The 127,733-nt window shown below is 33.0% G+C and overlaps 9 protein-coding genes and 2 long non-coding RNA genes across 17 annotated transcripts; 4 read left to right on the top strand and 7 right to left on the bottom strand.

The window, feature by feature from the left end:
- Positions 1-3,243: 3,243 nt before the first annotated feature.
- LOC135136661 (juvenile hormone esterase-like) lies at positions 3,244-5,679 on the bottom strand. Its single transcript, XM_064066056.1, has 7 exons — positions 5,518-5,679; positions 5,321-5,458; positions 4,567-4,921; positions 4,331-4,515; positions 3,925-4,272; positions 3,725-3,872; positions 3,244-3,676 (listed from the first exon to the last, which is right to left on the bottom strand). Exons 1-7 carry the CDS (start codon positions 5,644-5,646, stop codon positions 3,366-3,368), a joined length of 1,614 nt encoding a protein of 537 aa, XP_063922126.1. The 5' UTR covers positions 5,647-5,679; the 3' UTR covers positions 3,244-3,365.
- An 8,566-nt stretch (positions 5,680-14,245) lies between these two features.
- Positions 14,246-25,521, bottom strand: LOC135136660 (esterase B1-like). 3 transcript variants are annotated; one of them, XM_064066054.1, is made up of 9 exons: positions 25,354-25,520; positions 18,323-18,536; positions 18,131-18,268; positions 17,175-17,337; positions 16,400-16,785; positions 16,006-16,341; positions 15,809-15,956; positions 15,448-15,738; positions 14,246-14,742 (listed from the first exon to the last, which is right to left on the bottom strand). In XM_064066054.1, coding segments are annotated over exons 1-9 (1,740 nt in total). In that variant the 5' UTR covers positions 25,416-25,520; the 3' UTR covers positions 14,246-14,740. The 3 variants fall into 3 exon arrangements, with proteins under 3 accessions (XP_063922124.1, XP_063922125.1, XP_063922123.1); XM_064066055.1 differs by lacking the exon at positions 14,246-14,742 and having other exon boundaries at positions 15,418-15,738; positions 16,409-16,785; positions 25,354-25,521; XM_064066053.1 differs by lacking the exon at positions 14,246-14,742 and having other exon boundaries at positions 15,418-15,738.
- Positions 25,522-29,863: 4,342 nt separating this feature from the next.
- On the bottom strand, positions 29,864-33,894 carry LOC135135994 (juvenile hormone esterase-like). 2 transcript variants are annotated; one of them, XM_064065097.1, is made up of 8 exons: positions 33,692-33,894; positions 31,679-31,814; positions 31,494-31,631; positions 31,280-31,442; positions 30,847-31,223; positions 30,463-30,798; positions 30,261-30,408; positions 29,864-30,180 (listed from the first exon to the last, which is right to left on the bottom strand). In XM_064065097.1, exons 2-8 carry the CDS (start codon positions 31,811-31,813, stop codon positions 29,873-29,875), a joined length of 1,605 nt encoding a protein of 534 aa, XP_063921167.1. In that variant the 5' UTR covers position 31,814; positions 33,692-33,894; the 3' UTR covers positions 29,864-29,872. The 2 variants fall into 2 exon arrangements, with proteins under 2 accessions (XP_063921167.1, XP_063921166.1); XM_064065096.1 differs by lacking the exon at positions 33,692-33,894 and adding an exon at positions 31,903-32,548.
- Positions 33,895-34,612: 718 nt separating this feature from the next.
- LOC135136328 (uncharacterized) lies at positions 34,613-35,580 on the bottom strand. 3 transcript variants are annotated; one of them, XR_010281691.1, is made up of 5 exons: positions 35,521-35,580; positions 35,397-35,468; positions 35,122-35,342; positions 34,900-35,059; positions 34,613-34,858 (listed from the first exon to the last, which is right to left on the bottom strand). It is a non-coding gene; the product is annotated as an uncharacterized LOC135136328 (long non-coding RNA). The 3 variants fall into 3 exon arrangements; XR_010281689.1 differs by having other exon boundaries at positions 34,614-34,848; XR_010281690.1 differs by having other exon boundaries at positions 34,614-34,842.
- Positions 35,581-40,943: 5,363 nt separating this feature from the next.
- Positions 40,944-42,219, bottom strand: LOC135136447 (uncharacterized). Its single transcript, XR_010281710.1, has 2 exons — positions 41,141-42,219; positions 40,944-41,003 (listed from the first exon to the last, which is right to left on the bottom strand). It is a non-coding gene; the product is annotated as an uncharacterized LOC135136447 (long non-coding RNA).
- A 13,289-nt stretch (positions 42,220-55,508) lies between these two features.
- LOC135135992 (juvenile hormone esterase-like) lies at positions 55,509-57,597 on the bottom strand. Its single transcript, XM_064065095.1, has 6 exons — positions 57,402-57,597; positions 56,853-57,342; positions 56,603-56,790; positions 56,197-56,541; positions 55,999-56,146; positions 55,509-55,951 (listed from the first exon to the last, which is right to left on the bottom strand). Exons 1-6 carry the CDS (start codon positions 57,534-57,536, stop codon positions 55,653-55,655), a joined length of 1,605 nt encoding a protein of 534 aa, XP_063921165.1. The 5' UTR covers positions 57,537-57,597; the 3' UTR covers positions 55,509-55,652.
- A 6,246-nt stretch (positions 57,598-63,843) lies between these two features.
- Positions 63,844-69,207, top strand: LOC135136697 (cholinesterase 1-like). Its single transcript, XM_064066103.1, has 7 exons — positions 63,844-64,573; positions 64,808-64,948; positions 64,996-65,152; positions 65,198-65,574; positions 65,828-66,172; positions 66,224-67,697; positions 67,764-69,207. The coding sequence occupies exons 1-6, from the start codon at positions 64,439-64,441 to the stop codon at positions 66,761-66,763; spliced, it is 1,695 nt and encodes a 564-aa protein (XP_063922173.1). The 5' UTR covers positions 63,844-64,438; the 3' UTR covers positions 66,764-67,697; positions 67,764-69,207.
- Positions 69,208-78,487: 9,280 nt separating this feature from the next.
- On the top strand, positions 78,488-81,801 carry LOC135136695 (esterase B1-like). 2 transcript variants are annotated; one of them, XM_064066102.1, is made up of 6 exons: positions 78,489-78,946; positions 79,342-79,482; positions 79,534-79,690; positions 79,745-80,121; positions 80,175-80,513; positions 80,569-81,801. In XM_064066102.1, the coding sequence occupies exons 1-6, from the start codon at positions 78,812-78,814 to the stop codon at positions 81,109-81,111; spliced, it is 1,692 nt and encodes a 563-aa protein (XP_063922172.1). In that variant the 5' UTR covers positions 78,489-78,811; the 3' UTR covers positions 81,112-81,801. The 2 variants fall into 2 exon arrangements, with proteins under 2 accessions (XP_063922171.1, XP_063922172.1); XM_064066101.1 differs by having other exon boundaries at positions 78,488-78,946; positions 79,534-80,121.
- Positions 81,802-81,902: 101 nt separating this feature from the next.
- On the top strand, positions 81,903-92,587 carry LOC135136698 (esterase B1-like). The gene is made up of 6 exons (XM_064066104.1): positions 81,903-82,192; positions 90,726-90,866; positions 90,914-91,070; positions 91,122-91,498; positions 91,593-91,928; positions 91,976-92,587. Exons 1-6 carry the CDS (start codon positions 82,058-82,060, stop codon positions 92,516-92,518), a joined length of 1,689 nt encoding a protein of 562 aa, XP_063922174.1. The 5' UTR covers positions 81,903-82,057; the 3' UTR covers positions 92,519-92,587.
- A 4,078-nt stretch (positions 92,588-96,665) lies between these two features.
- On the top strand, positions 96,666-98,802 carry LOC135136350 (facilitated trehalose transporter Tret1-like). Its single transcript, XM_064065587.1, has 2 exons — positions 96,666-96,779; positions 96,838-98,802. The coding sequence occupies exons 1-2, from the start codon at positions 96,734-96,736 to the stop codon at positions 98,142-98,144; spliced, it is 1,353 nt and encodes a 450-aa protein (XP_063921657.1). The 5' UTR covers positions 96,666-96,733; the 3' UTR covers positions 98,145-98,802.
- An 8,501-nt stretch (positions 98,803-107,303) lies between these two features.
- Positions 107,304-116,814, bottom strand: LOC135136221 (esterase B1-like). The gene is made up of 6 exons (XM_064065411.1): positions 116,617-116,814; positions 109,195-109,335; positions 108,983-109,142; positions 108,351-108,727; positions 107,959-108,297; positions 107,304-107,909 (listed from the first exon to the last, which is right to left on the bottom strand). Exons 1-6 carry the CDS (start codon positions 116,749-116,751, stop codon positions 107,373-107,375), a joined length of 1,689 nt encoding a protein of 562 aa, XP_063921481.1. The 5' UTR covers positions 116,752-116,814; the 3' UTR covers positions 107,304-107,372.
- Between the last annotated feature and the right edge of the window lie 10,919 nt (positions 116,815-127,733).

Below are 127,733 nucleotides of genomic sequence, written 5' to 3'. Positions count from 1 at the left end.
ATGTCATCTGCGAAAATGAGAACTTTTGAGTAGCGAACACAATCTAGCACATCGTTAATAAATAATGTGAATAGCAGAGGAGCAAGAATGGAGCCCTGCGACACTCCAGCAGCTGAGATGTAACTGTTGGACTTAAATCCATTTACTACCACAAAATTGTTGTGTTCGTCCTGTCGTCCTTTTTCGTCCTCTTTCGTCTTTTTACGTCCTTTTCGTCCATTTTCGTCCTCTTCGTTTTTTTCTTCCTTTGTTGTCCTTTTCGTCCTCTTCGTTTTTTTTTCGTCCTTTTCCGTCCTTTTCGTCCTTTTTCTACCTCTTCGTCCTTTTCGTCCTGTTTCATTCTTCTCGTCCCTCTTTGTACCTTTCGTTTTTTTCGTCCTTTCTCATCCTTTTTCGTCCTTTGCGTCCTTTTTTGTCTTTTTCATCCTTCTTCGTCCTTTTTCGTCCTTTTCGTCCATTTTCGTTCTTTTCGTCCTCTTCGTTTTTTTTTTCGTCCTTTTTCGTCCTCTTTCGTCTTTTTACGTCCTTTTCGTCCTTTTTCGTCTTTTTCGTCCTTGTTCGTCCTTTTTCGTCCGTTTTCATACTTTTCGTTCTTTTGCGTCCGTTTCGTCCTTTTCTTCCTTTTCGTCCTGTTCGACCTTTTCGTCTTTTTCGTCCTTTTTGGTCCTTTTCGTTCTTTTTTGTTCTTTTTGTCCCTCTCATTCTTTCCGTCCTTTTCGACTTTTTCGTCCTTGTTCGTCATTTTCGTCGTTTTTTGTTCTTTCTCGTCCTTTTCGTCGTTTTCGTACTTCTTCGTCCTTTTCGTTCGTTTTCGTCCTTTTCGACCTTTTGGTCCTTTTTCGGCCTTTTCGTTCTTGTTCGCCCTTTTCGTCCTTTTTCGACCTATTCGTCCTTTTCGTCCTGTGTCGTCCTTCTTGTCCCTTTTTGTACCTTTCGTCCTTTGCGTCGTTTTTTGTCTTTTTCTTCCTTCTTCGTCCTTTTTCGTCCTTTTCGTCCTTTTCCGACCTTTTCGTCCTTTTTCGACCTCTTCGTCCTTTTCGTCCTGTTTCGTCTTTCTCGTCCCTTTTTGTACCTTTCGTCCTTTTTCGTCCTTTTTCATCCTTCTTCGTCCTTTTTCGTCCTTTTTCATCATTCTTCGTCCTTTTTCGTCCTTTTCGTCCATTTTTGTACTTTTCGTCCTCTTCGTTTTTTTCTTCCTTTGTTGTCCTTTTCGTCCTCTTCGTTTTTTTTTCGTCCTCTTTCGTTCTTGTCGTCCTTTTTCGTCCTCTTTCGTCTTTTTACGTCCTTTTCGTCCATTTTCGTCCTTTTCGTCCTTTTTGTCTTTGTTCGTCCTTCCTCGTCCTCTTTCATTCTTTTTCGTCTTTTTTCGCCCATTTCGTCCTTTTCATCCTTTTTGACCTTTTCGTTCTTTTTCGTCCTTGTGCTAATTTTTCGTCCTTTTCGTCCTTTTTCGTCCATTTCGTCCTCTTCGTTTTTTTTCATCCTTTGTCGTCCTTTTCGTTCTCTTCGTTTTTTTTCGTCCTTTTTCGTGTTTTTTCATCATTTTCGTCCTTCTCCTCATTTTTCGTCCTTCTTGATCCTTCTCGTCCTTTTCGTCATTTTCCGTCCTTTTCCTAATTTTTCGTCCTTTTCTTCCTTTGTCGTCCTTTTCGTCCTTCTCGACCTGTTCGTCCTTTTTCGACGTTTTCGTTCTTTTTCGTCTTTTCCCTCCTTTTTCGTCCTCTTTCTTATTTTTGGTCGTTTTTGTCCTTTTTCGTCCTTTCCGTTCTTTTCGTCCTTTTCGTCCTTTTCGACCAATAGGTGGGTAAAACCATTTTCTCGATAAAACAAATTGAACGAACCTACGTATGACACGTTCCAGATGGATTAAATGAATGTTATGGTGAGGACACCAAATTATGCAAGCATAGTAAAGTTTGCTGCCTAGTAATGTATAAAAAGGTCGAATGATAATGTCACAGTATTGAAAATCTCTAGAGTTTCTTATGATGAAACCCAAAGTTTTTATGCAGTCTGCCACAACTTTGTTAATATGATAAGCATATGAGAGCTTGCTATCAAAAACAACTCCAAGATTTACAACGGTCTGAGGCCTAGCTAAGATTACCCCATTAAGGACGTATTCGATGTGAATACTATATCGCTTTAAAGAAAATGACATTCCATAACATTTATTTTGATTTAACAAAAGCCTGTTCAAATTGCACCATACCAAAATCCTATTTAAATTATGTTGTAACTTACGGCAGTCATCAGTTGAACTTATTCTATTGGATATCTTGGTGTCATCTGCATATAAAGAAATTTCAACATCTAAATCGTTCGAGATATCATTGATGAACAATAAAAAAAGCTGCGGATCGAGTACAGAACCCAATATAACAGTAATGACATCAGAATCATATCCATAGCAATGGACAGACCCAAAAAAGCGAATTAATTACATATTCATGCCCAAAGCATAGGGTTTATCAATTAATATACCATGATCTAGTTTGTCAAAAGCCTTTGAAATATCAAGATATATTACATCGCTCTGTAGTCCACAATCGACAGAGTCCGCGATAAACTATGTCGCACAAAGAACTGTAGCCACTCATAAGAAGCGCGAAAAATTGATACGTAAATCTAGGAAATGCTGTCAAGTCATGTGTCATTTATCCTCTACCCGAGTGTGTTCAAGATAGTCAATGAAACTATCCACGCTCTGTATATTCGGTTGCCTACTGAGTCTCTCAAAATAATTGCCCTGTTGCAAATAAACGGCAAATAATAATTCGAAGGCCTGCCACAAATATATTTTTTATGTACATCTTCTGTTCTATTAACTCATTTTACAACATTTTAGTGGTCAGTCCTGAGTGATTTTAAAGTCTGTCTGCATGCTTCAAATTAATTAAAAAAAAAAAAAAGTAGTTAATTTTCAAACACATTCAAATATTTACGTGACTGTTTACAAACAAGACAGTTATATTAGTAAATACTAAATACCATTGTGTTCCTATGCAGCTGTGGTTGTACCTATTTTTTCAGTTTTTCTATAAAATTTTGGTGATGTTAAGAATATTCCCCGGTTATAAATAAACCATTGAATGTAAGTCGGGAATTACGGAGAAAACAAGAAGTGAATTAACTTGTTCTCGCGGGAATTATTTTCCTCTTGATTCCCTTAATATATTAAATACTATTAACGCACAAGTATGGGATTATTTCACTAAGTATGGGTTGTCCAAATGAAATTGCTTCAAACTATAATAATTTATTCAAATAAATTAAATTAGGAACATTCAAATACTAATTATGAAACCCGCACTATTCTCAAAATATACAATCAATAACTAAACCCATTGACAAATTAATACAAATTACAATTTCGAAACTAGTGGGTTGATTTCAAATATCTTCTCCCAAAATGCCATTCTTTCAGGTTCTGGATTACTTTTCATTGATAATGGATTTCCGATTTCGAGGTAATTTACATTGTGAGTGTCAACAGGTTTCCATTTCACACCCAAAATATAATCAGTTGAGTCTGGCGTAGGATTACCACAAGCAGCAAAATTTGTCCATAATTTGATTACTTTTTTCTGGGCTAGATCCTCTGGACTTTCTGGAGTAATATCAGGTGTGAACATTGTTTTAAAAATATAACCTAATTCGTCTCCGTGGTATACACCTAAAATTGGTTTTAGAGTATTAATCCCAGAAATTGAAAATAACTCACCGGCTATATTTTTATTTTGAAGTTTTTTAAAAATATTTAATTCTGTTTCTAAGGTAAATTTATAAAAATAAATGGGTTTAGTAAATGTTTTTATGTGGTGTTTAACAGAAAAATAAATATCTCTTAAAAAGCAAGTGTCTGTGGATAACTGGAAATATTCGGGATTAGTATTTTTATCAATGTACATAAAAATATCGTACGTCAAAATACTGTGTTTGATGCTCCTCTCTGGTCTGTTTCACATCTCCAAAATAAAAAAGTCGTATTTCATTCGCAATTTGTTTGGAAAGAGTGCTACCTCTTTGAACTTTCAAAGCCAGAGGTACAGAGAATTCCATATTTTCAAAAAATGGTGCTCTCGCTCTTGAAGGAACGATTTGATCAATAGCCATGCCTTCTCTATCATTATAACCTATCATCATTGGTAAGTGATTGTAATCTCCTGACGATATTATGTCGATGGGTCGTCTGTCCAAGAACGGCTCCTCACTGGACGGCTTTTCTACGACAGCTCCAAAAAACCGAAAGTCTGTTTCTATGAAATCCGCCTGTTTAAACCAAACAGTGTTAAAAGCGAAATACACTATGTCGTACTTTCTCGATTACAGTGTCTATTTTGATCTGAGCCTTTAAAATGTCAACCGCTGACACCCCTTGTAAGAAGGAAATAAGTTTTCTTTCATCTGAATTCGAAAATCCTAATTGTTCTGCAACGATTTTTGCCGATCTTCGTCCCCCGACCCAGGTATTTAAAGCGCATGCGCTTTGAGCTATGATTTTATGCAGTAAACCTGAAACACACTTATTTGTTAAAATTTAAGAGATTATCACACAAGGAAAACCTTTTGTCATAGGAGATAATATCAAGAGATGTGCAGCAACTGCTCCGGCACTCTCTCCAAATACGGTGACATTATTTGGGTCGCCACCAAATTTGGTGATGTTTTTTTGGACCCATTTCAACGCCATAACCATATCTTTAAAACCTGCATTCCCTGGAACACCAAGCGACGTATCTTCGAGACTTAGAAACCCTAAAATCCCCAAACGATAATTTATAGTGACAAGAACCACGTCTTCAGCCATTAGAAATTCTGGCCCAAAAAGGTCTGTTTTGTTTGACCCCGTCATGAAAATGCCTCCATGTATCCAGAACATTACAGGTTTCAAGGGCTTGGGTCTGTTTTTTTGGGGTAACTGAAATTAAAAAAAATTCATGAAAAATAAGTTGTTTGTACAAAAGAGAAGTAACATAATATAGGTAAAATTGAAAAATTTTATATATTTTTGTTATCTGTAATGTCATAATCTAGAACTAATTCAATTGCCATTTAAGTGGTTAGCTTGTGTTTATGATAAAAAAAGTATGTTACTTTTTCGATTCTAAAAATAATTCGTAAATATAGCGTACGTAATAAACATTAAATATGAGATTACTATCTCGTCAGAGTTTGTCAAATAGTTTCGTAATCATAACCCAACAGATTTTAGGATAAGTTAATCCAATCAAGTATCGAAAATCACTGACTATTTATGTGTATCTGTTTTTAAATTAAATACATATCTGTCCTTGCTGTGTCATCAGTCGTCACTCACCTCTGGCGTATAAACATTCAAATTTAGACAATCTTCCGATCCAACAATTTTTCGAGTAATTAAGTGGCGAGAAACACACTCAGATCCTTCTCTGGTAGCATCCTTGATCCCTTTCCATGGTTGCACCGGTCGTGGTGCCTTAAATGTGTTATCATTAGATAATAAAATTAATCGTATTTAAAACATATTTTGTTTACTTTAAAACGTAGTGATCCCACAGGCGGTTGGGCGTAGGGTACATTATGGAAAATGTAGAAATTATTATTTAACTTATCGAGGCCTAGTTTTCCTCTTAATTTGCCACTTTCGATTTCTATCACAACCATCGTAATTAAGTTCAAACTTCATACTAAGTTATTACTCAGTGTTGTCCGTAGGTTATCATTATTTTTTTTTTGATAAGAATAATACTTGAACGTTCCACTGGTTAACTACTTACAGGTCGTAAATATAATCGTAATTATTTTCTATCACCATTAGCGAGTACTATTTTCTGTTAAGGTAGGCTTTTTAATAATAAATGATTGCTATCATAAATTGTGGTAATATCAGTATGTACGTAAGTAGTTAAGGCCACTGAGTGTTAATTGCACACTGAGTAATTGCCATTTAATTCTGAATTTTAAAAATGTAAAGTCAAGAATATGCATGATTTCAGTCTCAAGTTTAGTACAAATGGACAACTTTTTTTAACTTTTTAACGAAACACCGTACGAAAATGTACGAAATGTCAGTGATTTTTAAATGAATAATAAAAAGCGTGTAGATACCAGTTAAGCAAATAGTAATAATAATAATGTCTGTGCAGTTCTTCCACTACCTGGTATGCTCGAAAAAAAAAACCCAAAAAAAGTGGTGAAAATACTATTTTTATCCATCGAATTACCCGAGGGGTAAACCGCCGACCATCAAGTGTACAATTGATTTCCTTTTGACAATGATTTCCTGTTGATTTCCCCCGATTTCTTTTGATTTCCTCTGATTTCCTTTGATTTCCTGTGATTTCCTTTGATTTCATTTGATTTCCTGTGATTTCCTTTGATTTCCTCAAAATTTGTTTACATAATGTACTACAGGGCGATTGTTAACTTTTTTTTAACTTGACTTTTTTGTTTTGCCGATAATGATGTTGAATTTAAACCTTTTTTTACCAAGTGTTTACTAACGTACGGTGACTAGGTAAGTGCTTTCCCTTTAGACGAAAAAAATAAATAAATAAAATGTATTGTTCTGCTAAGCAACAAACTGAAATGTTTAAGGAAAAAAATCTGATGTTACTTACAAAAAGAACGCTACTCTGAAATCGAGGTTTTAGATGTCTAAATCAATAGAGTGAGTATACGTTCGAATTTTACACTTTCTTGGGTCAAATGTTTGTTCTAAAAGTGGACATATGCAATATTCTAGATTTTTTGCACATTCAGTCAGAAAACCTTATGGTCTATTTTAATTTTGAAATTAAAAATGTCTGGTGTGTACAAATTAGTTCGTTTAAATCACTCAAAGATTTAATAAATTATATGATATATTATTATTAATTTTTTAATAAATTATATTATGAAATTTTGCTTTTGACTTTACGAAATTAAAAGTACATAAGGCCAAGGATATTTTTAGTTACGTCAGCAGTTTTTACTTATCAGTGACTCATAAGGCAACAATTTAACACGTAAGTATTTTTTTTGCACAACAGAGGAGTGGATAACCCCACTTGATAAATTTTCAGAGGTAATTTTCCCCTTTAAAAGTGTTCATGGGCACCTAGAATTTTGCACAGTTTCTTCATTTAGTATTCTCTACGATATATACTTGTACAAATCTCGACCCAGGTTGAGGTTACATTATCACAAATTTTAATCACATCACTTAAAAAAAAACTAGAATTAAATCAAATATTTTTTCAATAATTTTTTTTCAAAAACTAAACTGCCTCTTCTGAGTACCTGAGGTGGAGGTAGTTTCATTATATATTCATTTTCTTGGATCTCCCCCTGAACTTTAATGTCCGGAAACATAAAAGCATCCGGAATTTTTGGATTCCTTTTCAAAAAATCACAAAAAATAGGGTTAAGTGATAACACTTTACCAATGTAACATTTTTTGTTTTGTTTTTGAGTTGTTAATTGTACTATCATATAATCGTCTATATTTAAGTCTGGTTTAGAACGATCAGTCTTATTATTTTCAGCCTTGAGATTCAAACGAGGATTCAAATCATCAGAATAATTGGAAAAATTCAAACTTTCGGTGTCCGTGCTGTCATCATATTCGATACTACTTGGGTTGTCTAAATCAGATGAGTCACTTGATATATTATAGCGTCTTTTTTGTTTTCCAATTTGGACTGGTTTTTGAATTTGAGATGCATCTTTATGTTGAAGGCAGGTATCTGTTTCTGAGTTAACTCTACTACTATTACATTTCTTATTTTGAATAAATCTTTTGAGACGATCCACATTGACGCGATCCTTTTCATTGTCCAACAGCCAGCAAAGTGAAGACTTTTTTATAACTTTTGTTGTACTATCTAAGCGTATTCTGACTAGATCACTTTTCTCAACAAAATTATCGTCACTATCAAAACTTCTAAGGTGTACGTCTCTGTCAAATTTCTTAGATTCGTACGAAATTGTGCAAAGATCATTCAGTAAATCTTCATCTTGGTCAACTGGATCGTTTTCCAAACTTTGAAAACAGTTACGTTTCATGGCTATTTGAGAATTGTTGTAATTTTCAGTGTAATCGCTGTTCTTCACTAAACATTTCATCTTCAACTTCGTCATTGCATTCATTGTCTTTACACGGAGGCAAAAATACATAGTTGAAATCTATCACTTTCATTCCTAAGTCTTCAGTGTCACGCAGACAATCCCGTAAAGCTGATTCTACGGTGCTTTGTATATCTTTATCTGAAATGTTTCCTAAGTCATCATTTTTCACAAAATCTCTCTTCATGATTGAGCTTTTTTTCCTGATTTCTCTAGGAAAAACGAATTTTTATTCAAATCGTTTTTAATGTTGTTTATAGTTTGCAGTCTGTCACTTCGATGCAACATATGTATCTCTTATTAAAATTAACAATTGTGCTAAAAGTTGAGGTCATTGATCTAAGGCTTCTAAACATACTCTCACAAGTTTGAGAGCTAAACTTCCAAGGTAAGAACATATCATCAGTAAGATTTTTGTACGACCTGAACTTAATGAATTTGGTACCTCATATCACAAACTCAATTTTTAAAAACTAATTTGGGGTGAAATTATAAATTTGGTTTGTAGGTATAAGCAATATAATGTATCATTTCTCATCGGAATTGCACTTCATTAACTACAACTTTAATATTTGTCAAGCTGAAATATCATGCTGTCAGTTAATGATATTACACTGGAATTTTCTATCATTATGCCCTTAAAAAGTTGATTGATATTTTCTTTCTAATGATGAATGCTATGACTTATGTCGTACATGTTACGTTTATTAGTTCTAGAAAATAGTTTAACTGCATCACTTCCTGCAAAATTAAATGACATCTTTCTTTTCGTGCAAACCTCTAAACCCTCCATTTTTTGTATAACAGAAACCTGGTTACATAACGCGATTCCCAACTCAATGATTTGTCCGCCCGACTATAACATACACCGTAACGATATAGTCCACAAACGAGGAGGAGGTGTCACAATTTTCCTCAATAAAAACTGTTTTTCGCATTTCCAAATTAAAACTATTGACATTGAAATTAATTCAGTGGAAACCCTTGCTCTTCACATCTGTTTACAATCCTTCAGTCTCTTATTATTATGTATCTACAGGCCACCAGACACCCCCGCAACCACAGACAATAATATCATTACAGTCTTGACTGAGCTAATTACCCAATACTCTCAAGTAATCGTCACTGGCGATTTCAATCTGCCAGACTTCAAACATATTGTATCCCTCGATCATCCTAACAGTACAGAAGCTCTTTATCACAATTTCTTAATAGACCTTGGCCTCACACAGCTTGTCAATGAACCAACTCGCTTCAGAGAAAACACAAACCCCTCACTCCTAGACTGGATTATTGTAAACGATCGTCAGCTCTTGTCAAATATTCAACATGAACCACCAATCGGCATATCTGACCACGCAGTGTTAAGCAGCCAAATTCAATTTTTTGTTTCGACTCACCCCAATCGCGTTGACTCAACGGTGGTTAAGCGTATTAACTACAATTTAGTTAACAGCAATATTAATCAAATTGATTGGCACTCCTGTCTCCGTAACTTAGATCCAAATGAGCAATGGAATTACCTGACAGCGATCATTACATCACTCAAAGCAAAATACACTAAGACGATGGTTATCAAACGAGCGAAAAATAAACCTTGGATAAATCGTAACCTTATAAAAGAATTATCAAAAAAGAAAGCCCTTTGGAAAAAATTTCGGAGAATAAAATGCAATAATGACTACGTAGCTCACAGGCTTTTCTCAAACGAACTATCTATCAAATTACAGAAAGCTAAGAAGGCATATGAACAGTCAGTAATTTTCAGCAACAACCAAAAGAAGTTCCACCAATACATTCGGAATGCCCTGTGCTCAAAGGTCAGCGTACCTCTGATCCAACACCCCAACGGAACTCTGTGCAACAATAACCTGGAAGTCGCCGAGTTATTAGCTGAGAGTTTTTGCAAGTCTTTCACACCAGAGCCAAACGATCCACTGACAGCAGTACTCTCTACTCCCAGTTGTGAGAACTTTCTAAGTAACATCAATTTCACTCCATCGATAATAAGACAAGAAATAAAAAATCTTAAGTCCAACTCTGCCCCTGGACCTGACAGCATTGATGTGCACCTACTGAAACACTGTATCAGCTCCCTAAACTCACCCCTGGCCATAATAATGACAAACTCTTTCAAAACTTCCATCGTGCCAGACGTCTGGCGTTGTGCTTACGTCACACCTATTTTTAAAAAAGGCAACAAGCTCTCTCCAGACAACTACAGGCCGATTAGCTTAGTGTCAGTGGTGTCCAAAATTATGGAATCTATCATAGTCTATTCATTATCCCAATTTCTTGTTGAAAATGAAATAATTCCTAACGTTCAGCATGGCTTCCTTAAAGGCCGCTCAATCGTCACCAACTTATTATCATGCTTAAACGAGTGGTCTGACTCACTTGACAAACATAAGCCTACAGACGTCATTTACTTAGACTTTTCCCGAGCGTTTGACTGTGTTCCTCATCAGCGATTGATGCACAAACTCCATCACCAAGGCGTCCGTGGAGACCTCTTAACGTGGATTTCATCGTTTCTTAATAACCGTTCGTTCAAAGTCCGGGTGGACAAGGAGTATTCCAATCCCAGAAGTGTTTTAAGTGGTATACCACAAGGATGCGTCCTGGTGCCACTACTCTTCTTGGCTTACACATCCGATCTCGTCGCTGGCATCAGTTCAAAATGCGCCCTTTATGCTGACGACGCAAAAATTTTTGCTGACCCCACATCTAACTGGGACACTCTCCAAAGTGATCTGTACAAAATCGCCATTTGGTCTTCAGCTTGGTTTCTACCACTAAACGAAGACAAATGCGTCGTTCTTCACATCGGGCCAAACAACCCTCTTAACACTTACTCCATCAATGGAAAACTCTTGCGCTCTGTAAAATCTGTTAACGATTTGGGTGTCATCATTAATGACCGTTTGACTTGGACACAACACATTGATAAAATATGCAAGAAAGCTAACTCAACGATATAAATCTGTAACAAAATTTTCTCAAAGCCGTCGTATGAAACAACTCGGAAACTTTACATCATGTATATCAGACCCCACCTGGAATATGCCAGCGCTATATGGTACCCAATACTTTGTCGAGACAGAAATCTATTAGAACAAACACAACGAAGAGCCACCCGCCTTGGTCTTGGAATTCGAAGACCATCATATGCCGAATGCCTCTCACAAATGCGTCTTGAACCAATTACAACGAGATTTCCTGTGATTTGCTTTGATTTCCTCTGATTCCCTTTTTGATTTCCTGTGATTTCCTTTGATTTCCTCTAGCTAGCGTGTACAATTGATTTGCTCTGCGGTTTACCCCTCGGAATTATCTGTCATATGGCGTAAGTTCAAGCATGTTATTCGGCATTACATTGACGGACGAATGAATTCTCCCCCAATTTGAATTACGTACTACTCTGGGCATAAATTAACTTGAAATATTTATAGAAGCCATCAACGATTTGTTGTCGTCTTCTATTTTCGAAATACATTGTATGAAGCAACCCAGATTTTTCTTTATCTCTGCTGACAGGAGACCAAAAACCTTGAGGTACTTTTTAAATTCACTTCACTCTGCCTAAGAAAGTTTTCATATGGTTGATTTATACAGGATGATTTCGAAATATATGTAATAATTTTAACCACGGTATCACGTACCCTCGATCGAAGCGAGTGATCCATCTTTTAAACAGTAGCTAGAAAAACGTTCGAACAAAAACTTTCAGTTTCAATTAAAAGTAAAACCAACTTTTTGCTGATTATCATTTGTTCATTCATGCATTCATTCATCGTTAAAGGTCAGTGCGAAAAATTGTTCGTTGTAGAAACAAATGGTCGTCCTGAGAAGGACCGATTTTTGGTAATGCTTCATGCTGATCGACTTTTGATTGTGACGGATGTTTGGTCCTTGTAGTTGTATTTCTTGACGAGCGTGTAGACTTTCATCGGACCAAATGTGAGTGTTGTGACTGTTGAAAACAGCATTGCGACAGAATTTTGCTTCATCCGTAAACAGAATGCACTTTAAATAGTTAGGGCGTTGACGAAACTGCTGTTAACAACCATTCGCAGTAAATTCCACAACGTGGACAATCAGCGACCTCCAATGCTTACACTTTTTATGCATGTTTCTTTGTTATTTTAATGTACGATGCACTACAAACTGTGACAATAAGTCGGCGAATATTGATGTCGGGCTCTTCTTCGACGCGTTCCAAAATTTGTTCTTCAGCTTGCAGTAATCCTTCGGTCCTACTATGACCACTGTCGTGAGGGTGAGGCTTGAAGGTACTATGATCTCGGAGATGCTATACCACTGACGTAAATGTTCTTGCACATGGAAACGCGCGATTTGAAAAACGTTGGATTGACAATCCGCTGGCCAAGCTGGCGTTTACATCAGCCACACCATAAGGCATTACCTTGTCAACACGCTCTGAATTGGTAAAATTCACCATTATCAAACACAATCGAATAAGCTACAGCAATCAACTGATATATGACTGCCTTATCGTCTCTTTGCAAGTTCGCTATCAGTGCTCTATTATTTTTTTTGGGTCTTAAGCATAGTCGATCTGTGCAATTCATTGTAGTAATTATGTAAGTCAAAAAAACTACCAGTATACCAATTTATATATAATTTCAGATATTTTTTCCAGACGTTGCTACCATTTACGAACGTGAAATTTACACATTTTGTTCACCCTTCATATAACCCTGATCCTTTAAAGGTTTTTAAAACTCTGTCACTTTTCCATCGTCAGCTTCACCGACAACATCAAAAATAAATTTTCCACAAATGCAAGTGCTGTTTTACTCACCTGATCACCCACAGTTGGTGACACCGACGTGAGCTTCTTTTAGCATGGTATGTGACCAGTATATATACTAAATTCGTTCACGAGAAAATGGTAACAAAAAGACTAATAACAAATCCCCAGAACATAACAACAAAATTCGAAAATTTGAAAATCTTAATTACTTATCACTCATGTCCTAATCTGCACATAGTACCATTCAAACAGATAATAAAACTAGACCACCAATCCCCGAACGTAAGAACAAAATTCGCATATTCGCAAATTGCAAATATCATTGCGCTTGTCAGACATTGCGAACAACATGCGCAGAACCTTACACCCATAAAAATCGCTAATCGCAATTATTTTCATGCAAATTCGTACCCAAACTAAAATAGCAGCAGGAGAAACGCCAGTAGTAGCATAAAAACGTCAGAATCGAAACCATATTCAAACGAAATTAAACCCTATAAAACTAAAAAAAGAAGAGCTAAAGTCGCGTTCCGTGCAACACATAAATTAAAAAGAAATATGACTCACTAACGTCGCGGGAGACAAGATAAATGGGTAAAAATCCCAATAAAAGCAGTAGTGCAGGAAGTGATATTAATTCAAGTTCTGAGTTGTAGTCGGACACTATGTCCATTTTCGCACCGAGTTTTTCTTACTGTTTTTGTATGAATTTTGAAGAAATCCGCACTTAGTAAAATTTGCTGAGACCGAGAAGAAGATGCAGAAAATACCATGTTGCATTTGTGTAAATCTGGCTTCAGTGATACTTAACTTATCTCGCTCTCTCTCTGCCACAATGTGTTCTTGTACGGCCGAAACCTATTTGTTTAATTTATGCGATTTTTGAGGTTTTCGATGCGTTTGGTGCGAATGTTTAATTTCACAAATTAGCGTAGATTTAAGAGCATGTTTTAGTTCGTTAATTTTATTTGTTTACTTTATTCTCAGTACAAGATTTATTAGTTTAATTGTTTTTAGCTGTTTTAATAGTACTTAGTTAGCTGGTAACTGCCCAGTTGCAGTTTATTAAATACTTAAGTGCGTTACTCAAATTCGTATCTAGCAGTTTTGAAGTTTAATTATCACGCACGTATTATTATTATGGTTTAGAAGGTATCGCACATAATTAGGCATTTTAAGGTTAATTTTAAGTTTTTAATTGCAGATGATATAGAGGATTTTTAGGATTAATTTTAATTAGTTTCGTGGGTTATGTTCGTAGATTTTAAGGTTTTAATAATGGCACATGCAGTTTAGCTCTTCCATTTTCAAGGAAATAGGTCTGTACATAAATAAATAAATGTAATGCTACGTTGGACGGGTAATTGAAATCGGCGTGGGTAAAACTTAACAATTTATTTCTTAATAACCCGAATTATACGACTAACAACTATTATAAAATAATTCCGACGCAACGTCTCTTGACTCTACTAGCTGAATAATAATCGTTCCCGAAGGTGGCCTCTATTTAAACCCATACTTGTGCGATCGCGACTTTGGGACTTCCTGACAGATGATTCACCCATCAACGCCGTGCGTATTAGAAAGCTCGAGAATCCATAGGCGTCGTATCGGGGCGGCGTATGGGTTTATTTCGAAACAATTGTATCAAATGAATTTTGTATAGGTGAAACTTTTCCTTTTTCATTCTTGTTTGAATTGATATTTTCTATCTACTAACATTGCGTTTCAGCGCTAATTGTTGCACTGACGTTTTGAGATATTCTGTTGCGTCTATGAGGACATTAAGGGCATTTTCATCATCCGTAACAGTTTTTTGCCTGCTAGGTTTGGATGTTCTTTAACACTTCCAGCTTCATTAAATCTTTCTAGGGTTTCTGAAACAGTTGACTTGATAAGTGTTACTACTTGAACAAAACTTCATCTTTTGCCACCGTAACCGATAATCATTAATAATTCTATACGCTCAGTTTCACTTAAATGTACCATTTTTGTAAGAAACACTTTATATGTCAAATTAAAATTATTTTCAAAAGTAACTATGTCATCTTTCTTTTTTATTTATTCTTATTTAAAATAATTTATTTTGGCATTTCAATGAGAAAGAAAGTATGATTGTGCTAAGTACATCAATAAATTAAAAAAAATCTATATTCAAAAATGCGTTAATTATGTATATGGTAATGCCATCTCGAAAACAAATGTCTAATCCGCTTGCTTTCAATTTAAGATGTTAGCACAGTTAACATTAAACAGAACAGTTGCAATTTTTATTTAGTTATTTTTTCCCTTAATATATTTAATTTTATCTGTGTCTATATTTTTCAAATTGTTTTTCTATCGTTAGTAAGATGCATGTGTCTGCTAATCTCGATGGAATATGCTGTACTGATGAGATCCAACGAGATCGAAACTGCAGTCTACAGCTTTCCAACAGGTTGTCTAGCCTTCAGTGTGATAAACACTGTGTAATGCGTGAGTGTGCATTATTTGGCAACAGAAACTATATTTAATACTTCTGTAAGTACAGAGACAGATCAAATGATAGACACTTTTAAGAAAACAAATCGTCATTTATTTACAATAAATGTCGAAAAGGTTGCTCCAAAATTCCATTCTTTCTGGTTCTGGATTCAGCTCCATGGTTAGCTCTTTTCCTATATCCAAGAAATGTAGTTCGCTTTGTGTAACAGGTTTCCATTTAACATCAACAGTTGAAGTGTTGTCATCTTGCACCGGGTTACCATATTTGGCAAAGTTTGTCCACATATGTACAAATCTTCTCATGCCAATATCTTCATCGCTTCCAGGCTCTATGTTCGGAGTTAGTAAATTTTTAAATAAATATCCAATATCATCACCATGACAAACACCTAAAACCATAGTTTACTAAATATAAATATGTCCAGAACGAGAAAACTAAATCGAAATAAAATATTTTACCTGGTTCAGTCATATTATAAATTTTTTTTAACATGTTCAGGGAGGTTTCACTCGACATTCTGTACAAATAAACAGAATCTGATGAATTTTGTTCGTGATATTTCACCGTAGTTAATATTTCTCGCAGGAAAAAGTTATCCGTTTCTAACTACAAAAGGAACTCATTTTTTTAATTGAGACACATTACACATACTTACTATGTAATATTTGTCCTTATTTTCCGTTGTCGGTTCTTCGTCACCATAGTAGAACAATTTGATTTTTTCAGCTAGTTGTTTCGAAAGCTCAGAACCACGAGCAATTTTTAGAAAATGTGGAACACTGAGTTCAAAATTGGTTATCGGTCTAAAGGGGTACGGCTTCTGTACAATTTCGCCTAATATTCCTTCTCTTGTTGTAAACCCGATTATAATCGGAACATGATTGTACCTTCCAGACTTCATTATATCCAGAGGATTTTCCCAAAGGAAAGCGTCTTTTGACTTTCTTTCCACTACCGGACCGTGGGGTCTAACTTTGCAAGCAATAAATGGCTGGAACAACACAGACGATTTATTAATAATTAGAAAAGAAAAACAACGACGTCCATACTTCACTTACATCACACATCTTTTCAGCGGCTTTGTATAACTGATCTGGTGGTAAATCTTGAATTGCTTTGAAAACACTTTGGTCATCTCTAGTTTCCAGTCCTAGCACTTCAGATAATTCTTCGGTGTACGATCGTCCTTTAGCCCAAACATTTATAGCGCAACCACTTTGGAGGATAGCTTTATGGAAAAGACCCTTGGCCTTTGGAGATAAAATTAAATAATGGCATGCAGCTGCACCTGCACTTTCTCCAAATATTGTTACATTATTTGGATTTCCACCAAAGTGGATTATATTGTCATGGACCCACTGCAGTGCCATTAACATATCCTTCATTCCTGCATTTCCTGGAATGTCTAGATCCGGATCTTCGAAACACAGAAAACCTGTGAAATAATTAATTTGATTAAGTAATTAGGTTTTGCTAGCGTTATAATATCAGATACACATCATCATTGGCTGTTGGTAAATCATTGATGTATAGTATAAATAGTAGGGGTCCCATAATGGGCCCTTGTGGAACGCCAAATGTTATTTGAAACTGAGACAACTGAGAGTAGTATGATGTGATTTAGCAGATGAATTCACGATACATATATTTCTTAGTTTGGAATTGAGTAGACTATGATTGACACAATGGAAAGCCTTTAAGAGGTCACAGAAAGTGGTGCCAAATTTAAGTGGTAGTCTACTAGTGCAAGTTAAAAATATTTAAAATACTCGAACTGATTTGATTGTCATTGAGTAATCTTCGAATATTTCAAATTAATGTTACCTAAAATTCCAGTACGATAATTAATTGTGACCAGCACAACATCTTCCATCAATATAAATTCAGGACCATAGGCTTCCGTGCTTCCTGAGCCAGAAGTAAAGCCACCACCATGAATCCAAAACATCACAGGTTTTAAATCATCATTTCTTTGGTTTGTTGGTAGCTAAAAAAGAAAACACTTATATTATTTTCAAGGACATACTTAATTTATTCACGAATTTTTATAGGGGAATTACGAAAAGTAAGATTCATTTTTAGTCCGTCTAACACGTACCGTATTACAATTTATATTTAAATCAAGACCGAAGTCCAAGTCCAAGGAAGTACTAATGACGTCAGTATATTTCAGACGAACGTTCAACCTCTATTCAACAAACTTGACGCTTTTTTTTAGAAAAACATTAATTTAAGGTAATAGGTGTGGCAAACTGTTGATTAATTTGTGTCACGTAACTTAATTAATTACAGTGTAATGTCACATTATTATAGGGAGACTCGCAAACACTGGAATTTGAACATAATCATAATTCTAAAACAATAACCACAAGATAATACCGTACGGTACTATACAGAAAATAAAATAAACTAAAATAACTTTGTAAGTACTAATTTTGAACCTAATTATTTTAGCTGATTCTAATAATATTAATCAATCTTGAATATAATTTTTTTACCTGTGTTTAATTGCAAATGCAATTGCTGTGTACGTATAGCAAGCGAACACTGCTAAAAAGAAACTTACAGCTGATTGTTTTCCACGTGCTCATTTAAACAGTCATTAAATACTTTTATAAACTTATAAACGAAAAATGTTTAAGTGAATAAACGATTTCCTTTAGTCTTTTGAGTAAATTAGAAATACTCTATAACAACAATGTATACAGAGATATTACAAGTGGTTCATTTACAAAAAAAAGAAACTAATTAAATAAAGAATTCTTCAATTCGTAGTTTACCTCAGGTGTGTAGACATTCAGTGTCAAACAATCTTCGCTACCAATTAATGTTCTTAAAACTGTATGTCGAGACACACAATCATTTCCTTCGTGAGTAGCGTCTTTGATACCTGTCCATGGCTCCGGAGGTTGTGGTGCCTAAAACAGTTATGTGTGGGTATTTTTTGCTTTTTTTAGTTGCAGCTTAGTCACTTTGAATCTGAGGGCACCTAAAGGAGGCTTAGCATAAGGTATTCCTTGAAAGCTGTAGAATAACCGGTCGTTAAAGGCTGTTCCTACTTTTCCCCGAAGTTTACCATTGGTTGTAGATACAACTGGCCCTTCTACGTTTTTTAATCTTTTGTATATATTTATTACTTTTCTGTGGCCGGGTAAATAGTGACGTATCACAGTCAATAGAAGTATTCTGAAAAGGAAATGAAATTAGTTCAACACTACTATCTCTTTAAAAGTATGATATTATATTCTAATTATAAAAGAAGAAGGAGTTTCTGTCGGAGCAGAAAAATTTCATATATTTTTCGAATATTAAATTCGATTCAACAAAATATATTTTAAAGCAAATAACCAATGGGAAAAATCGCTCCCTCACCATTAATAAGAAGCTTAAGTTCAAGTGTTTATATGTTTTTACTATTTTTCTCTACATCTACACTCAGCGCACGGAGAGTACGGGGTTGTACTTTTCTACTCTGGCAAGAGGTGAAAGCCGATCTTTAGTTATAATCATGACAAGTACGAAAGTTGAAACCTCAGTAGGTTAGGACACTTATGAAAACCATTACTCATCCGACTAACTTAAAGTTCTTTGACCATGAAAATACATTTTACATAATTTTAAATGCATTATTCTAGAAATAGAAATTAAAACATAATCACAAACCCGTATAAACAAATTAAATGTGCTTAACAATTCTTACTCCAATAATCAAGTTATAAGCGAGTTAATTATGTGGACTGGATAAAACTAGTTTAAATAATTAATTTATATATGAAGATGAGGATTTAATAGTTACATCAAATTTCAATAAGACATTTTTATCAGCAATGACAATTTGACAATAAGTTTAAACTAATTGTGTTCAGGATGTAACAGATCGGCTTCATTTCTTTTTAACAGAGATTCGCATAACAGAGGGGATATTTTATATTTTCGAAAAGCAACAAAATTTCCATAGCTCGTTATCACGCAGTTATTATTTCTTAAATAAATGATAATAATTCATAATAAGATACATTTTAAGTTTTTCCTTTAAATTCTACGGATAGTAATGTACATAATTTTCAAAATCCGTATACTATACTTATTGTTAAAAACTAGTCATAACATAACATTAGACTACGCCAAATTACAAAAAAGTGAACTTTTGATACAGCACGAATTGCAGATTATTAAATAGTGGAGTCGTATCTCATTATTTTTATATTCATCGTGCATGAGTTATCTCAAAATTTGTATATTATTTAGTAGAAGCATGTACAAACATTTATGTAATATCAGTTTATACAAAAACCTGTGTTTTATTGAATGTATATTACGTAAATCATTTAGTTTCTCAGTTGCAGTAGTAAAATAGACGACTCGTACGACATTGAAAATTTAGCAAATTTTGTACAAATAACAACAATCAGAAATAGCACGCAACGCCTTGAACGTGCTGTGTTTTAATCAAGAATTTTTGTTTTAAACGAAATAAACGATGTTTTTTTGTGAACGCACTTTGAACTGTTCTTTAATGAAATAATAACAGAGTCAACAATGAATCTAAAATATTTCACTTTAATTTTACCACACAAGGTTACATTTCCTCTGCTTTTCGTCTGCTGTAAAGTAAACATGACGAAATACGAATATATGTATTATTATAATTTTATATCCATATTTTTCCATTGTATCCTACGTTTTTAATGTTCCTTGAGACTAAATCATTCGATCTAATGTCCCATTGTTAGATTTTGTTTAGGTCATGGTTTAGTTTTTAGTACGAAGGCGTATGGGCAAGCTGCGGTTTTACAGTATATTCAATGTCAGGGGCTATTTGAAGAATCGCGTTTATAGACTTGCAGGAACGCATACCTAACGAAATTGCTAGCATTCGTCCAGAAATTCTCATTAACTCACTACAAAATTTTATTCAGCGTGTTTTTTACTGACAGGAAGCAAATAGGGAGCATTTTGAGCATCTTTTGTACAAAACAGAAGTTTAATTTTGGTTTCTCTTTCACTTAGATACTTATAATAATTAAACTAATTCAATTTTCTTTAAGTTGAGACACAACACAAAATTCATCAAGGTTAAAGAATGCTTTTCTCACCAGAAATAATTTAATTCTTTTTTTGAAAACCTCTTTCCTCAAGCTTTTTATAACAGGAGGAAGAGCGTTATAAAATTTACCAGCAAAGTAGTCTGAATCTCTTGACTTATTAATACGTGTAAAGTTAGGGCGAAAGAGATCACAAGATGTTGCCATATACATATGATTGGCAGTGTTAAATTCTGAAATACGAGAATGAATATAAGTTAAACAATGAAGTATATAATCGGAAGGAACGGTAAGGATCCTTAAATTTTTTAATACATGTCGACATTCCTGTCTATATTTCAGACTAGCTATGACACGTATATATTTCCTTTGAAATGAAAAGCCAACACAAGAATGATACACAGTCAACAATCTTTCAAGTGCAACAACACCATGCATTTGTCTGAAAACAAAGAGATTTTTGGCAATTCTGTCTGGAATATAGTCCACATGAAAATTCCATCTCAAAGTTGTGTCTAACATAATACCTAGCAACTTAATACTCTTTTTTTTGCAAATTATTGCCTAAGAGAGCAAATCAAATTTTGGCTTTTATCTTTATTGATCACTAATTTGTTACTTAAGGACCATTTAGCAAAATATTCATTAGAAATATTAAGGTTATTAATTAGCTTTGCAATATCATCACTGGTATTAGTAATTGTGGTATCACGTGCAAAGAGAGTTATTTTGCCAGTTGGTGCAGCTTGTGGCATGTCATTAATATATATAAGGAAAAGTATGGGACCCAGTACTGATCCTTGTGGGACATCTTTCTTAATATACGTTATCTCTGATTTGTCACCATTAACATAGACAAACTGACATCTAGAACTGAGGTAGGATTCAATGCAAGTTACGGAATTTTGGTCAATAGAAAGCCATTTTAACTTACATAAAATGTCGTGATCGACACGATCAAAAGCTTTAGAAAGGTCGAAACAAGTAACAGAAGCATATTCTTTGGATTCAAATGTCGCTAATATAATGTCATAGATTGTGTCAGCAGCAAGAGTTGTTGAAACATTAGTAACAAGTGAAATAAAGTGCTCACAAGTGATGTAATGTAATGCAATACATGTAATGACAATACGATTTTTTAAGTTAAATGGGCTCTCAGTTTGGATTTATTTTATTCTTAATTTTATGTTAAAGCTGCTTAACTGTAAGATAAAACGTCGTATATCATACGTGAGTACACGATGGTGAAGAAAACCACACTCAAATAAGCTTGAACACTCTAAAAATAGTAAGGTATCATGTAAGTTTCATTTAAAGATTAGATCACCAGATATTTCAAGATCACGCGCATTTTAACAGTAAAGAATTTTGAATAATTTATTTATCATGTAAATTTGTCCTATATTTTTCCAATTATCACATTTCGAGAGAATTAAAATTATCAAACATAAACTTGGTGTAAAGAACACCTTAAAAGGTGAATGTTTGAAAAGGTTTATTCAGAACGTTCTCTTGTAATTTAGAGGACATTTTGGGAATAGTAACATTTTGTTAGTGTTACATTGAACGTATCAAAATTAATATAATTTCCTCACCTTAAAATGAGGAAGTCATCTCAAACAATTATTAAACAGATCTTTACTGAAAGGTATGAGCTGAAATGCTTGCAGTATTGAGATAATCTTTACTGGCGTTTTCAATAATAATCAGACCAAAAATAAATTTCGGTATTTAATTTAAAGTCACACCACGTGACAACTATAAAATGATGCATTATGTACTTAGTTCTAATATTAATTTGAAAAAAAAAAAAAACCTAAAAATAAGGGTTAGAGAGCTATAATTCAAGGATGTTGGTCACTGATAAATAAACAAGAGCTTTTAAAAAAGCAGTAACAATATGTGCCAAAAAGTGTTCGTGATGCATACACTATTTTGTGTACGACCAACGAAACTCTGGTGAATTTTATCCGTTTGTGATGCTGAAAGAAATTCATCACCTATGAACGAAGCCTGTTTTTAATTTTCAAAATATGTTACTGGCATAGATATTATAATTTTGCATACATTATCATTACTTACCATTCTGGTCGTAGCAACCAGTGAATAACATTTACAACCATGAAAACATATTCGGTCGCAGACAAAATAACAAAAAACATCATGAAACAAATTTATAACTAAATATGGACAAAAAAATTTTTTTCATAAACTTAAGTAATACTTGAGAAATTAAGTACCTCACTCTAGAAGCAATTATGCTATATTTTATCTACTGTTATTATCGACAAGTGCGAAGTTCATTATTTCTGCAATATCAGTGTTTAGTCTATCGTGGTATTACTATTTAAAAAATAACGTGCAGAATATATCCGGTTATACATAAAAAATTAAGTAAATCACTGAAATCCTAATCGAAATCATTATTTGCAGTTTCAAAATCGTCTCCAAAAATATCGCTAGTCTCATCATTGACATTAATAACAAATCCTTGAAACATAAGAAAATTCAACTGTAATACAGTCTTGGATACAGTTCTTCCATAAGTCATTACTAGTTTTGAGCACGTCTTCCCTGATCACATTAATGACTTTATCGGTCAGTCTTGGTTTTTTTTTTATTTTTTATTTTTTTATTAAGCGACAGTCTGTTTACCTTTTTGGTAAAAGCACTATCCAAAGTAAATGGGGAACAGTTTGAATAATTTCTATACTAGAAATTTTTATTCCAACGTATTGTTCTGTTTATTTAATATTTATCATTAAAATCAAGTTTATTTTATTTGTTACTAATTTTCTCAATATGTTTGTTATGCAACCCCTACAACAACTACATTTTCATATGCAGAAAACTAAGCTTTATCAAATAATTCAATCAAAATTATGCCTTCCTATTAAAAAAAAATATTGATGACGGAATTTTTTGCTGCACTTTTTATGAATTTTGTGCATTACCCTGTTTAATATCTACGATAGATATTAATATTATTTTAACATAGAAAAAAGGAAAAAATTGTTATACCTCCTCTAGCGGTCCGCTCAATGCTTATAGCTGTCTTCTGTGTGATAAATTAAAAAAAAAAGATCATGATGAAGTTTTATGACCTCGGCACATAAGATCATAAAATAAAGTATACCTAGACTTTTACATCAATCATGTAAAGTGCACGAAGTATGAATACTATATTTGCATATTAAAAATATATTTTACATGAAGTGTACAGGATGTTCATTTTAACACCTGAATATTTCATGTTAGTTTTTTCAATTTTGTCATTATTTGGCATTGACATCTTTGTCTTTTTTTTTGTGATTGCTATGAATGCTTAATAAAAAAAAATACATTGGACGAAGTCGTCTCTGGGGTGTATAATATGTTGCCTATGCAAAAATTGTCAGATAAAATGAACACTCTGTATTAAAATTTGCTACAATACGAGTGTGTAAACTGTTGCTCATATTCTCCCAGAAATCGCTCTGGATTGCGGTTAAAATGTTTTATCACTGGCAGTTGTAAACAATTTCCTATACAAAGACCTCACTCTGTATGGATATTTGTATCTAATAGAAGGGAGTGTGTTTATTTATTTATTATAATGACGGCCATGTGAGTAAAACGTGATTTGGTTATTTATCTTAGGGCTGTTTTAGCAAAATCTATCATTTGACCTTTGAGTCGAGTCACACCAGTAGGACATTGTACTCCTGATTTGAGTTATCTTAATCTGGTTTTTGTCACGAATTAGATGAGGTCTGTTGAGATCATCGATCAAATGAGTCATTTCACACATTAATTACATAATCAATAAATAAAATTTCCGGAATCGAGCCGCCTCTTACTGATAAATTAATTTTTCTTTTGTGTCATAATATATTCACAAACATACCACCAGACAATGTAATAGATCTCTTTTTTCGAAAAATATTTACAACATTAGAAACTGCAATAACATCGTGAAAATAATTTATAATTATTATGAAAGCTCAGTAAATTATTATTATGTACCAAAACAATATAGCTAATTCACTACCACACACCATCTCGAGTAGTTATCAACAGATGATCATAAAAATTGTGTGTGATGACGATGCAGTGTGCTAAATTCTACACAAATTTAATTGTAATAGGTGTTTCTGATTACTTCTCTGTTATCACCTTTGTTAAAATCGTTGTAATTTTTAAGGGTGAAATATTGTGATTATGACTGAGAATTAGTTAACAATATATATGTAGAATACTAGACACAGTTGATAAAATAATCTGATTGGCTGCCTCTGCTTGAAATTATCAGCATTAAAGTTCCATAGAGATCAATATTTTTAAAACTTATGTAATACCACTAGTACCTACAGTTGCACACTTGAAACAACAACGTCACTGTGTGAAATCTTTTTAACTTTTTTGGACAAAATCAGAACATGTAAACCGCGAATTGCGTTTAAAACGAGCACTTGACATAATTATTTCGCTCTTGAAATAATGAAAGTATATAATCAAAATCTACAACACCGTAAAGAGGATGTAATTATTCTCAGCGGCAATACATGTGTGTAAAATTGCCTCACTTAACGATTCAGATTGTAAATTTTATTAAACCATTACACCATTTACAGTTATTCATTCCGTACCTAAACGAAACTTTTGTGTGCTTATTGACGTGCCTAAATTATCTTATTTGCGATTTGTTTCCTGAAAACACATATTTAATCAAGTTATACGTAAGAGTGAAAGTAAAAATCATCATTATTTGATTTGAAAATGTTTAGTTGAAATTGTGTTATCAGTTTTAAGAAACCTAATTGTTCAATCAAACATTACAAAGAAGAGTTTGTGCGGTCATGGTTTGGCAATGAAAATACCGGGTTTCATTAAAATGTTGATTTCCTGTTGCAGCACATTAATTAGAAACCGCCGAATTCATTCATAATTGAGTATATTTATTTTAAAATAATACTAACTTTATTATGTAAATGTTTTTAGCAAGAGCCTTCCACATGACATTAATTTTTGCCAAAACCATCTTGTGTCACTTTTTATCACAGCATTACTCTCACATAACATTCACTCTATATCACACATAACACTGGAACATGTGCGGATATTACATAGGTGTGATCAATGTACAAATGTCTGCATCACGATTCGAGGACCGACGCAGGAGGTATCCAATAAAATAAAAGCTGAATTTATATAGTAATCATAGGCAACCAGAAATACACTAGCGTGTTTAAATCGCGCTCTTGTAATACAGTGAGACTTAATAAATCGAACTGCGATAGCTCAAAATCCGTTTTATTATTTGAATATTCAAAAATGGGGTTCCAATTTAGAATGAAAATGATGGTGAATTCAAATTTGTCAATGTTTGTTTTAAAAGTTTAGATAATCATCCACCTGTGATATTATGTATTTAATAAATATAGGCTAAACGGCCAAAATCAATAAAGTTTCCAAAACTTCGAAAATAGAAAAAAATGGGGAAGACACATTTCATGTATAAAATTAACGTCACAACACACTGAAAAAAATGTCTAGGATTTAAGATTCAATGTTACTTATTACTACCAAAGACTGGACTCTAGGGCAAATGCCTTTTCATTTTGGTTGTAGGTAAATTCATGAAAGTTGTATATAAATTTTGTGTAGCTGTGCCTTTTTCGACCCTATTTTACTTTTTTCTGCTTATTTCAATTTCCAATGTGAAGAAAGTATTTCTTAAAGCTCATTTGAGGATCCAAGCCATCCCGGAAGCCTTACCAGATTGTGCATTGCCTCCAGAACCTGTTCTGTCAGAATGGGGTTCATGGATTGAAGCGACAATCTATTATTGCAATCATTTTGGCGATATAAAAAAGGTTAATTTTTTTATTATTGGAATTCATAATTTTGTTGTTATAATTTTAAATTAAATTAAACATTTTGGGTTATTATGGAATATGATTCCACAGTGTCTAAATGTATCGTCCACGCTTAATACTATTTCTAACATAATTTGGCTTATATAAAAACCCATTTTATCATCTTAAAAAAAAGTGTAATTAGATTGCAGACCACTGAGCTGACTTTAAGTCAGTCTGTGGATATATTGTAGAACAATTGTATAAACGAGTGGAAGATACCCCGGGGAAAGGGGGTGAAATGGCATTTAAAAGGCTGCAAGATACTTTAGAAAAAAAATACCGGGACTCAAGAGCTTAAACTTGTCAACAAAGTATTACAAGGCGTCAATGTAGACAAAGATTTTTATATTGTATTCTATTTATTCTACCTATGTACATACATTTAGTTGACTCAGTACAGAGGAAGTATCTTAAATTACTTTCATTCCTAATCGACGGTGTTTATCGTCCTCAGGGATATGATCACACGGCTCTGCTGGCCAGGTTTAGTTGTAGCCTTTTTCACACTAGCTGTTTCATTTTTAGTATTAAACTCCTACATAGCCTTCTCACCTACAAAACCGATTGTATTCATTTGTTGAGTAAAATTGTAATTCGGATTCCTAGATTTTAATAGTAGAATAGTAGTGGGTTTCGACTATTGGGCCAAGTCGACAGCGTTACGTCATCTCGACCGCCCCTGAATTCTATTCTAACCTGCATCTTTCGTGCAGATATCGCGATAATTCCCGGCAACTCGACTAGGAACCGCGCACTCCGCTTCCGCCAAGTGTTTCTGTATTATTTAACCTCAATTCCATTCAAACGTTTAATTCTTATAACTCTGATATTAACGACAACTGAACAAGTGTTAAAGTTTCAAAAAGAGCAATAAACAACATTTAAATTCACAATACAATCTTGTGAAATTTTAAACAACAAATAATTCTGATTTGAGATTAAGATTGGACAGATTTATAAAAACAAAAGATCTGGTGTGAAATAAACTTGTGCAAATAAAAATATTGCGTGAGGTTAAAACTGCAGAGCATGAAAGTTTACATTCAATTTAAATTATACAACAAAGAAAATTACTGAGGTTAAAATTGTGAGGTAGAGAAATATTGTATGAGGTGAATTGCAAAGCTAACAAAATTACATGAAATTTATATTTGCCACACTTTATCAACTATTCAAACATAGAATTTACATTACGTTATATGTCTTGACCCAAGTGATTGGTTACTTAAAACAATTAGCTTTGAGAGTTTATAATATCGTGAACTGCTTATCCCAAACAAAACACATAATAAATAAACACAAAAATATCCATTCATCGTTGCGAGAAAAAACGTCAAACTGACGTAATTTTTAACGTTGCGAGGAAATGCCTGGGTGATGTAATCTTTAACGTTGCGAGGAAATGCCTCGGTGATGTAATGATGATAATAACGATGATAACTGTCTAAGGAGAGAAATCTTTAATACTCCCCGTCAGTTCACGATATTATGAACTGTTAATTTAGCTGCCGTTAATGAACTATTAGCGATCTTGTGTGAGAAATTAACAAGTTTTATAATGTAACACTTAAGTATTAGCATCCGGAAACCTTATTCATAATTAGACAAACAAAATCCTGACTCAGTGAATTTCATGAAATCTCCTAGCAGTGATTTATTTAAGCAGTTTCCTGATTGTTAAATTGTGTTAGAACAAGTTAACGATTAAACTCCTAACATGAACTGTGAATTTACAAACAATTACGATTAATTTTCGTTAAACAAAGGCTTCCTCCCTTTTATTAACTACCAAACCACCTAAACCTAATCTAGCTTCCTTACCGCACACACAACAACCAAAAACACACTGACGCTTTTACCTCCCTCCACCAAGCGGCCATCTTTTCTACCAACCAACCCTCTAACTACCAAGCAGAAGTACCAACTACCAGAAAAAGAACTAATGTGCACAAGGCCTATGTTCAAGGATATTTTTTATTGATTTTTTTTTCAAATTCAAATTATTCATATGTGATTTCGCGCCGCTGTTAATTAATTTCAGCGCGAAAATTTGATTCAAATTTGGTCACCACAAGATCTACATTTATTTTATTATTTTACATAATCAGCGATCCTAAAGGTCGTTAAAATTTGCTTAACAAATTAGATATTTTTCTAAATCTTCGTCAGAAAAATGTTTCCTTTTGTCTGTTAGGACATTTTTATAGAGAAGAATCCCTTAACATCACACGATGTTAAAGGAGAATATTTAAAATTATAAATTTCATGGGTTTCATTTTAATATAACAATAGCAGTAGTAAAATCGGAACAGTTCCTGTAAATGAAACCAAACATTTTGTGGGCTTTGCTGACAGGATCAAGGATATGATTTCTAAAAGGGGAATTTATAGTTAAATGTAACACCTAAAACTTTTGAATAAGTCCAGTCTGCTTAAGACCACCGAATCAATCGAATATTCGTAGATGGTAGTTTATTCTTTCCTGGAGTAGCTGACAACAACACGTTTGATGATATTTAAGAATAAACGATTTTTGTTCGCTCCATATAAATAATAAGTGTAAATTGTCTTGTAAAAGCCTTGTATCGTATTAAGTGTCAAAAATAGTTTAAGATCATCATCGAAAAGCAGTTTTTGGCAGGTCAGCAGATCCACAATATCGTTCGCGTATAGTAAAAAGAGTAATGGCCCTAGGTTGGACTCTTGCGGCACACCAAAGGTGGAACAAAAGCCGTCAGAAACAAAACTCTGATATTTAACAAAAAGTTTACTCTCTAGGAGGCAAGATTTAAACAATTGAAGCAATGAGTTAGAAAGACCAAATGAGAGCGCTAAGTTTCGCAAGGAGTGCATAGTGATCAATCTGATCAAAAGCTTTGTTAAAAGTCGGTGCAAATGACATCCACTTGACTATTATCATCAATAGCTCCTTTTTACGAATCCATGTTGAAACGGAGATAAAGCATGATAAATTTTTAATCAAAATATAATTGCCGATCCTCTCCAAAAAATTCATGATGTCAGCCCAAAATTTTGCCGAATAAATCCTATCTAAAATGTGCAACAAAAGATCAGTTTATACTTGTAATTTATCACTGCATTCATATTTTTTAGATTTGTTTATACAGGGTGACGCAAAACAGTTAATGAATCGGTCAGTCAATTTTCGGAATACCAAACTGTTATTTTAGTATTATACAGCACCAATCCAACTTGATATACGTGTCCTTGCAAAGATGTTGAGTCCGTCATCACAAAATTGTGTTAAGAAAAAACTCGACTCGAAAATGCTGGATATGTTGGTATTATAAACATTTCAATTACATTTCATACAGCAGTAAAATACAAGAATAATGAAATAAAAAAACTGGTAAATAAATAAAACTTATAGGGCCGGTTTATAGAAAGCGAATTAAAAATTTAATCCCCGATTAATTTAACAGAGGATTAAAATGTAGAATATGAGCCTGTGATTGGTTAAAACATGCACGTTGCCTAGCAACGGACCTCAACTAAAAGTTAATCGCGAATTAACTTTAATTTGCTTTCTATAAACCGGGTCACAGTCTTTAAACAATCACAATTTATGGACTAAATTTACATTTAAAACGTTTTTCCAAAATACCATTCTGTTAGCTTCCGGGTTACTCCCAACAGTTAACTTTTTTCCAATATCCAGAAAATTAACGTCACTTTTGGTAACCGGATTCCAATTTACGTCGATAACAGAATTGTTTTCATAAGAATTTGGGTCATTAAACTTTGCAAAGTTTGTCCATAGCGCAACAAATCTTTTGATGGCCAGTTCTTCGTCGCTTCCTGGTTTTATGTTTGGAGTCACCATGTTTTTGAACAGATAACCTAAATCATCTGCGTGACAAACACCTGAAAATATCTACATTTTAAAAATCGTCATACCTATAATTATCATAAATAATTTAACAAAACCTTCAGAAGTTACATACCTGGTTCATTGATCATAGCAATAGTTTTCATCATATTTAATCTTGTGTCTATAGACATTCTGTACAAAAACACGGGAGACGTAGATGTTTCTACATGAAGTTTAGCAGCCAATAACAATTCTCTGACGAAAAAGTTGTCACTATGCAGCTAAAATAATTTCATTCTTATTTTATAACTCACGTATAAAAATATGTGTATTACCAAATAAAATTTATCCTTATTTTTTGACGTCGGTTTTTCATTTCCATAGTAAAATTCTTTAATTTGTTGAGCAACTAATTTTGACCTGTCTGACCCTAGTTGAAGACCAAGAAAATAAGGAACGGCCTTTTCGAAATCAGTGATGGGTTTAAAAGGTTTAGGTTTTTGAAAAACTTCACCAAGCATTCCTTCTCTGTTAGTGTAACCCATAATAATAGGCACATGATTATACCTGCCAGATTTGAGAATTTCCAGTGGATCTTCAGTCAAAAAAGCTCCGTCAGCTTTTTTTTCGATAACTGGGCCGTATGGTCTAACTACGCAAGCAATAAAAGGCTACAACAGACACAATTTACTGAAGGCCTTGTTAATATATTAACTTACGTCAGGAATCTTCTCCGCTGCTTTGTATAGATCTTTCACCGGTAGAGTTTCCAATATATTTAAAATTTCCTTTTCGTTTGTAGTCTGTAAGTCTAAAATATCAGCAATCTGTCTGGTCACGTTTCTGCCTTTAGCCCAGATGTTTAAAGCACAACCACTCTGAAGAATAGCTTTATGGAAAAGCCCTTTGGCCATAGGAGAAAGAATAAGGTAATGTGATGCAGCTGCTCCTGCACTTTCTCCAAAAATGGTCACGTTGTTTGGGTTTCCAGAAAAGTAGGAAATATTTTCTTTTACCCATTTAAGCGCCATCACAATATCTTTGAGACCAGCGTTGCCTGGTACATCCAAGTCAGGATCTTCCAAGCTAAGAAACCCTTGATGAATATATTAAGGTAATTAGAATTAAACCACAACGTGTATATTGTGTTACCGAATATTCCAAGTCTGTAATTAATTGTAACCAAAACTATGTCTTCGGTCATCAAAAATTCGGGTCCATAGACTTCTGTACCTCCTGAACCAGAGACAAAACCTCCGCCGTGTATCCACACCATTACCGGCTTGTCCCTTTTTTCATTTTTTTCCTCAGGTAGCTAAATTACATTTATAAAACGATTTGAGAATAACTAATGAAGAATAATTACTTGTGGAGTATAGACATTAAGAGTCAAACAGTCTTCGCCACCTTGAAGCATTTTAATAATGGGAATTCTTTGAATTGAACTGCTGCCCTCACGAGTAGCATCTCGGATACCAGTCCAGGGTTCTGCTGGTAATGGTGCCTGTACAACCGTACTGTTTATATTGTTTTCCAGTTAACATAATTTACCTTAAATCTGAGACGACCAAGTGGCGGTTTGGCATATGGAATTCCTTGGAAACTGAGAAACTGACTGTTGTTAATGCTGGTACATGTTTTGCCGCGAAGTTTACCACTTGAAATTGTTACAACTGGTCCCTTCATTCTGAATATGTTTTTTAGAAATTTAAACATTATAATAACTTGTATAAATTATGGATTTATCATTAACTGCCGAAAATTGTATAACTTACGTGTTATAGATATTCCGATAATTTTTAACGAGTAATAATTGTAAAGCAAATGTGTTTTAACTGCGTTGTGTTGTAGGTTTATGACAACTGCGTTTACGATTTAATCAGAGGGGTCAAAGATTAAGGTACAATCGGATAGTCAGAGATATCACATAGTTTAAACGTTACAAGACAATTTTTACTACACATACTAATATTATATAATTATGTAGAAGTAGTGAATCAGCATAAAACGTTGTTGCCATCGGGCAACTGGTTATTTCGTGACTCCTAAAGTACGAAGAAAGGGTTTCCCGCTTCCGCCTGTCTGTCATCTGTGTCGATTTTTATTAGACGGATAATCTCCAAAGCTACCGAACCGATTTGAGAAGAAAACCAAACTACATCATGGAGTCCATGGTTACCTTATTGGTCGTCAATACTCAAATGAATTCAAACTTATGTGATTTAATTTTAGTGCGAAATGAAACACTAAATAAATTAAATACCGTGTACAACGAACGGATAAAAACAGAACTATGTCATACGGATGGCTAATAAATAACACTGTGTGTGACTCAAGGTGCACCTAGTACACTTTGTGTTGTAGTCATCTAAAAATTATCGCAGTAGTACCTAATAGTTGGGATAGGTCATAGTAACATGACTATATTTAGACTGTAGTGCGAACACATCAGTTTCAGAAAGAATGAATGCGCGAATATTTAGTTTTAGATTAAAAAATTACACTATTAACATTTCATACATGTTTTTAATTTCCGAGCGTAAGCTAAGGAAGTATTGTCCGTCGGGTGACTGGATACTTGCATGTTTTTTCGAAGTGTCATGACCTCCTGAATACGAACAAATAGTTTCCCGTTTCCGTCTGTCTGTGTACCCGCCGTCTTTGTCGATTTTTGTTAGTCAGATAATCTACGAAACTACCCGACTATGTTGTCAAATTTTATATATGTATTTGTCTTTGTCTAATGAGTTTTAAATTTTACAAAATAACATACTTCTACATCAAATACAAATATATCGTTTATTCGACCCAAAAATTTAATAACGTCATCTCAGAAGTTTGCTGAATAAATAGTACCACAAATATGCAAAATATGATGAGTCTGTATCTACTTGTGTTTTATCATTGCCTTCATATTTTTTGAAATTGTTTACACAGGGTGTCTAGAAAATTAATTAATGAATCAATTTATTTAATTGAGTAAATCAGGAACGGCTCATTCTATTTTCCCAAAAATTTGGGATTACAATATTGATATTATGAGTCGTATTACATTGCACCTGTCCCAACTGAGGTATTTGTCCTTGACATAAGGTAATCATAAAATTTTGTAATCTAAAACTCGCTTGAAACATACACATTGCATGCTTCTTCATCTTCACGTTAACATTACCTGCATTACTTTATTTAATCTTATCATTAAAAAATAAAATTAGCACAATTAAATATTATAATTTTTCGAAAAAGCTGGATTTATTGTATTGTAAAATGTAATTTTGAGTAATTTATTTTGTCTTTATCGGAACTGAAAAATTATTATGGATCATTTTCCTACTAAGACATTTGCAGACATTAAGGCAGAAAGCAAGAAACACTGTTTAGATTCATTGGGAACAGTTACCGTCGCACTATTTTATTATGATTATAAATATCATGTACTTAGTACGATATTATGGTTTTGGAAGTGTCGTTTAATTTTGCATATCTCTTTATTTTGATATACCTAGTTATTGTCGAGTTTATTGTTTTTACAGTCGTATTATTTATCAGTTAAAAAATGCTTACCTTCTTCACTAGTAAAAACACGAATATCTGTTTTATTTAAACTCTATTTATTTTTAATTTAAACCATAATTATGTATTACATGTCAAAACACTTCAGTCAACAGTTTATTAAAGTTGTTATGAAGTCGAGGTAGATAACAATATCACTCGTCGAAAAAACACATAATTAACATTGTATCAGCTGCTTTATTGTTAGTTTTTAATTTTGATGTAACCTTGAACGAAGTAACACGATTACAGAGGTATGTTGTGAGGTGGGTAACACAATTCAAGGTCTGAAACAAAATTATTTGTGGTTGCCTACATAATGGATACGTGACAATAGTAAATAGTAAAATAAAGATCCCTAGGGATAGTGAGGTATAAGAAGTCGGCTAGGCTCAGTGATAGTACCCAGTAAACCTTTTTATGTGTCTGAAATGTGTCAAAAACAATCATTCAGAAACATGAAACGTTTCTCACAGAGCCTGGACACATTTCTGGAACATCCCGGCAACCAAAAATGTCCCACCCTTATTATGTTTCATTTCAAACGTTTCATGTGAAACCTCTTTGAAACATTTCATGTGAAACGTTTTTAAAACAGCTTTGAAACATCTTGTATAAAACATCTTTTTAGGTATCAAGAATGTTTCATCAAGAAATTAATACCTGTATATTTTTAATAGCTATGCTATAATTTAATACTAGACATATATACATATGTGTATGTGGATTATATTATCATATATACTTACCTACTGAAATTTGGTTTGGGGTTCGAAATACGGGCTTCTTTTATCACGACCTCAACAAAATATTATTTTTTAATATCTTTTAGTAGAATTCATTAAATCCACAAACATACATAAATAACTAAATAAAAAATTCTTTTAATAAATAAAATAAACACTGAATAATACTACTCAATTTTTTGGAATATGTATTTATTACATATATGATATGGTAATTTTAAACAAAAGTAACTTACAAAGTGCACAGTTAAAATAAAACAAAATACAAAAAATATAAAAAAATACTGACAGGAAGTTAAAGTTATACATACAACTATTTCTCAAGTTTTCTCGTGAAGCGAAGATTTGCTTGTCTCAGCCATGTAGAAACAGTTAATTCAAATATTTTGTCGGTTAATAACGGAAAATTTTTTCGAACTGCATCTAAAATGTACTTTAAATCAATAAAAATAATAAACACATACATATTATTACTTTTTAGTACATCCATAATGATCAAGTTAGACACTTGAAAATTATTTTTTCTACCCAGCCAAGAGCATTTACGAGCCAATTTATCATCAAATATGCGGCGCAAACCCCTTTTTATATTTTCTTTAGTGGAGTTGCCTCCACATAAGCGGAAAATGTTGTCCTAATTATTTGATTTAAATTTTAAATATATACGTATGAACACATTAGATATTGCATATTTACCAGTTCTTTTCTGGCGTCCTCGCCAGATTTTAATCTTTCTTCGTATTCACATAACAGCCGGTACTTTGTAAAAGGTTGTATACATGTATTACTAATACTGTCAGTATTATGTAATGGGGTATGTGTAGGATCATTACTAATTTTTTGTAATAATCTTTTCACCATAATTTCTACCCGAGTGGTTTTTCTTATAATTTCATTTAGTTTGTCTACAATTTGATCTACAAATATAATAGCTATGTGTAATTTTCAGTTTCAATTTTATTTAAACTTACCATCAACATTACATGGTTCAGTAATGATTAAGGAGTCTTGTGGAGAAGTATTAACTTCTGAACCTAACGATACTACAAAATTAAAAACTTAAAGTACGACGTTTTGATATTGTAATCTACGTACAGGTCGCAGGTGAATCATTATTATTACGTTCCAAGCTTCTTACTGATACTAAAACAGAACTACAAATATAAGTATAAATGAACGATTTCTGATGAAACACCAATTGCTGTACGAATGATGTTTAAATATTATTAGTTGTAAGTAAATATCCCACAATCGTAGTTTTACTTCTGGGCTGATCTAAGTAGCAAATCAAATAAAAAGAAACGAAGACTAAAACGATAATTATAATGATAAGACTACTGTAAGTAGGAATTGTTAGCGTAAAAACTATTTCTTTCATCAGCATTATGAAATTTTAGCTGGTATTAAAAATGTAATTAATTTTATTTATGCCTTAAATAAACTTCGGCCAATATACTTTTTACAAATACTTAATAAATAACAGCAAAAGCATATATGGTTAACCGTAAAATCACAAAGACTTTACAACCTTAGTGATGCTGCCTAAAATTTTCTAAAATATTACAACAGTATGTTATAAATAGCTGCCCTAGTTTTTCGTGACACCAGTACAAATTTTAGTTCATAATTTTTTACTGCATACACACCAGTTTCGTCTTATACAAAATAAATTTATAATTAAAAGATAATTAGATTAACAAGTACGAACCTGATGAACGTGATTTATTGTTTCTCGTTATGCAATAGTGGTATAAAAACCAACGTTTCTTCATTGATGATATACTTCAGGCATTTTTGTTTAATATCGTCACACTGTATCTTACACAAATCTTGAGATAAATGGTTTTGTGTTGTTACTATATTAAAAAATTCTTGAGAATTGCAAGGTTCAGTGTACAATGATGATAGCGGATATAATTTTTTGCCATAAAGAAAAATGTTATTGTTGTAGGAGATGAAAAGTTTTAAACTAAAAGAACACATTTTTTTTTTTCGATGTATTGTGTTTGTGAGGGCGTTACATTATTTCTTTACCAGTTATCCACATTATCAAACGTCAGATTTTAATATAACATAAATTATAAACTCACTTTTAAGTCGTCAGTGTTGATAGCTGATTAATTACATTTACAGCCTGGTCAGGAGGGCTGGTGTCGAGGTGAATCGGTCATTACAACAATTATGCACCCTGTAAAATGCAATTGGGGATGTGAGCCATCGATTCCTAAAGTCGATGTGGCGAATTTGCTAATTGGGTGATACTCTTTAATAGCGAGTCCGTGTCATTTTGACTTATCAACAATCAACAAGTTTGGTACTACTTTATCATGAATATGACTGCTTTAATTAACAATTATTTCATCAATGAGCTCTGTCCAAGAGGTTGGAGTCACAACGGTCGAAATTGTCCGGTACGGAGTGTGCAATGAGTACTAAGGGAAAAACTGAAGACGCACGAAGTACTCGCTCTCGCTACCGACAACAGGGTACAGTACTGAGTCGTGCAATGGGCGAAGGGAAATGAAGGCGCACGACGCCCCGCTCCAGTTACTGTCCCAGGACTAGTACCAAAGAGTGCAAGGACACCAAGGGAAAAACTGAAGACGCGCGAGGTGCCCACTTCGATAACTAGTCCTTTGACCACAAGGCATCAGGATTGATGCCCGCACCGTATCTGCCTACAACAGACACATCCGCCACAACGGATTTTATTCTGGCGCCTGCGACAACAGGCGCGTCCCGCACCAACGGGCATCCGCAACAACGGATAACAGGTCCCGCTACAACGGGCGTCCGCGACAACGGACAAAGGTATCACAGGAGGGCGGACAGTCTAATTAAATTAGCTCGACATGTCAAGGCTCATTTCATCACTTTTACTATTGCAATATCTCTCAGAATTATGTTAACATTATTTGACAACTGACTCGGTACCACTTATCAATAATCATGTCAAATGCAACAACAACAAGGAACGGACTCACCAAATCACAGTAGATAATCCAATTAGCTTTTACAACAATTAACAATGCAGATTACACCTTAGTGCAATCTCACTCACATCACCCCTAAGACCGATAACTCAGTGATACACTCACCTCAACACTTTTTGATCAACCGCAACACGTAATATTAAAATCGTCTTAACCGGTACGCGTCCGTTTTAAAACTGAAATCTTTATCCAGGCCTTTTTAGTTACACCCTCTCGAAAGAAACACAGTCAACCAATCAACCCCAATCAGGTCTATTTTTTTGGGTCACACATGTGGTTTCTGTTTTCGCCTGTGACTGCGATAATCTCAGATTTGTCTCGCTCAAGTGTTAAGTCGCCGGACCACCTGCACCCCTGCATCGCAGGCCATTAGTAGGCGTGTGAAAGGGCATAGGCCATTCCCCAGTTTCTGGGAAATATATATTTTTACGAGCCCCAAATTAGCATGAAACTCTTAACTGCATGCTTTTACACCCCAAATATAAAAAAATATGAAGAGAAACACATGTTAAGTACAAACCTATCTTACATTGTTGAAATTTTTAGCAATATACTTGACACAAAATATACTGTTATCACTTAAAAGGACAAAGTTATCTTTGTCATTTATTATAATTTGAAAATTTTTCAATTTTAATTTCTTAAAGCATGTAATACAGGGCTTTCATAAATGATTCTAAGGGCGTAGTTGGCCATGGATTTCAAAAATGCCGCTTTGCTGAAATTGTCTCATTTGACAGTTCTCACTTGTCATTGTGCTTGTCATTTGTAACCTGTCACTTAAAATCATCGCTTTTATTGTTCTACCACTTTCCAAGTGTGATTTACAGTAATTCTCGTTGATCCAAGTTTAAAACAACAAAATAGCCTTTTTTCAAGGCTCTTGGTGCTTGCGTGCGAAAACTTTGTGCTCGAAGCGAAGACCGTGAAAATGGTTTATTCGGTTGAGCAAAACACTTTCATCGTTATGTCTTATTATCGCAATGGGACATTCGTAGACGAAGCGTGGCTGTATTCTGTAGCCGCTTGTAAGCAAGAATATCTGGCCAATTACCCTGATTTGGAAATTCAAGAAACATCATTAGAGGCTCACATTAGAGATGTCATCAACAGATTTGTTCGCACTGGCAATGTCAACAAAGGGAAATCTTCTGGGAGACCTGCAGTATCTGAGGAAGTTGTTGATGATTTGAGAGAAAGACTCGAGCAGAATCCCCAAACATCTTTGACAAGATTATCTCAACAGTCAGGAGTTCCCGTAACCACATGTCACAAAGTAGTGAAAAAACGATTGCATATGCATCCTTACAAAATAACTACTGTGCAACAACTTTTACCAATAGATCCTCCACGCCGCGTAGAATATTGCAATTGGTTTCAGAATACTTTTCATGATGACGGGTTACTGGACCTTACATTTTTTAGTGATGAAGCATGGTTTCATTTATCTGGCTATGTCAATTCACAAAATTTTAGAATTTGGTCCGCGGAAAATCCACATGTTTTTGTAGAGACGCCTCTATTCGACCTATTTTCTTTCATGATACTATGACTGGAGAGAGGTATAGGCAACAGATTTTGGAACCATTTATTCAACAACTTGATGACGAAGAGCTGCAGTAAGGGTACTTTCAACAGGACGGCGCGACTGCACACACTGCACGTGCTACATTGGAATATTTACAACAACATTATGACGATCGTGTAATAAGTTTAGGAGTGCAGCATGCATTTCCACCACGTTCCCCAGATCTTACGCCATTGGACTTTTCAATATTTGGATATTTGAAAGACAAAGTGTTTCAACGGCAAATGAATAACTTGGCAGAGTTGCAACATGAAATTGAACGATGGGTTCAAAGCATTGATGGAAGGATGTTACAGAACATTTTTGAAAGTAAGAAAAAGAGAGTGAATATGTGCCTTGAACTAAATGGTGAACATTTTCAACATTTACTGTGATGTTTAACCACAATAAATTTGTTTGTTTATTCCATTATGAATTATTTTTATTTTTAACAACAAATTGACTATCAAGAATGTTGGAGTTCCGCGCATGAGGGTAACAAATTACGCCCGCGTAATTTCAAATGTTCAAATTCTATGTGGGTGACCTAATTTTGCATTGAAACGAATCTGTACACAAAAAAAACAACAAAAATCAAAAACTAGTCTTTAAAATTAGCAACGAAAGTATATTTTGAAGCTTGATACTTAAAATTAAATCACACTACGTTCTAAATACCTATTATAACCGTAAAAACTCTGATTATCCGTGTTCGTTCACCCATCTGGTGGTCCTTGATTTTATATGACTCTACGATGAGGGTTTAGAAGCTACCCAGCAGTCAAAGTTATATTTGGATTTTTATCTTTTACGTTTATACATTTTCGTTGAATATGTACTTTTGTGGCGGGAAGTGAAATATTAATTTTGTAATATACTATTGTTTTGTGGCTAATTAAAGAATTTCGTGTAATTTTTATGAAAAGGACAATGGACAGATGAAGTTCTATTAGTTTATTAAGTAAAAACAAGCACTAGACATGACAAAACATATTTCAGTATGAGCATCCAAAAGTTTGAAGTGTTAACAAAATGTGCTTATTGTGTGAAATAATTTCAAGTACAAATCGACATCTAAGATATTTTCACGGCGACAATTTCAAAAATATTAAAAACTAGCAGAATAATTTGTCCGCTATGCTTTGAAAACTTTCAGCGTTTTCACTTATTAACGAATCATTTCAACATCGTTTATAACATTGAGTTGGAAGTAAAGGATCTACAATTTAAGAAAACGGAAGATTTTTTTACACGAAAAGCAGATTTAGAGTTAAAAACTAATTCTTTTATATGACGAATTATTATTTTCTACTATGAATGTCAGAAGTAATCTAGCAAATTCTGTTAGTAAATGTAATATACGAGCTCCTAAAATTAGTGGCAGTATCAAAATGCAAGGAGTCTGTCCTTCACGAATTACAGCTCACTTTGATCATTCTTCCTCAGTGGTACTTGTTCAGTTTATTGCTATTCATGTTGTTCATCACAATGATCTTCGCTGTTAACCCCTGACTACAAAAGAAACGACATATCTAGTTGAACAAATTCGCACTGGTGTAACACACGAAAAAATAATTGAAACTGTTAAAAATCTAGAATTCAGTTCATGTACCAGATTTAATCTTCTGACTATGAAAGACATTCCCCACATTGCAGAAAAAATAATATATCTGGTAAATGAAGTAAGGAAAATCTTGTGCATCAGAACATGAAAAATTCCACAAAAATGACTGCATTAGCTTCCATGTACCGCGAGCTGGAGTATATGTTAAAAAAATATGGCGCCAAAATCATTTGTGTAGATGGCACACATGGGACAAACCTCTATGACATTGAATTGACCACAAGTCCATGTGTTAGATGATAAAAATATTGATTATCCAGTAACATTTATTCTGTCCAACTGAAAGGACACCAACATATAAGAGGTTCTGGTTGGTGAAATAAAATCATTAATATCGGTTCTGGTACCCAATTATTTCATGACAGATGATAGTTACAGCTACATATTGGAATGCCTGGAACAATAAATCAGATTCTTACAAAATTAGATTATGTATTAAAAGAAACAGATGAAAATAAATTTATAAGACTGAAGCAAGAGCTGATTAAATTTTTGGTAAAAAGTAAATTTGTGAATTATTTAAACACTTACTACTTTCAAAATAAAGAGCGCATGAAGTCATGGGCCCAGTGTTATCAAAAGAACGCAGGCATTAACACCAACATGCACGCCAAATCTTTGCACAGATCTTTGAAATACAAATATTTTGGTGGTAAACCAATAGAGGGCTGGAAACATATTTAGACACTTTGAAGAAACTACTGAAGGATACATCTTGGTCAAGAATTTCATCTACTTTATGACTTACAGCTATTCACCATGACCTTTTGGTCAGTAAGTCCCATAAACTTGCCACCCAGATAAGTTTTGATAATGTAGCTAAAGAATCTGCTGTAAAACATTTAATGCACTCACAAACCAAAACTAACTTTCATGAAGTAGAACTGATGGATAGGAAATGTAGTTATCAGACATTAAAATCCGTTGTTTGTCAAATTTGTATACACCATTAAAGATACTCTTGCTCTGAGTTCTTAATCAAAAATCATCTTTCTAAGCACATGCATCTGGTGTCCATGTATATAAAGGCATATTTAACCACCAAAGGCCCTTGGTCCCACTGGTCATCAATGCGCCTTCAACTTCTGAAAAACAGTTTGAAAATGAACTACATTTGCGCTTATCTAACTCCGTAACATCGCGCAGAACACACGCTTCTCGATTTCGCACAAACTGTTTGTGCAAAGCTCTTCTACAGCATCTTTTGATCACGTTCCTCATCTTCAAATGTTATGCAAATGCTTCCTTTTGCCACAAAAATTTGTTAAATTTCGCATTCGTGCATTCTTTAATTGCAGCATTGCAGCCGTTGCTAACATAACCTAACTTTTTATGGTCACCAACGCGTGCTAACTTTTTGAAAGGACACACGGGCGCTTCGCCTCCTGCACTTAATTACAAATATACTCCTAAACGTGGAACTTCTTTTTCCATGGATGATTTAGTTATTGGAATTTGTGCGTGTGTATATCAACAGCCAACCAAAAATTTCACTTGTTATCGCCAGTATCGCCTTGTTATGTTAGTCACATGTGTATTGACGCATGCGTTTTCGATATTTAATCATGAAGCATTTAAGCAACCAGTTATACAGATGCATGTGGTGCTTGTCGTGCCCAAGGACACATTTAGTAAAGTACACATAAAGCGAAAGGCGGCACACATCCATAACCTACTGCGACCCTATAATCATTTATGAAAACCCTGTATTTTCATTCAGTTGATTTTCTACTTCATATTCTAGTTGGGGATAACTGACACCAGTCTTCTCATTTAATTGTAGTCTTTCGGTCAGCCTGCAAACAATTTGTTGTAATGGTCGACGTGAAGTTTTGACCATTTTTTTAATATTGTATAAATAATTCTCATATTTGAAAGCGCTAAATTCATCCAAATTACCATGAAGCAAGCAGTCATTTGGCAAATGTATTAAATTGTGTACATTATAAGAAACAAATTCCTTCCCATATAATGCACCAAAATTTTTTACAAAATAACGTAATAAATCACAAGCTGAGTTGTTACATTTAAGATACAATTCAGGTGAACACAGAAAACGAATAGCCGTGTGTAACGACATGAAATGTAAAAATTTGTCTCGGGGTAAAACATCCTTTAATATTATTGGTCCTGTATACAGCAACAGTTGTCTAAATTCTGTTGCTTTAAAACGATCGACTTTGAGAAGACTTCTAGGAGTTCTTGCAAATTCTATAGGTATAACTTTTTTAAGCTTCAAGATGTTTTTAGATAAAATGGCCATTTTCGAGTCAGGAATTCTAACATCTTTTTTACCTTTCACCCAAAAAAGTACTAGCCGTTTCATCACACCTAAGCACACAAGATGCATGTAGTCCAAACATACGTTACTAACAAGCCCTACGTTTAAATTTTCAAGTGGACTATTATACAAATGAAAATCATCATCTTCTTTGTTTTTGAAGGAATTGTGGCGAGCAAGTTGCCTGCGCTATAGGCAACCAACCGTACGCCTGCAAAGAACACCGCTAATTGGCTGGCGTACCACGCAGAAGCGAAAACGAGAAGCGAGACTAGAAAAGGCCTGATGGAAGCCCAACTCGCTCTCTCCGCCATCGTCCACAGAAGCAGCAAGATCACAAGAACACCGCGCTCCTCGTCGCCGCAGAGTTCCAACACAACCACGTTGCTTAAATGTCATTCGTTGTAAATATGTGTACATAAATAAATCCGTACCAAAAACATCCACAACTGGTGACCCTCGACGAAAGAAGAAAACGCAACAACACAGAGCAGACACCGATTGACAAGCAACATCATGACGAACGCTGAACGAATCGCCCAACTCGAAAAGGAACTCGCAGACGCTAAGGCCGCCCTGGAATTGGAAGCCATGCAAAAGCAGATCGCGACATTGACGGCAACCGTAGAACGCCTAGTTACCGACAGAGGACGCGGCTATAATACAAACAAATATGGCCGCTACGGACGTCACCGCTCGAACTCGAGAAGCCGGACACGTGTCAACGAGAATAAGGGGTTATGTTATTACCATGAGACATTCGGCGAAAAAGCCCGGAAGTGCCACCAGCCCTGCAACTATTCGGGAAACTGATTTCCCCGTCGGCACTCGAGGCGGTGCACGACGGTACAACACAGCAGCAATATCGCCTTTTTGTAACGGACCCGAGCAGCGGAATCCAATTCCTAATCGACACCGGAGCCGAGATTTCAGTCATTCCAAAAGCCTTTTCAGGTAAGCAACGTCCATGCCCCACTGAAACGGTGCTTTTTGCAGCAAACAACAGCCAAATTCGGACGTACGGCCGCAAGCTAATGTTGCTCGACTTCAAACTCCGAAGACCGCTGAAATGGGTATTCATAATCGCAGACGTCAGCAAACCCATTATCGGCGCGGACTTTCTCAACCACTACCATTTGCTCCCCGATCTACGCAATCGAAAACTTATTGATGCATCGACACTGCTGTCCACATCAGGAATTCTTGCACCGTGCACACCACCCAATATTTCAACCGTGGCCAAAACTTCGCCGTACCACGAGTTGCTAGCGAAATTCCCCGAAATCACACGCCCTCGACCACCAGGCACAATTCCTGGAACGAATACGGCCCATCACATCTTCACTTCGGGACCTCCAATCGCTGAAACTCCCCGACGACTGTCGCCAGACAAATTAAAAGTGGCAAAAATGGAGTTCCAGTTCATGATGGAGCAAGGTTGGTGCCGACCGTCAAAAAGTCCTTGGGCCAGTCCGCTACACTTGGTGAAGAAAAAGCAGCCTGGCGAATGGCGCCCCTGTGGGGATTACAGGCGCCTGAACAGTGTCACCGTGCCAGACAGCTACCCAATCCCTCACATTCAGGATTTCTCGTTCCGACTGGAAGGAAAACGAGTCTTTTCGACCATCGATTTAGTACGGGCCTACCACCAAATCCCAGTAGCTGAGGAGGATATACCAAAGACCGCAGTGTGCACACCGTTTGGATTGTTTGAGTTTACCGTAATGACATTCGGTCTGCGAAATGCGGCTCAGACTTTCCAACGACACTTAAATTCCGTTCTAAGTGATTTGGATTTCTGTTTCAGTTACATTGACGACATTCTGGTATATTCAAGTGACGAAACTGAACACTTACAACATTTAGAAATCCTTTTCCGGCGTTTACAACAGCATCACATTGTAGTCAATCCGGCAAAGTGTGTGCTGGGCGCCCCCGAGGTTGAATATTTAGGGCACACCATCACGGCAAGAGGAACTCAGCCCCTAGCAAGCAAAATCTCAGCCATGCAACAGTTTCCGAAACCTAAAACTGTCAAAGATCTTCGACGTTTTCTGGGTATGCTAAATTTCTATCGAAGATTTCTAAAGAAGGCGGTTGAAGCACAGGCACCCCTGCACGCGTACCTGAAGGGCGACAAGAAGAACGACAAGACGCCGATACAATGGACTCCAGAAACAGAAGCGGTTTTTGAGCGATGCAAAGGAGAGTTGGCTAGAGCTACACTGTTGGTACACCCCGCCGATTACGCTCCCTTGAGACTAACCACCGACGCGTCAGACGTAGCTATTGGAGCTGTACTTGAACAGGAAGTAGAGCAAACATGGCAGCCGTTAGGGTTTTTCTCAAAAAAACTGAACCCAGCTCAACGAAACTACAGCACCTACGACCGCGAACTACTGGCAGTTTATGAAGCGATCAAATTTTTCCGGCATATGGTTGAAGGCAGACATTTCTCAATAAGAACTGACCACAAACCGCTGGTGTACGCATTTCACCAAAAATCCAGCAAGGCGTCACCCCGACAACTGCGACATTTGGATTTTATTGGACAATTTTCGACTGAGATCACTCACGTGACAGGTGACCAGAACCTTGTCGCGGATTCCCTGTCCCGAATCGACGAAATCACCACTCCAACGATAATAGAACCTCGAGACCTAGAGAACGAACAAGAGACTGACCCAGAATTCCTCGAGTTACGAAAAACTCCAACGACAGGCCTCCAGCTTAGGAAGCTCACTCCCACAGATTCTGAGGTACCCATATGGTGCGACATATCAACCACGAACATTCGGCCATACATACCACCCCGTTTTCGCCGAAGGGTTTTCGACAAGTACCACAGTTTTTCCCACCCAAGCGGAAAAGCCACGTACCAAGCCATCAAAACCAAGTTCGTATGGCCCCGGATGGAGCGAGACATTAAACAGTGGGCTCGAACATGCCTAGCTTGCCAAAAATCCAAGGTGAGCCGTCATGTAAAAACTCCTTTTAATTCCTTTGACCCGACAGACCAACGATTCGAACACATCCACGTAGACATCGTCGGTCCACTGCCCACATGCCAGGGATATCGATACTGTCTGACCATGTCCGACCGATTTACTCGATGGCCCGAAGTCGCCCCCATGGAAGACATGACTGCTGACACCGTGGTCAAGACGCTATACGCATCCTGGATCGCGCGTTTTGGATGTCCGCGACGAATAACGACAGACCAAGGAAGGCAGTTCGAGGCAGCCATCACGACGAGTTTGATGAACCTGTTGGGAATCAAACGTTGCCGAACAACACCATACCGGCCACAGAGTAATGGCCTCATCGAGAGGTGGCACAGGACAATGAAAGCTGCGATAATGTGCCAAGAGCATGAGAACTGGGTTGACTCACTTCCAACTGTACTCCTGGGCCTACGTACCGCCATTAAGGACGACCTGAAATGTTCGCCAGCAGAGATGACGTACGGTACCCAGCTCAGTATTCCGGGAGAGTTCTTCTTTACGACAAACGATGTCTCAGCTGAACCATTCACATTCGTAGAGAAGTTGAAGCTACAAATGGAACAACTACGACCAGTCCCAGCTTCACACCACGACAGGCGACGCACATTTGTCCACCCAGAGCTGGATACATGCACTCACGTATTTCTACGCGACGACGCAGTACGAAGACCGCTGCAACAACCATACAGCGGACCACACCCAGTAACATCTCGAAGGGGAAAAACGCTAACCATTGTTGTACGAGGCAAGCCAACAACTGTCAACATCGAGAGAGTCAAACCAGCATTCCTTCCACAAGAAGCCGAACCGCCAATTTTACAAACAACAACGCAGCCAGAACCCACAATCGGTCGCAGAACAACAAGAGCAGGACGACAAACTAAAACACCAGTCCGTTTTAGAGACCAATGACCCGTGACGACGTCACTGGAGAGGGGGTACTGTGGCGAGCAAGTTGCCTGCGCTATAGGCAACCAACCGTACGCCTGCAAAGAACACCGCTAATTGGCTGGCGTACCACGCAGAAGCGAAAACGAGAAGCGAGACTAGAAAAGGCCTGATGGAAGCCCAACTCGCTCTCTCCGCCATCGTCCACAGAAGCAGCAAGATCACAAGAACACCGCGCTCCTCGTCGCCGCAGAGTTCCAACACAACCACGTTGCTTAAATGTCATTCGTTGTAAATATGTGTACATAAATAAATCCGTACCAAAAACATCCACAGAATCATCTGTGCGCAACGGAGAAACCAAACTCTGAAAAGTTACTCTGCCATTTATGTACTCGCCTTGATCAATACATTTCGTACAACCATGGTAGCCTGTGTGACCCTTGACACCTAAAATGAATGCCTTGGCAGGAGCATCGCAGATAATCTTAGAAATCCTAGGAAAAATTTTTGTTTTGCCAACCTCTAAACCATTTAGCTCTAAAAATTTGAATTCTTGGACAAATTCATTTAAGAACTGACTAACATCGCTTGGTTTTTTCATACCGTGATATATTCCACAAATAAATGGAGGCGATAATCTTGACTCTATTGATAATAATATGGGCCAAAATTGACTAGTAGAGCTTTTAGTCAGTGGCAACCCATCTATGTTTAAACTGAGTTTTAAAATATCGTTCTCTTTTACTGTCTGGACATCAGTTAAATTATTTAAAATTCCACGCGCAACCCCGAAGTGATAATAATGTCCTTCAAGTACATCAATAATATTACATGATCTGGGCGTTTGCAATAGAGTTCTAGCGTTTTTGGGTAAATTGTAACCACCTTGTCTTAAAATTTGCAGCAAATCATTAATAGCTTGTTGAGAGAGCAATGTTCGGTATTGAAGTATCCAATTACGAATATCATTCACGAAAGTATTATTCGGGCGTTCATGAGCTGGATTTTCATGAGTGTCAAGAAATGGCAATTCATTATTAAGAGTAAAGTCAAATGTGAAGCTATTTATTTCTTGTGTTGATTTCTGCGGCGGCGAAAATCGCCGACGTTCACAATACGTGTCATCAACGGATGAGGCAACAGCAATACTGTAACAATTTGCCGATGGAATATTTTTTGCGGGATCAAGATGATTACACAATTGCACGTTGAATTTATTTTGGTGTTTTACACTGCAAATTTGGCTACTTAATTTTAAATCAGTACTTGTACTCTTTGTGGATCCGTGGGTGTATGGCTTGCAAATATTGTTACGTACTAATCTTCGGAGATGCCGTTTACTGACCACAAGTTTATTTGTTCGATTAGAGAATAAGCTACTTACATGTCTTTCTTCAAGTAATTCTTTTTCCTCTTGCGACATGTTGTTCCGACATATATGTTGACGCTACAACTACGCAAATCACATATACATATGATGTACTAATAAAAATAGTACCTTTAATATACAGTAGGTTATTATACGTTAATACGATAAACTAATACCGATTCAAGAACCTTTATGGTACTTATTTTTTCACAAAACACGAACGTTTCGCGGGAATCCGTCGTTCTAGCACGATGCGCAATAACAAAATACTCCTCTGTCAAAATTGCAGTGCGCAAGCGCTCTGAAGAATGTTTTAAATGCGTCTCAAGAGGAACGTTTGAGAAACGTTTCAGCAAAAATGTGCCTGAAACGTTTCTATTTAGGTTGCACGTTGCACGTTTGTTTATGAAATGTTACACTGGAACGTTTCAAATTATACGCGTTTGGGATGTTTCGTAATGTTTCATAAATGTTTCGTGTTTACTGGGTAGGTACATTCATTGTCCGGTAGGATCTCGTCTGGGAAGTACCTAGCTGTTTCCAGATTCTGGAACAGTTGGTTCAATTAGTAAGATAAGATTTTATTCGTGCTAAGATCTAACAAATATTTACACAAGTCATTTCATATGGCAAGGCAGATACACAACTTAACATAACAAAATAAAGAAATACATAGATACAAAAGTAATCAGTAATTTTTGAGATAGATACCTATTTCATTTAAAACATAGTTTTTTTCATTAGCAGCCATGAAGCATGCAAATGTCGACTCATTTAGAGGTAGCAAATTCAACTTTTGCGACCACGGGTTCAAAAAGAAGATTGAGGTTATGTACCCAATACTTGATGTGATTATTTCTTAAAAAACGAATAAATGTGTGCTACTAACATTACTTGAGTATACGCATGATAGTTGGTAGACGGTAGAAGATAAAAAATTGAACGTTTATTTTTTTAATTTATGGTCTTATGGTTTCTACTAATGAAAAAAATAGTATATTAACCACGGTTGTAAAGCCACTACTAGACCTCGCGCTTCAGAGCCCTGGACGCTGCGCGTCAAGGGTTCTAATTTGCGCTCGGTCTAGAATGCTTGGCTTTGCAACCTTGGCTAATAATATACTATTTAAATATTCATCTACATTATAAAATGCATTTTCAATTAGATGTGTTTTAATACATTTTAAAAACAACTAAGGACTAAGAATCCAAATATTGTTTGGTATTACATTGTAAAATTTAATAAAAAGTTGTCTAAAAATTCTGAAAAAATTCACTAATGTAGATCTCCATTTGCTGATTCCAAAAATATAGAATGTTTATGGTCACGGAGCAAAATATTCGCTAGAATTGGTATGAAATGTGATTTTTTAAAAATTTCTAAAAATTTCGATATTTCAACGGTCGATTCTGGGAAAACGGTTGCAGTTATCAAAGAAACGAGGCCGGAAGTGAGTTCTAGAACCCGAAATGTACAAGAAAATGTATTTAGTTGAGTTTCGAAAATGTCAAAATTTGGCCGAAATTTGAAGACCGGACCATTGGAAAAATTTCACTAAAAAAAAGTTGGCTAAAAACTCTGAAAAAATTCAGGGCTGTGCTGATTCCAAAAATATAGAATGTCTATGGCCACAGAGCAAAATGTTCGCTAGAATCGGTATGAAATGCGAATTTTTGAAAATTTCAAAAAATTTCGATATTTCAACGGCCGATTCTGGAAAAACGGTTGCAGTTATCAAAGAAACGAGGCCGGAAGTGAGTTCTATAACTCGAAATGTACAAGAAAATGTGTTTAGTTAAGTTTCGAAAATGCCAAAATTTGGCCGAAATTTGGAAGGAAAAATTTCACTAAAAAAAAAGTTGATTAAAAATTCTGAAAAAATTCAGGGATGTAGATCTCGATTTGCTGATTCCAAAAATATAGAATGTTTATAATCACGGAGCAAATTATTCGCTAGAATCGGTATGAAATGCGAATTTTTGAAAATTTCTAAAAATTTCGATATTTCAACGGTCGATTCTGGGAAAACGATTGCAGTTATCAAAGATACGAGGCCGGAAGTTAGTTCAAGAACTCGAAATGTACAAGAAAATGTATTTAGTTAAGTTTCGAAAATGCCAAAATTTGGCCAAAATTTGAAGGAGGGACCATTGGAAAAATTTCATTAAAAAAAAAGTTGTCTAAAAATTCTGAAAAAAATCAGGGATGTAGATCTCGATTTGCTGATTTCAAAAATATAGAATCTTTATGGTCACGGAGCAAAATATTCGCTAGAGTCGGTATGAAATGCGAATTTTTGAAAATTTCTGAAAATTTCGATATTTCAGCGGTCGATTCTGGGAAAACGGTTGCAGTTATCAAAGAAACGAGGCCGGAAGTGAGTTCTAGAACTCGAAATGTACAAGAAAATGTATTTAGTTAAGTTTCGAAAATGCCAAAATTTGGCCGAAATTTGGAAGGAAAAATTTCACTAAAAAAAAAGTTGATTAAAAATTCTGAAAAAATTCAGGGATGTAGATCTCGATTTGCTGTTCCAAAAATATAGAATGTTTATAGTCACGGAGCAAATTATTCGCTAGAATCGGTATGAAATACGAATTGTTGAAAATTTCTAAAAATTTCGATATTTCAACGGTCGATTCCGGGAAAACGATTGCAGTTATCAAAGATACGAGGCCGAAAGTTAGTTCAAGAACTCGAAATGTACAAGAAAATGTATTTAGTTAAGTTTCGAAAATGCCAAAATTTGGCCAAAATTTGAAGGAGGGACCATTGGAAAAATTTCATTAAAAAAAAAGTTGTCTAAAAATTCTGAAAAAAATCAAGGATGTAGATCTTGATTTGCTGATTTCAAAAATATAGAATCTTTATGGTCACGGAGCAAAATATTCGCTAGAGTCGGTATGAAATGCGAATTTTAGAAAATTTCTAAAAATTTCGATATTTCAACGGTCGATTCTGGGAAAACGGCTGCAGTTATCAAAGAAATGAGGCCGGAAGTGAGTTCTAGAACTCGAAATGTACAAGAAAATGTATTTAGTTAAGTTTTGAAAATGTCAAAATTTGGCCGAAAATTGAAGAAGGGGGGACCATTGGAAAAATTTCACTAAAAGAAAGTTGTCTAAAAATTCTGAAAAAATTCAGGGATGTAGATCTCGATTTGCTGATTCAAAAAGTATAGAATGTTTATGGTCACGGAGTAAAATGTTCGCTAGAATCGGTTTTAAATGCGAATTTTTGAAAATTTCTAAAAATTTCGATATTTCAACGGTCGATTCTGGGAAAACCGTTGCTGTTATCAAAGAAGCGAAGTCGGAAGTGAGTTCTAGAACTCGAAATGTACAAGAAAATGTATTTAGCTCTGTTTCGAAAATGTCAAAATTTCGCCGAAATTTGAAGAAGGGAAGACCATTGGAAAAATTTCACTAAAAAAAAATTGTCTAAAAATTCTGAAAAAATTCAGGGATGTTGATCTCGATTTGCTGATTCCAAAAATATAGAATGTTTATGGTCACGGAGCAAAATATTCGCTAGAATTGGTATGGATTGCGAATTTTTGATAATTTCAAGAAATTTCGATAATTCAACGGTCGATCCTGGGAAAGCGGTTGCAGTTATCAAAGACACGCGACCGGAAGTGAGTTCTAGAACTCGAAATGAACAAGAAAATGTATTTAGTTGAGTTTCGAAAATGTCAAAATTTTAGCCGAAATTTGAAGAGGGGACCATTGGAAAATCTTCACTAAAAAAAAAGTGTCTAAAAATTGTTTATGGTCACGGAGCAAAATGTTCGCTAGAATCGGAATGAAATGCGAATTTTTCAAAAAGTTTCACCAAAAAAAAGGTGTCTAAAAATTCTGGAAAAATTCAGGGATCTAGATCGCGATTTGCTGATTCCAAAAATATAGAATGTTTGTGGTCACGGAGCAAAATCTTCGCTAGGATCGGTATGAATTGCGAATTTTTGAAAATTTCTAATACACTTTTATTTTTCAACTGTCGATTCTGGGAAAACGGTTGCAGTTATCAAAGAAACGAGGCCCGAAATGAGTTCTAGAACTTGAAGTGTACAAGAAAATGTATTTAGTTCAGTTTCGGAAATGTCAAAATTTCGCCGAAATTTGAAAAACGAGGACCATTGGAAAAATTTCACTAAAAAAAAAGTTGTTAAAAAAATTCTGAAAAAATTCGAGGATGTCGATCTCGATTTGCTGATTTCAAAACTATAGAATGTTCATGGTCACGGAGCCACATGTCTGCTAGAATTGGAATGAAATGCGAATTTTTGAAAATTTCTAAAAGTTTCGATATTTCAATGGTCGATTCTGGGAAAGGGTTGCAGTTATCAAAGAAATGAGGCCGGAAGTGAGTTTTAGAACTCGAAATCTACCAGAAAATGTATTTAGTTAAGTTTCGAAAATGTCAAAATGTGGCCGAAATTTGAAGAAGGGGGACCATTGGAAAAATTTCACTAAAAGAAAGTTGTCTAAAAATTCTGAAAAAATTCAGGGATGTAGATCTCGATTTGCTGATTCAAAAAATATAGAATGTTTATGGTCACGGAGTAAAATATTCGCTAGAATCGGTTTTAAATGCGAATTTTTGAAAATTTCTAAAAATTTCGATATTTCAACGGTCGATTCTGTGAAAACGGTTGCAGTTTTCAAAGAAACGAGGCCGAAAGTGAATTCTAGAACTTGAAATGTACAAGAAAATGTGTTTAGTTAAGTTTCGTAAATGTCAAAATTTAGCCGAAATTTGAAGAAGGGGGGACAATTGGAAAAATTTCACTAAAAAAATAGTTGTCTAAAAGTTCTGAAAAAATTCAGGGATCTAGATCTCAATTTGCTGATTCCAAAAATATAGAATGTTAATGGTCACGGAGCAAAAGATTCGCTAGAATCGGTATGAAATGCGAATTTTTGAAAATTTCTAAAAATTTTGATATTTCAAGGGTCGATTTTGGGAAAACGGTTGCAGTTATCAAAGAATCGAGGCAGGTAAATACATACTTCTCGATGTCTCAGTTTTTCGATAATTCAACTTTTCGATTTACCAATTTTTCAACGTGTCAGTTTTGGGATTTAATTATTTAAATTTTTCGATTTTCCAATTTTTCAATTTTTGGCGTTTCTAAATTTTCGGATTTTTCGATTTCTCAATTCCTTGATTAATCGATTTTTTAATTTTTCGACTTTCGATTTTTTGTCTTTCCCATTTCTCCATTTCTCAATTTTTCGATTTCTCATATTTTCAATGTTTAAGTTTAGGGATTTTTCAATATGTATTTCGATTTTTAAATCTTTATATTTTGCGACTTTGTTTTTTTTTTATTTTTTACTTATTCGATTTTTCAAAATATTGCGACTTTTTTAATCTAACGTTTTTCGATTTTTCAGTTTTTTGATTTTTCGATTTGCTGATGTTTTGATTGCTCGATTTTTTAAATTTTCATTTTTTCGAATTTTTAAATTTTCGTTTTTTTGTTGCTTCGATTTCTCAATCTTTCGATTTTTGCCTTCTCGTTGTCCGATTTTTCGGTATTTCAATTTTCGAATTTAATTTTTCAGTTTTTCGAAGTTTTGATTTTTCACTCTTTCGGTTTATCGGTTTTTTAAGCTCAAATTTTTCGATTTTGAATATTTCCATTGTTCAATTTTTAGCCGCTTCTATTTCTCAATTTTTTCATTTTTTGACCTCTCGATTTTTTTATGTTCCGATTTCTCAATTTTTGGCGTCTCCAAATTTTCGGATTTTTCGATTTCTCAGTTTCTCGATTAATCGATTTTTAATTTTTCGACTTTTCGTTTTTTCGTCTTTCCGATTTCTCGATTTCTCAATTTTTCGTTTTCTCAGATTTTCAATGTTTAAGTTTTGGGATTTTTCAAATGTATTTCGAATTTTACATTTTTCAATTTTCCATTTTCTTTGATTTTTCGATTTGTTGATGTTTTGGTTGCCCGATTTTTGGAAATTTTTAAATTTTTGATTTTTCTTTTGTTGTTTCCATTTCTCAATCTTTTCTTTTTTTGTCTTCTCGTTTCTAATTTTTTTTAAATGTTGAATTTTTCCATTTTTTGATCTTTAGCTATTTCGATATCCCAATTTTTCGATTTTTTGACTTCTCGACTTCTCGATCTTTTGATGTTTCGATTTGCATTTCTCGATTTCTCAGTTTTTCGATTATTCGTATTTTCGATTATTCGAGTTTCCAATTTTTTCATGTTCAGTTTAGGGATTTATGTGTTTAAATTTTTCGATTTTTCAATTTTTCAATTTTTGGTGTTTCCAAATTTTTAAATTTTTCGTTTCCTCAATTTCTCGATTAATCGTTTTTTTAATTTTCCGATTTTTCGGTTTCTCTGTTTAAATTTACAGTTTTGGAATTTTCGACTTTGTTTTTTTGATTTTTTTCTTACTTGATTTTTCAAAATTCATCTATTCGATATTTTAATTTTTGGATTTTTGGATTTTTTCGATTTTTAAAATTTCTGATTTTTCAATTTTTCGGTTTTGAAAATATTTTTTGATTTCTCCTTCAAAAACGAAATATCACATATTTAAAAAAAAACGCCAGCCGTAAAATTCTTTCGGAATAAGGAACTTCACGGATCCTCGAGATTCTTTAAAATAATTTTAAAAACAAAATACAAAGCCCCCAAGATTCTTTTATATACTTAAACAAAATAATAGCCTGCAAGACTTTCTCTTTTAAACGCAAAAAATTGGTCTAAAGTTATTTAGAAATCTCCCCTCGCCTCTAAAGTAAAAATATATTATCAGTACATGTTTAACTTAGTCGCTGTTGTTATGACAATTTCTATTTTGTCATTATTAAATATAGTCGGGCGCAACATTAGTGTATTCTAAAATTTTCGACCACCGGCGCCCTCCACAAACCAGTGCTCGTATATTGGTATAAAATATGATGATCTAAAAACGAGAAGGCGAAAATCGAAAGAAAACCGTCAAATCGAAAATTGAAAAACTGAAATATCGAGAAACGGAAAAATTAATTCCGAAAAATTGAAAGACGGAGAAATCGAAACAAAAAAGTGAAAAATCTAAAATTTAAAAATTCGAAAAATTGAAAATTCAAAAAATCTAGCATTCACAACAGCGACAGATCGAAAAATCAAAAAACTGAAAATCGAAAAATGTAAGGTTTAAAAAGTCGCAATATTTTGAAAACTCGACTAAGTAAAAAAAAACCCAAAATTGAGATAGATAGAAAATAAATAGAAAACTAGTTTCCCTATGTTTTATGTCTTCGTTGAAGGTCTCTGTCTGCAGATTTACAATAAATTGAGCTTTACGGGTAATGTTTTGCTGTTTTCAATAATAGACGAAAATGCACTTTGTTATCATTCATATGTAATTAGGTATATTTCATTACAATTTCTTTATTTTAAGTACCAATTGATTAAGAACTAATTTAAGGAATTAAAAGTTTGACTAAGTTAATTAAGTGCCATATTATCACACGAAACAATTTCTTACAGGGAGTAAGGGTGATTACTATAAATATTTTTCCAAAATTCCATTCTATCAAATTCTGGGTTAACGTTAGCTGTTAATTTTTCTCCTATATCAACGAAATTAATTTCACTTGGTTTAACGGGTTTCCATTCTGGATTTCCTGACAATTCTTTAGAGTTCGGATTCCCGTATTTGGCAAAATTAGTCCAGTATGTAACAAACCGTTTGACAGATAATTCTTCCACACTACCGGGATTCAGCGGGGGAGAAACTTTTGTTTTAAACAAGTAACCGATATCATCTCCGTGACATACTCCTAAAATATAAAAAAGATTTATTGCAAAAAAAAATATATTTAGTTACCTGGGGCTGAAATCTTCCCAATTTTCTTAAATATATTCAAGCTGGTATCTGCAGACATTCGATATAAAAAAACAGGATACTTATTGTATACCGAGTGATGCTGGGTGGCAAACATGATATCTCGGAAAAAGTAGTTATCAGTATGTATCTGCAGAAAAATAATAAACATTACAGAATCTCTGCACGTTTTTAATTTACCTTGTAAAAATTGTCTAGTACATTTTCAGAATCTGGTTGCCCGTAATAAAATTCTTTTATTTTCTTTGCAATATTTTTTGAATTTTCGGAACCTCGAACTACTTGCAGAGCATGAGGAATAATGGTTTCGAAATCTTTTGGCGCACTAGGCTGGCGTGGTCTAATCTTCAGTTCAATGAGCATACCTTCCGTCGTGGTGTATCCAAATATTATAGGTACTTGGTTATAGTTACCAGATTTTAAAATTTTAATTGGTTGTTCCGATAAAAAAGCTTCTGCTGATGGTCGCTCCACAACTGGCGCAAACACTAGTTTTCCTCCAGAGTTGTTCAGCGCTTCACATGACTGCAAAATTTAAATTATTTCGCCATTAATTTAAGAAACAAAGTAATATGGATTAACTTACAGTAATGACTTTCTCAGATAGCTCAAAGAGTTCTTCTCCTGACAACGACATTAAACGTTGCAAAATTTCATGCTCAGTGGCACTTTTCATTTCCAATATGGACGCTAAGTGTGACGTAATGTCATCTCGTCCGGTAGCAAAAGAGTTTAATGCACATCCACTTTGTGCAATAGCCTTATGAAACAATCCTGAAAAAAGTGACAGAAAGTAAATTATGTTATAATGGTCCAAGTTAGTCCAATAATCGTACCTTTTGCTGCAGGCGATAGTACCAAATAATGAACAGAGGCACCTCCAGCGCTTTCTCCAAAGATCGTAACATTGTTTGGATCACCCGAAAAACTACTTATGTTCTTTTGAACCCATTTAAGTGCCATGACCATGTCTTTAAGACCAGCATTGCCAGGAATGTCCAGTGACGGATCTTCCAGATGCAAAAAACCAAAAATACCTAATCTATAATTTATTGTGACCAAAACGATATCTTCAGTTAATAAATATTCTGGTCCATAAACATCTCTTTTGCTAGATCCACTTTTAAAGGCGCCTCCGTGTATCCAAACCATTACAGGTTTTGGTCCAGTATTTGCGCTTCCCGGAAGATGTGGCGTGTAAACATTTAAAGTAAGACAATCTTCTGAACCCAGAACGTTGAGAAAAATCATGTGTCTTGAGCAACATTCGCTTCCTTCTTTGGTAGCATCTCGTACTCCTGACCATGACTCTGGTGGTTGTGGTGCCTAAGATTCAAAGTGTTTGTTTATATTATTGAGTTATTGTTATTATAATAGTATCTTACTTTAAATCTGAGATTCTCAATTGGTGGTTTAGCGTAAGGAATTCCATGGAAGCTGTAAAAATTTTCTCCGTTTAAATTTTCTGAAACTTTTCCTAATAGTTTTCCCTGGGCTAAAGAAACAAGTGGCTCCGTCATGATTACACTAGTTTTACTAAAAACTGCCAATCATTGGGTATATTACGATAGAAGCAAAGGTTAAAAGATAATAGTTATCATCAGAGATTACTGTAGGTAAACGAGCATTGTGTTTTCAGTTGTAAACAAAAGTGAATGTACAATTGTACAATCTGAGTTTTTTTTTAAATGGGATTTTTAGTTCATTTTAGTGTTTACAACATAGGGTTTCTCACACTTGGACCATTGTGGAGCCGTCTTCTAATTCTGCAAACTTAGGGTTTTTAAACGTCAAATCTACCTTCTTAGTATTCGGTTCTATTTTGTTTCTATTTATACGGTTTAATTTCTAAAATACCTTAAGGACTATCAGACGAATTTCAGCTTTATTTTTCTATTTGTTCATCTGACAAGCAAGAAGCCGTGGAATATATTAACTCAGATTTTGAATTTTTGAATTTTCTCGTATATGGATTTATAATAAATGTAGCGTTGCAAAAAATCTCTAAGTATATTGTGTATATGAGCAATTGTTACATAAGACTTAAGAGTCCCCAGTCGTCGCGTACAAAATCAGTTCCAGTGAGATGAATTATTTTTTGTAACTATGCAACCCAAATTACCAACCCATCGCAGGTACCGACCCAAGAGAGGGAAGATTATGGTCACTGTAGGGAGTCCGTCATAAAATGCAAACACCAGATAAACTTATTTATTTCCAAATGAAGAGTACAGGGGAATAACCATCCAAGTCCATTTGTATGTATTTTGAAAAAAGTTGAGTTGAAAGTTTAAAACGCTGCAGAAAATAGATTGAGAAACCCACAAGGTTCAGTTTAACACAACGTTTTATTTTCTTTATAATGTTTTAAAAATATATAAAATAAACTGTTAATGTCCAAACATAACAGGAAAAAAAATGCAATTGTTTAATCCTGTGTTCCAACTTGCAAAATTGTATGAAAAAATGAACTAAGTCCAACTTGAATGGTCGGTACTAAGGGGTACCCCTCAATGTTTCCCTGAAAAAAAGTACTCGTCGAACTCGTCATCACTTCGATAGCCACCTGTAAATGGTAATTCCGTGTAAAATGACTGAAACTCCTCCGACACGAACCACTTCAGTTCTTGCAGTTGATCGTATTTTTTCCTAGCCAAAGGTATCGAGGCAGAATATAACGCTTCAAGGTTAGATTTCCAGATATAAGAAACAGAAAAAACGAAAACGTTCGTTGGCATAAAAAAAATGTAATTTAAAAAATGACATCCTGAATGGACATATTAGGGGACCATTCTAAATGTGCAAATTATTTTTGTAAACAACGTGGACAAGGAAGTTCAACAATTTTGTCTACAGCACAATCCTGAACTTGTGGTTTATAAATACATTATTGAGATTATTCGGTTTTAGATTTCTTGATTTTTCTACTTTAGACGTTTCAATTTTTCGGTACAATTTTGGGCATTTTTAATTTATCTCCATTTTTTTATTTTTCTATTTTTCAGTTTTCCGATACAATTTCTCAATTTTTATCCTCTTCAATTTTACGATTTCTAAATATTTCGATTTTTCAATTTTTGAATTTTTCAAATTTTGACGCGTCTAAATTTTCAGTTTTCCGATTTCTCAAGTAATCTTTTTTTTATTTTTCCATTTTATAAGCTTACGATTTTTCGACGTCTGGATTTCCCGATTTTCAGTTTTTCGTTTTTTAAACTTTAGATTTTTCAATTTTCGGCTGTTTTATATTTCGATTTCTCAATTTTTCAACTTTTCGATATTTTAATTTTTCCATTTTTAAAATTCTAGATTTTTGATTTCTCGAGTTTTCGGTTCTTCTATATTTCAAATTTTCAATTTGCGGGATTTTTAAAATTTTCGATTTTCCATTTTTTTTAACTTTTCGATTTTCCAATTTTTCGATGTTTCGATTTTTCAATGATCCGATTTTTTAATTTCTCGATTTTTATATTTTAGATTTTCCAATTTTTATTTTTTTGATTTTTTCATGTTTGGATTATTAATATTGCTAAAAGTAAAAAATAACTACCAAAGTTGTGACTAAAAATATGCCAAAATTAATAGAAAATAGAACACAATGCTGCTATAACATAAAAATAACTGTACTTTCCCAAAAAAAATCTATTGCATGATTATGGTTCCACTAGTATTGCTAAATTTAAATAAATGTGATTATTCAGATAAATAACTGGTTAGTGCAATGATGAGAATCTACTTCTTGTCAGTTTTGTGTATCGATTCATATATAAAATTACAGATTATTAAAAAATATTTGAATAATTTGTTGAAAGAAAATATTTTAGTAGAGTGTATAAAATTATAAAAATTTGTATACTTTTAAATCAAATTATGTCAGCAATGAAGGAAGTCGACTTGTAAAAGAGTTTCAACAATGTTCGTCGGGTAAGAGTATTTATGAGTTCTATGAGCTGAACTGATTACCTGTAAGCATCGGTCGGCAAGGCTCCCTGCTGTGTCAAACTGAACCATTGATGGGAATGGATCCTTTGTAAATAGAGTTGCCTAGTTTCACGTTATTTTCATTATTCAATATTTATTTAAAAGCAAATATTTTGATAAATATAAATTTTAAACAAAAATGACCGGCTCTTCCCCATAGAGCTCAATGTAGTATTTGCACTGATATAAAAGTTGAAGCGAAACATGCTCTCTCCTCGTCTAAACACTGAAAATCCTTCGAAGAATGAACGATTAATTAAACACTAAACAATCACAATAACCTTTTTTTACCAAGTGTTTACTAGCGTACGGTGACTAGGTAAGCTGAAGTGCTTTCCCTTTAGACGAAATAAATAAATAAATAAAATGTGTTGTGCTGCTAAGCAACAAACTGAACTGTTTAAGAAAAAAATTCTGATTTTACTTACAAAAAGAACGCTACTCTGAAATCGAGGTTTTAGATGTCTAAATCAATAGAGTAAGTATACGTTCGAATTTTACAGTTTCTTGGGTCAAATGTTTGTTCTAAAAGTGGACATATGTAATATTCTAGATTTTTTGCACATTCAGTCAGAAAACTTTATGGTCTATTTTAATTTTGAAATTAAAAATGTCTGGTGTGTACTAATTAGTTCGTTTAAATCACTCAAAGATTTAATAAATTATATTATGAAATTTTGCTTTTGACTTTACGAAATTAAAAGTACATAAGGCCATGGATATTTTTAGTTACGTCAGCAGTTTTACCAGTGACTCATAGGGCAACAACCACTGGCTCATACGTTCACAGATGTAATTAATGAATACCAAATAGTCCAAAATCATTCTATTAGGTTCATCTCTGTGTTGTGCATACAAAGATCATGTTAAAGTTTGACCTATTAAATCAAACTTATAATAATAACTTAAGTCATTACTTTTTAAAAATTGGGTTTATTCATTGATTATAATAGCATAAATAGAAAAAACAAGTAGATTCATTTATTTTATTAAATGTTAAAAAAAACGGTAACTCTAAACATAAAAGTAAAGCATTTCTGTTGGATCATAACAAAATATCACAAAATAAAACAACTTCTTAAAAAATACTTACCCCATAACCTGGGTTGAGATTTGTATATATATTATAGATGATGTTGAAGTAAAAAACTGTGCTAAATTCTAGCTACAAATAAATACAGATGATAACACTTTTAATTTTTTGTTCACAACTTTCAAATGAAGCATATCAGAAAAAAACTTTTGAAATGCAAAATTTAACACGTACAATTTTTTTGTTTCGCAATAAAGGAGTGGATAATCCTACTTGATAAATTTTCAGAGGTAATTTTCCCCTTTAAAAGTGTTCATGGGCATTTAGAATTTTGCACAGTTTCTTACTTTAGTATTCTCTACGATATATACCTGTACAAATCTCGACCCAGGTTGAGGTTACATTATCACAAATTTTAATCACATCACTTAAAAAAAAAACTAGAATTAAATCAAATATTTTTTCAATAGTTTTTTTTTTCAAAAACTAAACTGCCTCTTCTGAGTACCTGAGGTGGAGGTACTTTCATTATATATTCATTTTCTTGGATCTTCCCCTGATCTTTAATGTCCGGAAACATAAAAGCATCCGGAATTTTTAGATTCCTTTTCAAAAAATCACAAAAAATAGGGTTAAGTGATAACACTGTACCAATGTAACATTTTTTGTTTTGTTTTTGAGTTATTAATTGTACTATAATATTATCGTCTATATTTAAGTCTGGTTTAGAACGATCAGTCTTACTATTTTCAGCATTGAGATTCAAACGAGGATTCAAATCATCAGAATAATTGGAAGAATTCAAACTTTCGGTGTCCGTGCTGTCATCATATTCGATACTACTTGAGTTGTCTAAGTCAGATGAGTCACTTGATATATTATAGCGTTTTTTTTTGGTTGCCAATTTGGACTAGTTTTTGAATTTGAGATGCATCTTTATGTTGAAGGCAGGTATCTGTTTCTGAGTTAACTCTACTACTATTACATTTCTTATTTTGAATAAATCTTTTGAGACGATCCACACTGACGCGATCCTTTTCATTGTCTAACAGCCAGCAAAGTGAAGACTTTTTTATAACTTTTGTTGTATTGTCTAAGCGTATTCTGACTAGATCACCTTTCTCAACAAAATTATCGTCACTATCAAAACTTCTAAGGTGTATGTCTCTGTCAAGTTTCTTAGATTCGTACGAAATTGTGCAAAGATCATTCAGTAAATCTTCATCTTGGTCAACTGGATCGTTTTCCAAACTTTGAAATCAATTACGTTTTATGGCTATTTGAGAATTGTTGTAATTTTCAATGTGATCGCACTGTTCTTCACTAAACATTTCATCTTCAACTTCGTCATTGCATTCATTGTCTTTACACGGAGGCAAAAATACATAGTTGAAATCTATCACTTTCATTCCTAAATCTTCAGTGTCACGCAGACAATTCCGTAAAGCTGATTCTACGGTGCTTTGTATATCTTTGAAATGTTTCCTAAGTCATCATTTTTCACAAAATTTCTCTTCATGATTGAACTTTTTTTCCTGATTTCTCTAGGAAAAACGAATTTTTTATCCAAATCGTTTTTAATGTTGTTTATAATTTGCAGTCTGTCACTTCGATGCAACATATATATCTCTTATACTAAAATTAACAATTGTGCTAAAAGTTGAGGTGATTGATCTAAGGCTTCTAAACATACTCTCACAAGTTTGAGAGCTAAACTTCCAAGGCAAGAATATATAATCAGTAAGATTACTTTTTTGAAAAATTTTAATTATTTTTATTAATGCGTGTCCATTGAGTTCAACGCATGTGTAGCAATTGGAAGATAAAAAGTTATCTTTTACTGTATACTGTCTTTGTTCATTAATCCATTTTTTCCATATTCGTAGGAAAAATATGCAATACCAAATGTTATATATCCTTTCTACAATAGATAACGTTTTGTCCAGAAATGCTGCCGATATAAGATACATTAGTTTCAAAAAAGCTGTTGTTCCTGCACTATTGTCAGTGTTGTCGGCTATCATTTTTCTTACTTCCGGGCTACACACTTTTTCTGCCGCTGCATAGTTCATTTTGTCTTCTTCTTTCAAATCCGTTATTGTTAGCATATGTTGATCTTTGGTGTAATTTTTTACTAATATCAAGGTGAGCAACTGTAGGAACGTAATTCCCTAGAGGTAATATTGAGTCTGATTTTAAAAACTTTGTTCTTAACTTTGTGATAATATAGTGTCTTCGACATACGATGTCAGATCGCTGTCACTGAAACCCATTTGGTACCATTCCCAATTATTCAAATGATTTTCGTCGGATGAAATAGGTAGGCGAGGATTTAAACGCATCGCCTTGAGAAGTCGCGTTTTCTTGCTGATTTCTCGTTAATTTCTCATTGATTTCCTCTTGATTTCCTTTTGGTTTCCTTTGATTTCCTCTGATTCCCTTTTTGATTTCCTGTGATTTCCTTTGATTTACTCCAGCGTGTACAATTGAATTCCTCTGCGGTTTACCCCTCGGCAAGTGTCATAACGGAGTACCTTCAACAACATAATGTTGAAGTTCTCCCCTGGCCTGCTCGTTCACCAGATTTGTCACCAATCGAACATGTGTGGGATATCATGGGCATACGTCTAAGTAACTTGTAGCATCCCCCGAATAATTTAAATGACCGTCGTATGCGGCTTCGAGAAGTTTGGGACGAGATCCCACAGGACACCATAAACCGTCTCCTTTCAAGGATGCCTTGTCGAGTAAATGAGTACATTAGAAATCAAGGTGCACCCACACATTATTGAATAAATTTTTTATGTCACAAGTTTTAGGCCCGTTATTGTAATCATTTATTTGATTCGATTTAATGCACATTTAGTGAAACTTTCGGTTTTATCAGTCAGCTAATTCAAGGTGTTCGGCTTTTTTTGGAAATCAGTAAGTATAATTATATTAAGTAGTTTTGTCACATTTGACATTATTTTGCACATTCTTTTGGCACCCTATTTTCAGTTACGAAAGGAAATTAACATCACTTCGATATAAAATTGTGAAGAAAATAAAGTAAAAACAAAACAAGAAAAATAAGGAATCGTTCCTGCGTTACGTTTAAAAGGCAGCATTGGTTTTTGTCGATATGATGGATTTATGTATGTGACATTATGCAAAGAACAATTAGCACAATAATGCTTGTTACGTAACTGTTGTTATTTACAATATTTGGTCTGACATGAAGATGTCATTAGTCATTACTCATTACATACTTAAGATACATAAATATATAACCTTGGATACGTGCTGTTTATTAATATCGTAATTAGTACTTTAGCCAGTTTAGATAAAATATCTCAGAAAAATGTTGTGTTATCAATAGTTTAGATTACACCATACTAATACAAAGTGAAAATCAATTAACACAATATGGTGGCACCTTTGGTAACCCTCCAAGATGGTAAAGTTAAAGGGAAGATATCCACTGACTTCTTAGGTGGAAAATATTATAGTTTTCTGGGTATTCCGTATGCAAAACCACCAGTCAAAAATTTAAGATTTAAGGTAAGCATTTATTAATGAACTGTTGTTAAATGTGACCATAAATATTCTTGTACTCAGAATACAGTTTTGTCTCCATACATTACCTTCTAAGTATTAAATTCGTTCCCAGGAATTATTTTTTATTTCATATTAATCAGTGTTACCAGGCGTTTGAAAAATGTTAAAATAAACAAAGTCAACACAAAATAAAGGATGTAACTATTAACATAAAACATCTGAAAAAATACTTTATAGGCTCCTGTACCGATAGAACCCTGGAATGGAATCAGAGATGCCACAAGAGAAGGTCCAGAATGTCCTTCATATCATATGCTATTTGAACTTTACATAGGCTCTGAAGACAATTGCTTAAATTTAAATGTTTATACACGACAGGTATTATTATTTGTAAGTAAAAATATATTCCTAAGACAATTTTGTAGTTACCATGCGACACCACTAGCTTGAAACCAGTCATGGTATGGATCCATGGAGGTGGTTTTGTACGTGGTTCAAACAGAAACGATATGTACAGCCCCGATTATTTAATCACTGAAGATATTGTGCTTGTATGCATAAATTATCGTTTAGGAATTCTAGGTGAATAAATTTGTATTAAACATACATTTAAATAAAAATTTTCAGGATTTCTCAGTTTAGAAGATTCATCGCTCGAAGTTCCTGGAAATGCTGGTTTAAAAGATATGATACTTGCATTGCAATGGGTCCAAAAGAATATACAACAGTTCTGTGGTGATCCCAACAATGTTACAATTTTTGGTGAAAGTGCCGGATCCGCTTCTGTTCATTATCTGTTACTGAGTCCACTATCGAAGGGTTTATTTCATAAAGCAATAGCTCAGAGTGGATGTTCCTTGAACAGCTGGGCTAGAGGCTGTAGTAACGGAGTAATAATAGCGAAGAATCTTGAATACGACGAGACAGACGAAAGAAAAATACTGGAATATTTAAAAAGTGTACCGGCACGTAAAATCGTTGAAGCTCAAGAGAAAACACTAGATGTTAGTAATTTATCATTATTTTTCTTTTAAGGGAAAACTGAGTTTTAAATTTAATAGAGCACAATTTCCCAACTGACTTTTCGTTAACGCCATATTGTATTCATGGTACCACAGTATGTTTGCTGAACTAATTTTTTATTAAAATAGTGCAACTAGTCAATGGAATAATGATCTTTTCCTAGCTTTTAGTCTTTCTTGTACATCACTATTAACATTAAAATATATATGTACTAAATAGTAAATAATTTTTCAGCCATTTAATGCAGGGACAATAAGACCATTTGGACCAGTTGTAGAAAAATATGGCACAAAAGGTGCATTTCTTTGTGAAGACCCTATCGACCTTATTAAATCCGGAAAATTTCATCACGTACCTTTAATTATGGGATACACTTCCAAAGAAGGAATGCTTTTCGTGTTTCTAGGTCAATTAAAATTTGGACACAATGGTGAAACAAATAATTTCGAAGAAGAAATTTTCTTTGATCGCAAACTAAATATGGATTCAGTAGCGTCTGAGAAATGCGCCCTAGAAATAAAGAAATTTTATAATCAGGAAGAAAATCAACCGGAAAAGGATATCGATAAATTTGATTTAGTAAGTTATTAGTACCTTAATTAGCCCTAGAAAACAAAAATTTGATTTTAGTTGAAAACCGATAACATGTTCCTTTACGGCATTCATACCTGTGTTTCTCACCAAAAATTGGTCAGTCAGGCCCCCATTTATTTTTACAGAATGACGCTTGACACGACAAACAATCACGCAAAGGAAATTTCTACTACAAAACACGTTTATATTTTAATGGCATTATACTACTTAATTGGCAAATTAGGTGATGGCCTTATCAAAAATATGCTTTTCAAACTGACGAAATTAATACCGCAAAATAAGCGGACTGGAGCGTGTCATAGTGATGATTTGTACTACCTATTCCGAACATTTATGAACGAAAAATTTGAGGAGGGAGATGAGAATAATACTTATATACTGAGATTTGTTAGACTTTGGGCAAATTTTGCTCGAACGGGTGATCCCACTCCCGACAAAAACGATCCACTTATTAAAGTTAAATGGACACCAGTAAATAAAAGTGAAAATTGTTTGTTAAATATTGATAAAGAACTGAAAATGTTAGTTGATCCAGATTTAGAAAGGGTAAAGTTTTGGGCAAATCTTTTTGAATGAATTTAATTAATTTTTTATATAGACATACATGTTTATAATTATTTAATACAAACAGTTTGGATTGTGCTAGAATTTTAATACATGTACGAATTAAATGTTTCTGTGCATTATTTGTTTTTGCTAGCCCTGCCAATTGATGGAGAGGCACTATATTGGGTGCTTATAATTAGAGAGCGGATTTCTAGGTTTAATGCTTTTTGTGAAAAATGTAAGCACTTCAAAGCTATTTTATATCTGTAACTATGATACAATTTGGAGTCATTTGACACATTTTTTTTATGCTTATTTTTGCTTTTTTTTAATTTTATGCATATTAAAACTTATATGCTTATTTAATGCTTTTTTCGACGAATATGAGTTTTAATGCATATTTTGTTCAAATGCCGGCCTTGTCGGGATAACAAATACTTGTTAGTTAGCCGTATCGTATCGTATGCATTTTACCTGGACTTGACCATTGAAGTACACTTACTCAAGACCCCTTCTGTGAATAGGTTCCGGTCGTTTGGGTAATAAAATTTTATTATACGATTGGAAAAATACTCTATAGATTTTATGACTTTAAATGCTTACTTCCGTTGATAATGAATTAAAGCTTTTAACCAGATGTTCTTTTTCGGCATTTTGCGGCAAGACCGTTGAGGATTTTCTAGAAAAAAGGATTATTGTACCCAACTACCTACCTTAAAATTTTTCTAATGGAAACTTTTAAGTAAATGGACCGTTTATTTCACAACCATCAGTTTATCGCATATGTCGTAGTACAGTTTTATACGTGGTTCTCCCTTGTTACATGTTGAGTTCTTTTTGGTAATATTACTAATATTTTAAAAGAATGCCGAAAGTAAAATCGACGCCGGATGAGTGGATAAGGGATTTTCCAGAATTAAAATTAGAAAACAACAAAATATTCTGCAGAGCTTGTGTGAAAACCGTAAGCCCACTATTTTTTTTTTTATCTATTTTCTTTTGTTAATCCTGTATATGTACGTTGTTTTAGATTCAAAGTGATAAAAAATATAACGTGACGCAACATCTCAGAACGACTCTTCATGTAGAAAGGAAGAAAATGTTTAAAGTTTCTAAAATTAAACAGCAGACCATACATGAATCTGTTGCATCTACTTCCACAAAAGATGAGCAGTTTTAGTTTAATTTCGATTTATGTAAAATGATGATCCAGTCCAATATACCTTTAAAAAAATTGGAGAAAGGCCCTCTTCAAAAATTCCTTGAAAAACACTGCAATCGACATATTCCGGTTGAAAGTACTCTCCGAAAAAATTATGTAGGCCCAGTGTTTCAGCAAGTTTACAACGAAATTAAACACCGCATTGGAGATAATTATTTATGGTTCGCTGTCGATGAAACAACCGATAGTTGTGGAAGATACGTGGCAAGTTTAATTGTTGGAATCTTAAATGAAAATTTCCCTAGTCGAGGGTATGTAGTAAGTTTGAAAATGTTACATAAAACAAATGGCAATACGATTACTAGATTTGTAAATGACAGTCTTACGTCACTATTTTTGCCAAATGCCGTACCGGCGAATAAAATTTTATTGATGATCTCAGATGCAGCTCGTTATATGTTGAAAGCAGGGAATAATCTAAAAATATTGTACCCCAATTTAATTCACCCTACTTGCATTGCCCACGGTTTAAACAGAGTGGCTGAAGGAATACGTTTGCAGTTTCCTACTGTTAATAAATTAGTGGCAAATGGTAAAAAGATTTTTGTTAAACCCCCACTAAGAGTGCACCATTTTAAGGAAAAATTTGCAAACATACCATTCCCCCAGAGCCGTTTATAACGAGGTGGGGAACATGGTTACAGGCCACATTTTATTATGACAAATATATCAAAGAATTTGAGGAAGTAATTACGGAGTTTAGCGAAGATTCTTCTCAATCGATTAAATATTGCACAAATATCTTGGAAAACAAAGATTTGGGACAAGATCTAGCTTTTCTAAGAAGCAATTATCAATTCGTATGTGAGGTAATAGAAAAGTTAGAAAAACCCAACATGTTGTTGGTAGATGTCATAAACTTAGTGAAAGAATTTCAACAACAAGCAAACGCAGTAAGGGGTGATATTGGTACTAGAGTATCTCAAAAACTTGACGAAGTGTTAAATAAAAATGCAGGTTTCGGTGTTCTTTACGACGTTGCTCGTGTTTTACAAGCCCAGAAGGTGGAAAATTTGGAGTTAGATTCAACATTAGTTGCAAAATTCAAATTTGCGCCAACAACGAGTGTGGATGTTGAACGCACATTCTCCAATTTTAAACACATTTTAAATGATCGGCGAAAAAATTTTACAGTGGACAACTTGGAACATATTACAATCATAAATTGTTTTAAAGAAAACTGAAATACGTGTGTAAAATATAAAGTCTAGGATTATTGTAATAATATTTTATCCAAAGTTCTAAGAAGTGTTCTTCGATTTGTAACATGATTATGTTTTTAATGCTTTTTTGCTTAAAATAAAACTTTTTTAATGAAAGTGTTATGCTTATTTAATGCTTTTTTGCTTAAAATAAAACTTTTTTATTGAAAATGTTGTGCTTATTTAAGCGCTTATTCTTAATTTTTTTGTGCTTTTAAATCCGCTCTCTACTTAATAATTGTTGGATACTACGTTTATAAGATTTAAATTAGAGTATTGCAATATTACAATTGATAACTTTATTTCATCGTCTTTCTCTGTTCCATCTGGTGTTCCGCAAGGTACTCATTGCGGACCCGTTCTATTTCTGTTATTCATAAATGATTTAACGCAGTGTTTACGATATTCAAATTATTTGTTGTACGCGGACGATCTAAAGATCTTTAAAGTCATTCGAGATACACAAGATTTAGAACAAGTACAATTAGATCTTGACATGCTTTTTGAGTGGTGCAGTAACAACTTACTCCCCTTAAATTTAGATAAGTGTTATATTATGTCAACTTTTAACATAAAATCTAACATCAGTTTTAAGTACCAACTGAATAAGCGTTGTATTAAACGTGTGAGTCAGATTAAGGATTTAGGAGTAATTTTCGACTCGTCACTTTCCTTTAAAAGTCATTATTCCTATATATCCAAAAAAGCTTTGAACATGTGGGGGTTTATTTGGCGAAATTGTCATGAGCTTTCACCTTTGGTCCTCAAAAGTTTATATTGCTCCTTAGTTCGGACACACTTAGATTATTGTTCACCTGTTTGGTCACCTTTATATAATGTTGATCGGGTGTTGCTAGAAAATGCTTAAAAAAAATTTTTGAGAGCTCTCGAATTTAAAGTTGGCTTCAAACATATTAAAGGCGACTACAATTGGATTCAACATCATTTTAATATACAACCCCTATATATTCGAAGATATATAACGGATGCTTGTGTTCTGCACGGGATATTAAATGGTCGTATTGACAATCCATCGCTGCTATCAAGACTCTCCTTCTTGTACCCTGCCGTCAACAGCCGCACAACTCGAAGCAAAGATATTTTTAGGGTAGCACCATCTACGTCAAATATAGGTCGTAATCATCCTTTACATAGAATGATGCTAGCTGCAAATGATTATTCGAACAACAGCAACATATCGATATTTGATTCTCCTTTGTCCAAATTTAAATTCAAAATTTTGTTATTTTATAACAGTAGATTTTAGTTCCTTATTTATTGTATGCATATTAGTAACCGCCAAGCCATGAATATTTTTTGTTTTTGAATTTACTTATTAGGGAACACTCTGTTAGAATATGTATTATTTAGTTAATTTAGTTTAATAATTCATTATGTAAATTGGAGATTCCGTTACAAATAAAATAAAAAATAAAATAAATATTACGTTTAAATACGTAAAATAAACATGTTGCATAAACTGAGCATATATCCTAAGAAGAAACTCGGGATATTATCCTTACCAGTTGTCAGTGAATTTTTATATGGTTCGGAGGAGTTTTAAATAATTCTTTCTGATATACACTCTTAGTCCTTATTTGCAGATTATTAAAGCCTTCGTTACTTGCACTACAATTTGTGTAAGAATGGATATACACGTTTTAAAAAAGGTGTCAAAAGCATTGACAATCTGGCGATGTTGAAAGTTATCTATACTTCTATACTTATATAATAAAGCTGAAGCTGTTGTTTATTTGAACACGCTAATCTCAGAAACTACTGGTTCAAATTCAAAAAATCTTTTTGTGTTGGATAGTCCATGTATCATATCTACATATAGGCTATATAAAATCACGCTACGATCATTAGGAGCGAAGTAGCAATGAAAAATTCGGAAAAACGGGAAAATTATTCCTCCTTTGACAGCTTCCGTTGCTTACGCTGCTTAAACGGTTAAAGTTACGTAAAAATCATGTATGACGAAATTGTTCCTCTCTAAAAGTTCTAAAGAAAAGTCCGCGACAGCATATGTCTATCTTTTAAGGTCGAGTCAGTATAACCTTTTTTAAGGTAATGAAATTTGTTCTAAAATAATAATGCATTATGTATAAAATTCTCGCGTCACAATGTTTGTAACCGAACTTCTCCGAAATAGGTAAACCGATTTGTATGAAATTTTTTGTGTCTATTCGGTAGGTCTGACAATAGGGTGTAAACTATTTTTTAAACCCCTAAGTGATAAGGGTGGCCCACCCTAAAAAATTTTTGTCTATTTTTTCGACAAAATTTTTTATTTTTATTTTTTTAAGAATTGGCATCAAAAAATACACATAACCCTAAATTTTCACCTTTCTACCACCAACCCCCATTTTTTAATCGTCTATATAATAAAAATCAATTGCTGTTCCTGTTAGTCTCGCTAAGACTCAAAAACGGCTTGACCGATTTGAGGAATTTTTTATATTACGGAGATGGTTTATAAATAAAAAAAATAAGGAAAACTTAAAAGAACAGTTAAAAAATAAAAAAATTCTAAAAATTTTGTTTGGGAATCGCCACTTCGAATTAATTTCAATAGTTGGCGTTTCTGACGGACCTGTCGTCTAACTGACGTGTCATACAAAACTAATTCTTCCGTGCAATTGTGAAAAGTATATTGCATTTCAAATCGTTCTTTGTTTTTCGTAAAAAAAAACGTCGTTTATTTTAATAAAAGTCTTGGTTAAAGTGAATTTAATTACACATTGCGAAAGTTTCTTATTAATTTTGATCTGCCATTCTATTTACCTATATTCACTTTGTTGGTTTCGACAAAACCTCAAACTTTACCGTTATTCGAGGATTTAATTTGAAGTTTTCAATATTTTAAAATTCTCAAGACAAAATTTACAGATTTGATTGACTGTGAAAATAATTCTGTGTCGTTTTATGAAGTTCATTAAAATGCCGAGAAGACGACAACCTCACATAGGTCCACGAAGTCAATCAAATGTGCGACGAACTACCTCAGGTGCAAACCGCAATGATTTATTTCATGGGTAATTCGGATATGGAAGTTGATCAGTGTTGTGCTCATAATCAACATAATCAAACATCGAAGCGAGACATTGAGTGGTATGAATAAAACTGAGCAGATACTCATATTCGAAGTACGAAGTACCTACTTCATTATTACTCTTATATACCTGAGCATCTACTCTATGTACTGAGTACCTACTGGGAAACATTGTATCTCCCCGAACACAAACTGAACATCTACGCGTTTTGTGAGCATTTAATCTAGAAATGAGCATCGGCGTGGCAAATAACTGACCTGTCTGTAAAGTAGCTTAGAAAACCAGTAGGATCGTTGTAATAGTGAATTTTATTTAAACATGGTGACGTTCATGAATGTGGAACGTCGTCAAAAGGTGCATTCAGTTTGAAAAACACATTAGGAGCAGGAATATCGAAAACTTTTCATGTAATTAACTTTTATTTATTCATAAATTGTGCAGTGCGTTTTTTCTAACACTGGCCATAGAGATTCCCATCTCAAGGTGTCTACCCCATACTAACTTATATTTTGGTGACTCGATTTTTGCCTTGATGGTTGAACACTGTCACTGTTGTCCTTTTTTGTTGTATCGAGATGCTACTTGAGCATCAACTGTTACTTACTGAAGTATTAGTATCATCTAGAAAAACTAGAAATATTTTGATTTGATATTCGAGTAGATACTTCGTATTTCGAGTAGCATCTACTGAGTTTTATTTATATCAACCATTGTCAAAAAATTGATCGAACGTTGTTTCGACAGAACTTCCTTCGCACCAAAAGTATAATGAAACATATTCAGCATTTTCGAGTTGAGTCTTTTCTTCACACAATTTTGTGATGACCTAATCAACATTTACTATCAACACGTCGATATACCACCTTGGATTGGTGCAGTGTAATACTAAAAATAACTGTATTGTATTCCCAAAATTATCTGCGAAAATCGAGTGAGCCATTCCATCAATTTTTTGGGGGGAATAAATAAATATTCTTAACAATTTACCATGCTTACAATAACTTTAAAACGTCTGCAAGATCTCAAAGTATTCATTTTTGCAACTCTTGAGTTATTCACTAAAATAAATTGACTGATCCATATATTTTTTTGAGTCACTGTAAAAGCAAATCTAAAAAATATGAATGCAGTGATAAATTACGAAAATATACTGATGATATTTTCCACATTTTAGATAGGATATATTCGGCAAAATCTTGAGATGACGTCTTCAAGTTTTTGGGCTTGATAAACAGATATATTTTGATTGAAAACCTACCATGTCAAACAGTAACTTCAAAACGTCTGCAATATTTCAAAATTCAGTTTTGCAATTCTTGATTCAATCAATAAAATAAACTGACTCAGTGATTAATTTTTTTGAGACACCCCCTATAAGCAAAATTAAAAAATATGAATGGAATGATAAATCACAAGTATAGTCTCATCCTATTTTGGACATTTTAGATAGGATTCATTTGGCAAAATTTTGGGCTGACGTCATCAATTTTTTGGAGGGGATAAGTAAATATATTTTGAATAAAAATTTATTATGCTTATCATATGTTTAAAACATCTGCAAGATTTCAAAGCATTCGATTTTGCAGATTCAAAATTAAATTGTAGGTGAAACGGAGTTCACGGGGTCAGCTAGTCTATTATACAGGGTTAGTATTATAATAACGAGACCCAGACCAAATTTCAATGCAACACAAAATACATGTCTCATACATATACAGATCACTTTAAAGCTATTATTGAGTGATGCCTTTGTGGAGGTCGAAGAGGGTCGGTATTTTTTTCAAATCGTTGGATTGCGCTCATTTACTGTAAAAAAAGTTTTGAAAATCATATTATGAAATTCGCGCCCGACCCGATTTGTCGCGAAATGTTCCGTCGCACTGTCGAAGTTCGGTGATCGCGTCTTAGGATTAACCATGAAAAATTTAAATGTCAAAGTGAAATTAGAAATTATTCTCAGAAATCACGAACAACTCAAACTGAATTATTTTATCCAGTGTGATGATTACTGTAGGACAAATTAAACGGAATAAATGCACAAATTGATCTATTCATTCGTCATAGTCCGCGACCCCGTCAAACGAGGCATCTGGAACTACACTCAGGCCGTATCCAAAAAGTCCGAGATGAAGACTTCGAGCAGCTGGTCTTCCTCAAAACCCCATCGGCAGCATCGTGACATGTCCTGGGAGCCCATCAAGCTAGGAGTGTACTCGCGCTGCCTCACTCAATAATCACTGAACGACTCAAATTGAATTATTTTATCCAATATGACGATTATTGTAGATCAATTTAAACGGAATAAATGCACAAACTGCACAAAATATTTTATCCCTATGTAATTATTGTACGCAAGAGAATTATAAGTCTCAACTGTAGCGAAAGTCAAATTTTATATTTCAAAGGCGATAAGAACGATAAAGGACTTAGTTGGTTGTAGACCCAAAGACATCTGCAGCCTGAGGGAGCGATCTTACAGGCAAAGCAGCAGCGATCTGCCCCAGGAAGTTAATAGCAGCGATCTGGAGGTGTTCGGGAAGCGATATTCAGCGTCTTCTTCGACTTGGATTTTAGAAAATCGACCAATTCCAATATGGCGACGCAAAAAAAGTAACGATACGAACTCTGATAAAACCACACACGCTCTCCCTCGAAGTTAGCAGGTTTAATAACGATAGTTGGTTGAGTAATACAACCCTAAACGATAGAACGATAGCGGTATTCGGAACGATAATTTCCACACAACAGGACTTCACTCTTCGGATCACCTTGACCGAATCCTTCCAATTAATAAGGATAGTGAGTTGAGTAATACAACCCTAAACGATACAAAAAAAAACGATAGAACGATAGCGGTATTCAGCACTATAATTTCAGGACACTTCCTGATGCTCACAACCCGACTTGATCCTTCGGATCACCTCGACCGAATCCCTTCAAAATGGAAGACTTCACTAATCCTCCCCCTCTTAGGGAAACTTTTGACCCGGTCATGAGGGATCTTAATAAATCTGTATTTAAAGTTGACTTTTAATTTGGGCCGTACGCGCCTGTCTTTGATTGACATCAAGATGGCGCGTTGTTTATATTTGGAAGTCGTACCAATAATTTAGGTTCGCGTAGGCTATCTATTATCGAACTTGGTGAGATGTTATTTGTTTGAGTCGCAAAAGAAGTAAAGTGGAGAGAAGAAACGAGAAGAGAAAGTGATGGGAAAGTAAGAATGGAAACGTAGAAGCAGGGTTGCTCTGTTGTTTGGGGTATCGACAAAGAGTAGAAAGGAAGGGAAGACCATCCCCAAAACAGTACAACGGTACTCTGATGAATAGAAGAGAGAAGGCGAGAGGAAATATAAAAGTGTAGAGAAAGAGGTTTGAGTGCTACGGCACCCAGGGATGCAGAGATACACCCCGCTAAAATTTGACGGTAAAAGACGTAGCTCCAGCCGCACAATATCGGCTGGCGTCAAAAAAAATCAAACGGAAACAAAGAAATCGAAAAGAAAAGAAAATTAAAACTTGAAAATCTTGAACAAAGCGAAAATATGGAACCAGTTATAACTAATTTGAGTACCTCAACACTATACATTAAAATTTCTCTACAATGTAACACGGGCTAGGCGCAGTAATCTTACGCGCACTAGGCTCCAGAAGGCATCATGCAGATTTCACGTCATCATTGACTCTCTCGTTAGAACAGAATATACCATATATTTTTTTAAGCTCTTTAGTATTGTTATTTGTTTTTTATGATGTTCAAGATCGATGTTAAGCACCCAAGCATTTGTGTGGCTCCTTAGAATACGCCCCACACACCGGCAAGTAAAAGTAGCATGCTACAAGTTGTCAGTGAATTTTTATACTGGTTCGGAGGAGTTTTAAATAATTCTTTTTGAGATACACTCTAAATTTTTTTAAGACCTTATTTGCAGGTTATTAGAGCCTTCATTACTTGCACTACAATTTGTATAACACGTTTTAAAAAAGGTGTCAAAAGTATTGACATTAGGAGTAAATCGTGCAAAACCGGGTAGTCGGATCAAACCGGGTACCGTTCATACAGCCCCTACAACTCATGCCACCCAGCGATGGGTATCCAACACGTTTTCTTCACAAGCGATAATGTGGTTAGGACTTACTAGTCAATAGGCATGCATCCATGCTTGTTTGATACTAGCGATCGTTGAAAGTTTTCAGTGCAAAACTTTTGATGTTTCATGTGATTTTAATACTCTTGTGACGTGCATTTAAGGGAGCTCTAATTTCTGGTAAGTGAATTACGTTGTTTCATAGTTATTGATGTTTTATTTAAACTCTTAATATAATCTCTAACATTTGTATATGATGAGTGATATCATGTTTCATTTCACACGTGATGAAGAGGTAAAACCGGGTACTTATCAGCGGATAGAACCGGGTATCCGATGTTACCCAATCATTAATTTTTTAATATAGATACAACCTAGTACATAATGTCGTTTTTAAGCAGCAATTTGTTTTTCGGTTATATATATCTATTTTTATCTTGTATTTCAGAACCAAAACATGCCAAAAAATTATCAACGGAAAACGCAAAGACAGTCATGGGCGCAGGCTAGCATGTTAGGGGCAATAAATGCAGTATTGTCTGGCACAATGGGTTACTTAAAAGCTTCGAAATCGTATAATGTACCACAAAGTACTCTAGAAGATCGAGTAAAGAAAGCTCGGCAAGAAGCAAGTTTGGAAGAAGCTAGCAAAAAAGGAATGGGCCGATATAAAACAGTATTTTCAGATGAGCAAGAAAATGAGTTGGTGGAATATATTTTGTTGTTAGAAAGCAGACTCTTTGGCTTAACTTTCAAGGAACTTTAAAGTTTAGCTTATGAATTAGCTGTTCAAAACAACATTCAACATCCATTCAATAATGAAACAAAACTCGCTGGAAAAGACTGGCTTTATGGATTATTACAGAGACATAAAAGACTTTCTTTAAGAAGTCCAGAAAAAACATCTATTGCTAGGTTACTATGTACAACTCCTCCGCCTGAGGCTTCCACTTCTAAGAATATTACACCTTCAACTTCTAAAATTAGTTCATTAAATTCGTCATTCACCGTTTCACCTACAACTCTCAAGCCACCCCCTCATTCAGAAAGGAATGAACGAAAAACGAACGACAGGCCCGAAGGTAAAACAGTTGTTCTCACTTCTACGCCTTATGAAGTAGACTTGGAAAATGCTATTGCTCCACAAGAAGCACGCAGGAAAAAAATTGGATCCAAAAAAAAAGAAAACTTTTTAGCAACCCTATTCTTCCTAAAAAAGTACAAATGGAAAAAAAAAGCATAAGATGATCATAGCCGTTAAACGATCTAGACGCGATCATAAAGAATCTTCTTCCTCCCAAGAAGATTCTGAAAGTGATGCAGAATGCATATATTGCAATGATATGTATTCAAACTCACAAGAAAAAGAGGGATGGATACAGTGCACGAAGTGTCGCAACTGGGCTCATGAGCTTGTTGCAATGTTACAGAAGAGGATGACGATTTTGTGTGCGATATTTGCTCTCAGAGAGCTCAGATTATTTCTGTTTACGATAACGTCTGCAAAATTTCAAAACCTTCGGGTTTGCAGATTCAAAATTAAATTGCTAAATGTTGTAATACAATTATGATTTTTTTCCAAAAATCTGGTTTCCTTGGATAAAAACTCAAGGCGGATTCATAAATCAAACGTGTAGGACTATGTTATTTTACACAAATCAAAACCCATTTACAATGAACTATTTTGAGGTGACAAACTTTGGTTAGCGTTTTACCATCCAAAGGGTGTTTTTGAAAGATATGTAAAAAAATCTGATAAATCTGACCACCTCGGAAAACCATATAAAACTTTTTTCATTGTAGAAATCTCACAAAAAAAATTATCCCCGTCCAAACTTTTTCTATGCCATTGACAAAATAGGTGTAAGATGTACATAATTAATTGTTTCTTAGCAATTGGCTAAGGTTCACTTTGTTTTGTACGCGATAGCCCCAAAATTTTCTACACAACTAACCTAAATCAACTAGCAAAGAAAAATTCTGCTAGACGAAACGTTGTTTTCAAAAGGTAAAAAGGGTAAGGTAACGTTAATGGTTTTTGTTGAAATTTTAATCATTTCTTCCATGACTGTCCCCATATCTGATCTGGTAATATGAACGAAATGGCTCAACTAAATGATAAAACTTTGGTGGTGCATTGGTAAATTTTTTTTGCTTCTGCTTGGAAGTGAAGTACTTACCGCATCCAAGAAACGTCACCTCATCAAAACACAATTTATTGAGATTTATTATATTTTAGTTGTATCAAATTTGTCATACATAAACAGATTACATATTACACATGTAAAACAAGCCTGAGATTCTTTACACCTTGACTAATTATGTAAAAAAACAAACAGCATAATAACGCTTGCTACGTACATATGTTTATCTCGATTTACAATATTTGGTCATACATAAGTAAATTACATACTCAGTGGAGATAAAACATTTCATATAAATGTTTTGTGTTATTAATACGTAGTTTAAAATAGGTAGTACGTGCCGAAAGTAACAATTGGTTAGCACAATATGCCGATACCTTTGGTACATTTACAGGATGGTAAAGTTAAAGGTAAAATATCTACAGACTTCTTAGGTGGAAAATATTATAGTTTTATGGGTATTCCATATGCAAAAGCACCAGTCAGAAATTTAAGATTTAAGGTAAGCATTTTTTTTCTGGTATTAAGTAATCAACACTTGTTAAATTTAAGCATTTAATGAAACTAAATTGTGTGTAAATGATGCTTAATTTTATTTGCAATATTTTTGAGTTTGTTTGCAAAATTGTCTTTAGATGAACCTATAAAAGCGAAAAGCGACAGTAAATTGAAATTTTCAACAAGTAGTATTTTAAAATTTTAGCGACAAGTCGAAAAAAAGAGCAAAGCCTAAAAATTTGTTTAGCGATTAAAAAAAAAAAATACAGCGTCAAAGATTTAGCGCCAATAAAACAGTTCAAGTTGTGGAATATCACAGTAGGTTAAATTTAATTGCTTAAAACAAAATAAAAAAATGTGAGACTACTAAGATAAACCTTAAGGGAAAATATTGTATAGGCTCCTGTGCCAGTAGAGCCCTGGGAAGGAATTAGGGATGCAACAAGGGAGGGTCCAGAATGTCCGTCATACCATTCACCATTCGGCTATTACATAGGTTCTGAAGACAATTGTTTAAATTTAAATGTTTATACACGTCAGGTAAAGTTATTTATAAGTGAAAATAGGTATATCCTTAACAATTTCTTTTAGTTATCATGCAACTCCGCAACCATGAAACCTGTTATGGTATGGATTCATGGAGGTGCTTTTCTACGTGGTTCAAACAGAACTGATGCGTACAGTCCCGATTATTTAATCACTGAAGATATTGTCCTTGTATGCATAAATTATCGTTTAGGAGTTCTAGGCAAATTCATTTATATTAAATGTTTGTTAATGGTAATTATTCACGTTTATTCAGGTTTTCTCAGTTTGGAAGATTCGTCCCTCGAAGTTCCCGGAAATGCTGGTTTAAAAGATATGGTACTTGCACTACAATGGGTTCAAAGGAATATCCAACAATTCTGTGGTGATCCCAACAATGTCACAATTTTTGGTGAAAGCGCAGGATCTGCTTCTGTTCATTATCTGTTACTGAGTCCACTATCTAAGGGTTTGTTTCATAAAGCAATAGCTCAAAGTGGATGTTCCTTGAACAGCTGGGCTAGAGGTTGTAGTAACGGAATAATAATAGCGAGGAATCTTGGATACGAGGACACAGACGAAAGAAATATACTAGAATATTTAAAAAGTGTACCTGCACGTAAAATCGTAGAAGCCCAAGAGATAACAGGGGATGTTAGTAGTTTATCACTATGTTCAGAATATTTAATTAGTAATTAATTTTTCAGTCTTTTAATGTAGGCATCATAAGACCCTTTGGACCAGTTGTGGAAAAATATCGCTCAAAGGGCGCATTTCTATGTGAAGATCCCATTAACATTGTTAAATCCGGGAAATTTCATCACGTACCTTTGGTTATGGGATACACTTCTAGAGAAGGAATGCTTTTCGTATTTCTAGACGAGTTAAAACATGGAAGACGAAGAACAAATTTCGAAGAAGAAATTTTCTATGATCGCAAACTACACATGAATTCAACCGCGTTTGAGAAATGTGTCCTAGAAATTAAGAAATTTTATAACCAGGAAGAAAATGAACCCGAAGAAGATATCGAAAAATTGGATTTAGTAAGTTGTTACCTTAATATTTATATTGTTAGATCCAAAAAAAATCCGATTTTAGTTGAAAACCGACAACTTGTTTCTTTATGGCATCCACAAATGTGTTTCTTACCAGAAACTGGTCAGTCAGGCTCCAATTTATTTTTATAGAATGACGTTAGAAACGACAAACAATCACGCAAAGGAAATTTCTACTACGAAACACATTTACATCCTTGTGGTTTTATACTTCATAATAAGCAAATTAGGAGATGGCTTTATAAAATCCACGCTTTTAAAGTTTGCCAAATTAATACCACAAAATAAGCGGACTGGAACGTGTCATAGTGATGATCTCTACTACCTATTCCGAACATTCATGAATGAAAAATTTGATGATGGAGATGAGAATAATACTTATATAATGAGATTTGTTAGACTTTGGGCAAATTTTGCTCGAACAGGTGACCCAACTCCAGACAAAGACGATCCACTTATTAATATTAAATGGACACCAGTAAACAGAAATGAAAATTGTTTGTTGAATATTGACAAAGAACTGAAAATGTTAGTAGATCCAGATTTAGAAAGGGTAAAGTTTTGGGAAAATCTTTTTGAAGAGTAGGTGGTTAAAATGAGCCTTATTAAGCTGGGAATAATTCGTTTGTTCGTTTTCCATATAAGTAATACATATATATTTTAAAATGTATAATTAGGCACTTGTTTCACACGATTTCATTTGTGCTAGTATTTTTAATTTACGAATTTTGAGAAAATGTTGTCTTAGTTTAACCCGTTTTATTACTACCCATGTTAACGTTGTGGAGCTTATCAAACATAAATTCTTGAACTATTTATATTTATATTTTGTGAAACACCGTATGTGACAATATCATAAATTAATTCTAGTTAGTCGACTTTAATTATTTAAGGTCTGTTAGTGTGTAAGAAGGAGAAAGTTGTCTGTAAGCCATTTTTAGTGTAAATTCAAGTATTGTTTATTGTGTCAAATGCAAATAGAGGGAAAAAATTGTTATTCTCAAGAATTTTGTGCTACATCTAAGGTTATTATAACAGAAGTACAAAAAAATTAAAATGCAAACAAGTTTTACTACGCTCTGAATTTTCCATTTCCAGGAAAAAAGAACTGAGTAATGAAATGAAAGCCAAAATATTTAACAGAGTGTCTTGAAAACAATCGATCTAGTAGACGGAAACGAGAGACGTACTCTAGGAGTCGAGAAAACATAAAATTAACCGTCGTCCGATGGACTCGATTACGATATTTACTTAGCTTACACACAGACTAAAGTGTTAAATGTTTAACAATGTCTTATAGCCGAACTAACCTAGTACTAGTAACGGGTGTAACGGGCTACCTTCTTTCCTAGATTTGTTTACATAGTTTGTCACAAATGCAGCTAATATGTATAAGCGTGTATAACCTTGGACACTTTGGTTGTTTATTGCTAACATAAATTAGTATTTATTCAGCATAGATAAAACATTCGCTGCAAAAACATTGTGTTATCGACAGATAACGCTCAGAAAGTGACAAACTGTTAGGTAATATGACTATACCTCTCGTAACTCTACAAGATGGTAAGCTTAAAGGCCAAATATCTACGGACTTTTTAGGAGGAAAATATTATAGTTTTCTGGGTATACCGTATGCAAAGGCACCAATCAAGAATTTACGATTCAAGGTAAGCAGTTTTTTGTTGTTGTCAATCAACTCTTTGTAATTTGAACTCTCCGTTTCAACCTTTGTTGAAGTTCTGGATCTTAAAGTGTTTACAAAATTCGAGTTATAGCGGTTTACGTTATTAAAAATAATATAATGTACGAACACAAATATACAGGGTCGCTAAAATGTATGGAAACGGTTAAATATCTTGAGAACCAATTGTAAAAATCAAGTGAAATTAGGTATAGGGGTACAAGAAGTTGTACTCTAATTATTCGTCAAAAAAAAAAATCCATTTCTTTTCGTGATGCAAGGCCAACTTGACTTTTTTTAATTTTCACTACCATATAATTAATGCATTTTTAAATAGAGCTTTTTACTTAATTTATTGATATAGCACAATATTTTCTTACTGAGTGAAATGGCAAAATAAATTATTTTAAATAAGAATAAATGAAAGAAAGAAAGATGACATATCTTTCAAAATAATTTTAATTTGACATGAGTGAAACTAAGCATATCGAATTATTAATGATTATTATCGGTTACGGTGACGAAGTTTTGCTCAAATAGGACCACTTTTCAATGAAATTCATCCTGAGCGAGAACCCATTTCTAAGTAGACGGTTTCAAAAATCCTACGAAGAGCTTGTTGTGTATAGGCAACCAATTACACATTTGCATAAAATATGTTTAGTGTTTGAATTTTAGCTTAATTATTATTTATTAAAACAGATAAATAAAAATTATACATTAATCAAAAATATAAGAAGGCGGTGATTTCTAATTTTGATTGTAATGGATAAAATAATAATAATAATAATATTAGGAATATTATTTTCTCCCACTGGCAGCACTGCGGCTTTGGAAGGAAAGACGTAAGAAAATACAATAAGACTTCCCGGTACAACTGTGAATGTTAATAGATTAATATTTATGGACAAGGAATTTTCTACAAAATTGTGTGATTAATAATAAGGTTTAATATATGTAAAAGCAGTAATGGAAGAATCAGGAGAACAATATATTAATACTGTGATATATCATTTGAATATCAAAAATGCAAAGTTGTACAGACTTATTCAAACCTACCTATATAAATAAATATCTTAACAAGGGATCCAACAATATATGTATAGTAAATCACTTATCATTGTGGGAAAACTTTAATGCAAACGTAAGAGTTGTGATTAGCACTATGGTGACCGAATTTGAATCAAAATTTTCGCGCTGAAATTAATTAACAGCGGCTCGAAATCACATTTGAATAATTTGAATTTGAAAGAAAAAAAATTGAAAGCATAAATCGTTAAACATAGGCAACCAGGTGCACGGTAACGCTTGTTGGATAGTTGGACAGTTAGTAGCGCTAGGGGATTTTAGTTAGAAGATTGGTTAGTAGACAGAGGGCGGCATGGCGACGCGTCAGTCTGAATGTGTTTTTGTGAAGCTAGTTTAAATTAGTTAGTTTGGTAGCTGATAAAAAGGGAAGAAGCCTTTGTTTAACGAAAATTAATCGTCACGATGACGACACAGTTTTCCCCCAACACGTGTAGCTAATCCTTGCGACCTTTTAAACGAAAAAGTGCAGACTTCCGTTCAACGCGGACCATGTGATCTAGATTTGTTTTGTTGCTTGTAAATTCACCAATCAAGTTAGTTTTTTAATCGTCAGCTAGTGCTAACACAATTTAAAAATCAGGATTATTTAAATAAACCACTTACTAGAAGATTTCATGAAATCAGGATAATATTTCTTTGTTTAACAAATTATACATAAGTTTCTGGATGCATATACGTAAGTGTTACATTATAACACTTCTTAATTCTTCACACAAAATTGCTAATAGTTCATTTACGGCAGTTACTCTAACTAATTCATACCACGAACTGACGGGGAGTTAAAATAATTTCTTCCCTTAGGCGGTTATCATCGTTATCATGATTACATCACCGAGGCATGTTCTCGCAACGTTAAAGATTGATTGTATCAGCGGGGGCATGCCCTCGCAACGTTAGAGATTGATAACATCATCGAGGCGTTTCCTCGCAACTTTAAAAATTTACATCACCGAGACGCTTTTTCCTCGCAACGATGACTGGAAATTTTTGTGTTTATTTATTCTGTGTTTTGTTGGGGTAACCAGTTCGCGGTATACTAAACTCTCAAAGTAAATTGTTTTTAAGTAACCAATCACTTGGCATATGACATAATTTAACATAATGTAAACTCTTTGTTTGAATCGTTGATAAAGTGTGGCTAATATTAATCGCACGTAAATTTTGTTAACTTTGCAAATTTTTACCTCATACAATATTTCTCTATTTCACAATTTTAACTTCAGTCATTTTTTTGATGTATAATTTTTAATTGAACGCAAATTTCATGCTCTACAATTTTAACCTCACATAATATTTTTATTTTGCACAAATTTATTTCACACCAGATCTTTTGTTTTGTAAATCTTTGCTAGTTTTGTTTTGTAAATATTTTGTTGATGCATGTTTCCATCGTATAAATCATTTGATGTCCAATTTTAATCTCAATTCTTTGTTGTTTAAAATTTCACAAGGTTGTATGGTGAATTCAAATGTTGTTTATTGTGCTTTGAAACTTTGACACTTGTTCCGTTGTTGATAATAATATCAGGGTTATAAGAAATTGAACATTTAAAATGGAGTTGAGGCTAAATAACACAGAAAACGTGGCAGAAGCGAAGTGCGGTTCCTAATCGAGCTGGCGAGATTTATCGCGTCACCTGCACAAAGGGTACAGGTTTGGATAGATTCGAGGGCGGCCGCCGATGTTCCAACGCTCTCGGCTTCTGTCCTTAGCCGAGATCCAACTGCGGGTCTGCGACCGTAACGGCCTATTTTCGGACGGCATGTTCGTCATGTAATGTGTTGTGCGGGTAGGCTTGCGATAGATAGAATCACTGTCGTGGGGGGAGAACAGCCTCGACCGGTAGCCCCAAATTCCGCTTGTGCTAAAACGCCCCGGGAGTATTTTTGTCGTGCTCCTGTTAACTGCTGTAACTTTAAATTTGACGCCACACGCCCGTAGTAGCTTGTGCATTTGCATCCAGTTACTTTAATTCAGATTTTGCTTTGTTTCTATTAAATTTGTTATACTTTTATTCAAATATTTGCACTGATTCAAAACATAAACGTAAGGTTTTGTACTTGTTTGGTTTTCATATGTCTATCAATTCGCGGTTGTCTTTTCTATCATATTTTTAAGGTGTTTCATCTGAAATTTACTATGTCCGTGAATATACGATAGGGGTTTTTTGGGGCTGAGGAGTGAATGCTCGCAGCTTTTTTCCTCCTGAGAGGGGGTGCGAATTGTATCCCCCTCCCAAAAATTTTGTCTATGATTTCTTGCGCTCCTGACTCACACGCAGTGTATGCTCACTTGCAATAAAGAACATCTTCTCACCACTTAAAAAAAACACACACAACGTAGGTTTCCATTTTGTTAGACGACCACAGCAAAGGCCAAATTTTGAATTTTTGAATTTTTCGCGGGTCTTTCAAACTTTTCCAAGGTCAATTTAAGGCGGGAAGTTTGGGTTACCACAGCACTGGTACTAGAAACTTCAGTTTTGTTGAAACTGTTAAAATATTAAATTTTCATGTAATTTAGGTGAGAATTCTTTAAACCCTATTTTTTGCAATGGATTTTAATTCTTTTAAACTTAGTTTATTCAGTACAGACTCATTACTCGACTGTAGTGGTAAAAAATATTTGTTCATCAAAGACCATTCATGAGTTAAATAGGACCTCGCGGACGGGATATCTTTATTAATTTGTTCAATTATTTTATTATTATTATTATACAAATATCGAGCAGAGGTAAAAAGCTATTATGCTCATCCGAAGGAACAAAATACAGCAGCTATGTGGTTACTGCTTGTCTCCAAGAGAAGATTGTTCTTGCTACGAGCATATCAAGATGATTTTTTAATCTGGTTCTAGAAACTAGCACACTATTGGAATTTAAACTTTCTAGATCAAGGCTATTCGAAATTTTAAACACACGACTGGTTAGAAATTGCTGTCGCCATTTCGTTTTATATTTTTCCTGAAAAAGCTTTTTTGAGTGACCACGAAGGCGGGATACACAACAAAGATGGTGGAAAGGTCTACACTAAGCTTATGATTGAGGATTTTAAAAGTATAGACGAGATCGATAAATATGCGACGTGATGTTAAAGTTGGAAGTTTTAATATGGCTAGTCTATCATAATTTTCATTTGTCAAATTTACAACAGTTTTAGAATAGTGAAGCTGCACTTTTTCAATTAGTTGTTTGTCCCTTATTAGTGTGGGAAACCAAATAACACTAGCATATTCTGATATTCCGATGCTTCAGAGCAGCTATGTGAACGATAGAGTGGATTCCAGTTAAAACCAATCAAGTCTGAAGTTAATCGATCATAATTTATTTCCGAATATTCTTTTGTGTCATATTTCTTAACGGAAGGTAGATGATATTGTACGAATATCTCTAAAACACAATGATCTGATTAGGTGCACAATGATTAAATTCACCAAGAAGATTAGGATCGTTTGATAAAACCAAAGTGAAGATGTCTGACTAGCACGGAAACAAGTGGGTGAAGCAACCGATTGTGAAAGATTGGTTTCCAGAAGCATGTCTACAAATAAAAGGACAAAATTATTATTATCTCATAACTGCATGTTTGGCTATGAAATTTTAGGAAAATTAAAATCTCCAAATATTAATATATTAAGATGAATATTACTGAGAAACTTGATTTCATCAAAAAGATTGATTATCTACAATGGAACTATCAGGTGGTCGATAGACGCAGAACATAGCAAAGCTATAAGAACAATACCTGACCTCAACACTAACCAGCCCAATTTTGCCAAAATTTTTGCTAGAACTTTTTACGGCGAACTGTTTAAAAACCGATATTGTAGTCATTTTAAGACCTATTAGAGAGTTTGGAATAACAGGTTATAACCACGATTCGCTTAATAAAATATAGTCAGAATTCTGTTGTTGAACATATAGAGTGTTGTAAAGTAAAGTAGGTTATTATTGCATTATAAATTCATTTCACCATAGTTTTGTTAGCTATATTAAATTAGCTTGCTTGTCCAAATGTTTTGTAATCGCTGACTCCTCTGTATTTTGTAAGAATATGGTCAGTTGCCCTCGTTACGAGGAAGTGATAAATAGAGGAGTCAACGAAGAGACAAGGGGGAGAATGTGTGTAAGGTAGAGAAGAAGTTGCCATGTGATCATGGCCATGTAAAGTTGTCATGTAAGTTTTGTTATGTGGGCAGTGAAATAAACGGGAAATCGAAATATATGTGTCTAAGTCACAACCCCTTCACAAAGAATTCAACGTAGCAAAAAAAGAGGCAATATTTGTATACCTAATGGAAAACTGTGCAACCTTGTCAGGTCCTGAAGCACAGGGACCTGACAAGGTTGCACAGTGATAAAATTTCGCCGATTGAGGGACAGCGAATCGGCCGCTGGTCTTATCACCACCAAAAAATGCTACGATAATAATTTAAAGCGAGCACGTGGAGAAACAAAATGAAAAGATCTCACCAAGTCAACAGCCAGATATCGTTAGAACTATTGTGTAAGACCGACGTCACCACACCCACAAATACACCACTTTTCGAAAATTTCTCACGGATAAAGCCAGAGAAAACAGCAAAAACCCACAGCACGATACGAACAGCGTGACTGATAAAACTTTTATTTTTTGTTCCTGTACTATAAAGATTGATACTGTATTTATTTAAAACAACTCTTCTTAAGTTTTTAGGTGGATTGTGTTTGTCTTTAATTGCTTATTTTATGATTTTTAAAAATGCATTAGCTACTTCTAATCCTGATTTAGTTTTTAAAGGTTCTACCCATACAAATTTAGAAAATGTGTTTTCAACAACTAGAATATAGATAAATCCCTTGTTAATTCTTTTAAATTTATTAAAATCATTCGTTTTTACTTTGGGGTTTTTGTTCTTAAAGTATAGCTTGGATCTTCTGATTTTCCTTTCGGTTTATAAAAAACATAAATATCTATTTGGCAAGTATCTTCAATACCTCTGTAGTGAAAATGTCGTGTTTCATAGTTTTTCCTAGCAAGTTTGAATAATTCAGTAATTAAAATATCTTTAGGTGATTTAGAAATATTATTTTCACCGATTGACAATTTCTGCAAGTTGATGTTCTTGTCCATCGTTTATATTTTACAACAAATTCTGGTTCTCCAGTGGATTTAGTTTTCTTTTTGCATATTTTACATCTGGAATTGCCAGACTTTATGGACGCTCATGAGGACTTTGTCCAAATTTAAACAAATTCGCTTCGCTCATGAGGGCTTCACCCGAATTTTAAGAAAGTTTTCATGTTTTTTCATTTTCTCATAAGGAAATTTTGTTACTAAAATAAAATTTTCATTTAAATTGATTACTATATTGCTTTCCATTTATATATCTTTATTTATATAAACAATTAAAACTCATCAACGCTTCGTGAGCCAAAGGCTAACTCGGTGAACTTCGCCTTTGGCGCTAGGCTGATTTTATCAGACTTTTTTATACAGAAACGTTAACTAGCATATAAAAAAATATATTTGAAAATTGATGTTGGAATTGTCAAAAGTATCTGCCTTGAATTAAAATTGTTGATGAAAGTATGTATGTATAAAACGGAAAAAGTAATCAAGCTAATTTATTTTTATTTCCTAAGGGTAAGCCAAGGAATGATTACTTTCATGTTTTATTGACGGTTTATGACCGTTAGAGTATGAAAAAATAGGTCTCCCACTAGGCGCGGTCGTCACCGTCTAAAAATCGGGAATATTCCACAAGTGCCAAGTACATTAGGACGCCGGTACCTGGTTCAAATTTTATATACCTTTAAATGAAGTAAAATTTCGGCCTTTCAGACCTCGGTCTAAATTTTCTCATGCTAGTTCAGCAGTACCCATCGTCTCCTGATCACGGAACTCTGAGATTTTTTCAAATTATGTATTTTGAAAACATGACAAGGGATTCTCAAAATTCTTTCAAACTGGTTCAAAAACCATCAGGCACAGGCTGTCGACGAGATTCATTCAAACTACTAAAAAACAGAATGAAAGGGGTCCCGAGATTCTTTCAAACCACTTCAAAAACAAAACAGGAAAGATCCTCGAGATTCTTTCAAAGTACTTCAAAAACCAAACACAAGTGGCCCCGAGGTTTTTTTAAACTACTTCACAAACCAGACAAGGAATACCCAAGATTCAAACTATTTCAAAAACAAAACAAAAGGGACCACGAGATTCTTCAAACTACTTCGAAAACAAGGGATCTCCGAGATTCTTTCAAACTACTTCAAAAACAAAACGCAGTAGGTTCGCGAGATCCTTTAAAATTACTTCTAAAACGTGACAAGGGATCCCGGAGATTCTTTTAAACTACTTAAAAATAAAACAAAAGGGGTTCTGAGATTCTTGCAAACTACTTTAAAAACCAGATGCAAATGATCTCTGAGATCATTTCAAACTACAAAAATAAAACACAAATGATTCAGGAATTTCTTCAAACTACTTCAAAAACCTGATACAAGGGGTCCCCGAGATTTTTCCAAATTACTTTAAAAACAAGACAAACGGGGTTCCCAAGAGTCTTTAAAATTACTTCTAAAACATGACAAGGGATCCCGGAGATTCTTTTAAACTACTTCATAAACAAAACAAAAAAGATCTTCGAGATTCTTTCAAACTACTTCAGAAACCAAACACAAGTTTACCGAGATTCTTTTAAACTACTTCACAAACCAGGCAAGAAATACCCAAAATTCGTTCAAACAATTTCAAAAACAAAACAAAAGGGACCCCGAGATCCTTCAAACTACTTCGAAAACCAGATACAAGGGATCTCCAAGATTCTTTCAAACTACTTCAAAAACAAGACAAACGGGGTTCCGGAGAGTCGTTCAAACTAATTTAAAAACAAAACACAGAGGGTCCTCGAAATGCTTTTACTTCTCAAACATGAGACAAACGGGGTTCCGGAGAGTCGTTCAAACTAATTTAAAAACAAAACACAGAGGGTCCTCGAGATGCTTTTACTTCTCAAACATGACAAGGGATCCCGAAGATTCTTTTAAACTACTTCAAAAACAAAAAACAAAAGGGGTTCTGAGATTCTTGAGATTCTTTCAAAATACTTGAAAAACAAAACTAAGGGCTAATGGAGATTCTTTCAAATTATTTGAAAGTCATTCTAAGAATATTTAATGAAACAAGATAATTTTAGAAATATTTAGTGTTTCCTTGACTCATAAACGCAGGCTGCTGTCTGTATTTTGTTATAGGGACACTTTCCAAAACGACCGAACCGATTGCTGTGATTTTTTTTAGAAAAATGTTACTATAAAAAATAGAGTGCGTCGACCCAGGGAGTTCGAGCTCGTAGCTGGAACTCGACATTCTATTCTATTGAACCGTTTTAAATCAAAATAAAAAACGGTCTATTAAGATAAATATTAATGCAAAGTATTTTATAGGCTCCAGTGCCGGTAGAGCCATGGACAGGAATTAGAGATGCCACTAGAGAGGGTCCAGAATGTCCGTCATATCATTCGCTATTTACATATTACGTAGGCTCTGAAGATAATTGCTTAAATTTAAATGTTTATACAAAACATGTACTATTATTTCTAAGTACGAACAATTGAATATCAAAATTTTGTAGTTATCATGTAACTCCACTAGCTTAAAACCAGTTATGGTATGGATTCATGGAGGGGCTTTTTTACGTGGTTCAAATAGAAGTGAGATGTTCAGTCCTGATTATTTAATAACTGAAGATATTGTGCTTGTATGCATAAATTATCGACTAGGAATTCTAGGTAAATTAATTTATATTAAATATATACGTAACTATGTCCAATGTTGTTCAGGATTTCTCAGTTTGGAAGATTCCTCTCTAGAAGTTCCCGGAAATGCTGGTTTAAAAGATATGGTACTTGCACTGCAGTGGGTTCAAAAGAATATACAACAATTCTGTGGTGATCCCAACAATGTTACAATTTTTGGTGAAAGCGCAGGTTCAGCTGCTGTTCATTATCTGTTACTGAGTCCACTATCGAAGGGTTTATTTCATAAAGCAATAGCTCAGAGTGGATGTTCCTTGAACAGCTGGGCTAAAGGCTGTACCAACGGAATATTAGCAGCGAAAAATCTAGGATATGAAGAGAAAGACGAACGAAAAATATTAGAATATTTAATGAATGTACCTGCACGTAAAATGGTAGAAGCTCAAGGGAAAATACTAGATGTAAGTAGACCACTAATGCACTAATATTACGTGACCAGCTACAAACAGTACTAGGTAGTATCCATGTATTAATTATTATTAACTGATCTTTCAGCCGTTTACTGTAGCCACAATAAGACCATTTGGACCAGTTGTGGAAAAATATGGAAAAGGAGCATTTCTTTGCGAAGACCCCATTAACGTTATTAAATCTGGGAAATTTCATCAAGTTCCCTTAATTATGGGATATACTTCTAGAGAAGGAATGCTTTTCGTATTTCTGAACGAGTTAAAATTCGGGAGACAAAGAAAAAATTTCGAAGAAGAAATTTTCTTTGACCGCAAAGTAAACATGGACTCAAGAGCGTCTGAGCAATGTGCTTTAGCAATCAAGAAATTTTATAAACAGGAGGAAGATCAACCTGAAAAGGAAATCGATGCATTCTATTTAGTAAGATATTACCTTTGTAAATTCGGAGAAAAAAAATCTGCTTTTAGTTGAGAACCGACAACTTGTTTCTTTATGGCATCCACAACTGCGTTTCTCAACAGAAATTGGTCAGTCAGGCTCCTATTTATTTTTACAGAATGACACTTGAAACTGTAAACAATCATGTAAAGGAAATCTGCTCTTCTAAACACGTGTACATCTTAATGGTCCTATATTTCTTAATAAGCAAATTAGGTGATGGCTTTATAAAAAATTTTCTTTTAAAGTTAACGAAACTAATACCGCAAAATAAGCGAACTGGAACTTGTCATGGTGATGATTTGTACTACCTATTCCGAACATGTATGAACGAAAAATTTGACGATGGAGATGAAAATAATACTTATATAATGAGATTCGTTAGACTTTGGGTAAATTTTGCTCGAACGGGTGATCCAACTCCCGACAAAAACGATCCACTTATTGAAATTAAATGGACACCTGTAAACAGAAACGAAAATTGTTTGTTAAATATTGATAAAGAACTGAAAATGTTACTAGATCCAGATTTAGAAAGGGTAAAGTTTTGGGCAGATCTTTTCAAAGAGTAGTTAAGGTTAAAATTTTTATGAAGTGTGTAATTTTGGAAATATTTTTGTTTATAAAATGTTGTCTCTCAAGTTTGTTTTTTTTTTGTCCTAACCACACAAATGTCACTTGATTTACCACGCATCATCAAATGTTTAGACTTAGACACTCATACGCAGTAGCAACGGTTGCTGTTGACGTTGTTGTACTGTATTTATAAATTTTTTAAAGTTGATGGTTCATGAGCAATACACATGTATAGCCTGTAATTAAAAAATCATATACGATCATATATCATGTCCCATTATTTGATTTTGAGATTACATTGTACAGGGTGTCTATAAATGGTTATAGGGTCCAAGTAGGTCATGAATACCTGCCGCCTCTCAGATTTCAACTTTTCTAAATTTTCGATTTTTTAAAATACATATATATTTTTTGATTTTTCAATTTTTCGGTTTTACGATTTCTTGGCGTCTTTATTTTTCGATTTTTAATTTTTTTTTTTTACTTTGTAATCGACTTTTTTCGAAAACGAAGTAATTGACTAGTAAAAGTTAAACGTGTCGAGAGAAACAACTCGCAAAATTTTGAAAAATCGAGTAAGTAAAAAGTCAAAAAAGCAGAAAGTGGAAAAATCTAAAAATGTAAAAATAGAAACTTGAAAAATCCCAAAATTGAAAAATCCCAAAACTTAAACAGAGAAATCGAGAAATTGAGAAAACGAAAAATCCAAAAATTTAGAAACGCCAAAAATTGAAAAATCGAAAAATATAAAAATGAGAAAGCAAAAAATCGAAAGATAGAGAAATCGAAACAACAAAAAGAGTGAAAAATCTAAAATCTAAGAATTCGAAAAATTGGAAATTTAAAAAATCGAGCAATCAAAACATCAACAAATCGTAAAATCAAAAAACGGAAAAATCGAAAATTGTAAGATTTAAAAAGTCACAAAATTTTTAAAAATCGAATAAGTAAAAAATAAAAAAAAACAGTAAGTCGAAAAATCTAAAAATTTAAAAATCGAAATACATATTGAAAAATCCCAAAACTTAAACAGGGAAATTGAAAAATTGAAAAATCGAAAAATCGGAAAATGAAAAAATCGATTAATCGAGAAATTGAGAAAAGGAATAATCCAAAAATTTAGAAACGGCAAAAATTGAAAAATCGAAAAATCCGAAAACGAGAACGCAAAAAATTGAAAGATTGAGAAATTGAAACAACAAAAAAAGTGAAAAATCAAAAACGAGAAAGCAAAAAATCGAAACAACAAAAAAGTGAAAAATCTAAAAATTTAAAAATCGAAATACAGATTGAAAAATCCCAAAATTGAAAAATCCCAAAACTTAAACAGAGAAATTGAAAAATTGAAAAATCGAAAAATCGGAAAATTAAAAAATCGATTAATCGAGAAATTGAGAAAAGAAATAATCCAAAAATTTAGAAACGGCGAAAATTGAAAAATCGAAAAATCCAAAAACGAGAAAGCAAAAAATCGAAAGATTGAGAAATTGAAACAACAAAAAAAGTGAAAAAACTAAAATTTAAGAAGTCGAAAAATTGAAAATTTAAAAAATCGAAAAATCAAAAAACTGAAAAATCGAAAAATGTAAGATTTAAAAAGTCACAAAATTTTGAAATATCAAGTAAAAAGTCAAAAAAACAGAAAGTCGAAAAATCTAAAAATTTAAAAATAGAAACTTGAAAAATCCCAAAACTTAAACAGAGAAATTGAAAAATTGAAAAATCGAAAAATTAAAAAATCGATTAATGGAGAAATTGAGAAAAGGAATAATCCAAAAATTTAGAAATGGCAAAAATTGAAAAATCGAAAAATCTAAAAACGAGAAAGCAAAAAATCAAATGACTGAGAAATTTTGAATCAACAAAAAAAGTGAAAAATCTAAAATTTAAGAATTTGAAAAACTGAAAATTTAAAAAATCGAGCAATCAAAACATCAACAAATCGAAAAATCAAAAAACTGAAAAATCCAAAAATGTAAGATTTAAAAAGTCAAAATTTTGAAAAATTGAATAAGTAAAAAATAAAAAAAACAGGAAGTCGAAAATTCTAAAAATTTAAAAATCGAAATACATATTGAAAAATTTCAAAATTGAAAAATCTCAAAACTTAAACATTGAAAAATTGAGAAATCAAGACATCGGAAAGATGAAAAATCGAAAAATTAAAAAATTGATTAATCGGGAAATTGAGAAATCGAAAAATTCAAGTTTAGAATGCCAAAAATTGAAAAATTGAAAAATCCAAAAATTTAAATAATAAATCCCAAAACTAAAACGTTGATAAATCGAAAAATATAAAAATCGCAAAATAGAAACATCAAAAAATCGAGAATTCGAAAAATTGAAAAGTTTTTTTGTGATATCACAATATTTTATTTTTTCATTACGTTTAATTTTTTCAATTTTTCCATTTTTTAATATTTCGGTTTCATAATATTTTGTTTTTGCAATTTTAATTTTTTGAATTTTCAGTTCCTGCACTTCAGAATTTTTCAATTTTTCGTTTCTTCAGTTCCTTGGTTTGTAGTTTTTCAATTTTGCAATTTTTCGGTACTACATTTTTTTATTTTTATTTCTCTCAATTTTTAGTTTTTCTGTTTTTGAAATTTTCAAGGTCTTGATTTTTATTTTTCAATTACCCCATTTTTTAATTTTCGTTTTCTCGATTTTATATCGCAATTTTTCGTTTTTCTTTTGTTCAATTCTTCAAATTTGCATTCTTTGATGTTTCAATTCGTCGATTCTTAAATTTTTCGTCTCTGATTTTCGTTTCGGTTTTTCATTTTCTTTATTTTTACAATTTTTTGAGTTTTCGATGTTCGGATTTTATAAAGTTTTGTTTTTTCAATTTTAAAATTGAAAACTCGCGACATTTTAAATTGAAACATTGCAAAATTTAACAGTGGAAGAAACAAAAAAAAAATAAAAATTGAAAAATTTCCAAATCGAAAAATAGGTGAAATGAAAAATTCAAAAAATTAAAATTGAAAAAACCAACATATAAATTCTAAACACTAAAAAATCGAATATTTGAGAAAACAAAGAAAATAAACGGAAACGAAAAATTGCAAAATGATAAATTGAAAAATAGAAAAGTCGTAAGTTTGAAGGAACAAAAAATCCAAATCGAAAAATGAAAGAAATCGAAATTGAAAAGACCGAACTTAGATAAAATTGGAAACTCGCATGATCGAAAAACTGAGAAATAAAAAAATGGAAATCGAAAAATCGAAAAAACGCGAAATCGGAACATCTGAAGGTCGATAAGTCGAGAAGTCGAAAAATCGAAAAATTGAGATATTGAAATAGCTAAAGATCGAAAAATGGGATAATTCAAAATTAAAAAACCCGATAAATCGAAAACTGAAAAATCGAAAACGAGAAAGCAAAAAATCGAAAGATTGGGAAATCGAAACAACAAAATCTAAAATTTAAAATTTCGAAAAATTGAAAAATCGAAAAATCTAAAATTTCAAAAACTGATAATTTAAAAATCGAGCAATCAAAACATCAACAAATCGAAAATCTAAAAATTTAAAAATCAAAATACATAAGATTTAAAAAGTCGCAATATTTTGAAAAATCGAATAAGAAAAAAATCAGAAAGACGAAAAGTCGAAAAATCGAAACATTTAAAAGTCGGAAGTATTTAAAAAAGTCCCAAAATTGAAATAGAAGATAATTATAATAATTTTTGGGATGAATTACTAAATTTCTGGTTACTTTGTTTAAAATGCATGTATTTGTACTATAGTTGTTATTCAACGTCATATAATAGTCCGAGATTTTAGAGATCTTTGTGTGATTATCTAGTGCAATTCATGAATCTTTAAAATCTTACAAAATGCAAACATTTCCATACACAAACAAAGTGTCTTTCACATTGAAATTTATCAGCAATTTTTTTTAAACCCGGTATTTGTTCAAAAATTTTCTTCATCCTGTTCACAAATAAAAACACAATTGGTTTTTTTAATACGCAAATATATTCTCATAACATAGCAATATTTCGTAAAACACTAGAATGTTTATTCTATTTGAATGCCTATTGTTAAACATATTTAAAGAAATATTTATCGTACTAAGAAAACATGCCCTCTATATTTTTCCATTACCTAAGTTTATTAAACCATCAGCTGTTGTAATAAATTCTTTGGCAATAAAACTGGATGATATTGTTTCAACGCACATATGTTGCTTGAAAAAACACAATGAAAAAAACACAGTTTTTGCTTCAGTTCCTTGCAACGTTTAGTGGTAAGTGCATCACTGTCGAAAATAATATCAATCTGTGGATATTTTTTACATATTTCAGCTTTGCTAAGCATTTTATCATCCGGAATCCATGAAGCCTGGACTTCCGTTTATATTCCAAAACTCCTCAATGGCACCGACAGCATACGGGTTAGCAGCAGCGAGGGCTCCTACATAACTGTATCTTTAGGAATAGGAGGTTTGATAGGATGTGTGGTGGCATATTTCATTTCTGACAACTTCGGAAGGAAAAAAACTATACTTGTGACTTGTATTCCCTTTTTCGTTTCGTCAATTTTATTAGCCTACGCTAAATCCGTACCAATATTTTGTTTATCTCGTTTAATATCTGGAATAGCATCAGGAATGGCATTTGCTGTTATACCCCATTATCTGGGAGAAATTGCCGATCCAGAAATACGAGGAACGTTGGGGACAATGGTACCAATATTCAACCTTATCGGTTTTTTATTTATTAATACCGTGGGATACTATGTAAGTATTACAACGTCGTCTTTGATTACTTCCGTTATACCTTTTATTCTATTGCTATCGTTTGTGTGGATGCCTGAAAGTCCTTACTATTTGATCATGATTGGTCAGTCTGACGCTGCTGAAAAATCTCTAAGACAACTAAAAGGAAAGAAAGACGTTTCGCAAGAATTAAATGACTTAAACGACACAGTTTTAACACAAATGAAACGAAAAGGGAAATTAAGTGAATTGTTTACAAAAAAATCCAACCAAAGGGCCTTGTTCATGGTATTTATTTTACTCAACGGAAAACAGTGGACAGGTATCGGACCTATAGACGCCTATGCTCAGCTTATTTTTCAACAGATGTTTGAAACATTATCACCGTTATTAATAACGCTTGTTTATTACCTCACGAGGTTTGGAATGGTTATCGTTAGTTCCTTTTTAGTAGATAAAGTTGGAAGACGGCCTGTTCTTATTATTTCCTTCATAGGGTCTGCCATAACCTTGTTTCTTCTTGCTCTATTTTTATATATTAAATCTAACACATCTATAGACACTACTAATTATGGTTTTCTTCCAATAATCTTCTTAGAAGGTTTTGCGATTTTCTACAGTTTTCTAACTTCTGTACCGTTGTCCATACTTGGAGAATTATTCCCAATGAATGTTAAATCTTTTGCGTCAATTTTTTACGAAGTCTATCTTTACGGTATCACATTAATTGTAATCAAATGTTTTCAAGTATTGTCAGACAATTTTGGTATGGAATCATCTTTTTTTATTTTTGCTATGTCGTGTCTGATTCACTTAGTGCTTGTGTATAAATATGTTATTGAAACTAAAGGGCGGTCTTTAGAAGAAATTCAGAAATATCTGCATTCAGCATAGAAAATTTCCATCGACAAATTAATGTAAATGTTATAAATAGCGACTAAAGTACAAATCAGTGGACCAAAGCGGATTTTTAAAGAATCCTGATAAAGTGATAAATCATAAAGTAAACTCACCTTTGTACTTGCATAAAATAATATCTAAATTGTACTTATCTAATTTCGTCAACATTGTTACATTATTTTAAATTTATCTTATCAGAATGGACCATTTTTGTATTACATTAATTAATTCAACTTCGAGTGTTGTAATTCGTCACTTCAGCACACATATTAGAAAAAGTCTTGTATTTTCATCAGATGACACTTTGTAAAGTATACTCCTCGTGGACATTATATTTAATGTTTAATTTAATCTATAATTTTATTTTTTAAGTATTAAAAAATTCGAAAAATAAATAAGTAAGATTAAATAACTATGATCTTTTTTTACTGTTTCCTTTATTATAACCAAGACTATTCACTCGATACTGTCACAATTATTGATCTGTAAATAAATAAAAAAAGTGTTATCTTATCTTATCATTCCCGATTGTGCATATGCTTGGGGTTAATACCTGTACCAGATTTTTTACAACTTGTTTTTACTATTGAAATTATTAAATTCATTCTTTAGTTTTATGTACAGAAACACCATGTACATACATAAGGAAATAGTAGTATTAATTTATTATTTGCCTTACAGGCTTAATAAGATTCCCAGTAGGGGTACAAATTAACTTAATCTAATAAATAAAATAAAATAAAATAAATATTCGAGTTTTATATAATAATGATTGGTCTATTCTTTCTGCTTGCCCACCCCTTGCCTTAATTCCCTTATCTTCCGTACTTATTTCATACAGTCCAGTCCTCTTCTATCCGCGTTTAGCACTTCTTCCCTACTTTCCTCCGATTCTCTCAATCCTTCACATCCTTCCAGCATAGGCTCTATTGTTTCTCCCTCTCTCCAACATATCCTACAACTTCTGTCAGTTTCATCCATCCAAATATTATTCTCTTTCTCCCTTTTTGTTTCTTCTCTCACTATATACCCCGGCGTATATTTTTCCAATCCCAATGTCCATTTTAAGTATTTGTCTTGTACTCTCTCTATTTCTTCATATTCCCTCCATCCTCAAATTTCAGCTGCGTACATAAATACAATTTTGATCAAACTATCAAACATCATCAGTCTTTCTTCTCCGTTCCTTGTTTATATGTCTCCATACTTTTTCTTCTGTTTTCAGGGACTTCATTGTCTTCTGTTCTTCTTCTCGGTTTTCTCTTTTTCTTTCCTCCAATTTTCTCCTCTCTTGCTTTTAAGTACTCTTCTTTCTCTCCCTTGTTATTTTTTCATTTTCTTCAACTCACTACATTCGCCATTCCATCCATTATTCCTCCCTTGCCATATGTATATTTTTCTTTTTTCCGTAGCTTCTACAATTAAGTTGATCAGTTCTGTTATCATAGCTTCTATATCTTCTTTCACTTCGAATTTCTTTTTTTCTAGTCTACTTCTGTATCTTTGAATTCCCTCTTCATCCCACATTTTTTTTTCTATTTTTTTTGTTTCGTTTCTTCTCTCTTGTTTCTAGTGGCATGTGGTCTGATTCTACTCTTTCCCCCATTTTGAAACTCTCTATTTCTTCACACGTCTCTTCGTTGACAATCCCATAGTCTATAATTGATTCTCCCCTAGCCCCTCCATTCTCCTTCATCTCCAGCCTTGTTTCCATTCAAAATTTCCCATCCCATTTCTTCTATTATCTCCCACAATATTTTCCCTTCTTTGTTATTTGCTTTGTCTTTTGATCTTCTTTTCTCTGCTTTTTCGTTATCTATTATTCTTGTCTCCTTATCGCCCAGTCTTGCGTTAAAATCCCCTCCTATAAGTATTTTTTCATCTCCTTTTTCTTTTGTTTCTTTTTCTATGTGTATCTTGGTTTCCTACACTTTCTTGCTATAAACGGTTATTATTTCCCACTGGTTGTTATCCAGCTGTATTACTTTCTTCATTAGTCCGTTTTTATTATTACTTTGCTTTTTCAATTCTTGCATTTATTTTCGAATTTATTTATTTATTTTTCTCCTTAGGAATAAACTGAATATTTATAAGTCCACTTCCTGTTTGTTTTTCTATCGAATTACCATTCTCTAGAGTTATAATTTATCCATTTTTAAATGCATATGGCCTGTATTAAATTCGGTAAACACATTTCGGCAATTATTTTCATTTAAGTGTTCCATTTTCACACAAAATATTAAACTTATAACTGGAATTAGCGATAACAATTTTTGATAAATCGTCGCCTGGGACCATGTTTGATCCACAAACCGAAGGGCGCTCAGACCAATGTCGACTCTAAGCGTTCAGAATTGAACAAAAGAAATTGAAAAGTTCCCAAAACTGGTGATGTTGAATTTTTCAACATTATCAGAAATTTATTGAGAAATCGAAAACTTGAAAAATCGAGAAATCTATAAATTGAAAAGTCGAAAAATTTTAAAAATCAAAAAACCAACATGTCAAAATTTATTAAACTTGAAAAATTCAAATATCGAAAAGTTGTAAAATTTAGAAGTCTGAACATGAAGATATAAAAAAAAAATTAAAACCGAGAAATTGAATAATTGGATAAATGGAAAATCGAAAATTTAAAAATTCCGAAAATTGAAAAATTGAGATATAGAAGAACTGAAAACTCGAAAAACCTAAAATTTTAAAAACTGAAAAGTTAAAAAATCGAAAAGTTGAAAAATTGAGAAATCGAAGTATAAAACAGTCGAAAAATTGAAAAATCGAAAGTTTAAAAAACGAAAAGTTGAAAATCCAAATAGTAAAAAGTCGAGAAATCTAAATATCCAGAATTAGAAAAATCAAAAAGAAATACTAAAAATGAGTAGAAAAACTGAAAAATCACAAAATTGAACAAAATATTCTAAAATTAGGAAGTTAAAGAATTGAAAGATTGAGAAACCAAAAAGTCAAAAAGTAAATTCGAAGAATCGCAAATTTAAAAAATCGAAAAATTGAAAAATCAAAAACTTGAAAAATCAAGAACCTAAAAAATTAAAAATCTGAGAAATCGAAAAATTGAACTGAAAAACTGAAAGATCTAAAAAGTAGATTAATTGAGAAATCGGAAATCTGAAAATTCTGAAACGTCAAAATTTGAAAAATTTTAAAATATTGAAGAACTGAAAAATCGAAAAATCGAAAAATATAAAATTTAAAACACTGAAAAATTAAAAAATCAACAAATCGAGAAATCGAAACTCGAAAATTAAAAAAAATGGAAAAATGGTTGAAAAAACGAATAATGCAAAAATCGAAAAACCGATAAATCGAAAAATCGAAACATCGAAAAATTCAAAAACTGAGACATCGAGAAATCGAGGGGTCGAAAAGTGGAGAAGTCGAAAAATCGAAAAATTGAGAAACCGAAATAGGCTAAATTCGAAAAATCGAAAAATTGAGCTATCAAAACATCGAAACATCCGGATTTCGATAAATCGAGATCGCAAAAAATTGACAAATCGAAAATTTAAAAATTCGGAAATTAAAAAAATAAAATATACAAGAACTGCAAAATCGAGGAATCGAAAAATCTAGAACTTTAAAAATGAAAAATTAAAATATCGAAAAGTTGATAAACTGAGAAATCGAAATATAAAACAGTCGAAAAATTGAAAAATCTAAAGTTTGAAAACGAAAAAATAAAAAATCGAAAAATTCAGAAGTCGAAAATCAAAAATTCGAAGAAACGAAATATTGAAAAATCCCAAAACTGAGAGAAATATTAAAAATTGAGAAATAAAATTGGAAAATTGAGACAGAAATATGTAATGTCTGTCCGTCTGTCTGTCTGTCCGTCTGTCCGTTTGTCTGCCGTCCCGGATTTTTATTAGACAGATAATCTCCGAAAGTACTGCACCGATTGTTGTGAAATTTTGTAGTTATATTAGGAATATCATGTATTTAGATGGTTAAACGCTAACCAAAATTTGTCTAATCATCCCCACCACTAATGTGATGACGTCACTTCAAAATTGTACATAGTAAACGTATACAGGGTGACTCAAAAAAATTAATAAATGCGCAAAATTTATTTTACTGATTTACTCAGGAACTACAAAACCGAATGCTTTGAAATCTTGAAGATGTTTTAAAATTACCATAAGCATGGTAAATTTTTTATCAAAATGTATTTGCTCTTCCCCCCTAAAAAATTGATGACGTCACTCCAAAATTTTGCTGAATAAATCCTATCTAAAATGTACAAAATATGATGAGTCTGTACTTGTGATTTATTATTCCATTAATATTTTTTAGATTTTCTTAAGAGGTGGCTCAAAAAAATTAATGAAGTCAATTTATTTTATTGGTTACATTAAAGGCAACACTTATTATTAGTATTACATTGGACCAACCCAATTTGGTAGACACAAAATTTTTTAAAGTAAAAACTCGGTTGAAACATAAGGGTAACACGCTTATTTACATCTACTTTAACATTACAGACATGCATTTGTTTTGTGCGCTGGCTAGGTTCCGCGAATGTGGAATAGACATGTTTATAATCAACCAATTGTGAATTCCACCGTCAAAAATTAAAATAAAACCCAATGTTTTATATAATAAGCGAAAGTCAAAGCAATAAAACCGATGGTCGTTTTGTTTACAGTTTCTCTGTTTGACTCTCACGTATGCTATGTTACGCTTGTCATCTTAAATTAAGAATGCTTATACACACACGATTTTCAGTTCCCTCTCATATTACACACCGGCGCCGTATACGTGAGTAAATTGTTTCGTTATTTTATTGATTATAAGAAATCAATATTCAAAACGACCCAATTCATTTTCCCGAAAATTTGGGAATACAATAATTTTATTCTTAGTATTACACTACATCTATCCCAACTGATATACGTGTCCTTGCAAAAATGTTGATGACGTCATCACATTTTTTTTTTAAATTCCCACTACAAAAATGTAATGAGAAAAAAAAACACAATAGGCATGCAGTCGTCAAATTTCCGACAGCGAGGGAAGTACTGTCTAAACTCTTTAGACCAATTTTTTCCAAACGTTTTGGGTAAAAATTCAACACGGAGTTCTAAACTACATGTATAGAACTATGTTATTTTATACAATTAAAAACCCGTTTACTGGATACAATTTTGAAGTGACGTACGGGAGACCCATTTCTTCGTAGTCTAGGGTCACGAAAGGTCAAGAAAACGTAAAGGTAGAGAGTCGGTTGACGGACTCGATTACAATACTTACAATGCTTACGCTCAGCATTCAGGAAGGAAAAATATATAAGTAAATTCTATAAATTATGTTGAAAACTACAAAACAATTTTTTTTCAAATTTTTATAAAGTATCTCTTCAGTAATACAATATAATAATCGAGTACGAAAAAAATAGTCTCCCATTTAAGTCTGTCTGTTCGCCTGTCTGTCTGTCTGTTTGGCGTCTGTATCAATCCGAAACAACTGTACCGATTGTTGTCAAATTTTGTATATGTTAGGAGTATCATGTGGACGATAAATAAAACGGTAACCAAAATTTGGCTAATCATTCCCACCAACAATTTGATGACATTATTTCAAAGAATGTTTTTTTAAAATGATTTAAATGTTATGCAGTAATATACGCCTATGGTTGTGTTGTACAAATCCGCTTTGAGGGATGTAAACCCTTGTAGACTTGTTATTTAGGAGAACGCCGAATTGCACACCTGCACGTTCGATGCCAAACTTTCTCTTTTTTCTCTGGCTTGTAGACTGGACTCAAACATTTAAGGCTTTTATGGCTTCACACCAATTTGACTCCCATTATAATTCAATAGGCCGGATGTCTTAAACCCGCTCCCCGATACCTACCGGAAAAGACCTTTTCTGGTAAAAGCACAGGGCAGGACTGAGTTTTGCATTTACCGACAACTGCGCCTTTCGATTTTTTTTATTTTAGGTAAAAACAAAGTAACTTTGACTCAATCATTTTTTATTACAGCAAATTAGTTAGAATTTTGACATAGACAACTGTTTACTTATTAACTACTACTGCTTATTTATTGATCGAAATAGTCACTGTCATCATCACCCGACTCTTCTAAATTAATAATTAACGGTTTTATCAACCGTGACCTGTACTGGTCCTCTTCTTTTATGGAATGTCGTACACAATTGGCCCACGTTTCGGCAGTTATTTTGGAAGCTTCTTCCCTAATTATGTCAATTGTTGCACTACTAAATTTTGGTGAGGTATTAGGTATTATTCTTTCTTATATTATTTTTCATTTGCGACCAGATTAGTTCGATGGGGTTAAATATACAATGGTACGGCGGAAGTCTACTCAATCACCCTAAATCCACGATCTCGCGCCATAGCATCTATTTTATATTGTTTCTCAAATTTTCGAGTGTGTAACAATTCTAATAATTGTGCCTTTGTGTAATTGTCTTTAAAGTATAAATTTGAATTTGAATTTGAATTATTTGAATTAACTTTATTGGTGTATAGGACATAAAACATGTTTTACACAAGTCACGAATACTATTATAAACTTAGATACAGTACATTATAGTTCACTGGTGCAAATTTGCAAGAGATTATCAAAGTAACTGGTCATTCTACACCAAACTCGTTGAAACCATACTTAAAACTCAACGAACAGCATCATACCAAAATCATCAATCAAATTCGGAACAATCAAAATGTTTCGTCGTCATCAGTGCCATCAACTTTTCCCCTTCAACAGCAGGAACCTCTTAATACAAATAATATTTATTATAATAACTGTATTTTTCATTTTCATAATAATTAAAGTTAATTTAGTGTAAAAGTAATTAGTATACTGTCAATTCAATATATAATCGTAACGAATATCACTCGAGCATTAGAAAATAATCTCAATACTAACCTTTTAACTCGACAATAATCAGAAACACCACTCGACCTTCGGTCTCGTGGTTTTTCAGATTATTAGTCTCGTTAATCGGTTAATATTTTCGATTATTTTCTATGCTCTTGTGATATTATAACTGATAATAACTTAGTGGACCAGTTTTCTATGATTGCAATCGTACTTATTAAAGATTTTATGTTTTTTGCTTTCAGTATATCAATAATATTTTCAAATGTGCAGAATAATGATTAAATAATTAAGGTACGGAAAAAACGTTAAAAACAAAATTACTCTTAGCCCGGTCCTTCGCGTCTCGGCCGTCCCTGGCACGTGGCATGGTTTACATTTACTAAGTTTTATGAAAGGTCGGCTGTAAAGTACTTTAAACGTCAACGCCATAAACGCCTTAAATGTTTGAGTCCAGTCTACTATCTATGTTTATGACGGCATAACAAAATTTTTATTGATCGAATTCAGAACAAGTCACCCCATTTTATCTGTTTACGTGAGAATACGTATGTCTGTATTTAATAAGAATTACTCCTATAATAATAATATTCAGAACATTTTGTTCGACTGTGGCTTTGTTGGACTCGTACTTCAAGCGCGAAGGGAGTTTTGTGGAAATATTCGAGCAGTTTTTTTTAATTTTGATAATATGTACTTATTTGATACGTACGACTATGTAATAATTGCATTGTATGGACAATCTGAATATATGGTAGTGTTTTTCTCCTTTTATACCAGTAAAGTACAGATGTTATCCGTAAACACACCCTAATTGTTGTAAAAATTGGAAGTTATTTATGTTAATTATGTATCAAACACACCAAGCGCTAAACTTTCATTCATGCCTTAATTCCTTGCATTATAAACAAATATCGTAATAACCGTATCTAGTACAATGGCCGTTCATTTTTTTATTTAAATAAAGTATGAATTTAAACGCATACACCAGGCATCCTCTAAAAATTGGGATTTATTGGCATGTTGTCAACATGTGCTTATCATAACAATAATGAAAGAAAAGCTGAAATTTGGCTAAAATTGAACAAAAACCTTTCACCAGTCCACCGTTCTTCGGGAGTGGGCTATTTTGCTTTAACGTAATCGCACTGGTCACGAGGCTGATGAGTTGGTGTTCGTCCAGACTACTGTTAACGTAGTTCACAAGAAAAAAGAAGGGAGAGCCACTATCCACTATTACGTTTGTGGATGAAGTGAAGTGAGGGGCAAGACGGAGCAATTAGCCCCGCACATGTCCATAAGGTTGCCTCTCTTTCAATATCTATACTCACTGATCTTGTTTTGAATTTTTCTTTCCGTTTTCGTCAAATCATCATTTATGTAAATTGACGACCCTTTTAAGTTCTTCTTGCTTTTCATTACATTTATTTTTTCTTCTTTATTTTCGAATTCCACTACATAAACTTTTTCTGCAATTTTGTACGCGCTTTTAGCTTTACTCTCTACTTTGGCTTTCTCTTCTAAAGATTTTGTCACCTTTTCAGTTATCTGCTTCTGCTCTCCCCTTCCTATTTCCAATCCCATCATCACTACTTTGTTTCTTCTCGTTTCTCTCTCCATTCGGTCTAGGTAACTTTCTACTTCACCTACTGTCTTTCCCATTTCTTCCGTAGCTCTCTTCCATTCTTCATGCCTATCTCTAGTTTCTTGATTTGGCTCCTGCAGTTGATCTCTTGCTTGCTTTAATTCTTCTCTTATTGTTTTAAGCTCCTCTTTAAGCTGTGTATTCCATTCCTTCAATAATTGTCTATTACTTTCTCTCATCATCTCTGATTTGTGTCGCAAGTTCGCTGATCATCTTCTTGACCTCCTCCATCTCTATATCTCCTTGATTTTTCTTCTTTATCGATTGCAGAGGTGATCTTACTGTTATTCTGCTTCTTTGGAAGACCTGCTCGTTCTCTTCGGACGTTATTCTCCTATCCTATTTATCGCTTCGCTGTTATCGTTTCACTTAAAAATGGCTCCGCGCTTTTTGCACTGCTACTCGTAATTGTACTTACTACTATTTTAGTGAATTATTGCCACTAATGCTTGTTTACTTTTAATTCAGATTTAATATTGCCTGTATTGTCACTGGTGTGAATTTTTCGCACACGAACTAGTACGGTTTGTCGGCTCAATTGGGAATCCTACATAAGGAAATATATACTCACCATTATATCTACTACAATTCAGAATAGAGCACTTCGTTTTGAAACACTATTTTCTAGTTTGCAAAAATAACCACTTAAAAAAATATTATATTTTAATAGGTAATTAAATTACATAAAACCTAAGTATTTACAAGTACTTCTAATCAACTAGGACTATATATAGACTCCCAAAACTGCATTCGATCCTGTTCTGGATTGCTGTCCACTTTTAACTCCGACCCTATATCTAAAAAGTGATTGTCTTCTTTATTCACCGGTTTCCATTGAACATTATTTAAAAGAGGGTCAGGGTTTCCAGGTGTCGGTTCACCGGTTTTGGCAAAATTAGTCCATAGTTTAACAAACCTTCGAACCGAGGTCTCCTCTAAACTACCTGGTTCAAGAGTTTGACTAAGAAATGAAGGAAACAAATATCCTAAATCATCTGCGTGGCACACCCCAGTTGGTGAATTGCTCGGCAAAGATTTTGAGAGCGTCAAGAAGCATTTCTTCCCTGATTTGTAAGACAAAAAGTAACACAGGAAGAGAAGAGGCAACGACTTTGTTGTGCAAACATTTTTGTAATAATTTAGTGACGTATCAAGTGACATTCTGTAGAAATATATAGGCGCTGTACTGTGCAGTTTTTGATATTGAATGCTTCTGTATATTCCGTGCAGAAATTGTGTGTCCGTCTTTAACTGAAAACAAGTGTTAGTTTATTTAAATTTAATGAAGTATGATACTTACCAAATGTGTGTTGTCCATATTCTTTTCGGACGGTTTTTCCTCCCCAAAATAAAACTTCTGAATTTTACTAGCCACTTCTTTTGATTTTTGAGAGCCTTTTTCAAGTTTCAAATCATGAGGAACTTCAGTTTCGAAATCACTTATCAACTTAACTCCTGGCAAAATTTTCCTTACTGCTTCAAAAAATATCCCTTCCTTTGACGTGTATCCTATTATTAAAGGAACGTGGCTGAATTTGCCTGACTTTAGTATATCTAGAGGCTCCTCAGTCAGAAATGCTCCTTCCCCAGGTTTTTCCACAACTGGCCCGAATGGTCGTACGAGGTCTGCAGTAAATAGCTGAAACGTCATGATTATCAGAACTACATCAGTATTTTATAGTTGTTACGTACATCTAGACTTTTATGTTGGGCTTTAACAAGTTTAGATTCGGATTGATTTCTCAAATAATCTAAAATTTTCTTTTCCTCTTTCTCTTTATATCCTAAGCTGTTGGCAATTATTTTTCCATTATTACATCCACTAGCCCAGAGGCTCAATGCGCTGCCACTCTGAATAATGGCTTTATGAAAAAGGCCTTTTGATAAAGGTGACAAGTATAAATAATGTACTGACGCTGCACCAGCACTTTCTCCAAATATTGTAACGTTGTTTGGATCGCCGTTAAAGTGTTTGATGTTTCTTTGAACCCACTTTAGAGCCAAAATCATATCTTTGAGTCCGGCGTTACCCGGAACTCCCAACGACGGATCTTCGAGACTGAGAAATCCTAAAATTTATCTCTAATTAATTAATTAATACCACTGATATGATATTGTAAGTAAACAAAATTTTATTAAATCCGTTTTAAGACAATAATTGTCGAATAAGCGATAAGATAATTAATATCATGTGTTGCATAATATCCTGGTAATATTGTAATTACGCACGACACTGCTTATCATTTTTAATCTGTTATTTTAAAAATGCCGTGAGGACGTCACAAATTGACACCAATTAACTCTGATGACGCAACGAAACATACCCAAGACTCCTAAACGATAATTGATGCATACCAATACAATGTCTTCTGTCATTAAGTAATCTGGGCCAAAAAGTTCACTTTTGTTTGATCCATATAAGTATGCCCCACCATGGATCCATACCATTACCGGTTTAGGGGAACTGGCATTTTCCTGAGGTAACTAAGAAAAATTTTTTAGTATTGTCCGGTCACATTAGTTTAGCAAAACTTACTTCTTTGGTATAAACGTTTAAATTCAAACAGTTGTCTTCGGCACCAATTAAATATGTGAAAAACATGTGTTTTGATGGACACTCGGGTCCCTCTTCAGTGGCATCTCGCACGTCATTCCAGGGTTCCACTGGTATTGGTGCCTAAAAATGTATTTAATTTATAATTTAACATAGGTTGGGTTGAACACGGTGGAATAATTATACACATTGTTAATATATAAAAAAAATAATGCATTTTTCCAAAAACAGGTAGCAAATCTAATACTAGAGTTGAATTTTTGGTTGCCTACCACACCGAAAAAGTTTACGAAAGTTAAATTAGAAATTGCAGAAATTTTAGACTTCATAAAACTCCAAGTAATTCCCAAAGTGTTCAAAATTTCCGTAAGCTCTAAAGGGTCTAAAGACTCTAAGGACTCTAAGGGGTCAAAAGCTAAAATTGCTTCGAATTCTTGAAAGATTCTAAAGGTTCTAGAGAAATTCCAAAAGGCCAAAGATTCTAAAACTTGTGAAAATCGCGTGAACAGTTAAAATACCAAAGATTGTAAAAATTCCAAAGACTTTAAAGAAAACAAAAATCATAAAAACCTAAAAAGATCGGAAAATGCTTTCTTTAATTTTTATAAATCCTAAAAGCACTGAAGGCCTTGAACACCCTAATTATTATCTTACAAATCTTGGAGACTGTCAAGATTCCAGAGATTCCACAATTTTCAAACATTTAGACTCTTGAGATCTATAAATTTTAGTGTGGAAGAAATGTGGTAGACCTAGAAATCTTGAAAATATTGGAAAACATTGAATTCCAAAATTCTGGTATAACTGGAGCCTGATAATTTTAGAAATTTTGGAAAATCTGAAAAATTAGGCTAATTTGGAAAATCTGAACGCTCTGGAAATTTTGAAAATTTTGCAAATTACGAAAATTCCCAAAAATTAAAAGAAAAGAAAAAATATTGAATCTCAAAATTTCATGAAAAATTCTAAAAATCTTAAAGTTTTCATACACTGGAATCTGCGAATTGTAATTTTTCGGTTTTTCTGTTTGTCAATTCTTAATTTTTGAATTTTTCGATTTTTTATGTCCTCAATTTTCCAAATTCTTGCTTTTATTTTTCATTGTTTCAATTTTTCATTGACTCTTTCGGTTTTATAATCCTTCAGAGTTCCAATCTTCAATTTTTCAATTTATCGATTTTCTGATTTTTCATTTTCTTTAAATTCAATATTTCGTTTTTAGATTTTGATTTCTCTCAATCTTTGATTGATGATTAAAAGTTGAATAACTAAAAAATCGGAAAAATATGATAAAATCGAGAAACTGCTATCGAACAAACCAACAATTTTAAAAATTACAGTTATTACATATTTAAAATGAAAGCAAGAAAATGAAATTAAAAACTGAATGAACGAAAAATTGAAAAATCGAGAAACTGAAAAACGTAAAATTGAAAAAACGAAAAAATAAAAAATCCAAAAGTGGGAAAATTGAAAACTTGAAAATCTCAAAATTGCACACCGAAAAATTGAAAAAACCAAGAACTGATAAATTTCGCATTGAAAAAATAAAAATTATGACAAAATCAGAATGTTGAAAAACCGAAAAAATTGAGAAGCTAAAACATCGAAACGAAAAATTACAAAGCAAAAATTTGAAGAAATGAAAAATTATAAAAGCGAAATATTGAAAAATGAAAAATGAATCCTCAAAAAGTTTTAAATCAAAAACGAAATTTTAAATCAAAAACTAAAAGTCTAAGAATTGAAGAAACAAAAAAAATGAAAAAACAGAAGATTTTAAAAATTAAAATTCAAAAAACAACAATTTATAAAATCGGAACATTCAAAAAATCAACTAATTGTTTTTTCCATTATTCAATTTTTCAATGTTTCGATATTACAATTTATTTTTCGTTTTTTCATGTCTTTGTTTCCTTAATTTCTTCTTAAGTTCCTGTATCTAATATTTTCAGTTTTTAGAATTTTTAATTTTCATTTTTTCCATTTTGTATATCAATTTCTTCTTTTTCCTTTCAGTTATATTTCAATGACTCTTTCGATTTAATAATCCTTCAGAGTTCCAATCTTCAATTTTTCAGTTTATGGATTTTCCAATTCCAATTCCTCGATTTTCCAATTTTGCAATTTTACAATTTTTGGATTTCGCAATTATCTGATTTTTCGTTTTCTTTAAATTCAATATTTCGTTTTTCGATTTCAATCTTGATTCTTCTATCGAAAAATTAAAAGTTGAACAACTAAAAAATCGGAAAAACTGCTATCGAAGAACTGACGAAACCAAAAATTAAAAAATTACAATTATTACATATTTAAAATGAAAACAAGAAAATGAAATTAAAAATTGAATGAACGAAAAATTGAAAAGTCGAGAAATTGAAAAATCTAAAATTGAAAAAACGAAAAAATAAAAAATCCAAGAGTGGGAAAATCGAAAACTTGAAAATCTCAAAATTGCACACCGAAAAATTGAAAAATCCAAAAACTGATAAATTTCACATTGAAAAAAGAAAATTATGATGAAATCAGAACGTTGAAAAACCGAATATTTGAAAAAATTGAGAAGCTAAAACACCGAAACGAACAATTACAAAGCAAAAATTTGAAGAAATGAAAAATTATAAAAGCGAAAAATTGAAAAATGAAAAATGAATCCTCAAGAAGTTTTAATCAAAGACAAAATTTTAAATCAAAAACGAAAAATCTAAGAATTGAAGAAACACAAAAAATGAAAAAACAGAAGATTCTAAAAATTAAAATTCAAAAAACAAAAATTTATAAAATCGGAACATTAAAAAAATCAACTAATTGTTTTTTCCACTATTCATTTTTTCAATGTTCCGATATTACAATTTATTTTTCGTTTTTTTCATGTCTTTGTTTCCTTAATTTCTTCTTAAGTTCCTGTATCTAATATTTTCAGTTTCTACAATTTTTAATTTTCATTTTTTCCATTTTGTATAGCAATTTCTTCTTTTTCCTTTCAGTTATATTTCAATGACTCTTTCGATTTAATAATCCTTCAGAGTTCCATCTTCAATTTTCCAATTTCAATTCCTCGATTTTCCAATTTTGCAATTTTACAATTTTTGGATTTCGCAATTATCTGATTTTTCGTTTTCTTTAAATTCAATATTTCGTTTTTCGATTTCAATCTTGATTCTTCTATCGAAAAATTAAAAGTTGAATAACTAAAAAATTGGAAAAACTGCTATCGAAGAACTGACGAAACCAAAAATTAAAAAAAAATACAATTATTACATATTTAAAATGAAAACAAAAAAATGAAATTAGAAATTGAATGAACGAAAAATTGAAAAATCGAGAAATTGAAAGATCTAAAATTGAAAAAACGAAAAAATAAAAAATCCAAAAGTGGGAAAATCGTAACTTGAAAATCTCAAAATTGCACACCGAAAAATTGAAAAATCCAAAAACTGATAAATTTCACATTGAAAAAAGAAAATTATGATGAAATCAGAACGTTGAAAAACCGAATATTTGAAAAAATTGTCAAGCTAAAACACCGAAACGAAAAATTATAAAGCAAAAATTTGAAGAAATGAAAAATTATAAAAGCAAAAATTGAAAAATGAAAAATCAATCCTCAAGAAGTTTAACATCAAAAACGAAATTTTAAATCAAAAACGAAAAATCCAAGAATTGAAGAAACAAAAAAAAAATGAAAAAACAGAAGAATTTAAAAATTAAAATTCAAAAAACCAAAATTTACAATATCGGAACATTCGAAAAATTAACTACGTAATTGTTTTTTCAATTATTCAATTTTTCAATGTTCCGATATTACAATTTTTCATTTTTCGTTTTTTCAAGTTTTTGTTCCTTAATGTCTTCCTTTTCTGTATAAAATTTTTCAGTTTTCAGATTTTTTAATTTTCATTTTTTCGATTTTACTTATATCACAATTTTTTTCGTTTTTTCATTTCCACTATTTTTTCAATGTTTCCTTCAATTTTATTTTTTTTCGTTTATTCAAGTTTTCAAATTTTCAATCTTTGATTTTTTTCTGGGTTTCCCAATTTTTCAATTTTACATTTTCTGAATTTCTCATTTATCCGATTTTCCGTTTCTTCAATTCTTGAAGTTCTTCTTTTCCAGTTTTTATATTGTTTCGTATTTTTCATTTTTGATTTTTAGTTTTACAATTTTTACATTTGTTTGATTCGAGAAGTTGAAAATCGGAAAATTAAAAGTCGAAAAACTAAAATATCGGAAAAAATTGTAAATCCAAAGAACGGAAGAAACGAAAAATCGAAACATCAAAAAAATAAAAATCGAGAAACTTCCAAATCGAGAAAAATGAAAGTGTCGAAAAATTGGAAAACACATAAACAGTAAAATCGAAAAATTATAGAATCCTCACAATTGTAAATTCGGAAAACTGAAAAAACGAAAAATTAAAAAATCCAAAAGCTGTAAAATCGAAAAATTGCAAAGCGAAAATTTTAACAAATTGAAAAGTTTCACACACACTAAAAAAAAGACAAATTACAATAAAATCAAAACACTGAAAACCTATTTTTTATTTTGTTTTTGGATTTTTCAATTTTTTTAATTCGAGAAGTAGAAAAATCGAAAAATTCAAGTATCGAAAAACCAAAAAGTCGGAAAAAACTGGAAAATCGCGTAAATTTTATAGCAAATAGTATGTAATAAAAAAAATTATGATTAGCGCTTTTTTCTATTTTTTTCACATTCTAGAATATTAGCCCCGCCCACCCACCCTGTCTCCTTTTCAGTGATTGAGTTTATCCGATCTGAATGAAATTAATGATCTTATACTGAACAAAAATAAAATTAGTCGTTAGAATGGGAAGAGGGCGGGTGGGCGGGGCTAGTACTTAGTAATATAAAACTGATTTTGGCCCTTTTGATATTTTCGCCCATTTTTCAACTATTTTCTAAAATTATTTCGCGTCTGGTCAACATATTTTGCACATTTTAGTGCAGTAATTCAAGATTTTCTGGCCGTAACTGTACACCTATCGCTTCAAATTGAATTATTGGTTGCCTAACTATCAGGCACAAGTGCTAGTAATAACAGTTAACCGAAGTAACTAGATTTTTTAGATCCCTACAGGGTGACTATGTTATGAACCAAGAAATTTGACAAATACACAAACAATTTTTTAATTTACACAGAATTGTCCTCAGTAGCTTAAATTAAACTAGTAAACATAGTAAGGCTAAAATGCGAATCACTGTTTATCACAACCACAAATGAAAAATGTGTGTAGCGGCTAGATATTTTAACTGTACAGATACTGATGAAAGGTGAACATGTTAACATCGAAGGGTAAAAATATATTTAATCCAAACTTAATTTTCATGCAAATATTTACATATATGACCTTAACACAAAACTCGAACCAAAACTTGGCGTAGTAGTCTTGAAAAACTTGAATTGTACTTTGATTGACACGTTAGTAAACAGAATTACTAACATAGAAGATGAATTTCTACCTATTAAATTTTAATACACATTAATGACACAGGGAGACCAGTTTTAATGGCATATATTTGTAAAACCAGAAAAATATTTGAATTACGTTTTAATTATTTGATGATTCTGCACTACTCAAGGTAAAAAGAAGCGTTTTTAATACTGTACCAAATATGTACAAGGTTATGGGTAATGACCGTCGTGAGTGTTTAATTATGTTAATAGGATGGTTCCGAACATATTTTTACATTTTTTTACAAAAATATTAGTGAATATTAATTATGTATTATACAAGACGATAAAGGAATCTAAGCGTGGAAAATGTTTTATTTTATTTTATTTTGTACCAGATTTTTAGTAAAACTTTAAAACTCGTCGAATGTGAGCGTACGAAAATTTTCAATTTGACTTTGTTTGTTTGGTTTCAATTTAGAACTTTAACAAACAACAGAATAAATAGTATATAAAAGACCTGTTTATCTACTAAAAATAAGGTCAAACAGCTTACTTTTAACAGCTGATACAAATTAAAACAATTAATTTTATTAAATTTTGACGTTTTAAACTGTCTTTATTAAATCCTTAGCAACCCTGTTTTTAATTAATACACTCGTACCTAGCTCTTAGATTTTTAATACATTCACAAAAAATAAAAAAAACAGCTTCGGGAACATTAGATTTTGTTTATTAAGATTTTCAGGCATTTTTTGGGAGTTTTAACAGAATAAAAATAGAAATTTCTGTGCTTTCCGTTTTTAGAAAAAATGTTCAAAATGTATTGTTGTTAAATTATGTCATAAAATTTTAAACTCTTGTTTGGTTTTATAATATACATATAGTTTAGTGCTAATTTTATTTAAATACACAAAAGAGAGAGTCAGTTTTCACTTGCAATTAAAGTACTAAGAACTTATTAATTACAAGGTACTTTAAATCTATCACGTTTTCTATTGTTGCTGTGCTAAGCTGTGTTTTCTGCTTGTCTACAGTCATTGTAACTCGATAACTTTATCACTTTTCAGATTTATTGTCATCGTTTGACACAGACAAGATAGACAGTATCCGCCTAATAAAAAATCCGGTTGCACGAAAAATAGTAAACAAACCTTGAAATCTGTTCCATTTTTAATCTTTTAATATACATTATTTAAATTTCATACACATTCTGGTCAAAGATTAGAACAAATGTTCAAGTTCGCGTTGACGTACTTTTACTTAATACCAGCAAGTTAGTACGCCAATGACAAAGGTTTAATGGACAATTTATGTAATTGTAGTACGCAACACTTAATCATCATTCATCACACTATTGTGCTCTCTTGTTATAATATTAACCTCAAAGTTCTAAATCCAAATAAACATAACGTTAATAATAATAATCTCATTAAGCATGCAGTTATAAAAATATAATTATTACAGTTTATTGTAGTTTCTGTCGAAATACAAAAAAAAGACAACTAAACTGATCAAATTAATCAGACTTATTAACTACAAACGATAACTCGTAAAAATTACTTACAAAATCACGTTTAGGTACAACTACAAACTTTCATTATAATAATTAATTTAAATAATAAACTGAAAGTAAATGTTTCCAAATTTATGTATCTACGAAAGTTTCAAGGATTGTAATCGAGTAGAATACTTTGAATAGATTTTTCGATTTTTTGTAAACAGGTTGCAAAAATCTAAAATCAGGAGGTTTTAGACACACAAAACAATAGTAATGCAATTTCACTTTAAGCAAGACTTGACAAAAAGTTCAAGCTCTTTGTTTCAGTATTGCATTTTATCCGTACCCTTATTATGCAAACAAATTGCACACTCAAAAAATAAACGTGAATTTGAAAAATAATTTTTGAAAATTTGTCGCATAAAAATTTTTGGTTCAAAATTTAAAAACCCTTTCTTTACGTAAGTTCAATACAGAGTACGCTTACCTTAAATCTGAGTTCTCCAACAGGAGGTTGGCCATAAGGAATTCCCAAAAAACTACAAAATGTGCCACCACAATAATTCTGAGAGATTTTTCCTTTTAATTTTCCTTCATCTATAGTCACAATAGGAGATGTCATTTTAGGCGTCTGCTGTACTAAACCGCTTTGGTTACACTGTAACACATAACTGTTATTCGCGATTCTTAACCGGTTAGTCGAAACAGCGTTGGGAGGAACCACGTGGAATCGGATGTGAACAACATTGGCTGACGATAGTTTACGTTATCTATTTATAAAACTCACTTGCACAGTGTGGTTTATTTTACTCATATTGGTAGTTCGTTGGAAGAAGCGGAATGTTGTACTGTGAAAATTTAATTTTTTGTAATATTTTGTCATATCATTGACTTTTAATGTGACTTTTGATTGAAGCTTGAAGCTTACTGAAACTTGATTTATGTTTAATTTCATTTTTTTAAATTTTGAATTATCTGAGTTTCACATACGCGTTTTGTGAAACAAAAAGTTATCAAAGTTTACATTGTAGGCCGAAAATTCAAATCACAATTTAAAATTTTGCGTCAAAACTTTATTATTAACTGGAATTGGCCAAAAATCATTAACGTTCTGTGTTATGATCTTACATGAAAATATTTATCAGTGACTAAACAAAACAAGAAGTTACAGTCCAACAAATCTCGATTCTTTGAAAAATTATACAAAATTTTTGTTTTCAAACTTCAGAACATTTTGTTCGATTGTAGCTTTATTAATTAATAATAATGCGATAAACTCATTCAAATCAAACTAATTTCTGTGTGACCGTTTTTCGATGTATGAACATAAACACTTGAAGTAAGTTTGTTATGTGCTGAGAGGCCGTTTTATCCCGTTAGTTATCTTCTTTAAATTTATTTTACATTGTCCGTCTTGAAAGTGCAAATTCCAAAGATTTACGCCGCGCATAAATTATAAAATGTATTGAAACTTTTACTGATCCATAGTACATAAATTGTTTTACACAAGTCAACACCCTGTATAAGTGTTTCTTGATATACAGCGTTAAGATTATTGTTTTTCACAATTCCCTTTCTAGACTGAAATCCTATATCGAAAACATGGTTCAATAAAAGGTAAAAATTGTTTATAATAAAAAAAGACTTTTAATTTTATTTTATTTAATAACTTAACAACACCTACATAAATTTATAAAGTCCAAAAATCGTCACTGTTAATATTTTTACCCACTTTATATTTATATATTTAAAAAAAGTACATTTATTAATCTATTGACCGAATGGTAGCTTTCAGGTCCTAAAACTTAATTTGCCAAAAAATGTTTAAGCTTAAGGTGTAAATGTTTGGCTTAGCTACCTAGTGCTGATTGTTCAGATGATAATGATATTAATGACAGCAACAAAAATAATAATGTTTTAGATAATTTAGATCTAGATATTCTATAGTTTTCTCATATGTATGGTGTTAAATACTGTGTTTAATTAGTAATTATTACAAACTTTAATTATTAGGGATACCTTTTCTGTTAAAAAAATATGATCGTGCCTCATATTAAATAAATTATTTTCGAAATTTAATAATTTGCATAAGAAATACCCATGACACTAATTGTATTTGAAACATATGAGAACACAGGTTCGAGAGGTTAATATGAAGTCATATTTTAAGGTGTTTGGACTAAGAATATTTCCACAACTTTATGTATCTATTGTTACGATGATCGGTGATTAAAAATCGGCGTGCCTAAAACTCAACAATTTATTTCTTAGTATCTCAAATTTACACGACTAATTACACAGCGATTATGTACAAAATAATTCCGGCGCCACTTGAGTGGATTCTCAACATTCACTGGACTCGACCCGATGGCTGAATAATCTCGTTCCCGAAGGTGACCTCTATTTAAACCCATACTTCCCTTCTAGAAGTTCCGCAGTCGAGGTCTTTCTGGAATACCCATCGCGAGTTCCGCTTTCAGGCTTTTCTTTAGCGAACGCCGTCCGGTCGCCGCCCGATTATATCACTCCAAATAAGCCCTATATCAAATTACCTTTAAAACCAAATGACAATTCAAACATGTATACAAAATTTTGTCTTTTGCGTTTTCAAAACAATGTTGTCATTGATGATGTAAGGCTTAAAACATTCATAAATATTTATTAATGAGCTACTAATCAAAATAAATTTATTTTATACTTAAGGCCATTAAATGACCATGTTTAGCATAAATTAGGTGATATGTTTTTTTGTTATTTAATGAAAAATGATACTGTCACATACAGTAATATATTATGCCTTCGTTTTGTAACGCATTCATCAAATAGGCATTAATAGGTATTAATTGCGCTTGTGTTCATTAGTAGTCAACGAGAAACAATACCTATTCTCTTATAAAATATGGATGTCATTCTTAATTGTATTTCTCTTATAGACTTAAGTTTTAAACAGAAACAACAGGTAATATGTACTATGTCTATAAGTGATGTTATTGACGAAACGACACTTGATTGTTAGAATACATCAGCATAAATTCGCTAGTAAATATTCCTATGATAATATGTATACACTCCGCGACAACTGATCAACCTCACCCCCACTTTTCTATGTTTTAGTAGAAATATTGCTGCTTTTTCAAAAATGATAACCTTTGATTTGAGAGCAAATAAAATAGTGTTATTTACGTATATTGCAATTTTTTTTGTTTTCTAAAAAATTTATTAACCTCACCACCAAAATTTTCGCTATTTATCAAAAAATAATAAACTTTGCACATGAAAATGTTGTCACTTTAATTCAAAAATATTAATAATGGGTGCCGGTAAAAGGTTGAATGCTGAAGAAATTGGTAAAAATTTGATCCCGGCAGCCTCTACCCAAAAATTTTAAATTGCAAGAAAAATCGAGTAACCACTCATTTGAAATGTAGTTTGATGCTGTATACCACTCCACCACTCCATACATTATTCTGCGGATTTTTAACACATTATCAATCGTATGATAGATTACTGGGTATTGTTATAACAGCCCACAATACTATCTTCGACATATAAAAAGTTATCACAGATTTTATATTTTTTTATCAGTCACAACAAATATTATTAGAAATTGCGCCTTATAGAAAAACACAAATGATTATCTTAAAAGGTAGCTACGGTTCATTTTACCGTGTGGCATCCCGGATTACCTGAAGCATGTAAGAGTTGTCTCAAATACGGAAAGCCTACTTGAAGTCAACAAACCGAGTTGTTCATCAAACCACCCTCTTTATTTTTTTTTCACCATTTTATTCTTTGTTTTTTTCTTATTTCTTCTTTAGCTTTTCTGGTACAGATTTTCAGACCGTAAACAATCATTCTTGCAGTAAATTTTGTTTTGCTGTTGCAGCATGTTGGGAATTGCATTGAGCGATAAGTCGAATTTTTCCTAATTTCTTTCTTCATCACTTCCAAAATTTTACGAGTGCAAAAATTATTATTCTTTAAGTAATCTCTCAAATTACAAAATATATATTTGCTCTACTAAAATTACTATTTGGAACGCGTTCTCTGAAGCGTAATGTAAAGCACCAGTTTTATATTCTTTTAATGCCACAAATTTTGCACTATTTTCATTACAGTTCTTCTTAGAAACCAAAGCAACAATACATTTTTGGCAAAAATTTTGACTTTTTGTCAAGCTTTTAAGAACGTAACCTGTGCAACTGTACAAAGCATTTTTTTCTCAAAGAAAGTTCTTTTTTCTTCAAATTCCAATTTCTAGGAAAGAGCTAAATTTTCTTTTCGTTTTGGAACATCGTTTTATTTCCTGTTATTATTTTTAATATGACTCAAAAAACCAACTAAAGATGTTGTTTTGTCGGTTTCGTAACTTGAGTTATTTGAAACGTCCAAATATTGAGAAAATGATAAAAGTTTTAAGTCATATTTAAATTCAATGGCCGTAGGGACCGGATGTCTTGGCCGAATTTGAGAAAATATATTTTCTAAACAATCTTGAAAAAATCTCGATGTTAATAAATGTGAGTTTTTTTTTTCGTTCAAAAACAAGTTTTGCAGGTCTAAAATTGATGTTGTAGTCAGTACAACACCTGTTTGAATAGGCTTCCAAACTGCTTTTCCAAATTTGTCAGGAGCGACTTTTAAGTTTAAAAATAACTTAATGAATTCTTGAAGGAACTCTATAGTTTTCCTATAGATAGCCATATTAAACTTGATTAAACTTGCTCAAGGCCAAAATAGTTGATCTAGGACTAATCAACTGGAACACCTATGTACAACATCAATAAAAACAGCTGTCGTTAGAGAGGATTTGTCTTCTCTCTCCTCTTCCGCATCAAATTTTATTCCACAACTAACATTTCGATTCAAAACCTTTAGTGAATTTGACACCTTCATTTTGTTAAAATGGTTACATTGTAAAAGATCCACATTTAATTTAGACGCAAATTGCAGCTCAAATTTGCCTTCTTCTTCACAAAAATCTAATGTGTTGCACGTCAACCAAATCAGAAGTTAGTTTATATTTTTCAACAAAATCATTCGGTAATTGAATGATTTTGTATGTAGCAAACATAGCTTTATATTTTTTAATAAATTAACTGGGTTTAGGACAAGATTTTTTTTTGGCATTTTCTTCCAGTTTTTATTCCAAAGGTTTTCCACATAGCTTGATTCGCCGATCCCATATTTGAGGTTACAGAATGAACTTTCAAACCAGTTGCACTGATTTTCTTAAAAACTTCTTTAAGAACATAAGCTAGAACTGCCCCATTCATACTGGATCCAATAAAATAAGTATGAAACAATTTGTTTTCAGCGAGAAGTAATACCTGCCACAAGGATTACCAACGTTTTTGTCTCTACCCCCTCATGCTTTGGTAAAGTAATTCCTCCAATATACGTCCCACTATGTACACAATAATAATAATTAATCCCAGCTTTTATATCCATTTCGTCCATACAATCCCTCCGAAGATCCTGATTAAGCGAAAAACCCTATAATTTCATTCAAAACTCCAGATTTAAACTCTAAATTTTCCTTGAAAGTGACAGATTTAATCTTATATTTGTTGATTTAATTTAATATTTGATAAAAAAAGATAAATGAAACCTAAAAAACAAAACAGTCCTAAATGCGTTTTTTAAAAATAAGTAGATCCTTATCTACCGGTAAATGTGTGTCAATAATATTACATGTTGTTTATCCCCAAATTTATAAATTACGTAAGTTTTATATCAATTTATCTGCTGTAGTGTAATGTTTTGACTAGATCTTGTATTTACGTGTTTATAGCGTTATCTTAACAAACTGTTGTGATTACGTTATAATAGCATCCTGTTTCACTAAATGTTAATTAAAATATATTGATAAGTCAAATATCAAGGAATGTGTTGATTTTTTTTATTATTTCCGTTGACGCTACATATTTCTTTTTGAATACTCTAATTAATACTTGTTTAATAAAGTAATAAGCTCTATATACATATGTGCTTCCTTGCATATTTCAGGTTTTCATTACGTTTCAGAGCTTATAGAACATCATATTTAAGGGTGATCCCCAAAAATATTAAACCGACAACATTTGTAAATATTTTAAAATTATCGTACAGTACGGTTCTTTATTTGTTTAACAGTCAACCGCTATTTTTAACTTTATGTACACTGGTTTTGCTAAAAAATAATCTCAGAGATTAGATAACAGATTTCTTAAATAGATTAATATTCATTGACATAAGAACTAAAACGTATTTAAGTATTCATTTTCTCTAGAAAATTGGTAATCTTACGTCAAAAAATTATTGAAATTTAAGAATTGCTGCGTTTGACCAATGGGATTTTTAATACATTTTCAGAATGTAATGTTTCCTATATTAACAGACTTATTGTTATGAAATTTTAAATTTCACACTTTAACTTGTCCACAACTTTCTCTCTGTAAAGCAAGGGCACTGTTTTTTAAAAACAGTTTATCATAATCTTCTTTTTAAAATATTGAAACATTTCACGATTGCTCTACTAAATTAATCGCTGCTTTTTTTTGCTGATTTTGATAATTGAACGGCCCCTGGGTGCAGAAGAATTGTCCGTTGTTTATCTTGTTTCTCAATTAAGATAAAGGAAATGACATCCTTTTGTGCAAACTGTACAAAATCAATTCCGGTAAATTCAGGAACGGCTAACTGTGATAATACTTTCTTGAATAGGTAATTATAAAACATTTAGCTAAAACTGAAACACAATGGATTGAACATGTCAAATTCGTATTTATGTTGGTTGCCTGCAGGAGGGAGTTTCAGTTTTTATGTTTAACACCCTGACCTTCACACTGATATTTTGTCATTTTGACAGTTCTCAAATTGAAAAAGTATCATTTCAATTCTTATATATCGTTAATTCAAATTTACAAAAGGCCGTACTACTTTGTACAAAATATTAAAATCTATGGTGTACAAGTACAAAAAAGTAAATGGTCGAAAAATCTTAATTGAAAGTAAATTTCTCGTTTCGAAAAAAAAATGTTTTTTAAAAAAATATTTGCAATATTTAAAATTAGACAACGTTAAATTTATATCTCTTGACGAAACGTGGATATATCAAAATGATAGTGATATTTATATACTCTTTTTGCATATTCTAGGGAACAATTGGAATTTAAAGGGGGCCGAACCACATTATATAAAATTCTTAAGTCAATGGGTTATAAACACGGGGAAGTAAATGGTCGCAAAATTCTATGTGAACAAAAGCATGTCGTTGCAGCCAAAATTACTTTTTTGAGAACATATTTACAGTTTCTAAATTCTTGTGAAAATTTGACTTTCGTGTATTTGGATGAAACAATGGATCTATCAAAACAGTTTGTCCATTCGTTGCTGGGTGCACGATACTAATCTAAAAAGCAATCCCACCATAATTAAAATTGAAGGATCAAGGTTTACTATTCTCCACGCGGGTTGTTCAACGGGGTTCTTGGATGGTTGTAACAATTTTTTAAATTCAAAAAATAACGATAGAGACTATCATAAAACGAAGGACGGGACAATTTTTCAAAATTGGGTGGTTAATCAGCTCATTCCTGCTTTGGCAAAGTTGAACCAAAAATGTGTGGTGGTTTTAGACAATGCGTCGTATCATTCGGTTCAGTTGGATAAACCACCCACTTTTTCTAGTAAAAAATGTGAAATGCAGGAATGACTCTTTAAACATAGTGTTGAATTTGACAAAAAATTTTCGAAGAAACAGTTGTGGAATTTAATTAAACCCTTCAGAAACAATAGAAAAAAAAGATATTTGGTAGACGAAACATTAAGAGAAAGTGGCCATGAAGTTCTTAGATTACCTCCGTACCATTGTCAATATAATCCAATTGAAATGGCGTGGGGATTTTGTAAGAACTATTACAAAAAGCGTATAAATTCTCAACTTTCGTTAAAAGATAGGGTGGAGAATTTATGGCTTGAGGCGCTTTCTAAATGTACTCCAAGCATGTGGCAAAATTTTTGTAAACATTGTGAAAAACTTATTTTGGCAGATTGGGAAAAAATATGGGAAATCTTTCGTACGAATCTATACCTCCTTTCATTATTTCGCTAGGTGAATCTGATTCAGAATCTGAATTTGAAAATGACGGTGATGATATAGATTTTCATAGCGAAATAATGGAAATGGAGTGAATTGTAGCTTGTCGGGGGGTGATATTTACCAAGGTAGTATGTGAAAAACTACCTGACGTACAACAAAATAAGTATAATTTTAGTAAGATCATCCACGTTGTTACTTTGCACCAAATTTTAAGCATTTTCATTTTTTTTTATAACTCTTCATGCACCTGGAGAAGGCGTATAGTAACGTTCTTATTAATAAGCGTTTGGAAGTACTTAGTAGCAGCAAATAAAGAGCATTTACGTAAGCATTAGTAATAGCTATATCGATAAATCATTCAATTTAAGGACGGAAAAATGTTTCAGAAGAGCTAAACCCATCAAAGCACTAGAGCAAGATTGTTGTCTTTTACTACCCCTTTTAGTAATCTTAGAAAAACGAAAAAAGGAGTTGGAAGATATGGAATTAGGCTGTTCACAAAGGTCGAAATTTCCATTTCTAAGAAGAGTGGGCGAGCAGAACGAACTGATGATTGAGAATTAAAGATGTGATGCTAAATGTGGCATGCGACAATAGTCGTATGTAGAACCCCCATTCATATAAAAACAATGTTTAAGTGAAATTTTGGTGTTTGTTCCTTACATATGAAATAAACACTTACAAAAAGCCGAATAACGGTTTTAAATAGCGTAAAGTTTTCTGCTTTCTAAGAAATGGATACCGTTAACTTGGTCATTGCTAGTGAAAACTGAAAGTATCGGCAACAATGTTTAGATTTCTGGCATATTTGTTAGCCTTTAATTTAATAAAACATAACCTAACGGAAAAAGTTCAGGGAATTTTTATTCTTCTGCATCGAATACCAACAAACTCACTAGATTTTCATGGCCAACCCTGCTATACGTGATATGGTAATATTATCGTGAATGGATAACATTACCATTGTTTAAGTATATTATATAATATACTTAAACAATGGTATTACGTTTGCCCACACACCATTGTCAATACAATCCAACTGAAATGGTGTGAGGGCTTTGCAAATCATATTATAACAAACAAGTTTGTGCATGGGCAACAACCATAGACAGAGTGTCTAATTTGTGGAAAGAAGTCTTGGACCGTTATACGCAAGATATGTGGATGAAAAGTGTTAGGCACCGTGAAGATCTTATTAAGGCTGATTGGAAAAAGCTAATGGGGGATTTTTCTGTTGACGATATGCCACCATTTATTATATCATTGGCTGATTCTGACGAATCTTTTGTTAGTAATGATTCGGAAAATAACCTAAATGTCTATTGTCTTCCTCAAAACCTACGAAGACTGAAACAATAGTTATAGAATTCGTGTAGTTATTTACCTAGATGTTATTGCTTTCATCTGCTTTTTTACAGTTATTATGTTGTACTTAAATTTATTAAAAGAAAAGAAAAGGATAAACTGAACAAGTCACGTTCTGGATAATCTAAAGAAGTCCATATTTCAAATTACTGTACAAAATCACTACGAGAAACATTATATTAATGCCTCTATTCTTTTTTAAGTTATTTAACAGGGCATTTCTCTATTATGTCTCTAAGTAAAAGTGAATCAGAGTCAAAGTCTTCTTCATAATAACAACATACTAAAAGAAAAAAAAATATCATCTATAATTTCGTCTCATTTATTTGCTGTTTTTATACAATTTTTTAAGCATATTAGCAGTTAGTATTTCTTTAGTTTGTTTACTTACTTTAAAAGTAGAAGCAGTTAAAATATTTACCTTCTTTTTGGACATCCGGAGTCTTGAATACAACAACAACAATAGGCTTAAAACATAACCTTTCACGTATAAATGGTGTATCCCCTGGTTGTGAAATACGAGTACATTTTCACAGCAACAACATATTTAGATGTAAAAAATCCAAAAACCCGCAATTCTGCATTCCATTTGTTTAGAACTTTTGTTTCTGCACCTTTCGTAATCGTCATACTGACACTTCTTGTTATTTTGACATGAATGGCACTATGTCCGTACTTTAGTGACATTACACGATAACAACATTTTTCAAGACAACATTACAACGCCAAAAAATTAAATTATTTGAAAAGCTCAATCCATCGTGAATGACATATAATTATGTTTATGTAAAGTCGATTTCCATAGCGCTAATAAGCATGTCTGAAAAAATTTACTGTGGAGGGAGAGTTGATTTGTGTAAAGATTTTTCGTCGGCGAATAATAAGGTACTAGATTTTAGAATCTGGGGTAAGTCATTGATGTAGATAATAAATCGAAGCGGTCCCAGGTTTGAACCCTGGGGCAGTCTCGACGTTGGTGTTATACTCTTTGAACGGACATTTTTAAATTCGACTATTTGCGTGGTATTTAATAAGTATGACGTGAAAAAACTAACTAATGACTCGCTGAAACCTGTTGCCCGCAATTTATTCAATAATAATATATAATGATCAATTCGATCGAAAGCCTTGGCAAAGTTTTTTATAGACGTATATACTATATAAGCGTGCATAGATAATACTCTCGAAAATTTTAGAAAAGTTGGAGATGATTGAAATTGGTCGGCAGTAGTTATCAATATTCGAAGCGCTCTATAGGCGGAGGTGTTCTTCTTGGCTTTCTAAATAAATACCTATAACATTCAGTTAGTTGATAGCGATACCACTTTAATTAATAAAATGAGACTGATAGAGATCGATATTATAATTTGCAAGTGTAGCCTATATTCCGCCACATATCTGTCAAGTAGAAATTGTATCCTTCATTGAATTTCTGGATCTACTTATATTACTTGGCCAACTGGTATTAGTTGAGTTCAGGACGCTCTACAATGATTTTTTATGTACTGATTGGTCCTTATTACTCTTTATAAAAATATTATGGATGCTGATCTTGCGTTAAATGAATTTTATGTTTTATGTTTCATTCCAAATCAGGTGTTTCCCAAGGTTCCAACTTAGAACTGTTACTATTTACTTTATTTATTAATGATCTTCTATTAGAACTATTTGGGCAAGCATTATGTTTTGCTGTTGACACAAAATTATTTAGAACCACAGGAGATCAGCTTCAAGAATACCTTAGTCTATTGATTGAATGGTGCAATGGTAATAAGCTCAAACTGAACAAAGATAAGTCTATCATCTCTTGCACAATGAAAAATACAGTAGTTAAAATGAATCACAATACTGAAGGAAACATATAGCAAAGAAAACAATTCACTAGAGACCTGGGTGTTACCTTATGAAAAACTACTTTTCAACATCATATGGAAGTTACATGCAGTTAATGCATATATGAAAATGCTGGGCTTTATAAATATATTGTTATTATCACAATTTGTTATTATTGCAACTCTTCAAACATGTTTTTGCAAGCCATGTTTTCGTTATTGACACTTATGAAAAAACATTTTTAAAACAATAACATTCGCTTGAATAAAGTAAGTAAAACAATATTTCTCTAAACTCGACAATATTATTGTCTAGAATAAATA

This window comes from Zophobas morio, unplaced genomic scaffold, assembly GCF_036711695.1.
Source record: "Zophobas morio isolate AGI-343-1 ecotype UQ-CSIRO unplaced genomic scaffold, CSIRO_AGI_Zmor_V1 ptg000026l, whole genome shotgun sequence".
Classification (NCBI taxonomy): Eukaryota; Metazoa; Arthropoda; class Insecta; order Coleoptera; family Tenebrionidae; genus Zophobas; species Zophobas morio.
The sequence above is the reverse complement of the archived record's forward strand: the minus strand, read 5'-3'. Positions and strand labels throughout refer to the sequence as shown.

Excerpts from the sequence above, each read along its gene's own strand:
- LOC135136661 (XM_064066056.1), bottom strand. The coding sequence starts at position 5,646 with ATGGTTGTGATAGAAATCGAAAGTGGCAAATTAAGAGGAAAACTAGGC. Across the intron at positions 4,273-4,330 it reads CTCAGATCAAAATAGACACT|GCGGATTTCATAGAAACAGA; the intron begins GTAATCGAGAAA and ends TGGTTTAAACAG. Across the intron at positions 3,873-3,924 it reads ATCAAACACAGTATTTTGAC|TTATCCACAGACACTTGCTT; the intron begins GTACGATATTTT and ends GAATATTTCCAG.
- LOC135136660 (XM_064066053.1), bottom strand. The coding sequence starts at position 25,415 with ATGGTTTTGGCAAAAATTAATGTCATGTGGAAGGCTCTTGCTAAAAAC. Across the intron at positions 16,786-17,174 it reads TTATCGTACTGGAATTTTAG|GTTTTCTGTGTTTCGAAGAT; the intron begins GTAACATTAATT and ends ATTATTTCACAG. Across the intron at positions 15,957-16,005 it reads ATAAGGACAAATATTACATA|TTAGAAACGGATAACTTTTT; the intron begins GTAAGTATGTGT and ends TTCCTTTTGTAG.
- LOC135135994 (XM_064065097.1), bottom strand. The coding sequence starts at position 31,813 with ATGAAGGGACCAGTTGTAACAATTTCAAGTGGTAAACTTCGCGGCAAA. Across the intron at positions 31,632-31,678 it reads TTGGTCGTCTCAGATTTAAG|GCACCATTACCAGCAGAACC; the intron begins GTAAATTATGTT and ends ACGGTTGTACAG. Across the intron at positions 30,799-30,846 it reads CAGCGGAGAAGATTCCTGAC|CCTTTTATTGCTTGCGTAGT; the intron begins GTAAGTTAATAT and ends TGTCTGTTGTAG.
- LOC135135992 (XM_064065095.1), bottom strand. The coding sequence starts at position 57,536 with ATGACGGAGCCACTTGTTTCTTTAGCCCAGGGAAAACTATTAGGAAAA. Across the intron at positions 57,343-57,401 it reads TTGAGAATCTCAGATTTAAA|GCACCACAACCACCAGAGTC; the intron begins GTAAGATACTAT and ends TTTGAATCTTAG. Across the intron at positions 55,952-55,998 it reads TGGGAAGATTTCAGCCCCAG|GAGTATGTCACGGAGATGAT; the intron begins GTAACTAAATAT and ends TTTATATTTTAG.
- LOC135136697 (XM_064066103.1), top strand. The coding sequence starts at position 64,439 with ATGGTGGCACCTTTGGTAACCCTCCAAGATGGTAAAGTTAAAGGGAAG. Across the intron at positions 64,574-64,807 it reads TCAAAAATTTAAGATTTAAG|GCTCCTGTACCGATAGAACC; the intron begins GTAAGCATTTAT and ends AATACTTTATAG. Across the intron at positions 64,949-64,995 it reads TAAATGTTTATACACGACAG|TTACCATGCGACACCACTAG; the intron begins GTATTATTATTT and ends ACAATTTTGTAG.
- LOC135136695 (XM_064066101.1), top strand. The coding sequence starts at position 78,812 with ATGCCGATACCTTTGGTACATTTACAGGATGGTAAAGTTAAAGGTAAA. Across the intron at positions 78,947-79,341 it reads TCAGAAATTTAAGATTTAAG|GCTCCTGTGCCAGTAGAGCC; the intron begins GTAAGCATTTTT and ends AATATTGTATAG. Across the intron at positions 79,483-79,533 it reads TAAATGTTTATACACGTCAG|TTATCATGCAACTCCGCAAC; the intron begins GTAAAGTTATTT and ends AATTTCTTTTAG.
- LOC135136698 (XM_064066104.1), top strand. The coding sequence starts at position 82,058 with ATGACTATACCTCTCGTAACTCTACAAGATGGTAAGCTTAAAGGCCAA. Across the intron at positions 90,867-90,913 it reads TAAATGTTTATACAAAACAT|TTATCATGTAACTCCACTAG; the intron begins GTACTATTATTT and ends AAAATTTTGTAG. Across the intron at positions 91,499-91,592 it reads CTCAAGGGAAAATACTAGAT|CCGTTTACTGTAGCCACAAT; the intron begins GTAAGTAGACCA and ends CTGATCTTTCAG.
- LOC135136350 (XM_064065587.1), top strand. The coding sequence starts at position 96,734 with ATGAAAAAAACACAGTTTTTGCTTCAGTTCCTTGCAACGTTTAGTG. Across the intron at positions 96,780-96,837 it reads GTTCCTTGCAACGTTTAGTG|CTTTGCTAAGCATTTTATCA; the intron begins GTAAGTGCATCA and ends TACATATTTCAG.
- LOC135136221 (XM_064065411.1), bottom strand. The coding sequence starts at position 116,751 with ATGACATCTCCTATTGTGACTATAGATGAAGGAAAATTAAAAGGAAAA. Across the intron at positions 109,336-116,616 it reads TTGGAGAACTCAGATTTAAG|GCACCAATACCAGTGGAACC; the intron begins GTAAGCGTACTC and ends ATACATTTTTAG. Across the intron at positions 108,298-108,350 it reads CCCAACATAAAAGTCTAGAT|CTATTTACTGCAGACCTCGT; the intron begins GTACGTAACAAC and ends ATGACGTTTCAG.